This window comes from Pieris rapae, chromosome 2, assembly GCF_905147795.1.
Source record: "Pieris rapae chromosome 2, ilPieRapa1.1, whole genome shotgun sequence".
Lineage (NCBI taxonomy): Eukaryota > Metazoa > Arthropoda > Insecta > Lepidoptera > Pieridae > Pieris > Pieris rapae.
The window spans coordinates 8,867,990-9,011,475 of record NC_059510.1 but is presented as its reverse complement, the minus strand read 5'-3'; the positions used below and the strand labels follow the sequence as shown (position 1 = coordinate 9,011,475).

The 143,486-nt window shown below is 33.0% G+C and overlaps 16 protein-coding genes across 26 annotated transcripts in view; 6 read left to right on the top strand and 10 right to left on the bottom strand.

Annotated features, from left to right (window-relative positions):
- Positions 1–282, bottom strand: part of LOC110991881 (dual specificity protein phosphatase MPK-4) — a 5,098-nt gene extending 4,816 nt beyond the window's left edge. Inside the window, exon 1 of the mRNA XM_022257435.2 lies at positions 1–282. This exon is cut by the window's left edge and continues 108 nt beyond it. Coding sequence (XP_022113127.2) covers position 1 — 1 coding nt within the window. The 5' untranslated portion in view covers positions 2–282.
- An 8,356-nt stretch (positions 283–8,638) lies between these two features.
- On the top strand, positions 8,639–36,022 carry LOC110991873 (nose resistant to fluoxetine protein 6-like). Its single transcript, XM_022257425.2, has 15 exons — positions 8,639–9,314; positions 25,630–25,746; positions 27,745–27,878; positions 28,224–28,396; positions 29,179–29,336; positions 29,817–29,921; positions 30,402–30,562; positions 30,835–30,935; positions 31,416–31,547; positions 31,952–32,117; positions 32,421–32,500; positions 33,063–33,288; positions 33,890–34,064; positions 34,495–34,637; positions 34,936–36,022. Exons 1-15 carry the CDS (start codon positions 8,732–8,734, stop codon positions 35,062–35,064), a joined length of 2,583 nt encoding a protein of 860 aa, XP_022113117.2. The 5' UTR covers positions 8,639–8,731; the 3' UTR covers positions 35,065–36,022.
- A 71-nt stretch (positions 36,023–36,093) lies between these two features.
- LOC110991857 lies at positions 36,094–44,581 on the bottom strand. Its single transcript, XM_022257398.2, has 14 exons — positions 44,574–44,581; positions 44,080–44,330; positions 42,665–42,750; positions 42,188–42,290; positions 41,637–41,776; positions 40,360–41,120; positions 40,010–40,090; positions 39,671–39,799; positions 38,914–39,079; positions 38,440–38,615; positions 37,989–38,118; positions 37,086–37,242; positions 36,700–36,842; positions 36,094–36,307 (listed from the first exon to the last, which is right to left on the bottom strand). The coding sequence occupies exons 1-14, from the start codon at positions 44,579–44,581 to the stop codon at positions 36,188–36,190; spliced, it is 2,451 nt and encodes an 816-aa protein (XP_022113090.2). The 3' UTR covers positions 36,094–36,187.
- Positions 44,582–44,688: 107 nt separating this feature from the next.
- LOC110991835 (nucleolin) lies at positions 44,689–52,726 on the bottom strand. 2 transcript variants are annotated; one of them, XM_022257363.2, is made up of 9 exons: positions 52,567–52,726; positions 51,869–52,254; positions 51,551–51,638; positions 49,305–49,491; positions 48,437–48,576; positions 47,788–47,926; positions 47,002–47,108; positions 46,188–46,219; positions 44,689–44,880 (listed from the first exon to the last, which is right to left on the bottom strand). In XM_022257363.2, the coding sequence occupies exons 2-8, from the start codon at positions 52,237–52,239 to the stop codon at positions 46,208–46,210; spliced, it is 1,044 nt and encodes a 347-aa protein (XP_022113055.2). In that variant the 5' UTR covers positions 52,240–52,254; positions 52,567–52,726; the 3' UTR covers positions 44,689–44,880; positions 46,188–46,207. The 2 variants fall into 2 exon arrangements, with proteins under 2 accessions (XP_022113055.2, XP_022113053.2); XM_022257361.2 differs by lacking the exon at positions 46,188–46,219.
- Positions 52,727–54,738: 2,012 nt separating this feature from the next.
- LOC110991814 (putative uncharacterized protein DDB_G0274435) lies at positions 54,739–57,107 on the top strand. The gene is made up of 4 exons (XM_022257337.2): positions 54,739–56,234; positions 56,308–56,395; positions 56,513–56,613; positions 56,882–57,107. Exons 1-4 carry the CDS (start codon positions 54,952–54,954, stop codon positions 56,949–56,951), a joined length of 1,542 nt encoding a protein of 513 aa, XP_022113029.2. The 5' UTR covers positions 54,739–54,951; the 3' UTR covers positions 56,952–57,107.
- A 165-nt stretch (positions 57,108–57,272) lies between these two features.
- On the bottom strand, positions 57,273–65,723 carry LOC110991813 (raf homolog serine/threonine-protein kinase Raf). Its single transcript, XM_022257336.2, has 11 exons — positions 65,059–65,723; positions 64,561–64,752; positions 64,289–64,392; positions 63,152–63,269; positions 62,710–62,805; positions 62,210–62,351; positions 61,750–61,862; positions 61,036–61,256; positions 59,473–59,755; positions 58,629–58,945; positions 57,273–58,200 (listed from the first exon to the last, which is right to left on the bottom strand). The coding sequence occupies exons 1-11, from the start codon at positions 65,635–65,637 to the stop codon at positions 58,173–58,175; spliced, it is 2,193 nt and encodes a 730-aa protein (XP_022113028.2). The 5' UTR covers positions 65,638–65,723; the 3' UTR covers positions 57,273–58,172.
- An 869-nt stretch (positions 65,724–66,592) lies between these two features.
- On the top strand, positions 66,593–67,468 carry LOC110991872 (U11/U12 small nuclear ribonucleoprotein 35 kDa protein-like). The gene is made up of 3 exons (XM_022257424.2): positions 66,593–66,828; positions 66,918–67,048; positions 67,121–67,468. Exons 1-3 carry the CDS (start codon positions 66,753–66,755, stop codon positions 67,466–67,468), a joined length of 555 nt encoding a protein of 184 aa, XP_022113116.2. The 5' UTR covers positions 66,593–66,752.
- A 106-nt stretch (positions 67,469–67,574) lies between these two features.
- LOC110991871 (atrial natriuretic peptide-converting enzyme-like) lies at positions 67,575–68,828 on the top strand. Its single transcript, XM_022257423.2, has 2 exons — positions 67,575–68,377; positions 68,452–68,828. The coding sequence occupies exons 1-2, from the start codon at positions 67,575–67,577 to the stop codon at positions 68,801–68,803; spliced, it is 1,155 nt and encodes a 384-aa protein (XP_022113115.2). The 3' UTR covers positions 68,804–68,828.
- Positions 68,829–69,417: 589 nt separating this feature from the next.
- Positions 69,418–93,420, bottom strand: LOC110991805. Of its 9 annotated transcripts, XM_022257312.2 has the most exons (28): positions 93,032–93,419; positions 90,044–92,838; positions 89,732–89,949; positions 88,388–88,429; positions 87,528–87,665; positions 86,631–86,774; positions 86,116–86,194; positions 84,980–85,036; positions 83,446–83,545; positions 82,697–82,850; positions 81,855–81,994; positions 81,646–81,733; positions 80,775–80,852; positions 80,538–80,630; positions 79,972–80,141; positions 79,068–79,173; positions 78,379–78,641; positions 77,342–77,493; positions 76,618–76,768; positions 76,214–76,291; positions 75,757–76,014; positions 73,881–73,991; positions 73,278–73,448; positions 72,566–72,666; positions 71,953–72,068; positions 71,355–71,488; positions 70,598–70,628; positions 69,418–70,525 (listed from the first exon to the last, which is right to left on the bottom strand). In XM_022257312.2, exons 1-27 carry the CDS (start codon positions 93,113–93,115, stop codon positions 70,602–70,604), a joined length of 6,048 nt encoding a protein of 2,015 aa, XP_022113004.2. In that variant the 5' UTR covers positions 93,116–93,419; the 3' UTR covers positions 69,418–70,525; positions 70,598–70,601. The 9 variants fall into 9 exon arrangements, with proteins under 9 accessions (XP_022113004.2, XP_022113002.2, XP_022113003.2 ...); XM_022257310.2 differs by lacking the exon at positions 70,598–70,628 and having other exon boundaries at positions 73,881–73,988; XM_022257311.2 differs by lacking the exon at positions 70,598–70,628 and having other exon boundaries at positions 80,538–80,624.
- Positions 93,421–93,713: 293 nt separating this feature from the next.
- LOC110991792 lies at positions 93,714–94,808 on the top strand. The gene is made up of 4 exons (XM_022257287.2): positions 93,714–94,108; positions 94,196–94,341; positions 94,462–94,610; positions 94,761–94,808. Exons 1-4 carry the CDS (start codon positions 94,000–94,002, stop codon positions 94,798–94,800), a joined length of 444 nt encoding a protein of 147 aa, XP_022112979.1. The 5' UTR covers positions 93,714–93,999; the 3' UTR covers positions 94,801–94,808.
- A 321-nt stretch (positions 94,809–95,129) lies between these two features.
- On the bottom strand, positions 95,130–104,550 carry LOC110991794 (cytochrome b5). The gene is made up of 4 exons (XM_022257290.2): positions 104,099–104,550; positions 101,411–101,499; positions 100,791–100,901; positions 95,130–96,529 (listed from the first exon to the last, which is right to left on the bottom strand). The coding sequence occupies exons 1-4, from the start codon at positions 104,216–104,218 to the stop codon at positions 96,454–96,456; spliced, it is 396 nt and encodes a 131-aa protein (XP_022112982.1). The 5' UTR covers positions 104,219–104,550; the 3' UTR covers positions 95,130–96,453.
- A 361-nt stretch (positions 104,551–104,911) lies between these two features.
- Positions 104,912–105,903, bottom strand: LOC110991793 (CDGSH iron-sulfur domain-containing protein 3, mitochondrial). The gene is made up of 3 exons (XM_022257288.2): positions 105,653–105,903; positions 105,288–105,514; positions 104,912–105,127 (listed from the first exon to the last, which is right to left on the bottom strand). Exons 1-3 carry the CDS (start codon positions 105,698–105,700, stop codon positions 104,995–104,997), a joined length of 408 nt encoding a protein of 135 aa, XP_022112980.1. The 5' UTR covers positions 105,701–105,903; the 3' UTR covers positions 104,912–104,994.
- A 353-nt stretch (positions 105,904–106,256) lies between these two features.
- LOC110991819 (cell division cycle 7-related protein kinase) lies at positions 106,257–112,755 on the top strand. Its single transcript, XM_022257342.2, has 10 exons — positions 106,257–106,543; positions 106,665–106,890; positions 107,534–107,627; positions 108,198–108,340; positions 108,806–108,902; positions 109,114–109,236; positions 109,469–109,671; positions 110,289–110,386; positions 110,865–111,022; positions 111,662–112,755. The coding sequence occupies exons 1-10, from the start codon at positions 106,414–106,416 to the stop codon at positions 111,806–111,808; spliced, it is 1,419 nt and encodes a 472-aa protein (XP_022113034.1). The 5' UTR covers positions 106,257–106,413; the 3' UTR covers positions 111,809–112,755.
- A 158-nt stretch (positions 112,756–112,913) lies between these two features.
- Positions 112,914–114,260, bottom strand: LOC110991821 (protein OPI10 homolog). Its single transcript, XM_022257343.2, has 4 exons — positions 114,067–114,260; positions 113,735–113,987; positions 113,552–113,661; positions 112,914–113,429 (listed from the first exon to the last, which is right to left on the bottom strand). Exons 1-4 carry the CDS (start codon positions 114,103–114,105, stop codon positions 113,226–113,228), a joined length of 606 nt encoding a protein of 201 aa, XP_022113035.1. The 5' UTR covers positions 114,106–114,260; the 3' UTR covers positions 112,914–113,225.
- A 2,116-nt stretch (positions 114,261–116,376) lies between these two features.
- On the bottom strand, positions 116,377–119,045 carry LOC110991797 (delta-1-pyrroline-5-carboxylate dehydrogenase, mitochondrial). Its single transcript, XM_022257296.2, has one exon. It carries the CDS (start codon positions 118,710–118,712, stop codon positions 117,009–117,011), a length of 1,704 nt encoding a protein of 567 aa, XP_022112988.1. The 5' UTR covers positions 118,713–119,045; the 3' UTR covers positions 116,377–117,008.
- Positions 119,046–120,300: 1,255 nt separating this feature from the next.
- Positions 120,301–142,504, bottom strand: LOC110991801 (serine/arginine repetitive matrix protein 1). 2 transcript variants are annotated; one of them, XM_022257301.2, is made up of 7 exons: positions 142,123–142,504; positions 141,523–141,591; positions 139,312–140,720; positions 126,060–126,254; positions 125,060–125,204; positions 122,560–122,649; positions 120,301–122,123 (listed from the first exon to the last, which is right to left on the bottom strand). In XM_022257301.2, exons 2-7 carry the CDS (start codon positions 141,560–141,562, stop codon positions 121,963–121,965), a joined length of 2,040 nt encoding a protein of 679 aa, XP_022112993.2. In that variant the 5' UTR covers positions 141,563–141,591; positions 142,123–142,504; the 3' UTR covers positions 120,301–121,962. The 2 variants fall into 2 exon arrangements, with proteins under 2 accessions (XP_022112993.2, XP_045490302.1); XM_045634346.1 differs by lacking the exon at positions 141,523–141,591.
- Between the last annotated feature and the right edge of the window lie 982 nt (positions 142,505–143,486).

Genomic DNA, 143,486 nt, shown 5'->3' with positions numbered 1-143,486 from the left:
TTTATAATTAATATACAAGAAAATTAATATCTTGTTATTTTTAACACTACGAAGCAATAATCAGGTAAATGTTTTACATAAAAGTTGGAAAAATGTGGTTATGACTTATGAAAGAGAAAATAATATTGTCGGTTTATGAATAAAACTCTCGGTTTAACACTGATTCTGGAAGTACAAATAATTAATATAATTTCTCGTTTGCTGAGTTTCGAATTTGCGAATTGAAAATTGCAATATTTATTATTTAGGATTTCGCGCAAACGCAAGAGCGCGCGCCGAGTTTTAAAATTTTACTGTCAATGTCAATTTCATTATATATCCATCAAATATCAAGTAAAGCTAAAGCTATAAATATTCTATCAGCTTATACCTTTTAGGCCCTTTTCTTAAATAATGCTTCCAAGTGTAAAATGACTATAAATACTAATAATTGCGACTATGAGATGGTAGGCTAAGCACAAAGTCTTTTATAAATATTAAAAGTCAAGACAGAACTTTAGGTATAACTCCTGTGTGGCAAAAACTAATAAGTTTTTGATCTTATACTGATTAGCCAGGTTTATTATAAAATAAAGCAACGTGGAGATGATTTATTACGAATTTAATGCTCGTATGAAGCTAAAGGATAAATACTCTTAGCGTAGGGTTAATCGCGTGTAAGGGCCTAGTGGTCGTGCATTCGACTTCCGCACCGGGTGCCACCCAAGGTAGCCACGCCACTGGTCTGATGCCTGCAAATTTACGACATGCGTCAAGCACAGGATACTTGGTTCACCTACTTTTCTATAAATAAAATAAGAATGATCAATGAAACGGAGCCTATTAAGTCAGTAGGATTATGAATAAAAAAAAACAAAGAAATGCTATTTCTGATAAACTTTAAAATAGTATATATCTAAGCACTCTTTAAAAACGTTATTCGTTGATTAATTCTGGCATATCGCAGTCTTATAATTTATTAATAGATCTAGGCGGCGTCAAGTAGGTACAATAGAATATAGAAATTAATTTAATTTAAATAAATGAAAGAAAATTCAACAAAGCAAATATTCCCATCAGACTATACAATACAAGTTGCCATATAATTACAAAAGGCTCTATATTTTATACATTAATAATTTCTTGAACTGAATTTTAAAAAATTACAATACGGTTCCAAGGATAATAGAATAATCTTGAATTTAGTGTTAACCTGGATCTATGCCTATGGTTATAGCATTTTTTATTTGTTTCGGGTTTGCTATTTAATTTAAGGTTTTTGTATTAAGAATTTTATTCTTAATGTTACCTAACTATACTTCACATTAACATCTTATTATAATATCTTTAATTTGGTCGTTGCAAAAGAAATCTAATTAATTCCCGTAAATAAAATATATATATATATATGTGTCATGAGTTCAAATACTTTCAAAATGACAATAAGTTTGACGTACTAAATATTATGTATTTGTGTTAAAAAGTTCACTTTCTAATATTTAACTCGGACGCGGGTGATTCGACACGGATTGCAAAATCTCGTTTTTGAAGCAATTCTTGGGTTTTTTACACGTACTCAAATATAATCTTGTTTGTTGCTCTTGTTATAAAAACCTGTATATGTTAAATAATCACAGTATTAGATTAAGAAAAATAATCAGATAAATTCTTTATATTATACATATAATATAAATTAAATATATCTATAATCGGTCATCAAGTCACAGATTAAACAAAATAATAAATAAATACATTTATTATTTATTAGGAAGCTACGATCTCCCAGTACACTCTTTAGACACACCCCGCGATTCGAGGGCGAAAAAAGTTACAATAAAATAGTCCGAATTTTAAAAATAAACATTGCTAACAGCTATATGTTGATGTTCGCCCCACTACTCCTACATTAAATGTATCTTGCATAAGATTTTTAATGATTGTAACGATGACTGGGCAATTTTTCACTTTCGCAAGAATGTACAGAAGTTTACATTTGAAATCTCATGCTGACACCCTATTATTTAGGAAAGTTACAGTACATATTAATAAAACCTTTTTTATGTCCACACCATTATCTTAGATTTCAAATGTTATAGCTAAATATTATTCACATGTGGATCCTCTTGGGTGAAGGCTTACACCAACCCTGCATTAATTTAATTAATTAATTATTAATATTATTAATAACATACAGAATCAAGACAAGACAAGAGAATCTAGACAAGTGAAGAACCAGTGTTGTAAGTACGGGATACATGACTACATCTTGCGGTTAAAATATATGGTTTTATGTGTCCTACCTAAATCATGCTGATATATATCATACCGAATGATATCATTCGGTTGTATGTCTTATTGGAAAGCCATTTTATTTCTATTGTGTCGCTCTCTCACTTTAATAGATAAACGGTTAGTAAAATACATAGAGGCTTTAAGTGGGTACTAATGCGTCTTAGATTTGATTGTCTTAATGTATATTTGAATATGTAAACGTTCATAGTTTTATGAAGGTTGTATTTTTATTAGATAATGAATAGGCATATGTTTTCCGTTTCCGTATCGTCTTCTTAATTATGGTAATTTTGATCAGCAAAATACCTTTTTGACGTTTTTTATTATTTTTATTATAATAAAGGAATTATTCAGGGTTTTTCAAGAGGACTATTCGTTAGTTTTATGAAGTATGTCGTATGGCGTAAAGTCTTTCGAAGAACCCCGAATTGAGGAAAATGCATGTTGTGTATTGATATCAATTCTGTGCAATATTTACATAATTGGTGCCGCCATACGATTCTGTTGTCATAAAAGATTATGTAAGTAACAAATTAACGAGATTAAGTAAGAAATTAATCTTAATCATTGCTACCGTATTGAAACATATGTACGTATGTACTTGGTATATGTAATTCAAAGAAACTCTCTCACTTCTAAGAGTTCTTAAAAGGCCGACAACGCACTTACCATTAAGATGTCTACACTGGAATTTTGTACAACAAACAACAGCTACAAGTAAACTTCGCCAACGCAACCCCGAGACTTCTGCAAGTGTGAGTGTTTAACGGCATCTCTTAACATGCGGGCAAAAATCTCACCTGATTTTGTATCTTTATTTATTACGAGCGATAAGTACGATAAGATGGTTGGATCTAGACTAGCGAACATGAAAACATTACAAATAAGGCAAACGGTTATAACAACTACACACAAGTATAATATTATTGTGTGAGTGAATATGAATGTCACTCCAATAACATTTTTTCGGCTTTAATAAAAAATATTTACAACCTAAGTTACGTTAATAGTTTTATTTATGTCAAAAATTGAACGGTTTAAGACAAATAGAATTCCTTGACATAATGTTATATAATAAGTTCTAATATATAAGAAGTCATACCACAATTAGAATCAGATATTCGAAAGGGTTTATATGAGGGCAAGGTTACTTTGCGGATTTATATTAAGTCGATCAAGTCTAGACTAATAAATTCTCTAGTAAAACAATTAATCTTACAAACTTATAAATATAGTAGTTCATAATTGAAATGTATTTAATATTTTTTAAAGATTTATCTAAAACGTATTATCTTAAGATGAACAATGTTGCCTAGTGGCGTCAGCCAACTCTTATTTTCGAGGTCGTAGGTTCGTTCCCCGGTGCACAGTGAACTTTCTTTCTATGCGCACATTTTCGATCGAACGATGACACGAAACATCGTGATGAAACTGCCTTGCCTGAGACCCAAAAAGTAGACAGCGTGTATCAGACAGACGACACTGATCACTTACTTGCCTATTAAAAGATCGTGTAGATACAGAAATTTGAGGCCCAGTCCTAAAATGGTAGCGCCACTAATATACATTATTCTATTATGATAATACTAATATTATGATAGACTAATATTCTTCTCTTCCGTTCTACGCCCTTGATTTGAGAACTGGCAGTGAATGTAAAATTAAATTCATTTAATATTTCTTTTTTCTGACGTTCATAAGTGTAATAAATTTTGATTTGATTTGATTTAAAGCATTTGAAACGAAACTTTACCAATGTTTTTTAATCACTTAACAAACACAAATCAGCAAAGTATCATTCCAATTGTCTCCGGAAGTAAATGATATTATGTTACAATGCAGACGAATCCATTGTTCGTCTACAGTGCACGATGTCACAGGAGAGCCGCTTGCGCAACACGTAATGCAATCTCGATCGGTACATGCTTCCTTGTACACTAATGGTAAATTAACCCAATTACAAAACACTACATTTCACACGAAAACGGTAAACTAGTTATTATTATATATCGATAGGAGGATTGAAAAAGTTCGTAAGCAATCTTTAATAATAATATTTTTTATTTTATTTATATAGAATTTACTATATATTTATTTAGAATTTACTTTGATTATTCAATACAGCCAATTACGATACCATTTTTATAGTAAGATTTTGGTGACAAATCCACTTCAGTTTTGGCGATTTTCTCTTCCACAATAGTAAATAGTAAATAATATTTAGAATTCTTGTGCCGTATTTGCGCTGACCCCTGTCGGGGAAGGAAATAGAGAGCGTGAGTATGTGCTCTCACTCGCTCTGCTACTTCTCATGCCACTGCTGTTGTCATTGTTTGGAGTCGTAGAGCCAATGGCCAGGATATTGCTGTAATAAGTATATTTGTAATAATTAAGCCTAAGTTATTCCTTTAAAACATTCATTTATCTCTACAAAAGATACACACACAATTTTATCCAGAAATTATAATTATATTTTTCCAAGGACCTATAAGAATATAACCTCCTCCAACTATCTCTTTCTCTCTCTATCCTTATTTTATTTCCAATCTTCCCCAGCAATTTTTCTTAAGCTTGTCTGCCTAACGTGTAAGACGGCGTCCATTTCATTTCCTAGGTGGTCCTTTCCACGTCGTTATCCTGTTGGTCCAGCAAACTTCTCTGACTATTTCTTTCCTTTTTGCTCCTGCCGCAAGAGCTTTTATCTTGCACAGCTTAAACAAAGGCTGATTATGTGAATGAAATATGCACGATCTGATCTGTTTATAAACCGTTATTATTACGCGCGTTGAACTCTATTCCTCTAGAAATCAGCAAGTTGTTTATATACCGTATTACCAGTATTATCAAAGTATAATTTTAGTGGATTAAAGTTAGACAATTTACATGTCGTTCTAAACGCTATTGTACTTCAGATAGGTGTCGTAATATTGTTTGTAGTAATTAATAATCGGTGTAGCAAAAAGATGCAGAAGAAAAAAGTTTACATTATTACAAGTCTTATAATAACAAAGGTTATTACTCTGCTTTGTTATAGACTTGTACATTGTTCCCTAATTGCTAACGCCGGGCTTTGCCTTACCTCTAATGATATGACGCCAACGTTACCTATTACTTATTGTGAGAGTCGATGGTAGACTAGTCACTACCAATCTGGAACTGTTTAATGCAGCATGACGTTCTCTTATAGACCACAAGTAGTAAACATCTTATGTTTCATTAAAAACTGTCAAAAGGTCGAGAATTATACTACTCTGCGTTGAATGGCCTATAAACTTTGTTGGTTCATATATACTATACAGAAATACTATAATAACTAAAAATTAATAATGATTTGATTTAGATTTTTAATGAAATGATATTATACTCTCTTATCGAATGAGATTTTGAAGACTTCACTTGATCGATCCATCAGGCTTATCAGGCCTTCTGTGTTACCGACTACGACTAGTTTCTCCATGTTTTCATCACCACTGCGCATTGTATGGCCAAAAAAGATAGAATGCGTAGTAATATGGTAAACAGGCGAGTCTGTATTTAATAGTTTTAGAATATAAACGAAAAATATATGTTATACAATGCATAGTTATAACAAAAATACCAAAATGTCTATAAAGCTGTGAATGCTTGCTTTTTCTCACAATGTAAGAAAGTTGTAGGACCAGAGACAATGCCCTTACGCAACTGTAATGTAATTAAGCGAGTTACATCATACGATTCAACGACCTGAGGGAATGCTCCCGAATCACTTTCTTATTTGATCGATCTTTTTTATATTAATTTTTTGAGCCTCCTACTTAGTTGATACGCTTTCAAATTCCTTAACAAACGTTTCAAACATGAACTCAATGTTTTAATGATATAATCATGGTCAGATTCAATAAATAAATAAAACGTACTTTACATAAATTTACTTTAAAGACATGGGAGTTTCATCTGTTTTATGGCAGTGTCTTCAGGCGTCTGAAGCCACTGTTCTGTCACTAATAACAATTGTAGAAAAGAAATATATTACATGATCAAATTGCATATTTCATTAAATATATATTTGTAAATGTATCCAGTTCATTGTAATTATATTTTTTAAATGTTGAGCACACTTGTCAATGACGTGTTGACTTTGTTATAGAATAAGTTGATCATAATTTTTCTATAATCCGACCGATTTTACCATCGCTATCATAATGAAATTTCTATTACACGCAATCAAAACAAGATAACCGATACAATATGTTATATATAGATTCTCTAAATAAACTGTCAACATTTTTAGATTAATAACTCGCAAAACTAAACGATTTAATTGTAATATAATTACTAACCTTAAAATGTAATAACTATAATATATGATAAAAAGGAGGCACGCCTTATGAAAGGTTTCGAGGATACTGTTAGCGTTGCCCCTTGGAATAGCTAGACAGACCTATTGTGTTATATGTATTAATGTTGTGTGTTCTCTGTGTCTGTATGGGTTTCGTTAGTGTGCCTTTTTTAAATAAATAAACGTAATCAATTACACAATAGTTACGCAAATAAACCTAATGATATCTATGCCATGCCATACATATAGATCCCGAAACAATGACTATCATAGATCCTGGAACACATAGGTCTTACTACTTCTAACACATATTGAGATACTTATTATAAAACTAATGTAAAATAAAATGTCTTTCATTATGATGCAACAATTAAGTTGAAAAAGCTTTATCTGTTTTACCTTTGTTTTGAAATTGACGTTTTAAACGTGTCCCTGTTTAACATAACAAAATATAACACCCCACATACACACCACACACTTTTACATCATCACACTGCACAACACAACTAGTTTAGGCTTAGTTAAATAAATTAAATCACATTTAGTCAAATGTATTAAATAATTTTTCTTTGTTTGTTCCCTTTTTTAAACATGTTTGCTGTTAAATGTATGTATCATCTATGTATTCCATCTTTGGCTATATTCTCAGTATATTTGTTTGTAATTTTATATAATTTATGTTAGCTGTAGGTGTACTAAATAAATAAATAAATAACGCATCACTTACATAATACATAGTTAAATTAGACTAGTAAAAAAGCACAAAGTACACATTTTTAAAATTCATTTAGAGTTTACACGCTGTGAATTGTTGACATAATCAGATATCATTGTTTTCGATGAAAAGGTAATAAATGGCTGGGAATGAATACGCATCAACGCTTCATATGTATCGTGAGAAATTAGGTAAAAAGCCTAGTAATTATATTGAGAAATTGATGAGAATAAACCTAGTTACTGTATGTAAATAACTTTTCAAACTAAATTTAAAAAAAAACTTCAACTAATACAGCACAGAAACATACTTGATCTTGAATTATGCGCCGAGAATCGAACCCAGGACCTTGGTATACGTGCATAGAGGTGCGAGTGAAGTAAATAACATCAACCAGCATATTATCTTACAGCCAAAAATCAATATTAAAGCGTATCAATCGTATCGTGTCAAACAGAGATTACTTTGCCTGTAATGAAAAACATTACCGAAACTTCTATATTGAATAATATCATGTCCAAATGATACTAACATATTATCGGCGTAACACATATATAACATAGAGTAACAGTTTTTGACATTGATTAAGTAATAATGTATTTAAAAGATACAGTATTGTAATCATTTTAATTATTTCTCTTATTACTGTGTAGGTTAAGAAAATTGTAAATACAATTAATAATACAGTACTTATTTAAAATTGATCAATAGATTACAAAGAAATTTAAAAAGTTTGGTCCCTGTGGCGAGTACCTTTGATGCTGGCAATATTTACTCGCTGTATTGCGAGCTATATGATATACTTATTTAAGGTGTGAGGAAAGCACTGAGACTATAATCTTTATATTCTATATTTACATAAAAAGTATTAAACACTAGATTCATTTTAACGGCACCACGAAACCTTTTATTTTATAACAGGATGTGAAATATTTGTGAACGTTCGGCTCCAATTTAGACAATAAAAACTGCGTTGCTGACATGTTTATGATGCTTTAAAAAGTTTTAATTAGCGGCCCACATTTTGATATGACATTAATTACTATGGTCGTTTAACTTTTTCTTGCTTTTAGAGTTAAAGTATAAGTCTCGTGATAATTAAATACCAATCTTAGGAAATATCATCTCTATTCGATCATAACGTCCTCGTAACTTATACATAACTGTATTGTAATACAAGATACGGAAGGCTATATAAACTTTCATCCATCATGCCTCCACGTAAGAATGAACTTGCCTAATACAAGTGTAGCATCGCGCCCTACAAGGATGCCCTAGTGAAAGTGACTCGGAGCTCGCCCCTAGCCACAACTGTTATGTCACACCCCACAATTCGTCTCAGCGCCGTCAGTCGATAAGACTATGCCGTCGCGCGCGCACCTCTCAAAAAAACCCGTCTAAAGACATGTGCTTGTGATACTAACACTATGTATCGCCTAGTGTTTACCATCCTAGTTTTAAGTGCAGCCTGTTACTGTAACGATCTAAATGACACTAAAGGAAGTGCCCGCGAAGAAAAGCTCCGCAGCGCGTTAATCGACGCATTTCAGAATATCAAAAAATCTTCAGCTACAGGTGGTATTGAAGATTCCGATTTGATCGGTTCGATTTCAAATTCGAGAAATGCGAAAGTCAATGATGATTCGTTCGATTTATTTGCCGATGAAGATGGTCTAACGTTCAACGAAGGTGCGACTACTGATAAGCCTATTTCGACAACGCACAAGTCGCACAATGTCCAGCATATTAAGACGATTAAGATAGAGAAATCAACAATTGTGCCGAAAGATGTAGTGGACGTGCAGACGAATAACGAGAGGAGCATACCAATGAGGCTAGAACAAAACGACACCCATCTTCTTGGATTAGAGAGTATGCTGAGAGTGATTGATGCTCCAATTTTGGTTGCACAGTGGAACAGATTGCGAGAAAACGTGACGGGCCAATGCAGAGAGGACATGCAGGAGTACATCGAAGGACTTAAAGAAAGGCTGCTATGGGCTTTAAAGAGTGAGTTTGTTTAAAGGCTTTTGTTAGTTTAATAGGTCACCTTTATAGAATTGACCCAATTTTAATTAGCTGTATTAGTTTTATGACATTTAAATTGTTATTAATGATAAAAGAATGAAAAGATTTCTTAAAATTTATAACGGTCGTTGCGAGTCGTTGTCGCGTGTATTACTGGAGATTGTTCGTGGTCTGTGGCTGTGTCCGAGGCAGGTTTATGACATAATTGAGAGCCGCCTTTCACGGCTCTTCCGCAACGCACACGTTACCTAACCAATACCACATTAACCTTCTTATCAGCTTTCTACCCCACGGCTAAAAATAATATTTACCAAAAAAATTAAACAGTATGTTTTTTTAAAAATAACCCTTCAATAAAAATCTAAAATATATAAAGAAAACAAAACGTAAACCATTTTGTAATTAACTAAAATTAAATATAAATATATAGACTTGAAAATATTTAAATAATTCTAGCCACCACAGACAAAAGTTTTCTATTCGATTATCTAAACTGCCTTATGTAATGTTTTGGTGAAAAAATCTAGGTCAGTGTACAAGGTGGTCGCTGGTTCCTCAAATTGCGTTTATCTACACTCACAAAATAATCTACTGAGTTTTTTCTCTTACATTTTGAAGTCTTACAGTTGGAGTCGCTTTACGTTTTAAATTTTCAATTGCCGTCGCCTATTATGATTTTTGTTTTACTGCACAACCATATTCCAATTGCGCAGGTAAAAAACATTGAAAAAATTTATTCAGTAGTGTTGTCCAAAACTAGTTTTATATATTTGTTACCTAACAGGTATTGATGATGATGATTAAAAGGGTTTATTATATGCCACTGAGTTTCCGAGAAGTTTGTGGACAAACTTACACACTGGTCAGACTAATAACCTACTTTTTGAAGGCATTGAATAAATTAATTACACAGCCAGTCTTTGAACATCCTCAATAAACATACGTTTAAACCCTCACACCTACGACGATTCCGAGTTCGATAAAGTAGATCAAAATTCGAAACTGGTCCAAACTAGCACGACTCTATATATATATATATGGATCGTTTCAAATGGCCAAAAAAAAAATATATGTATATATATATATATATATAGAGTCAGGCTTGTCGTTACAATTTTTTATATAGATTATTGTGTTTCAAGAAAGACGATGTGATGGTTTATTTTAAAATCTATCCCTGAGTTGCAAACTTTTGCTTCAAATTTTAATACGAAAACGCACTATTACAAATACAGATTTAGTGTCCTCGTTTATTATTGAATATTTATTTACGTAACAAATATGTAAAAGCCATTGAAGTTATTTGTTTTTTTTATCCTTCGACGTGATGAGCATGATAATTAATTAAAGGTCGTCAATCAATATATTGTCTTGAACCTTTGACTCCACTGTGTTGTCATTTGTTTTAATTTAATTAAAGCGAAAGCGAATTACCAATGTGACTTTCATTATTCCAACTTACCGGAAACCACTTATAAAATATTGTGGTTGATAATAAACCTCACATAAAAATGAATTAACTAACTTAATCCGCAATCGCTGTTTCAAACAGGAGAGCCAAACTTATATATGGCTTAAAGGTGTACTTTTATTGGATTTAAAATGTAGTGTTTTCAAACGAGAGCAGTGTTGGCCTAGTGGCTTCAGCGTGCGACTCTCATACCTGAGGTCGTAGATTCGATCTCCGGCTGTGCACCAATGGAGTTTCTTTCTATGTTCGTATATAACATTTGCTCGAACGGTGAAAGAAAACATCGTGAGGAAACCGGCATGTCTTAGACCCAAAAAGTCGACGACGTGTGTCAGGCACTGGAGGTTGATCACCTACTTGCCTATTATATTTAAAAATGATCATAAAATAGATTCAGAAATCTGAGGCCAAGACCTAAAGAGGTTGTAGCGCCACTGATTTATTTATTTATAACTGCCAGTTTACAAACCAAGAACATAGAACAAACAAACTGACAATAAATTGATTAGATTTTTTTTCAACTTTAGGCGTATTAACAGAACTATTTAAACTATCCATCAAGATTTTTCCCTTATATTTCAAATAAATGAAAAATATTTTGTCGTGCTGGAAATTGGCTCTGAAATAATGGCGTAACATGCCTTACGGAGCTTAAGCCTAAATGAAAAATAAAATAAGGTTACCAATTATGTACAACGTAACGGTTTTATTTAAGTTCTTTACGATATGCGTACCGTTAGTCTTGTCAGTTACATATAGAATATGTTTCCAAACACCTGACCAAAATATGAATTGCAAGGGCGGTGACCAAATTTGTAACGATCTTCCGTTGTGTCTAATAAGTAAAGTTAAAATTTAGCAGTTTATAAACTGTGTTTTGGACAAAATGAGATCATCTAACGGACTAAAATTTGTGTCAGATTTTGTTAATTTAGACTTTTCCACGCATATTGCTAAATATTTAGTAAATAAATACGTTATGGTCACAGGTGCGATGTTGTTATTTCCCTAATAAGATTTCTTATTTTAACTCTATAATCTTAAACTATAAACATATTTTATGATTTCATTTAAATGCTTCTTCATTACATAGGGCAATTTAATAGTGCCATCATGTCATGAACTACCATTAGTTGAACAATTAACGGTTATATGTTTTAATGTAAATATAATATTTGTAAATCTACACTAATATTATAAAGAGGAAAACTTTGTTTGTTTGTTTGTAATGAATAGGCTCATAAACTACTGGACCGATTTTAAAAATTCTTTCACCATTCGAAAGCTACATTATCCACGAGTAATATACGCTATATTTAATTTTGAAAAAAAATAGGGTTCCGTAAGATATTAGGATTTTTCGGACACAAGGTGTAAAAAATCAACCAAAAAAGTTACTTATTTTATGTACCCTGCTATTAAAGATAGAACCATAAAATGTTCTAAGTAATTGTAGATCTTAAAAATCTACAAAAAAAGTCCGCGATACACTATACCTATCTATGTCGAGTGAGGCACAGTAACCATAAATGATATACATGGCAAAACGACGTTTGCCAGTTCAGCTAGTAGATCATATTTTTAAAATAATAACAACGAAACGAATAACAAATATATCTATTAAAATGTATTTAATTAATTAGATGTTTGCAAAAAAATTACGATATCATTGTACATCAACAAAAAATGCGCAATGTTGAATGGACTCCTCTGATACCGATATTAACCTTGTCTAATATTAATTATTGTACAAAATCACTATACCGAAATTAATTTCGAAAAATATTTCACAAATATTTTAATTAAAACAAAATAGATTTCCTCATGCAGTGTGCTTCATACGTTATGTAATAAACTTAAGCAAATCGTGTCTCGGTTTCGCGAATCGGGGTTAATACAACATTACTGCCATACATTCACCCACTTGCAAAGGTTCTTCCGCTTTTATTAATGTCACAACCTTTTTTACTTTAGTGTCAAAGCTTAAGGGCCGGGTATGTCAACGCTTAGAACTGAGTCGGATTTTTAACATAATCTAACTAAATAAAAAAATCTAACTATTGAATTTAAACAAAGTCCTAAAGTGATTACTTTCTTTTTAATACACATTGGTTTGTTCGTTGATTTTTCGGATATCAACTGTAGGGCGCCAATAGCTTTGGTTTTTTCATGAGTGCAACTGATTTTTTTTAAATTTCCTTTAACAGGCATGATATTTTATTATTTAAGTAACAACGAATAAAAGGGATTGCAACGACTGAGAATTTGTGGTTCCTTATATGTTATTTTCGCGTGTTGTTTCGTAAATGTAACAGATATTTTATCTTAACATATTTTGTCCTAATTTTGCTGCCCAATAAAAACACTTTAAAATATTGAATACTCTCACGATCTTCATTGACTTTGTAAACCTTATTCAGCACTCGTTGACCGACTTGAAAACAAAGACCATATAAAAGACAGGAAGATAATCCAAGGTCCCAACGATGATGAATGGCTTACGAAATTATTACTCCCGCGACATATCACCTTGTACTTAAAATCAAGATGGTTCATTACAATGATAAATGGTCACCGATATTCCAAAATGCCAGATGTCATTATACTTTATAAAGTTATAATATCTCATTTATATTCAATATTTTCTTTCCAAGCCATAAAAATAATAATATCGGTTCAAGATCTCAGTTATTCATTTTTCATCTTTGAACTTATATTATAGATTTGAAAACGTCACTAATATAAGCATTAATGATATTTTATAGTATTTATTAAACTTTTGAAATAATTGTGATGAAAAAATACCCAACTGGATGTTATCGATTATAGGCTCATGTCAACAAGAGTCCCTCGCGTAAACCACGAATTAGAAATCAAGACTTCATGATGACAGTAATGTCACCCATTACACCAATAAGGTTTTATATAAATCTTGAATTGCGGTCTTCATTACTGAAGGTAGTATTAATATTGCTACAAGTTCTTTCGCCCCAGGTGATTGGTAGTTTTCGATTTTTTAAGGGTCTTGATTGGTCCAGCAAGTACAGGGTCACACAAGTGGTTACGCACTAAATTTAGTTCATTCCAAATAGGTCGTAACGTGATTAAGATTCGATATGAATCACCATATAGTTTCACCACACTAATTACTTGTTAGTCGAAACACTCATGGCGTTACGTTATTTTTACGTAAGCACAAATATTACATTTGGAGAGACACGCGAAATTTTGCAAATTATCTGCGTACGTGCCGCGTAAATTTCGTTCATAATTGAAGTAAGCGAAGTTACAGAGATGAGATGATAAAGAATTTGATTAAATCTTGCATGTGGGCGTCATAACATTTGCTAAAGTAACACTTCTGGTATAATTAGCAATCACTAAATATGCTAGATAATTAACTTAAATTAGCTTGTCCATAGATTACTTACGCTAGAAGAAAGGGAGTGTGTGATATGCATAGGCATAGAGTATAGATAATAATCGCCATAGAAAAATATGGAACAACGTTTAATGCGTAAATCAGTCATTTAAACCGTAATATTTATTTCAGAAATTTCAACTGTTTTATGTATAGATACTTTGTAACGGCGCACTTAAATCCCATTTAGATATGTTGGCTAACGCGTTGCTCAATGTACTGCAATGTCCTTTGATAGGGGATAGGATATTACACCATTTACACATATTAGCTTTGAGCTTAGGAAACGTTTAATCCACATTGTAGGTTTCCTGTTAATGAGAATTCTGTAAGGCTGCTTGCTCACGATAATCTTGCACGCTATCGTAAAATAGCACTGCGACAATTTGTATGACGATCTGTCATACAAATTGTCGGCCATGCTAGGTTTATTAAACTAAGATGTTCATACAAATATTTGACACAAAGAGAAATTCGATTCGAATGGCTGCCACAAGTTACTATTCGTATCTGTGTATTAATGTCTCTTTATAAGACACCATAATATATTAAAGTTACTGTTTTCACTTTTATGCTATTAATGCTACTACAGACACAGCTTATAATATAAACTTGTTGCATATAATGAAAAAATCTATAAAGATTAATCCATACGCAGAATTTATCCCAAGCCCCATCGGGTCTGTTCCAATTCATTATCCATCATTATTAAAAAAAATACTTAAATAGTATGACTTAAACACATTTAATTGACATATTATTACACCTGATTTATTTATCTTCAAGCGAAAAGTACCACTAAAGATCTAATTACTAATTATGTATGTTTAATTAGTGTATGATTAACATCGTTACACATTACATTTCTTAAGGTTACTATTTAATCTAAGTGCAAGTTGCAAGATCAAATCAGGATGCTGTGAAACCTGCCGAGCTGCGCCCGCGAACGCCATACCTTCACCATTTCACTTTCCTTTTTAGATTTTATTAGCACTTTGGTACTTTTACAATATTGTGGTATATCACTATCAAATTATTGTAAAATAATATTCAAACAATCATATCTGTACATAGTTTTAATTTTCACCCAAAAAAATAAACTACATTGTTTGTATATGTCTAATAAATAATAAGGTTTTTGTATAAACAAACTCCAAATAAAATGTCAATACATGATCAAATTTTTTGCTAAGATTTGGAGAATTCTGACAAAAGCCAAAGACTGATTGCAGATGGTTAAAATTTAAAAAACAATGGTGAATAAGTAGTTTTAAAGTCAATCTTATCGACTAGCCTTAACCCCACAAATAATCGTGAGAAATTTATAAGACAAAATTTCCTATTGTTAATGCACTTATGAATTACATAATTAAAACTTAATACCACGATGTCACGCTAGGCTTTGTGGTTTGTTATTTTTTTACTTCTAGTAAATATCCTAAAATATTTATTTTACTGAGCTCTTTTAAAATCACATAATCAAATAGACTTATTAGACTTGACTTTAATCGACTTTAATATATTTAAAACGATTCTATATTATTATAGATATATCCAATCTTACAAAACGTTGTTTAATATAACCTTATTTTAACCATTAAGGACACAAAACAGATACATCTCTATATAGTAAAAAAAATCTAATATATCTAACCTTAAAATTTAATAAATAAAATATATTATCAAAAGGTGTCCTTTCAGGCAACCTTACTATTAAGTTAGACAAATAGTAAAATGATTCATTAATTATCCACTCTAGACTAAAAGGTATTTTCTACACTCTTTCTTTTTTCCTTTTTCCTTGGAATCATTAGATAAAAATCTAATAATATGAACTATGCACTTCAAAAGTATCGCGCAATAGGTAATAAAATGGAAAACGCATTTTCGTAATCAAATAATATGAAAACACCTGTCAATTTCCTAATGTGATGATATGTAGAATATTGCAAGTCCATGGGTATCATAGAGGCAGCTATTTATCACGCAACGAAATCAATGGTCACACACTCAGGGACTGTTGCATCAGAACGTTCTTCAAAAACACCATAGTATAAAAATCAACTTACATAACTTTTTTTTTTTTCATTTATTTTTAGGACGCTATTACGATTATTTGTAGGTGCGCCTTTTTGTGCATATGACCCAAAAAAATTAGCCAGGAATCAAAAGCCGTGACTTCGGGTTTCACTGTTGTACTATAATAAATAGACGATAGGGGAAAATAGGTTGGGATCCAATCAGTTAGAGACAATTATATGATATGGGCTAATGGGGAAAGGAACGAAAAACATTAATTTATAACTATTATAAACACGCAATCTTTGCCCATATAATGTTGTGCGTCTATATTATCTGACAAAAAAATATAATTTTTAATTTTGTAATCAAACGCGAGGAACTCCTATACTCTATCGTTTTTATAGTCAGAATTTAATCAATATTAAATTCTGTCGGATGGAATTTATGGATCTCATTTTTTGTTCGACTACTTTTGATGTTTTTTAATTCAAAAGATTTACTTACCTGGAATGTGGGTTGGTACGGGCCTCTCTCCCAGGGTCTGTCATATTGTTTTTTTTTTAATTTAGATTTGAATTTAGAAGTGACAAGTCTTTCATGAATAGGATATTTATTTAGATGTAGAGTAATGCTTTACAGAATGCGTTTTATATCTCTGGAGTGTGGTCACTTGAAAAAACAATGGACGGGACCTATAAAGTACCTAATGCTAGGACATAATAAAAATATAGAGAAGTTAATTAATAATAATATAAGTACGTTATACATATGTTATTTAAAATATTGATCTTTTGGCTGTTTCCGTGTGAAATTTAGGTTTATTGATACATAATTCTAGTTTCTCAGTAAGATTTAATCTTTATATTATAAAATAATATAGTCAAGTCGTCGGGCCTAGGGACAATTTTTTTTGTTGTTACTTCTTTCTTTGGTCTTTTTCCGGATATTAAACTACTAGACTACTAGTAGACTACCCTTACTACTCCCTAAAAGAAATCATTGATGTTCATGGAGAACCTGAGACAAAATTGCGAACTATTGTACAATTTCAGGATCCAAAGCCCAACCTACCTACAATAAAAACTTTTGTCCAAAGAAGAATTTTTACGTAACCCCAGGTAAAGTAACAAACATTTTCTTAAATTTCTTTAAAATGGAATCACATACTTTTCTAAAACACCAAACATTAAAATAATATAGAAAGCGTGCGTCTAAATTGACGTTAATAAAGTAAAATACATTGCTAAACAAATATAAACTTACGGTTATTGTAACAAGGGATATTATGCAATTACGCAATAGTTGTACAGGACAAAGACCTCGTTTTCACCTTGCAATAAAGGAAAAAATCATAGAGTACAGAACTATATTATAACAAATATAATTTTTTTTTCGTTGCTTCGGCTAAATTTTATAGGTAGCTTTTGATTATACTTAATTTTTGATTCAGATCAGTTAGGTTTGTACAGAGAAAGTAAATTTGGTAATGGTTTTGCTGTAATCTTATGTTTGACCAACATTACTTTATATTTAAAGTTACTGTTTAATTTTATATAAAGTTAAACAGTGGTTTAGTGGCAAGCGCCTCTCAACCTCAAGGTCGTGCGTTCGAATCACGGCTGTGTGGGATCTAATCGCCATAAAAGATACTACGTACGGCACAGACGGCCTACCACTTGCCTATCAACACAAGCATCAAATTATCTCGAAATGGTTACAGAAATATGAGGCCAAGACTCACAGAGGTTGTCGCACTATTGCTTTTTTTTTAATGATTTATGTTATGTAACGAGGATTGGATCTTCATGTAATTATTATCAATAAAATAAATTGACATGTGCATGATACCATATACGTGCTATATTATTATGGGTTCAGCAAAACTGACCTTTAATTCCGAATCAACTCGTTTTTGTACTCTAGAGCTTATTAAAAATTATTATTTACACTTAATTGACTGTAAATCAAAAGTTATTATATTGTTGCATATAAACGAGTATTATTACCTAGTAACATTTTGCAATGTAAGGCAGTCTTTGTGCAGTCAGAAAGCTCGCCATTCGGAAACATGTCAAAGCCTAGATTGCTAGATAGATTATTGAATAGGATAAAATTACATTTACCTTTTTATCTGTATTTTTGGTCATTCTATAATATATATATTACATATAGAATATTATATACATCGCATTGGTATTTTTCTATTTAATTGTTTTTATATGTTGAAACAATTTAATTAGCATCTAAATGGTCTATCCAAATTAGTTGCTTTTTTATTCGTATATTTTCATAGGCATGGCATCTTTAAAAATAACCTAAAATCTGTTGGCAAAAAATAGTTTTTAGTCACACATAGCTTTTTCCTCATCCATTTATAAGAATAATTACTGGTTATTATGTCTTAACAGAAATTTTATACAAATTGAGGAGTGTGCTAAACAGCTGATTGCGTTATGGTGCTGAGTTGTAGTTGGTCAGTGAAAGTGTATGGTGTTACGACACGACGCAAGAGAGACGCGTACGCGGGTGCTGTCGGGTCAAGTTCAACGGATATCTGTTTTGACCTAACTTTTAAATTATTATTTTTATTTATTTATTTATCATATATATTATTTATCATATAATAAATTACCAGTTGAAATCTTCAAATCATTTACTAATAGATAAATCATCTTTTAATTAACTTTATTGTAATTACAAAAGATCAAAAGAGACGATTTACAAATGGAATTAAAACTGTTTCCGTAATTTCCCGTTTCTCATTACGAGACAAGTTCATTATTAAGCATTTTAACTTTCTTTTTTATAGAACAGGAGCGAACGGGCAGGAGGCTCACCTCACAAATACCACCACCAATAACACCAACTCAATACATTTATGTTAATACCGTTACAGACAATAAAACTATTTGATTTATAGATCATAGACTACCTAGACGAAGTCTCAGTGAAGAAAACATACCGCGATTTTCTTTTGTCTTATACCATCCGTTAGAACAAACATCTCAATATGGCTCAACAACATTACACGTGTCTTTTTTATGGCCAGTGAAAACTGTACATTGATATTATCTTTATACACAAACCTGCACCGAATACAGAGTAAAATGAAATCAGCTTACTTTTTATCGAATCTGTATCACCAGTATTAATCAAATAAAAGGAAGCTGGAAAGTTATAATTCGCGTTGTACTCATCAAGTCTATGACTTATTACTTATGAGTCAATCATTAAGAAGCTATAACTTAAACGTACTAGTCCCTTATTTATTAAGCTCATACTATCTTCTTGGCCTATAGTTAACTTAGTGATCTCAATTGATTATATTATCTTACTAAATGATTTCGTTATAATACCAATGAAATATAAGTAGTAGTAGTAGTAGTAGTAGTATATAAGTAGTAATAATTTTTTTTATTTATATTTTGTTTAATAAGGTTAAAATATCAAATACATTTTTAAATTATAATAGTATCTTTATATAGTAATTAGTTGAACGTTAACAAGGAAACTCGTTAATAATATTTATTTAAAGGTAAGTGAAGTCCAATATTGGTTTTGTTGTACAGCGTAATATGTTGTTATAATTATTTTATCATTAGGATTTCGATAAATAGTATAAATCTTGTAAAAAAATTATATAACTGAATTATATAAAATTCGACGGATTCTCAATATATAGGAGCATATAAGTTATTAGTATTAGTTTGAATCCCATATTTAGGTTTTTAACAAAACAAAAGCGTGAGCTATGTCATTCTGATATGATTGGTGCATAATGCTTGTAAAACAAGGCAGTAAATATTTAATTTTAATACTTATTGTTCAATTTCACTTGAAATTCGTAAAGAACAATATAGTATGATAAAATATGACCTATGAATACAGACTAGTCATTTATTATATTGTATAGTTATACCCAGTGATTCTAGCTACCTAAAAGACATTAACCCAGTAACTTCGGCACGTATCTAGCAGTGGTTTTGTAACATCATTACAATGACATTAGGTTTGCTAACTGTACCTAGCTGGAATAGCAACAATCTGCAATACTAATCTATACAACTATATGATTGTGTACTCTATAGTAAATTGTTTATAGGTATAATCATTTTTAATCTATGCCTCCACGAATCTAATTAAAACTTCTTACGTAAAAACTTGTGAAGAAAGTGTAAGTAAAAGTTATAATATAATAATTTCAGAGATAAGTAAGTAAAGAATGAAAGTACAAGTATTTTAATTACAGAATACCTTTCTATAAATTAAATATGTATAAGAAACCTTGCTAAGAAAATGTTACATTATTTCAAATCATTTATTTGAACATAGACTATTTTGTACCTATTAATACATTGATTACATTGAAACGTTAATTCCGCAAACTTTTTAAGAAATTTCAAATAAATACCATCATCATATATTACGATAGACGAATTAGGAGTATCATCAAACAATCAGCCATGTCAAACTAGCATACAAATGTCAAATAGATTTTTTAAAGTCATATTCTATGTTAGTATGTCAAATTGTATGATCTAATAAATTCCTCGCATTAAAGCAACGTTGTATTACCAATGGATTTTAAAATGTCACTAAAAAGGCTTTATTTGCTCAACTCACAATATTTTATGCAGACTGAGTATGTTGGTCAAACATTTGAAAATCGGTCATTGCAACACGTATAAAATAAGTAAACTAAAACATATATGCCCATAGAGTATAGTCAAGGATAATTAGAGAGGTCAAATTTCGTACAAAATAAATAATTAAAAGCAAAACGCATATTAGCATTTATCGTTAAAATTATTTGTTTTAGATGTTATTTTGTAACTAGTCTACATTGTTATGTTTAACTTTATTTTTGTTAATTTAAATATGCACTTTTTTGCTTTGATAAATAATTAATAATATATTATTGTACATGTGCAAGAAAGTGTTAATAAATAAAGTTAAACAGTTATAAAAATTGTTGGCCGTATTAGTCGTAGTAATTGAATAAAGTTATAAATAAAAAAAAATATATAGTTAATGTTATATATTTCTATTTGATACGCAAAAAATAAGGTCATAGTTTAGTTTATACTTTTTACTAATAAATTATTTTTGCTAGGACGGGTTTGTTATGCGGTATATTATACATGGTATCGATGTGAATTCTAGTTCACAATAATATAAAATATTTTATTCATAATATATGTTGGAATTTTGCCGGATTTACAAACTAGTCATTATAAAAATTGATGACATCGCTCCGTATATTTTGAGACGAAAAATAATTTAAATATTATGATTATACAGTCATTATAGAACACTAGCTGGCCTGGCAAACATCGTTTTGCCATGTATATCATTTATAATAAAAAATAGGGGTTCATCGTAGAGGGTTGAAAATTTTGGGTTGTATGTATTTTTTAATGCTGTTGATACAGTTTTAAATTTTAATTTAATATTCTTATTTAAATTGGGTGGTGAGGTTTCTGAATCAATGGGATGAAAATTAAATATTTGAGTTTTTTTATTTTTCGCCTTTTATTAATGTTTTAAATACTTATATTATAGCTATTCGGGACGGAGGCTAATTCAATTGCTAGAAAAATTAAAAATCTATTGATTATCGTTATCATGTAGATTAAAAAATAAAGTTGCATTATTTTATTGAATATTATAACCGTTTTTTTTCACTGATATCTTGTACAAATCTTAATCAATAGTATTACAGCTTTTGGTATGGGATATCTAATAAAAAAATTATAAGTTTTTGATTTTATTCGAACGACACGTTTGCATAGGCCTCACAACCTCCATTTAAAGTAAACGGAAGTGAATTTAGATTGAAACAAGTTATAAAATATTGTCTCAATTTTAAATAAATGCGCCATGTCGAAGAACTCTCGACCTCACCTTGGGCCTCTTTCCAAAATTGAGAAAACCGGAACTGATCTGAACTTGAGGTCGTTCTGAAGGAATATAAAACTTAGATGAACTATACTTTATTAAGTTTTTTTTTATTAAGTTACCTTAAAAATAATAAAGCTTCAATTTTACTGTATCTTTTCAGGCCTATAAACAATAAAATGTAAAAAAATGTGGTGCTGTAATATTTTTATATCTAGGCTTCAGATTTCTGTATCTCTTTCATGATCATTTGTTAATCTAATAGGCAAGCAGGTGATCAGTCTCCTGTGCTTGAGCCTCACGATGTTTTCTTTCTTCGTGCACAGCCGAAGATCGAACCTGCAAACTCACGAATGAGAATCATACTTAGAAGCCACTAGGCCAACATTGCTCAGAACTATAATACGTTTATTAATTTAATACCATCATATTAGATACCGTTAAATGAAATTATGTGGCGATAAATAAATTAAAACATTGTGAATTAAATTCAATGTTTTAATTTATTTATCGCCTATATGTCATTAGCTTGAAAGTATTACACAGATCTTTAATCTGGGTCGTACTGCAAATATATAATCATAAGTATACTAACAGTAAAATGTCAGGGATAAATAGTTTTGACTGTTTTAAATTAATTGAACAGGAAACGAACCTCTAAAGAGGTCAGTGATGTTAATTTTAATGTATAAACGTCATTGAAACAATGATATTTACAATTACTTACTACACGATAAGTAACATTTGGTTTCTCTATATCCTTATCAATTGTATTTGCAAGCCCTAGTTTTACTTTTTAATTACAAATTGTATATTGAGCAATAGTGCTAGTATCATATACTTTAATAACATCAAAGTCAAATTAGTTCAAATTAACGACAATACGATAGTCTGTAGTAATTTCATAGTCTTTATTATTAATGTAAGACAGAAGATAATGACAGCTAAATATATTATAGATTGGCAAAACAATTACAAAGGCATCAATATTGACATTAAAACATAACTATTGAATAGATAGATTTCGACATAGGATAACATTTATCACGATTATACCATAATTATTAAATTTACCTCAATATAAAATAATAATATTATATACAATACTATTTACATCACAATAACTGTTCGAATTGGTTGGTTCATATATCTGTGCTACGAAACATTGCAGGTAAAGTATCTGTGCTATTTAAAAGAAAACTATTTGATATCCTTTTGTCATTATTTACCGCCATACCGCGCTTAACGAGATCATATGCCGCTCTCTTCTAGGTTAGTTGTGCGTAACCGTTTTGCCTCCGTCAATGTTTCAGCCAATTCCAACCCATGGGCATCTAGAGACGATGACAAACGGCCGAATGGGCAGTGTTTAATCCCTTGGAGGATATGGGGTGCTACTCGTGTGGCCTCGTTAGAACCGTTCCACCTAGGTTCACAAACAAAAAAGCTGGCGGAAAATAATAAACAGCTCAAATATAACAGTCCTTCCTCCATGATTTTGATCCCTTTGAAGGAGAGACTCGTGCTAATTATAAATTTAAGTTGGCGTCTGCCAGCATTATAGGTACACTGCCATAGTGACCAAACTTTGTTTTGATTTTATATTTATTAATTATTAATATTGGTATTACTTACATAGTAAGTAAGAATTAAGAATCTTGTAGAATACCTAGAATTGCGCCATTGTAAACATAAGTCATCAGCATTGAGTGTCAGAGGAAAACGGTAATGTAACGTGACAGTAGGAAGCGAATTTCTCCGCACATCGCTTCCTACTACTGCGGAAGGAAATCGCATATAGAGATCTCGTGATATTACTTCTTTCGGTCAAAAATATTTACATTCAAATTTTTGTCAAAAAACCATTGCAAGATATTGTACTTCAAGCTTATAAAAATAAAGCTTTAGGGCTTACACCCTTTAAAATAAATAGGTTTAAAAGGCCCCATTTATAATTTGACCATTGTTTTTCTATTAATCTGTATAGTGCACAAGTACATATATGCGCAGACATAAGTGCGAACGCATTCGCGACACAGGCCATCACGACACGTTCCACATGGGCCTATGCCAAGTGAGCACAGGTTTTCTCTTTTTATTGTTTTATTTATTTTTAATAACTGACGCAACAGACATAATACTATATTTACAGTGTATGTTACAAGTTATCTTCTCTACAATATATGATAATTAAAATTATATATATATGACAATAAAAATACGAGTAATTCAGCAAAAAAAACATTTTTTTTTTTCAGCAAAACAACAAAACAGCAAAACAGCGGTATAAGATAGACACTTACCAACGGTTTCTTTAAAATTGTTCAGCCAAAAATAGAATATATCTAGCTCCGGATAAGTGTTCTTCTTGTTACATATTATGATTATATAAGTGTACACAGCGGCGCCAAACAGTTTTACGTGCCCATCTAAAGAGCTAACGAGGGTCCTCAAACATCGCGAACCAAACTGAAAGTTCCCAATGCCAATTGTTTATAAGAAAACTGTTAATGATTATCAGGTACATTATTATAACGAGGTATTTATCTCGCTGGCTTCGTGTTACACTTAAAACACAAAATTAATATTTAAGTATAATCTTTGGAGTATAAAATTTAGCATAATGTAGCAATATTAGCATATAATATTGCGTCAACACTAAAATATTTTGTTTACGACCAAAATCGAGACACAATCGTTTTCCATCTGGATCCCTACATATTTTTAAATATTTTAATCTTATGTCTACCTTCTTTATAATATAAAAACGTGTTCCTTTTTGGTTTCTTTGTATTATTCATACGCCAGTTGCTAAAATAACGTACCTATTCAACATTCAAACGTTGAGCGTTTTGTTAATAAAAAGAGGCAAAAACAGCTGACACGTCTCTTGAAGGTAGTTTTGTTTTCAACAACAATCTCCTATTTCATTCGTACGAAAGTTACATGTTAATGTTTTAAACAAATTGCGCGCATTATAAATCTATAAGAAAATACACACAACAATATGATCATAATTCAAAGCTTCAGGTTGAAAAGTGTTTTAAGTTTATATTAATATTTGAAATAAATCCTAACATTCACTTTATTGACGAAACGTCTTATAATTCGATGAACCGGCTGCACGCACGAAAGCAGCATAACTCATGCGGCGTTACCTCGCTCTGAGGCGTTCCATTTAAGCAAGCCTTTAAGTGCAAGCCAGGGCTCGGAATGAGCGACAAAAAAGCACAATCGGCCTCCGTGTTCGGCAGCGTTCGACATCTGTCTCTTATTAATTATTATTATAATTGTATTTATGCGTACTACTAATAAATGTAACTTGATCAATTCAATTGTGATTTCCATTTACCTCCTTCTCTATATCCATACAAATATCTATCAAACAAATAAAATCAAAATTTTCTTTATGTATTTTCTTATGATGTTATCGCGTTCAACTATCGGCAGTAAACCGACTTTATAGACAACTAATTTTTTTTCAGTGGAAGACGCAAGCGGCCGCTACACGTCCATGTTCTACTGGGGCAACAACTATTGGACCGGTTCTGCGGAGCTTTGCCAAATCCTGAATGAACAACATGCTGCACATCACAATAATCGTAAGTTAAATGATTCTTTCTACAAGTCATGTTGAAAAACCTTAAATGGCTTTTTTCGAAATTTGAAAAATGTTCAGTGTTAAATCGTGGGTTCACTCATAATGCAGCTTCTTAGTAGCTGAAATAACTCAAGATGTTTGCTTTTTTATTACGAAAGTTAATAAATAAATAAATGACTAGCTAAACTGATTATACAGAGAATAGACTATGTCCAGGAACGAACTTACGAACCTGTAAGAAGTCTTTTTTTGTAGATATTTATTTTAATTTAACTATAAATTATAGATATAAATCTTGTACCTATTATAATAATAATTGTTTATTCTAAATTTCAACTCCTTTTTAAGACCCGGGGCTCCACTGTCACACAGCTAGGTACTAGGAATATTTATCAGGCATCAGTCTCACACAAAAAAACATTAATAGATATGAATAGAGAACAGACATGAATAGATAGAAAATTATTTATTTATAATAATACATAACTGTTTCTTTATTTTGTGCTCTAAGTATGAAATTAATAATTAAATAAAGATTATTATTATTGAAATGTAGTGATACTACAATACTTTTTCGTTCTTGCTCTTACCGGCATCTTGTTCGTTGAACTCTACTTTATACGATGCATAGATCAGTCTGATGTGTATACATTGTTGGGTCTGAACAAACTTCCGGTTCCTGTGGACGTCATTTAAGGGGCAAAGATTATAGAGATCCATAGTGATTATATATAAAAAAATAACTTGTCGAAAAGTCGATAATTGGGCGAGACTATAAAAATGTATAAAACCTAAATCGTAATAAAGAAGGTATAACTACAAGTTAATTTATTCAGTCTCTTAAAATAATTAAAGGCTAACCTTCAATGTATTGACGAGTGTTTGTTACCAACTAGGCTAATTCATTGGTTATAACATTTATATTATAATATTTTAAAGAATTTTTAAGAAATTTATAAAAAATTACAGGTACCTATTTATATCATAAGTCAAGTTATCGTTATTTTGTTTTTTCGTTCTAGAAAGAACTAAGAGCCACTCATGGCCATGTGTAATACATTTATGGATATTATGTTTTGATAGTTATGGATTTAAAAGAAATAAGGTTTGCTTTAAAATTATTTAGATGTTTACGAGAGGTATAGCGTGAAGCAACAGATTACAAATAACGAAGTGTGCTGTAACATTTCATAATCTGCGCGTACATTCCCCTGTGGACTGTGGCAGTGGGCGCGACTCAATTTCTGTTTGGTCATTTCTTAATCGAACCTTTATTTCTTCATAAGATGAATGATTCATATCCAACGAAATTTATTGCTTTAAAATGATGATACATGCTCCATGAATTCACGATGTATCATTTGTTATAAAGTAATTACTTTTCCCTTCGTTCGGGATGAAAAAAATATTAGGCCTTCCGCTATACGATTTTCTCCCAAATCAACAATAAACGTTAGATAAAAATACGCTTTGAGAGAAAAAAATAACAACAAAAATGCAAGGCTCATTTATATACAATAAAATATATGTTATAAAAAAAGTTACACGAAGATCATTAAATATATTGTGATTTTTTACATAATAAATTCTTGTATGAGCTAAGCTCATTGATGCAGCGAGTATTAGAGCGTGAAAGAAACAATTTTCGAGAAAATTCTTTACAACCTTACATTGCTATTTTACTTAAAATTTGTAGGTAAACACAAGGTTAATGCTTTTACAAACAAGTTTTAAAACTATTATGTATAATTTTAATTAATATGTATATAATATTACTATTAACAAGGAGAAAAAAATACAAATAAGGTCTGAAATAACTTGGATTTCTGTTGTTGGGTGGGATGATGCGATTTGACAATCCGATAAACGTAAAAAAAATAATCTAACGTAAATTCAATCCCATTTATCATATTTTTAAACTTTATAGATATGTGTTAGATATATAAATAGAATGCAATAGATACAGAAACAAAATTTAATCTCACTTTTTTTATGACAGGCAGTGGAGGCTCACAAATATTTAGCGAGTGGCGCCAAGACGTGTCTATGTCAGGCCTGGGCCCTCCTTTTGATACAGCGTTCTACAATGTACGAATGAAAGTTACCACAGATCTACACGAGATTATTAAGACTGTAAGTACACCAATAAATTATGTAGCGTTGTGTTGATAAAAATTATAAAACAATACTTCATATAATGACAAATTTTATAAGGTGTTTTGTTAAATAATGTCGACACTCATGTTTTATTAATTTTTCTTGTTGACGAAACAACTAATTTTATTTCATTGTTAAGCTTTAAAAGGAATGATCATTTGAAAAGATTTTATTACTTGTGCAATCTACAATTAATATATTATTATTATGTTATAATGAAAAAGAACCTTTTCCTTTTTTTGAACCAAGATTATTATTATTAGTGTTGGGTTGGACGGTAGGCAGACTTAACATATTTTTAACATGTTTTAATTTCTATAGCGGCGCACAATTCACCTCGGCCTATGTTTCCCTCGGGCCTGCAGCCGGGAGCAGGTAGGCGCACTGGTGAATGCGGTCCAATCTCCACTCCTTCATCACACGGTGCTCGCTGTTCGGTCGCCAGAACATGGCGGCTACACATACATCGAGGATCCGACCTTTCAAATTTTACTGTAAGCCCTTTTAAAGCTTTGCTAACTTTTAGTATACTTTCCGTATTACCTTAGTTAGCGACTTAAATATATTCTTATACGAATGTCAATGAATTTACATATAAAACTAGACGATTTTTCGTTGTAACTATATAAAATTTACCCTTAATAGCTGAGCATGAATTTGAGCTTTACTTTTACGTACGATTTATATGACGTTTATGACCTTTATACCACTAACATATAATTATCGTTGTTTTATGCGATAATTGATTGGTATCTTAAATTTCAAGAGTGGGCAGTTGATTGGCATATTTAGAAATAATCGAGTCAAGGTCTTGTAATTTATCTTCATATCTTAGTGAATGGTTGATTAAATAACCGTCGGGTTATATTAAATAGCTTAGTTTGTTTTTGTATAGAATACACAAAGCCTTGTAGCTCAATTATGAACGAGCAAAAAGGCATTAATTTGGGCAGCTTGCATAATTTTAAAAAAGCTATATATATGAGATGAATTTTAACAATGCTATTATATTTTATTTATTAAATTACAGATATACAAAAATACATACTACAGTACTAAGCCAATAGCCAATGTGTAAAAAGATTAAAATACATATTAACTACATAATACACTGTGAACACACTTTGCGATCATATAAATGGTAAACAAAGAAATAAAATAAATCAAAATACTGACTTTATTATCACGCAATTTAATACATAAAAACTAGTATATATTTATGCGTTAACTTTTTAATGGGCAATTCTCATATAACCAAATTTTACAATTTTTACAGAGGAGTATGCTGCTTAGTTGGAGTTCTACTAATATCTGCTACAATTTACGATGTGAACCTCTCGCGTGAGGTTCGCGCGCGGAGACGTCGCGTTCAAAATATGTCCGTCGAAACGGGCGCACATTTACACCCGCTTGATGCAATAACCGTATCTAAAGGTATACAGCGATTATTCTATAAATATGTAATCTGTTTTTCAGTCATTATGCTTCTAAAATTATTTTTTAAATTATATTTACCATAATAGATATTTCTAGTCTAAAGTACGTAAGGGCTAATAACTATTATACTAATAACAATAATCATTATTATTTTAATAAATGTAGTAATAAATGATGTTTACATAATGCGTAGAATACAATTATAAATGAGTGCGTTTTTTATTAATAGTCTGAGGACGTGGCACTGACTATACACCACCAACCGGACGCTGTGGAGGTTTTAATCAACCTTTCAAATGATAAAGTCTATAGTGGGTCAATCTTTAAAGTTTATAGAATATAATTCAAACAATTCACTTAAATGGAAGTCCTATTAGTATTATGCTCTCTTTATATATGACATCCCTTTATAAAGGTGAAGGTGTTTAGTAATTTAGCTCTTTTTTGTTTTTTATTCATAATATATGTTTGATGCAGGAAAATCTATGTACAACGTAAACAACAACATAACGATAAACAGTAATAACTCCGAGGAACGTCTCACAGGAGAAACTGCATCTACCGATGAAGAACTTAAACTCAGTAAGTGACTTTTCTTAAGGAATTAAAATTCCATACTTGGATATATTTATACATTCGATAATATAGAGAAGCAGACTTAAACAATGCACAGATAACTTATAACCCAGATAAAGATAAGTAATAGTGAATATTATGTCCAGTCGTAATGGTTAAGATTTGTAATTTTTTTTCATGAATGTATCTGGATATTTTGGATACAAAACTCTGTTCTTTTATCTAATGCATTACCTGTATAACTTATATCGCTTATATCACTTATATCAGTTATATCACTTATGTAACTTATATCACTTATATTCAAAAGACGTAAGTGCAAGCTTGACAAGTAAACATAATCTTCACGATCAGCTGTCTACCGTATGCAAGTCTTAAAATAAAATTTCGTTTTAAGTTTTGACCAATTTGTTGAACAAGTAATTTATGAACTAACGTAAAAACAGACGTATTACAGATTAATAAATAAAACCTCACCATCCTCAGGTGTATGGTCAGAACTTCTGTTGTCATTCTCCATGAAGGCCAACATTCTGCAAATCTTCGACCAGTCAGTGGGTGCTGACACTGTACCTGTTGTCCATGGTTTGCGTTCGCTCTCCATGGTCTGGGTTATATTTGGACACACCTGCATTGTAGTTTTTAAGGTAAGAAACGAATTATTTTCTTTTATAATATAGTTAATAGTTGTAGTAGTGAAAAAAGGTAATTTATTAGCACACAGATACAATGTATATATAAATTGTTTGATAGCTCATATAAAGTTTAAATATTAGAACTTGATTGGTGCGTAAAATTATACGAATCCTAGTAAGATATTTATTATATATAATAAATTATATATAATATATATAATAAGTATCTTACTAGAGAGCCTAACTTATATCGTGCTGAATAACAAACTGTTATAACGTTACAGTATGCAGACAACACGGCCCTCAGAGCTATACTTGAAAAAAGCTTCTGGTTCCAGCTCATCATTAGCGCAGTATACAGCGTTGACACATTCTTCTGTCTCGGGTATTTATAACATCCTATTAAGTTACATTTATCGGGTAAGTTAGACAGAGGTAATAAATTCGTTTATGTTTTTTCACTTGTTCAATAAGTCGCATTATTACTGATGCTGTATATAGTAGTAGACTGTGTTTCTACTAATTCGCCTATGGTAAGTAATTGCGTTATTCTGCTTCTTATTTTTTTACCAGAAAAATCTAAGTAATTCTAAAGAATGCTTGTAACATCGATAGCTCCATCAATAAATTCATCTTTTAAATATTTTGTGGTCAGTTTGAATAACAACGAGACAAGTAAGTACGTAGTAGGTACTAGACGACAATGTATGTTGTCGCTGTACATAGATTTTTCCTTAGTTTTTAACATCTCTCGAAGCCACATACTCGTAGTGACAGTTATTAAAGGCACATAAAACATGTTTTTTTCTAACAGTCATCAATCTTGGAACCGTATGATTAAAATAGTTGTTGGTTGTAATTACAGTGGTATGCTGGTGTCATTCCTGTACTTTCGAACTAATGCGAAGGGAAAATTGGAAAGGCTAACAAAAGGTAGACGCAAGTTCACCGCTGGGGTACTTCAATTCCTTGGACTCATGGGATACAGATTCGCCAGGTTGGTACTATTTATTCCCTAGCTCTACGTTACTTAAATATAATTCAAGCTGTTTAAACTTAGGCCTCATCTTCCGTTACTTTCTCTTAATGAAGTTTTTATGTATATTAATTACAAATAAACAAACAAAAATATCTTTATTCATATAGGTAAACAAGTACACTTATGAACGCCAAACAAATTAAATTAATTGTGAATTTAAAGTTACTGCCAGTTCTCAAGTCAAGGGCGTAGAACGGAAGAGAAGAACTGGCAATAAACTCTCCACTACTCTTTTTAATCGTTAGTTTTTTACACAACGTTTCTAAGGAGCTGCAACCATTACACCGTGTTCCATATGACATCTTGAGTAATCAAGAATAATAAAATAATTGAATTTAATCAAACAATCCTATATTTTACAGATTAACAGCTCCATATCTTTTCATGCTTGGTGTGGTAGAAGTAACAATGAAGTGGTTTGCCCACAATGCTGTGTTTGACCCACCGGCGATGGACCATGAAACTTGCCCAAAATATTGGTGGAGAAACCTTCTCTATATAAACACACTCTTTCCGGTTGACCAAATGGTAAGAATCTTACCATCTCATCTATTCCATGCATAGACTTCAATTTCTAGTAGTCAAAAACGTCTACAAAATGTTTGCTTCAGATTTTTGTATAGAAATCTTAAAGCGCCCCCTGGTGGTTTCATGTATTTCAATAATATCTTTAGCAACATAAATTTATAGAATACTTGGACTGATCTGGCTGAAAATTACCATAGAGTTCAACTATCGTTTTATTCCGAAACCCAACCCTTACTTATTAATATTAAACCTACACCTAGTTAAAAAAATATGTTTTTGACTAATATTAGTTTTATCTTCTAGTGCATGTTATGGAGTTGGTACCTATCTGACGACACTCAATTCTACGCAGTCAGCGCAATTTTACTCATCTTAGCAACGAGGTAAGGATGTTAAATACTTGTTGCAAAAAACGATACAGGCGTATATTTGTACCTCATGTGATTTACCTAAACTTAAATCTTTCATACTTAAGTGAATGACTAAAATCATTCGTAATAACGAAAAAAAGAAAAAACACAAACACTTGAGGTTTTTGTATGCTCGACACTTTAACTTATTAGTAAATAAATAAATAGGGTTTAGCCTCTTTAGGTCTTGGCCTCAGATTTCTGAATCTGTTTCATGATCATTTTTTAAATTTAATAGGCAAGTAGGTGATCGGCCTGCAGTGCCTGACACACATCGTCGACTTTTTGGGTCCAAGACATGTCGGTTTCCTCACTATGTTTTCCTTCACCGTTCTAGCAAATGTTAAATGCGCACATAGAAAAAAAGTCCATTGGTGCACGACCGGGGATCGAACCTGCGACCCCGGGTATGGGATTCGCACGCTGAAGCCACTAGGACAACATTGCTCAACTTATTAGTAAACGCATGTTTATTATTAAAAAGTATCTCTTATAACGATATTTTAGTGATTCAACGTATTCGTAATTTTTTCAGTCAATTCAAACTATCATTGATCCTGACGGGTGTTTTCTTCCTATCGTCACTCTTTACGACCGGATATGTTTCTTGGACAAGTCAACACATTCCCAATAGCGAAGATCCGTTTACACAGTTCGACAAAATCTATGACAAACCCTGGACCAGACTGGGACCTTACCTAGTGGGCATGGCGACTGGTTGGATCCTATTTAAGACTAATTTGAAGATCAGGATGAGTAGGGTAGGTTTTTTTAATATTTGTTTGGCGTTTAATTTATTTATAATTATAATAAATCTAAATTACTATAACTTAGTAAAATCAATCTAAAATGTACCTAAAAATAAGAATTAATAATTATCAATGTTATTCAATATGGCTCTACAACACTTAGATCCCAGGCCTTGCCTTTTAGATTTTTCTGTTGTTTAATTAATTTGTTTGTAAAGCAAGTAGGTAATGACCGTTCTGTGCCTCAGAAACCGTCGATTTTTATATTTATGATTTAAGCTCTCAACGTTGTCATTCACCATTTAATGTAGTAAATAAATATAATATAATAACATAATAAACAGTTCAGGTATTTAATAAATAGTAATAAAATGTATAAGACCCGCAAAACGTATTTAAAAAACATTTATAATAACGATTCGACAACTATTTAAAAATGTTTTGCTATCCCCTTACACTGTTTGATTTCACTGTAAATACGATAGTGACATCAAATTGTATAATAATAATTAACAAAATTAGATTTTTTTTAAATTTTAAAAATAATACATGTGAATATGACATCATGCTCCATTCTATGGTAAAATATGACTAATTATATATCCTATTACAGATATGGGCAATCGTGGGTTGGGTAGTATGTACTGGAACCCTTCTATTCCTGATCTTCGGTCTCTACCGGACTGAGTTGAGCGTAGGAAGTGCAGCAGTATACAGCGCTTTGTCGCACTCTTTATGGGCTGCCTGTATAGGATGGATCATTATTGCCTGTTCCACTGGACACGGAGGTAACTTTGGATTATTTTATAAAAGATATCTAAGTTGATAACCGCAGTGGTCAGTCCACAGATCATTTGGCGTCTGTACAGACTTTCCGAGTTAAGAGGCTTTTAGCCTTTGCCATTCCTATATAATCGAAATCTATACTTACTAAAAGATAAGATTGTATACAATATACATTTCGCAATAAATTACTTTGTATGTAAAACAATTATAACAAGAAACTCGACCGGCTAAAGATTCCTGTTCGACCAGGCCAAGGAAAGTGAAGAAATTATAATAATAACAAATCAATTCAAATAAAAAAAATATTTAATTAGAACCATCAATACAATACCAATATGTTGAGAGAGCTTATTCGTAAAGCTGTCGAGCTTAACCATAAGCTGTCAGTATTTATCCCTTTTACTGTATACTTATCTTCATACGTGTGTGCAGGATGGGTGCGTCCGTTGCTGTCAGCGCCGGTACTGTATCCGTTTTCCCGCGTCACATACTGTGCGTACCTGGTACATCCCGTTGTGCTACGAGTGGTTGCCATGTATCTCACACATCCGATACATCTTGGAGAGATGCTTGTTGTAAGTATTTATTTATTACCTTAAATAAACAATGAGTACTTCGGCGCTCCATGGCTTTGTAACTCATAACTAACAGACTTGCCCGAAAAATTTTTTTCGTAGATACAGGTCAATCAGGCTCGTCTTAATAAAGAACAATGTTACAATGGAGAATTCTCCACTTCATGTTAAAGAACGAAGCAGTTTTTTTGCGTCTACTGCTGTATTTATTAAACTACGTTAAACCCTTTAAAATGAATTATTCTCAGAAGAAAACAGACGATCCAAGTTAAATTTAATTAACCTATTTTTTTTCCAGTTTGTTCTCTTCTTGGGTCTTACTGTGATATCCTATTTCCTCGCATTCGTGATCTCCGTAGCCTTTGAAGCACCCATCGTCACAATGCTCAAAATAGTTTCGCCACAGAAGAAACCGCATCGGGTTTAACACTTATTTATAATATAGAGAAAAATACCAACGAATGTTGATGTGCAAAAAATTAGCTTTTTACATTTTGTCAGATTTAGCTCTCTAGATTTAAAAGGCACAAACACGATATTTGTTAAGTCGCAGTCAGATAAAACCTTTTCATTAGAAATGTATATTGGTTCATCAAGTTAACGATAGTCAGAATAACTTGAGATAATCAAATCGCTATTAAGTCGCAATTCGTTTTGAATTGTTTAAAAATATCGTACAAAATTAACTTAAGCAGAACTAAAATATAGCTTTCAATTTGTTATATCTTATTTATTAATTCCAAAAGATAATTCATAACAATTTTATTAATTTGCATTATTATTTCCTTTTCTAATATTTAGTGAATCTCGTCGTGTTTGTTAGCATATAAAATTAGTCACTGGCTTGCACGGACTTTGACTTTGCATGAGTGAATGTTTTCTCTTAATACTATTTAGTCTATTTTTATTGTTAAGCACAACAAATATATCATGTTTCAGAATTAATCATAGACAAGGTTCAATCTGACAGTTATCTTAATATTTTGACAGATAGTTATTTGGCGCGTAAATTCGTCACTGAACTCGACTATTATAATTTTATTTACTATTACTCAAAACACAAGCAAAATTGTTGTTTTTTTTTATTTACAAAATGTGTCAGTATAATATTTGATCACATTTTTGTACAGATTATTTTATTATTGATGCACAGTATGAAAATGTGGTATTAATCGTATTATAAAATGTTGACTGAAACTGAAACGCAGCCTAGTAAGAATTGTGTACCGAATTTGTCAAAAGTTATTATATATTTAAGTTTGACTTAGTAATGTAAACACTAAGTTCCAAAAATGTAAATAGATTAAGTTATGTAAATACGATGTAAATATAGTTTAGTTTTAAGATTTTTGTAATATTTTATAATAAAACACAATATACCTTTATTATTTATTGATTTATTAACTTATTCTTAAACAAGGACTAGATCTGAAAGAAGGCTTGGTAATCTCTTGGTTTGTGGACTTAGCCTTACGACTTATTCGAATATTCGTACATGGGAAACATGAACTCTACGATGACGTATGAACACATCTTTTTTAAGTAATATATCACCGGTTAGCAAGATCCGCCAGTCTTCTGAGGAAGGCGCAAGTTGGCATTTCCACTAAAAGGGAGAGAACCAGCGCTGCAACTAAAGTTACTACTAGGATACCGGCGAAGTAACACCACTGAAAAAAAAACTAGAGTTATTAACTGCGCGTAGTTATCCTTTTTTTTATAGAACAGGGTGCAATCAGGCAGGAGGCTCACCTGATGTTAAAAGACACCGCCGCCCATGGACACTCTGGATGCCAGAGAGCTCGCAGGTGCGTTCCCGGCTTTTATACATAAGTTTTAACATGAATAGGAAAATAAGTTTCACATTTATGATCTCCTATGAACGACACTTTATTAAGCCCGAAAATGCTCTGTACTCAAAATAACAGTCAAGTTTTTATAGTTTTCGTAATATTAAAAAAATACTAAATATCCGTCTCAATTCAAAATATCATATGATGGTCATCGTTAATCATCGAATTAGTTTATCAACGCAAATAACATCCAAATTAGGTTTACTTACAAGACAAATGAAGTTTGAGCAGATTGCAGCATCAAGACTGAGCAATAGATATCGCGATACAGGTCCGTGAAGCAACAATGAACAATAACACAGCCTGCTTACGCCTGCCACTAAAGAACTGTTTAAAAGCTCACGAGTCTTGTCTGAAAATAAATAACCTCTTTTAATTCGATATTTTTGAATAAAATTTCTTCTTTGCAAAGATTGTCTAAGTTGGTGTGTAAGACAGAATTTTTCTGATCCATTTTTTTAATTTAATTGTTTATTTCGGAAAACAAGGTTCCATAGCAAAGTTAGTAAATACAACTTAATAACTTAAATCTAAGTGTTAGTAGATTTACATTATATTCCTACCGGAATCATTCCGCATGCTTAATAATACTTACAAGCAAACTTGGTAGAGCACACCAAAGCCGGCCAGATCCAAGCAGCAGGCCAGACAAGATGAAGCCAGGCTGTAAGCCAGCCCGCTCCTACTCCTGATGCCACACACGACCCTAATGCGCCCAGGATTGATGATACCCACAAACAGACTGACGAAACCTGTACATTACAAGAATCTTATAAGAAATAAAAACGTGGTAGTAAAAAGTCATCTAAAAAAATCACTTAAGTATAAAAAGTAAAAAAAGTAGTCCTTAAAAGTAGGCTTAAACCGACTCTTAAACAAATTTTTGCATATGGATATTAAAGAGGATACTTCTGTTGGCGCTTTAAGGAAAAAATATGAGAGTACATTTTTACGATCCGCGCGACATCCGACACCATGAAGTTAGCTATAGTCAATATTTCAGACTTTTTGTAATATTTAAACAAACTAGATATCAATATTTTAATAAACTTTATTTAACTAGATATCAATATTTAAATAAACTTTATTTAACTAGATCTCAATATTTAAATAAACTTTATTAAACTAGATATCAATATTTAAATAAACTTTATTTAACTAGATAATGCGTTATAATAAAACTTTCAATGTATTTAACACCTTCTTTCTATTGTTAGTGTCATTTTTCTACAAACGTAGAATACAGTTTTTTTTATATTTTCTTGTTACGCCAAATAAGTAAAACTTCTAACGCGTATACATGAATACACACACGTTTCTTGCATATGGAGTTAATTATATCCGGCTTCAACAATTTGTGTGAAGTATTATAATTATCCAAGATTTGATACTCAAAATAAACGACATATACATAAGGAATACTACTTGTATGTACAAGTAGTTGTTTATAAAATATATACAATATACATCTGTTATTATTATTAGTATTAAAAAATACCTTCGAAACAGTTAAAAGTCCATCAATTCTATAGACAAGCCAACCAGTTAGTACTCCAAGGATGTAAGGGGTAAGGTGTGACCACGGGCTTAAAATGATAACATCGTACGCCATGAATACGTCTGAAAACCTACAACACATATATTATTAACTTCTGACTAATACAAGTATTAACATTTTATTTATATCACATGTTTCCCGAAGTGTAAGCGTGTAGTAGGCTGAGGCATCTACACTTGCTACGGTTCTGACATACCTCTCTCGCTACATCCACTTTCATGCTCATTGGCCATGAGTACTTTAAATTTGTCCTTTTAACATTTGTTTAAAATAACCCCTTTTTAATCGAAGACAAGAAAAGCCAGTACAAATACAAAGAGTTCATTTATCATTGTCTATTACCATTTTTTAAACTTATTTATTTCTAAAATTTATATCAATTATGTATTACCTGTGACCAACTTCGCTGAAGGCAGTAAACACATCGAAGCCAGTGGGGATGAATAGCAAAAGTATGGCAGTGAATGCAACCCAGCGCTTCTTCTGCGTAGTTAGTAAGAAACATAAAAATGCGCCAATTATGTGAAGTTGGCCTTCAGTCGACAGATACCACGATATTTGCATACACTGAAATGTTCGAAAAGTTCAAATAGGACACAGTTATATTCTGTGGTTCATACTAACGTGTCTATAACCGCCTTTTATAGATTTCTTCTATTGGCTTGAAGGTCTCGTTACCAGGCCATAAAATTACAAAAAAAAATAGATTTCTTCTAAGTTGGCCATACTCTATTTGAAAATTATTCGTTATTTTGCCTGTTCCTATTACATTTTGAACCGCCCATAAGATTCCGGCGGACAAAAATAAGAAATATAAATAATTTTTATAACATAATAACATTAAACAATAAAACGATATATTTACTTGTTCTTCAGTTGGATAGTAGTTGCTGATATATAAAAGGTTTCTCCACCAAAATTTATGACAGTTGCGAGAATCGCTGTAAAGGAAAGACAGCGTTGCACTTTCCTCTGATACTCGCGCCAACGCAGTCGATAGGAATATAGAATAAATGTAGGGCGGTAGTAACCTGGAAGTAATAAAATAATCACCTTATTTGCTCACAATTCACAATTTATGTTTTTCTATCAAAATGTTTGGCTTTAGGTAAATAATGCAAAAGTGAAGATTTATATATTAGTTAGAGTTTAAAAAATTTAAAAAAATTGATCGTTTTCAAAAAGTATTACTTACACGTTCTATTCACGTATCTATATTATTTATTTTTTATTTATTTATTTAAGTATTCCTACAGCTAATAACTAAACAACATCCAAACAATTACATTACACACAAAAGCCAAAACGGACACATATAAACAGAAACATTTATTATTTATTTAAACTTCGTTACATTAAAGACATGTAGCGGCGGCCTTATCGCTGACAAGCGATCTCTTCCAGGCAACGCTAGTAAGGAAAATAACTAAAAAAAACGTGCAAGAAGCGCATAACCAATTCAACTAAAATAAAATTACTTGTAACACTGCTAAATTATACAATTACCTATCATAAAACAAAATAAGACTAAAAACCAATAGGTAATCTTGCGGTTCATGGATTATAAAATAAAAATAATTATTTCTATATTAAAGGAATATTTATTTTATATATAATTTTACCGTAATATTCGATTTGTAACGAAGCAAATGACCTGTGAGGCTTGACCGCAAGGTCCGCCACATGCCACCAGCTGTTTCACGGAGTATCTGCCTTTCAGATAGAAAAAATGATGCGCGCTGAATATACCGCTGAAATATCATACTAATTAATGTATCTTGATTGTATAAAACCTTTAAATCAATAACGACCATAGACAAGTCTTATTCCATAATTAAAAACTTCTTTTATTTTAAATAAACCGACCATAGACAAGTCTTATTCCATAATTAAAAACTTCTTTCTTTTTAAATAAACTTCACGAAATTGTTAAGACAAATTTATTATTTTCGAAAACATACCTTACGAAAAATAATGTGTCAAAAGCGAGAGTTCCAGTTGTTAATATATTGTACATTGTATTATTTTCATTTATATCACCGCTTTCTGAAAACAAAATATAATGAAATCTAAATGGATAAATGTTATCCAATTAGCAATGCCTAATCGCATAACAAGTGCATCGTAAAAATTCTCTCTCATCATTTTTCTCCATCGCGCCAAAGGATGTATAACTTCAATAAAGTGCATTTATTTAGTGTAAAAAATTGAATTATAATCTCCACTCAACTGCGTTAGTTTTTCACTTTTAATGGCTTTATTTTATTTACAATTACAAATGATCTAGACGTATTATCTTCATGTGACTAGCGACTCACCTGAAATGTAACTAACAGTGACCGCAACATTTATAAAAATTACCCACAATGTGGCGATAATTTTGACGGCATGTATCACAGACAAATCCTTATTCGCCATATTCGTATTAAATATTCTCATCCAGCTGTGTTTCAGGGAGAAGCTGAGCAGTAAACTCTTCATGTAACCATTTTTCTTCTTATACTCCGTAGTTAAACTCGCACAAGAATTGTACTTCACTCTCGGACAAGGCGGCAGGCTTTCAAATTGTCTTGAGATTGCGCACTGTTTTTTGTATTTCCCACAGCGTGTACAATTCCCCGTTCCCTCCATTGGCACTACGCCCAGCGTAATCGAAGGAGGCATTTTCAGATCACTCAATTTCAATGTACTTATGTTATACGAGTTCTTCATAACAGCATCTACTACCACAGGCCGCGAGTCGGGTTTTCTTTCGAAGCCATTTACATTTAATTTATTGGTTTCCAACTTAAGAGTTTTACGTTCGACGGCAAATATTTCTAGATCAACAAGAGTGGCTACAAAAGCTAGCAAAACAAATATGAAAGTTATTAGAATTGTTAGAACAGCGACTACGTCCTCCTTTATATCATATCCTGGTGTTTGTCTGATGGATGTGACCTTGACGGATCTGCTAAGTGAGTTGTTCGATTTCAAATGATCGTTGAGCATTATCGAAAAGTTAATAATGGATACGACGTCGTCAGCTGTACATGATCGCGGGAGGCACACGCCCAGAGTAACATCATAGGACTGAAAAATTAAAAAAAAAATATTCAAGTTTTACCACAAAAAGAGAGATGTCAAGAAGTGCTTGGAGAAGCGGGAAGACTCTGATTTATTTAAGTAGTAGTTTTAATTCTTAGTATTATTTGTTGCTTTTAAATACCAAAGTTCAGTTTTTTAATTTTATTCTTTTGTTTTTTTTTTTAAATATATCTTTGTCATGCTTGTTTTCTGTTTTTTTATACATAATTTGTTAATCTATGTAATCTGTTTTGGCTTTCTGTATTGTATTATTATTTTGTATAATAATATGTATTAAGTAAGCTGTTAGATTACTTATAATTAAATAAATAAATAAAATACATTTAGGTCATGGTACGTCTTTTTTTAAATTGAATCAACGAAGGAATTATAATTGCTATAATTTTGTTTACTTATTGAACCTGATCTGACTTTATAACACCAATTATTAACTGGTTTCAAAGTATGCCGTAAAACACGCAAAACGAACAATAAATTACGTTTAAAAATTGTGAAATGTACCTTAGCCATTGAGAATTTAGTTAAATTTAACTCGACTCGTAGAGTGCTGTATTGCAAAGTAAATGGGGGAGAATTGTCTGCCTTCACGACCCGTTTCATCAATTCGTCACGTTCCACCAGAGCGTGCCAATCCTGATGATCTAAAATTAACTTTGACTTACGATAACGAATGCAGCTGGGATCTACTCAAACTTCTCGTCTTTTTTTTTCTTTTTTTTTATGGCAGAAAGACATGCCTCAAACAGGACTTCTAATTTTTGGTTTCATGACATATACTTACGATATTTACGTTTCAGTTTTAGGTTTTTTACGTTACGTTAGAAACAATGTTTAGTGAATTAGTTAAGCGGCGACTCTAGAATTGAGTTTCACACGTTAAACAAATTATAACACTTTGCTTACATTGTAGTAAATTTAGTTTATGAAACATATCGAAAACAACCACTGAGACTGTAATGAAGAAAAGCTTGAATTACATCGATTATGTTAAATAATTGTATACCTATACATTTTAATAAAATAATAATAATATTTTAGTTCAAATTACGTACTACTTCCATATCGATTCTCTCTCCTTAACAAGGTGTTAAGATAGTCACCGCTGTAGAACTCCCCCCATGTCTCGTTCTCCTCTCGAGACTCGTATGCCTCATTCTGAAATGGATTTTAATTTTAAATTAAATTTTGATATATTAGCAAAATATAAGTAACGCTTTAAGCGTTTTTTTTAAAAAGAACATTATAAAAATATTTGGTAATTACATATTGCAATGCAAATGCTAGTAGTTAAACTGTAAAACTTAAAATACATAACGATATCGAGAGTAAGAGAAGAATACAATGATACAATAGCGAACTAACGTAATCGGGAAGTTAAATATTCCTATTTTCTACCATTTTCTGATAACAAAATAAAACAACCTTCGTATTGTCGTCAACAATGCTGACACGAAATGCCGCAGGTTTTGTTTATCCAATTTATTTTAATCGTATAACAATAAATAAATAAATAATAATAATAATCTTACCAGTAAACGACATTGTTCTTTAGAGCCTAGCCAGAACTTTTTCCCAATAAAAAAGGACGCAGAATATCGACCTGTGGCATCAGCAGCTGAAAATTATTAATGAAGATTTAGGCACGAGACATATATTCTAATTATCTACATAGATTGCTAGGTCAAGCCGTTTCCTCAATGTTTTCTTTCAACATACGAGTGATAAATAGGCACATAGATAGAAAGTCCAACGGAACGCAGTCGGGTTTCGAAGCTACGGCCTCAAGGATGAGACGCAGGCCAAAGCCACTAGGGCAATAATCATATTAACATAATAAACACCTTATAATTGTGATTTTTGTGTAATGCTCAGATTTTTGTAATATTATTTGTCAAACACGCAAACTAACATTTCAAATCAACTCAAACTTTATGCATCATTAGTCCGTAATTATCTTGTAAACACGTTTACAAGAAAGTTATGAAAGATTTTATTTTATATTATCTATTTTAGAATTATTGGCTTTCGTACGAGTTACCTATAATGTAGGTCCCAGTACATTCTCCCATTTAATTAATAACTTTTTCCTAAATGCCTTTTCAGTAATGTTGTTGAAGAAGTTAATTCCTATTTCATAATAGTATACGTAATGTCATTGACAGCCTATCTCGCGAGTGGCGTCCGCGCGTGAAACTCTTGCTTTCGATCCATTGTATTTACATTAATTAAGATAATGTATAGTTTCCTAGAAATGTTGTTTTGAAAAGTTGATTTATCGTCGGGCGATTTATTTAAATTCTAGCCAGGATGAATTCTTGTCTCCCCTAATTGGCTTGCATTTGACCATTTAGCTAAGACGGAAAAATTTAAATTACATATTTTGTGCATAATAAGAATGTGACCTTGGGTCTACTTAAAAAAGTTGTTTGTCTTCTTGCAAATAAAATTTGACGTTCTTGGAAATGTATTTTTAGTTCTAGAAACTCGTATGAATACCACAATATCATTACATAGTATAAAACAAAGTCGCTTTCTCTGTCCCTTTGTATGCTTAAATCTTTAAAACTACGCAACGGATTTTGATGCGGTTATTTTTTAATAGAGTGATTCAAGGAAGGTTTATATGTATAACATCCATTAAATAGTGGGGAAGTACTGTTATTTTTGAGGGTTCTAATGTGATGTCGTAAATAATTACATTTTTTCCGCTTACATTGCAAACGCAGGCTGAACCCTACGAGTTTTATCAAAATAATGTACTAAGTATTGTACACATTGAAAAGGTCTACAGAAAAGTCCCTGATGGTATATGTCTATCTCTTATGGATAACCCACATTTTTATATACAACGTTCACAGATTTGCTGTAGTGTATTTAGTATCAGCATTGCACCCGTGCGAAGCCGGGGCGGGTCGCTAGTAAAAACATAAAAATGTATACTTACTCTTATAGGCCCAAGCTCGCCCGTCCAAGTAATCTTTATAAAGCACCCTTAGTTCACCCCAACAATATCTATCTAAGCTCAGGTGTACACCGTTCTTTATTTTAGGCCACACGAGGGCCAAAAAGGACGGGTCATAGATAACAAATAAATTGTCCATCAATTCTTCGTGAACTTCTAAATTTTTTTTCGGGCGGGATTCTTTTTTTGAATTTACTCCGTTTCGGCGGGAAGCACTAACACTAATCGTTAAACTTAAACAAATAAAAACAATTAAATGCACTTTATAATTCATTTTATCACCTATGTTTTTAAGCCGTCCGCGTTCCTTGCGATCACAAACAATATTAAAAGTCGAGTTAGGTGACAGGGATTCACGCATACGGTTGGTTTTTTATCGATAGGCAAACGAGAAGGCAACAGCCTCGAATATTGCGTGTACATGTCTGATTGTTGACAAAAAGTAAAACACAAATTAACGCATGGATACGCATAACATTTTCATCTTAAGTGTTCGTAGGTAGGTAATCATACAATTCTACTTTATTTTATGTAATTCATAAATTGTGTCATGTACTATCGGCTAATTTTAGAAAAAAATAAAACCACATAAAAGATATTATCATTTATTAGCTGTCAAAAGACAATAAAATTAAATTTATCTGTGTACTTAGTAAATACAATTGGCTAGATTTATCCGTCAACACACACACACACGCACTGTAGTCCGTCCTCACGCACACAACTATATTACATTTGTCGGAGTCGCTTGTTCGGCCGCTGTCCGTCCATGAAGGCTCCCTGCTGTAATATAACAAAATATTTACAAATTTAATACATACTTTTAGTTTTTTAATAGTTTGTTTTTTTTAATATTTTAAGAAAAAGCTAAGGCGTTATTGATCCGAATTGTTATTTCACGTTCTACGGACCATCGTAGTCTTTATCATAACGTAAATTGGAATTTAGAGGTAGAATCCATTTAATCATCAAAAGCAGTATTTATATGTACTTTGAGATCTTTGTATTAAATTGTCCAAATACGTCAAAAAGCAAAATAAAACTGTATTTCTTCCACAATTAAACCTTCAATTATTTTTCAAAAAGAACAGCAAAACACACAGTAAAAGGAACTAACAAAATTTCTTGTTTGTAGAGAAAGTTTAGATAATTGAATAAATACAAAATGACCGTGAAATCACTGATCACACGCGGCGGTCAATCAACTCTTAGCCAAGCCAATTATGTAATTAACATTGATGTTATATTATTTTCTACAGATATAAATTTTACTTTAAACCTAATTTTTGAAGTAATTGCATACTAGCCTTATTGATTTTTTGTGTATTTGGGTTTTGATGTTATTTAGCTAGTGTTCTTTATATTAATTTATTTCTACCATTACGGCAACCTAAATTTAATTCAATAAAAAAATAAAAATAAATCAGTGGCACTACAACCTCTTTAGGTCTTGACCTCAGATTTGTGAATCTGTTTCATGATCATATTTAAATCTAATAGGTAAGTAGGTGATCAGCCTCCAGTGCCTGACACACATCGTCGACCTTTTGGGTCTAAGACATGTCGGTTTCCTCACGATGTTTTCCTTCACCGTTCGAGCAAATGTTAAATGCGCACATAGAAAGAAAGTCGATTGGTGCACAGCCGGGGATCGAACCTACGACCTCAGGTATGAGAGTCGCACGCTGAAGCCACTAGGCCAACACTGCTCTCTTTAATTCAATAGAAAAGTAAAAAAACATGAGACAAATCATTGCATTAACAAAATTGTGTTTAAGTCTTATAATCTGTAAAGTAGCAATTTAAGTTCATTGAAAAATGTACAGGCGTGAATGGTATTTTTTTCAGGCATCAAGGTCAACCTTAGTGGTTTTTTTGTGTATTAAATGTGTACTTAAGTAATACATAAAAAAAGATTAAAAGCATATATGTAGTTTTAAGGTAGGAAAATATATCATTATGTTTTACAAATAAACCACTAAAGTTAGGCTAGAAACATGCAGTGTGATGTATATATGATATGTGTCTCATGAGTGGAATTAATGGATTACATAGAATTATTATTATTATTAATATCAAAATGGTAGTACCTGGGTAATTCTTCACAAGACTACATGTAACTCTGAAAAGAATGCACAGAAGCAATTATTAGCAAAGAATCAGCAGGTCCTGCATTCGCCGTACATTTGCTGTATTTCTTTACTCATGTTTCTATGCACTCATTTCTCTTCAAAGCGACATGCAATAACATAAAATGCATAAAAACAGAAAATGCACAAATCTACGGTATGTGAAATGGTTGCAAAAAATAAAGCTTAGAAATATCAGTGTTGGCTGAAGTCGCAGTGAAAATAAGCAAAAATATAACTGAACATTATAATTTATATCCATGATTATTATATGAACTTATGTTAAACAAAGTTTATACCCATTTTACAGGAAATACAGAGCTGACACATTGCTATTATTATTACCTAAAAAGTTCGTTGCTATGTGTCAACTCTATATAGCGACACTGAAGGGACTGCTCATAATATCTATATGAATCGGGCGATATGTGGAAAGAAATAATTTTAACTATTATAGAAGCAAACAACATCGAGTGACGTTACTACAAGCAGATGTTAACTAGGCACCTCGCTGTAATGACGTCATAGTGATGCTAAAAAATTTCAGTAATCTTTAACGACACCCGCGATAGTAGGTCTATATCTATTGATTATTTATAATATCAACGTTAATAAATAAGGGGGTTTAAATGTAGGTATATTTTTGCTAACAATTCTATAACCATAGGTTAATCAAAACAGATTCCACGCAGATGCCAAGTTGATTTCTGCTTGTAGTACATAATTTACATTGTGGTTTTAAATATAAACAATAAAATATTAAGGGTATACATACCGGACGTGCCATGTAAGGCTGCGGGGGCAGGTACGAGTTGACGGGAGCGAAGCCGCCGCGCGGGTAAGGTCCACCGCGACCGGCGAACCCACGGCCGCGAGCTCCACCTGGGGAACATTCAATAAAAAACTCATGTTAAATCATATACAAGATACAAAGGTCAGTAAAAAAAACGACTTTCGAAACCCTATATATAGCCTATACGATTTGCCTCTTGGCAGCACTGCACTCATCTTAAAACGGTACTGTTAGTAGCACATTTACAACTCAAGAATGCCTACAATATTTTTTTTATTGGTATTTGTCCAAAGGAAAATAAAATAATAATATATTTTATTTATCAATAAAAACAATCACATTAAAAACATCAGTATAACTATATATATAAATAGTATAACAAAACGCTAATGATAGCTTCACGTGATGTTGTCTATGTCTAGCAAACAAATGGCTTGCTGGCAATCTGTGGTTCTGGCAGAATGTCATGACATCATTAAAATACTTGATTTTTTAAATTTGTATTTAATTACATCTGCTCATGAATTAACTGATAAGCTAGTAGAATAATACACATAATACATATATATATTTGCGTCTGTAAGTTTCAGCTATCTATGTAATTTCTTCTAGAAAAATCAGAATCACGTACTTCATATGCACATACATGTGCGTACATATTATTTCAGCTCTTGTAAACGTTTAGTCATTCAATATATTTGCTGCTAAAAATTGTATTATAAATTGTGATGAAATAGCTATATATATATAATAAAATAAAATCGGTACCTCTAAAGTTCCCCCTAGGGTTGAAGGGAGCAGCTCCGCCTCTGGAGCGGAAGGAGTTGTTCCGTGTGGCTGGTGGTGCCGGACTGGTGCCGCTGCTACTGCTCGTGTTGTTACGACCACCGTGCTGACGCTTATTACCCTATAATTATTTTGTTTAAACTTGTAACTATATTAGTAGTAAAACGCGGTTCGTTTTGTATAAGCATTGCTCCGAGATAATTCAGATTTACCTACGCTCGTCTGTCAATGATTGTTTTTATCATCGGATGTTTCATCAACCATCGACCAAGTATCATTTCGTATGTTGGTTACATAGATCACAAGACAAAATATTGCATGACCATCGCCAACGAGATGGATTGAATCAAAGACTTGTCTTCAATATGATACACCGTTGTAAAAGAAACGCAGGACAGAAATTAGTGGAGGGAAATTATTTTCGACCGAGACTTTCATCTACTTATAAGAAAAATAAGTACAAACTCAAAGTTTCAAATAACAACAATGTGTTCTTTAAATAGTTTTAAAATAGGTTTTTAAGACTTTTAAAGGTTTTTATATATTGGATATATAGGACAATGTTAGTTGTGATAAAAGTCTAAAGGACATTTAATACCGTACGTAACGTATATACATAACGTAAACGTACCTTATTGGCGTTAGCGTGGGCCTTCTGTTCGTCATCATCGCGGTAGCGTGAGACAGTGACGAGGAACCCGTTAAGCCGCAACTCCCGATCCAGCTTCAACGCTCGCTCCACACTCTCCTTTGAGTGGAACGTCACGCGCACTGACAATAATTATTACATGTATAGAAAATATTGCGAATAAAATGATTTGTGGTCTAAACGCGATTTCAGGTCAATTCTGTGCAATTTACAATATAATTTGGCCACCCTACGCGACATTATAACATAAAACAACATTACAATTATTGTTCGTAGATATATAGATGATTATTCATCAGATAACAAGGTTTGGTATTCTTTAATCGGTAACGAAAATGAATCTAATATTTCTCTTAACGCCCCCATGAATAGAATTTGTGCTCAGTATGATTTGTTTTCTCAATTCAACATTTTCATTAAAAAGTCTTCCTACAAAAATGTTACACAAAATAATTTGTAGAATATAAATAAAATAATAATTAGACACATAGTCTCACACATACTACGTACTCTCTAACTCATAAATATTCATACGAATTATATTTTACCAGGGTCGTTCATAGAAATCCTTTCTTAATTAAACATTTTAATTCGATTTTTTTAATAAAATCTGTTGGCTACGTAAATAAAATAACTAACTGGAATTACTATCAATGGTGACAGCCACTATTGGGGTCAGTTTTGGTTATTGTATTTATATTATGTTGTGTTGATTAATTTATTTTCTTATGTGGGACATGATTAATTTCTATTTCTTTCAAAACTTGTTAATACATATGTTTGTATGTATAATGTTACCCTTATACGTGGCATTAGTGGCATGACATTGTAATTAACTTATACTACTTACAGATTTTGAATTTTGTCTTGCTGAACTCATGTATATGTGCAACTTCACCGCATTGACTAAACAGCAGTTTTACGTAGTCGGTAGAGGCCTCATATGGCACTCCCACCAGAACTGCTGTCTCAGCCGATGACTCTATGGCCACTGAGATGGCATTACCCTCTATGACAGAGCCATCTTCTGTAAGTGCCTGCAAAGAAACATCAACTCATTCCCTACCACTTCTCAGGTGGACAAACCATATTATGTAAAGGATTCAATATTTTTTTTCATTTGAAATATGAAAACCTGTTTAATAACCTGAAAAATTTACAATAGAGACAATTGTAAAGTATATACATGCGTCGAAGTTCTGTATTTACTCTACTATATGATTGTTATGCTGCACACATAAGATGTAAATTATGGTTTAAGAACTCAGGTAAAATTATTTTTAGATCTTGCATCATATGAATATTGACATCTACAAGGCTGTATTGTTTCATTATTAACACATAGATGTTTCAAGGTTTCAAATTATATTGAACCAAATCAAAAATTAAGGAAAACCTACAAATTACAATCTACATACATAATCAAATTTATTTTGTTTTCCTCACCAGTATATTAATATTATCTAAAGGGAAATATGATTTATTAGGCAATGACTGAATTAAAGATTCCGTTAAAACTTATACGCTTGTCTAAACTCACGTCTAATACTACGAATTGTGTAACGATACAAACTGACAGCTCTCCCGTATTTACCACATACAATGGCCATACCATGACAGTGTGACGCGCTTGCATGCTTACTGTTTAACTTACCATTGAAGAAATGCATTAAAGATTCAGAACTAGAAGTCAGAAGTACTATACTTTATAAGTCCACCCAATTACTGGGGTATGCACACGAATTGGATCTAGTTATGCTAACAAAAACTAGTTAGCGGAATGTTTTATAAGCCTCTATGGGACTATAAAAGGAAGAAATAAAATATATGACAACATTATTGGTAGCAAGAAAACTCTTTGTTGTGGAAGCCTTATAAGCTTTGATCACTACAAAGTTTGTTTATTTAACTGCAATGGTAATTAGTGAAAATCCCAGCTGAGAGATCAGTAGACCCATTATGATAGCAAATCGCTGCTAATTTGGTCTTAGAAGATATTTCCGATAGCGACTTCTCAGAAGGAATACCAAAACTCTGTGCAACCAGTGTTCACCAGGGTGACCAGTGCTCAACCATAAAGTTCTGAGGTCCCTTAGTAAGAAAGACAAGCTTGCTCTCCTTATTTTCAATAGGAAGATTCTTCGTAAAATCTTTGGCTTTTGCCCTTGTAAAAAACTTTATAACATCCCTGGCGACGCCAACATAGTCCAATTCAAAGTGTACAGGCCCAAGTTTACATGGTTGGGACATGTGCACCGACTGTCGTACAACAGAACCCTAAGAACCTTACTGTACTCAAAACCAGGTGGCAAAAGAAAACCAGGTAGACCTAGGCTGCATTGGTAGGATAGAGTTGTCAAGAGCTTTTTTTAAGCAATAGGGGTTCAATGTTGGAGGCAGAAAACACTAAATAGATTGGAATGGCCAAAATATACTTGAGGAGGCTGACACCCAGAAGGGGCTGTTTAGCCTTTGATAATGATGTGATGAAAGGGAAATATTATGTATATCAACCATAAAGTCTTCTCATATGTCATTATAAGTGTGTATGATTATGCAGATCTAATAAATAATGTTATACTGGTTGGCTTTACTTGAAAGGAAAATTCACTTAACCATGGAAATAGCTTACAAAAGAATAAGAAAAATTCTAACTGGCATTTAGATATAACTTCAAATTCTAGGGGGTTTAAAATATAGCAGTAGTAATACTTAAATATGATATCAATATACAATTCAGTTCCGTTCCAATTGGATGGATACATGATACAAATGAAATATTTGATGATTAAATAAACATAAAACACCATAAATAAGTAGTGAGTGAATAATGGGCTGATCTCCTACTACATTCAATAAAATTATAAATTTTGTTATTTAACAATTATGTTTATACATGAAAAAAAAAGAACCCAATAAAGCACAATTGTAGGAGACCAGCTAATCAAAACATTCAAATAGTCATTCTCATTGATATAAGGGTAACACAGGAAATTTGGAAAAATCTAGTTTTAGAGTGCCCATTAAGGAAATTTTGTCCATCTCGGGCACAATACTAGTAATATATTAAAATAATAAACGTTAACAAACTTTTACCTTTTCCAGAGACTCTTTGTTTTTGAATTCGACAATAGCCGATAATGTTGGAGTTGTGGTCAATTCAGTTACAATGATCGGACCACGTCTAAAAAGAAAGAAAATGTCTCTCATTAATACTCCACTTTACAAGTTCTGAATGCAACTTACAAAACAGAACTATTAAAGAATAGTTAATTATGTTTTTAAACTTAAACCCTTGATACATAATTTATTCTCCATATCAATTTTTTATATTTAACAATTTATATAGAACTGATATTTGAATGTTAGCAAGTATAAAATTGTAATATGTGAAAACAAAGTAAATGAACTTACTTCACGCTGTTAATTTCTCCATGTTTTGAGAACAACTCCTTTAGTTTGTCTTGATAGTCAAACAAATAACTGGAAGGTAGGTTCTCAACTAGAAGTTTACCCGTTTCCGCTTTTTCTTCCTTTGGCTCTTCTGGCTTTACATCCTCAGAAGTCTCCTGTTCTGCATCAGCTCCCACCTGATCTGCACCTTCTGACTGCTCAACAGCTTCCTCACTAGCATTCTCTTCTTGATTCTCGGGTTGAGCTTCCCCATTATTTTCCTCCTCAATCGATGCAATCGCTTCTGCCTGGGACTGGACCTGACTTACTTCTTCATTAGCGTTAGCATTTTTTTTTTGGGCACCGCCTCGACCTCTTTTAGCCGCGACCATTTTCGAAATATATTTCTGAATAAAAAATACATTACATGTAAAGCGTCGCCGAATTCCGATATTTGGCGCCTAATGTCAAGGACATATACACGACAAAATATAAGAGCCACCTATTTTGAAATCTTAAGAACGACATCGTCATCTATTTGTTGGGTTAGAAAACGCATTGAACAAAAGTTATTCATAGATAAAGGCGCCATGAGGGCATGGCGTTCAATGGAAAATTCAAGAATCTCATTATGGACATTGGCCTCATAATGTTTCCAAGCTAAAGGCACAGGACAAGAGCTCATGAGTAAAGCAAAACCATAAACGCGTATTTCTTACCGTTATTATTAAAGAATTACAAATAAGGAAAAGTGTTTCACAATATTGCCTCGATTTTTGCAAAAATAACGCGTACCCGGCTTAACACAAACGATTCCGCCATTAATATTACAGAATACAGGCTACAGCTTAGTGTAACCACTTTGGCACAGAGTGAAATAATTTAAAACCATAGTAAAGGCAAATTGTTGCGTTTACCTATTAGAACTACTGCGTTCTAACTTACATAGCCAAACATAAAAATATACTGGATTTGAATACGAGTCATCATGTTATAAATCATAAGTTTTCAGTAAGAGGTTGAAAAGGTTGAAAGTACATTTAGTTTACGACATATTTGTATCTTAAGTGTGTAAAATGGGCACCACTTAGTAATCATTTTTGAAGGTCCACATTAGCACTTTATAGTTAAGTTGAATACCAAAAATCGGTAAAAAGTATTATTATTGGAATAGAAAGTCTATGATTAATTCAAACTCAAACTCAAAAATATCTTTATTCATATAGGTAAACATGTACACTTATGAACGTCAAAAAAAACAAATTAAATGTAAATGTAAATTTAGTTCCAGTTCGCAAGTCGTAGAGGGCAAGTCAAGGGCGTAGAGCCTTAATAATTAAGGTCTACAAGGGTATTCGGTATTTTTAATTCATGGAAAGTTTATTTTTATTTTATGGCAATACTTATTACGGGAAGTTTCAAATCGTAGATAGAGTATAGAATTAGATTAGCTTCTTTTAAAATAACAATAATAACTAAAGAGAGAAGACATTAACGTGAAATACTTAAGTGCGAGCGAAATAAAGTATCAGTTTTTCTGCCTCTATTTGCGTATCGGGTTTTATTTGTTTACCATCGAGCACTTGGTGGTAAACAAGTTTTTTACCGCTTACTGATAAATCTGTGCAACCTAAGTCAACCCAAATTTTAAGACTTTATCATTATAAGAGGTGTATTTAAAATGTAAGTCATGGTGAATTGATGCATAATTGGCTGTAAAAGCTATAGTGAACGAAAAGAACCAAACATAACCTTTCATCGGTAAGTAGCTTATTTTGTCACGACTCAGTAATTTTGTTCAAGAATTATTCATTCGGATGTGTATTTTGGTCAATAATAAGCAATCTTCAATGAATCAAAACTTCTACACAACAACACTTCGAAACAAACGACAACTCCAAACATAATTTTCAGTGCAAACCGACTAAAAGGCTTATTACACCACGCGATATTCAGACATTCTTACTAAGATTCAGCCTAGTGTAATAAGAGTTAAAGGCTTATTACACCACGCGATATTCAGACAGTCTTACTAAGATTCAGCCTAGTGTAATAAGAGTTAGCCAGTTAGCCTGTCTAATTAGACCGACCGAATGGGTTCGGCGGTGCTTACTGGCTTACCTGCTGAATATCGTGTAGTGTAATAAGACTTAGCACGCTAAATCATTCAGTCAGCGCGCGGCAGTCGCAGAGCAAAGACGTTTGTACATGTTTGTTTTCTGTGGCCGCGTGCACCATGGCGTGTTCGCAAGAAAAAAAGTACTTTGGAATGTTTTTTATTTTTTATAGATAAAGTTAGCCAACGCTCGACACACTGATACATTGGTAAAAACAAACATGAATCTTAAATTTAGAAAGAAGGTTCGGACAATCAATCTTATTATAGAATATCTTAGCTGCAAACGATGTGTCAATAAATTTAAATAAATTTTCTGCGATTCTCTAATGACAACATACTAAAGTGTGCCAGCCTGGTTCTGTTCTTGATTTGTACCGAGACATGCCATTTTTATTGCCATATTGAATGTATGGAGTATCTATTAAATTACATATAATAATATAAATTACTAATATAACATTTTAATAGTCATTCAAACTCGGCAGCTCCTACTCTAAGGTAGTTTCTTAAGTCACATGGCCGTCACCGACTACGTACGCTTTGCAAATGAGTAAAAATGAGTTAGCATGCGGTATTCAGTCTAGTGTAATAGCGAGCTTGCTAATTAGATTTTAAGACATTCTTACTAAGTCAGTCTGAATATCGCATAGTGTAATAAGCCTCTTAATTGCGAATCATATTACCAACGTCAGGTAGTTGCCACACTTCGTGGATTATAATATTCGCTATCTCACACGCTGTACGGTGATGCCTGGTCTATACCATAGTCCATCTACGTTTCAAATACTCTTTTTGACGAATATTGAATGAAAATTTAAATTTGACAGATCGACACTCGACTGTCGACATTCGACAACGAGATTTCAATAATATTCTTCGAAGAGGTTCATGCCTTCATGGAAAAAGTTCAATAAGACTTAACCTTAAAGTTGTAAGTTTATTAAGTAATTTCTGATATATTCTTACGTTTAGGATTACAAATAAAATGATTTCCAAATCATTGAGTCTTCCAAGATCAAATCCTGATAGAGTTAATAAAACTTTGGATTTTGCACATTTTTACAAAACTGCAGCAGAAAGCAGTACGACATTGAAAAAAGGTTCTAAAATCAATAATAATGATTTGAATGAAACATCATCGCCTCGACAATCACATAATGATAATAAAAGTCAAAAAGTATCGATGACGAAAATAGATATAGATGGTAAAAATTTGGGCTCTAAACTAAGACACGGTTCTCCAAATGGTTCAAAAATTACATCAACCCCAAACGTGACTAAAAAAACAAATCTAAACATTAAGCCTATTATAAAGGACTCACCTACCTTGGAAAACTCGCTTGATTTGTCAAATGTTCCAAAGTTAAATCGGAAGAAGAGGAATAAATCTGTTAGCTTTATGCTAGAAGAGAATGAAGAAGTAGTTGTTAAAAAAACTAAATCAGATGAGTCCTTGCTACAAAAAACAGAAGAAAAGAAACTTAAAATGAAAAACAAGAGGTTTAAGAAAATACAGAAAGAAGATAAAGAGAATGACAAAAATAATGATATGAAAAGCTTAGTATCCAAAACTGAAATTAATAAAAAGAAGGCATTGTTGAAAAAAAATAAAAAAGTAAAACCTGAGAGTAATGTAAATGATAAAGATATTAATGTTATAGATAATACTTCAACAATATCAAAGGATAATATTGCAGAGTCAAATTGTAATATGATTGGTATTGATATACCTAAATTTGAAAGGCCAGTTTCTAAGAAGAAAAAAAGAAAACATGGCAAAGCATTAAAAAGTTCTGAAAAAGAAAATCCTACTGATACAGATGCTAGTAAAAATGTAAAACAAAATGTTGATACAGCAATTAGCGTAAAAAAACCTAAGAGATCAAGAAAAAATAAGCACATATTAGAGATGTCTGAAATGGGAGAACCTGAAAAAGAAAACATTAAAAAAATTAAACCTGACAATATTGCAGATGGAATAGAGAATTTAAATATAGGAGACAATGCTCATACATTAACTAATCTGCTGGATGAACTGATTGTTACTAAGACTAAGAAAAATAATAATAAAAAAGCAAATATAGAAACATCAAGTCTTGATAAAAAAGCTGAAGACAAGCCAAAGAATAATCGAAACTCTAGGAAACGTAAAAACCGGAAAATGCAGGCTGGGGTAATTGTACAGAATTTACCTCTCAGGATACTTCTTACCTATAAGCAAAAGCTAAGAGAGTTTTTTTCCAAATATGGCACAGTCCAGTCTATAGGGTAAGTCTTTTGATGTGAGTTCTCATATACCTATGAAATAGTATTATATATGATAATTGACCTCTTTTTTTAGTGTGGCAGATTTAAAGTGTGGTGTAGAAGAAGCTCAGCCAATATTCACAACACGTATTTTCTTTACAACAGAAAATGAAGCCACAGCAGTATGTCTCATTTATATATATATTTTTTTTTAAATCTAGAAACTGAAATTATTTCATAAATTGCTTAATATTTAATAATTCCTTTAAGTGAGTAGTAGTATAACAGTTTGTTCTTAGGCTTTAGATGGAGACAAGGAACTATACGAAGGTAACATAATCCGTGTGAAGAAATTATCAGCTCAGTTCACAAGGATTTTTAAGCCTTCTAACAAAAATAGGTATGTAGTATTAAAACTGCAATAAGTAATAAAAACATCTAAAACCCATGTTTGTAAAAAACTACTGAACAAATGAGAAAATTTCAATTTATATCACATGGTCAATATGGCCCAATGCAAAAATGATTGGAGTTTAATGATTTTATTTATATTTTCTTGATACTCACTTGTACATATCACACTTATCTACTATACACTTGTATGGAACAAGGTTTAAATGTTTATTCAACATATAATTAGAGAAATCTGATATATTATTTCATTTCAGAACTCAAAAAGATGAAGCAAAAGGTAAAACAATTAAGGAAGACCTAGCAATGGATAAGCAGAGCAACTAATTTACATGACTAAATGCAAATTGAAATTTGTGCCAAATATTTTTTTCATCGAACTACCAATTTAATACACAATTCTTTAAGTTACTGAAACTTATGTAAAATTTAAAATATCTGGACACTGCCCTTAATTATAAAATATTTTATATAAAACACTCATATGCATTTAGTTTTATTTTACCAAAATGTACTTCTACCTAGGATCAAACCTCAGAAACATCACCTTCTTTTATAGTTTTCAATTTTTTTTATTGTATATGTATTCAATTTGAATTCTAAAATAGAAGTTGTGATAAGATACTTTTTTTTACATAAAAACACATATTGAAACAATAATTTATTGTGATTCTTAAAACGACAATTATGCATTATACTGTATACACAAGTTCTTATTAATAGGATCTAACTTTGACAATATTTACATTTTACATAAATAATACTTTTTAATATTATGCAATTCTGTACAACAGTACTGTTTTCAAATTGCTATGAACTAATAAAATTCGTGTGTTGTATGTAGGTGTGAACATATTTTTTGACAGAGTAAACCCTTTGGACTTTTACTTAACTATTTTCTTATTAAAATATAAACAATAATTTTTAAAAAGATTATATGAGTCTTGAGAAATCATCAAATATCTAGCAATATTACTTTAAATGTCTATATCTAATTTTATACAGGACTAATTAATATAGGCATAAATTAAGATTTATTTACATATAATCAACAATTAATTACAATCACGCTTCGGACCTTGAAATATTTTTATTTTCTAGTGTTAAAAAGTTTGAAGAGAGGGCTATCTTTACACAGACTAATTCAGTATTAAGGCACATTCCTCCAGAGGGCTTTTTAGTCTCTGGTCAGAATGTTGCCAATAATCTTGGTATAAAAGATAATTTTATCTCGAAAAAGTTATCACTAATGTAATTTTTTTCAAATATAATTTAATTTAAGACTTTTTAGGTGGTTTAAAAATTAGTACTATTTAAATAGCATTCTAACAGAAAGGACACTATGCGAGAGTATCCTGATAACCAAAAAATTTGAAACATTCATAATTTTGAATTTTGACTGATTCAAGGCACAGATTACCTCACCGAAAATTACCTCGAAGAAAAGAAAAAGGTGCATTTAAGTAAATAATAGTACTGCATGTATGTATGGGCAATGCGGCCGCAGGTGTGTGAGATCAGCGGCTGCCGCCCGCCCGTCGCCCACTCCTAGTGCCGCTGGTTTGGCACTGGTATACTAAAAAAAAGTACTTATTTATACGGCGAGAAATAAATTAAAAAGGACACACATGTAATTCGCTAATCAAGGAATTATATTATGTTAACCAATATTTTTATTGTCCATTGACGCACAAACCGAATAACCTATTTCAATCCGTTTTTTATAATCTCAGATTGTTTTTAATCTGAGATTATAGATTGATTATTGGGTCTGGGCGTTACACGTAGTCATTCGTATATTCATTTAGAATTTACTTATTTTTTACTTTTATTAATAAATTGTATTTTCAGCGTAAGAAGACACTTTAGACTTAAGAGCGATTCAATACTAATCATTTGTTATAAGAGTTAGTGATTTAAGGTTGAAAGTTCGCGGACTTTTAATACAAAAAAAGTAAAAACTACATCTAACTCCTCGTAATTAAAATCAAAAAAAAAACCTACCCATAGAAGGCCGGGAAATTGGTATCTGTATTAAAGTGGAAGTTGACAGGGGTCTTCGGCGAAGCACAGGTGTATGTGAGGTAGTCGTCGGAGGCGTGCAATTGCCGACTAAGGCTGGGTTCCGAGGCGCTTCGAGTGATTTTAGGCATTGCCCGAAGCATCGACTCTAGGGCTGCCAAAATTTGACGGAACTGAGGCCTCTGCTGCCGGTCGAACTTGATGCAGTCTTCGAATAGACGTTTGAGGGCTTGGGGTGCGTCACCTCGAAGCTTACGGCTGTCCGGCTTTAGGAGGCCACGGCCAACCATCCACAGGATCTGAAATTAGGAGGGTAGTTAAGTAGATGAAACAGACGTTTTCCCTTTTTTACACTTATATCACGGATCGTCGCTAAGATGAAAAATGTCGTAAAAAACTGCCTAATATTAATTGCCTATTAAGCTATTGACAAAGACTTGGCTAAACATGGGGATCATTTGCTTAGAACCGAATTGATAATATTATTATGCATTATAATATGGAATAAATACAATCTTGCCATTAAGATTATTTTTAAGTCGTAGTTCTATTTTCTGTTTAACAAAAAACTACAAAATATGCCATCTTAAAATCTCTTATATATAAATAAGGAGGATTCAAAATAAGCAAACATTGCGTAATTACCCAAAAAAGACAATACCTACCTGTACTTATACCTGACAAGAAATTAAATCGAACAAGTAAAATAAAAATAACTTTCCATATACCTGACTCTTGGATAAAGTCGAATCCCATGTGTTAAAATTACGAAAGCTATTCAGGCCAAGCTCATCCCCTTTAAATTTTTTTCTAACCCATATCTCACCTGATCTTTGTTATTGAGATTCGAGTAGGGTAGCTCTGTAGCCATCAGCTCGAACAACACGATGCCATAGGAGTAGACATCAGAACGGAAAGTGTAAGGCGCCGGCTCCTCCATGCGAATGACCTCTGGAGCCATCCAAAGTATGGAGCCCGTGGGCTGCTGCCATTGAACACCACCCGCCGCCCCCCATTCAGACCACCGAACTTTCGCCGTCGCCAGACCAAAGTCCCCGATTTTAACAGACCAGTCGTCGCGCAAGAATATGTTGTTTGACTTGAGGTCCCTACAAAGTATGTCACTTAAACTGTGTGGAAAGAGCGTGTCATTTTATAATAGCCTATTTGAAACTTAGCCGGACATTGTGAAACAGGCCCTAAGGGTCTGTTTCACAATGTCCGGATAATTTCCAAACAAGCTATTTATTACTTATTATATAAACACTTTTGTTGCGTTTCACGACTGTCTGTTGGTACTTTATCCATACATTGTGAAATAGACCCTAAGTATTAAGATTATTGTCGATAATGGTATAAAAGTGTTTTTAACGTAATATCAGTCATTCATTCTAGCCGATTAATAATTAGATTTGTTAATAAGTTACGTTAAAAAAACAGCTTTATTAAAGTGAATCAAAAAAATAAGTTCGTGCGTACAAAGAACACATGGCAGAAGTGAAAAGTTCTTTTTAAATTAATAATTGCTAAAGTAACATCCCCACTATGATCAATTCATGTATTTTATATCTTTATTCACATCGTTTACACACTGTATGTGTTAATGATAAAATGAATAAATAGAAAATCTGCGTTTACTGCACAAGACAATGTGACAGAATTGCCATCTAATAATATGTAACTACTAAACGAATACATCAACCAATAGCGAGTGTATTTTCTGGATCTCTTTTTTCACTCTCTCAATCGGTCTCTCACTTTTCTTCAATAAAAACGCTGCACATAATCGTGACGCGTCCGTAAAAAATTACCTTTATGCCTAAAGAGGTTATACTTAAAAATTTCGTTTTTGTAATGTTACGCAATTAAAAAACAAAAAAGGTAATTTAGAAATGCTACGACCTCAAATATCACGACAACTCATTCAGGACTCTATCTCATTATGTGTCTTGTTTCTTATTACGCAGTCATACTTAACCAAAATAAGCCACAAAGTTTCAAATATGACTCTTTTATTGTGACCTTTTTCACTATAAGATATATATTATTATAATATTCACCCATAAGACTGTAGTATTTACTATAGTCTTATGGGTGAATATTATTGAAATAATTGATAATAATAAAAACTATTAAAATAATTATTTTTACACTACACAACTCAGCCAGGTTAGGTATCACTTATTTAAATATATGGAATAATTTTTATTGTTTGTATTCTTTTGCAACTACAAAAGTTAAATATTATGTATTCCAACTCTAGCTATATTTTTAGTGTAATTGTTTGTTATTATATATAGTTTGTTAGCAGTAGGAATACAAAATAAATAAATTATATATTTTTATCACGAATTTCAGTAAAGATTATATTCAATAAGAAAATAATTACCTATGTATAATATTTTTCGCATGTAGATAGTCCATTCCTTGGGCTGTCTGCCGAGCTACGTCGATGAGATAAAGCATGTGCAAAGCCGTTTCCAGCACATGCAAATGTTGGTATAAGGACGAGCCTTCGCACCACTGCGTTACGATAGCTAGTGATGGCTTAGAAACGCACCCCATGAATAGTAGAATATTGCAGTGCCGCGTTTTCCTTAGAACCGCCACCTATACACACACTATTGTATATCAGGCCCGAAGGACCAAAACTAAAATTACTTAGTTTTACGACTAATCGAGCTATAATATACTCCTCGTGGGCTAACTATATTCAAAGTTAATTAAATGACAGTAATTGTGATATTCAGAAATAAGACTTAGCTTGAACTTTCTTTTTTGATTTTATGCTTGAAAACCAAAATCCAATACATTAATGACGTACGAAAGTTAGACTTAATATCGTTTCTGAAGGAATTGTCAATTCCTAAATTTAGATATAGATACGAAAAGGCTTAAAAAGCTCTTCACTTATTATGTTGTATATGAAAACTCGTTAAAGCTCGATAGAAGTTAACGAAAACAAATATTGGTTTTGTATGAACTAATGATAACTTATGTCCAATATATTGCAGACCATGGTTTAATGGGATTAATCTTTATATGTAATTATATATGGTGGTATTCTTGTGCTATTGATTGTATATACCCGAGAATAACTCACTTCGTTTTTAAATGCTTGCAGCTGAGCAGGTGTTGGTGTTTTGACATTGAGTGTCTTCACAGCCACAGGACCGTGCCAATGAGCTTTATATACAGTCCCAAAACTTCCAGAACCTGCACAAAAATTACTTTTATAAATATTTACAAACTTAAGCATATAAACTGTAAATACTAGATAAAGCATTTGAGGAAAATGTTTGCATACGTTGTTGTTAACATATTATTACTTTAAAAAAAATCTGATGACTTGTGTCGCGCGCACCAATACCGAAAAAATATTTTGTTCGTGTTATAGCTAATTAATTATTCCACAAAAATGCTAGTTTAATTATCCCGTTTCGCTTGATTAACAAATGTGATTTACCTTTATTTTATTAAATACTGTCAGATATATATAGATACTGTCAGAATTTTAAAAATCAGATTGTACCTATTAATATCATAAAATAACAAGTATATACCTATCCGTGCGCCGATAAGTATCTCATCGGCGTGTATAACCCAGTCGTCATAACTTTCTCGTGGCGACAGTGCATGTTTCCACGATTCATCCGCGGAACGTGCGCGCGCGCGTCGTGGACGGAGCGTACCGGTTGGAGATGCCTACAAAATATTAATGTCCTAATATATAAGTTCTGATAGCAACGGACAAAATTACTGATCAATAGATTTTATATTAAATATTTTAGTGAGAAAAAGTAAACTATTTTATTCTAGACTCGTATAGTTCCTGAAGATGCCGAAAATATAAATCCAACGCTGATTGAAGTTCAACACACAATGTATCATTGTGTGAGAGTAGGTAATTAAATTAAATTCTTAAAAATATGTGTGTTCATGTAGAGGATTTTTAAGGGCTCCTATGTCTGATAACAAGAGAGCAATGGGCGCAATATTTCACATAGTTATTAAGGCAAAGTTAATAAATGCAAACTCAAATATAAATCATATTTATATGTACCTGTGTACTTTGACTGTGTTGCTGGTCTCTTTCCTTGTCGTCTTTATAGTGTCTTCCTGATGTAAGATAATTTGATGATTGTGGAGAGTTGTTGCTCTGAAACACATATAGGTATTATATTATAGGTTGCATTTTAAGTATAGTAATTTTTTTTATGGCTACATGAGATCTGATTTCCTAACACTGGCTCAAAAGGCGAAGAAAAACATTGTGAGCAAACTACCGTGCCATAAACCATAGACGCCGATGTTGTACATATCTATAATAAAAATATCATAAATGTCAAAAAAGCTGTCATATGAGATATCAAAATCTATGACTGTTTTGACATTTTTTGTTATATTTAGCACTAAGTCTCAACAGGATTTTTTCATCTAAAACACTTGACCTGTTACTTATTATATGAAACCAGTTAACTTAACAAAATGAGTGTTTATAATACCTGATTATGTTTTCTTTGATGCTCTGCCAGTGTGAGAGGTCGCTGCACCATATTGATGCAGACATTGGGTGCAGAGTTGGAACGGTCTTGTTGGTTTAGAGAACGAGGGTGCTGTTGCCTGAAATGCATACACCACTCTTTTCTAAATATACACAATAAAGACTACTTTAAGTCTGTATTTTTTTTTATTGTAGGTCTGTGAAAAGTCATATAGATTAAAACTCTGTTTCCCAATCTTTTTTATGCCATGCCCCACATTAGCCTTTCCAAAATTCTTATTATGTGCATAATTATTTGATATTATAAAATTTCATTGTTCACTTAACATGTTAACAGTTTATAATATCATAACTAATATGCAAGAATGTTAACTACATTGATTTATCTAAATGCACTTTTACAAGTTTAACAAAAAACTATAGTATACCAACTATTTTAACAAGACTATAGCTAAATTAATTTTAATCTATTCTTTACATAAACATATTTTATGTATATTATTTAAGCAAAATTGGTGTCCTGCACATTAAAATATATATTTAAAAAAATAGCCGTCACTATTATACCTCTTTAAAATAGTATTTTATTTTTTCTTATGAAATTTAAGAAACAACTCCAAACACTTTGTAACATAGATTGTTTTATTAAGTTTCTAGTAACAAGTCATTAGCTATTAGTGTAAGGAGAGCAAGGCTGAATTAACCTAGTGTTTTAAAAGCAGTGTATATATGTATAAGTTATTTTAAGATGAAAATAGTGTAGCTGTTCAGTCAGTTCTCCTTTGTTATGAGCTATATTAATGGCAAATTAAAATTCATGCAGTCATGTTTTTTTTAAATCTATTAGGATTCGAAACCACCTGAGGGTAATCATATTTAGTGGAATGATGTCACTACAATAAGCCATAACAAACGCTGACATTATCTTGTGTGAATATTCACCAATTCATATCAAACTCCCTGTTCTTCTTGGCTGGGGAAGCAGACCTGCACACCATCACATTTTTATTTTCATATTTTACAACAGAGATAAATTGAACAATTCAAGAAGTAAACACATATCTATAAGTAACATGATTCATCTAGAGAGCTGATGTTTAAGAAAATTTTCTGTTTAATATGCAGAATGAAAACTTACTTATTTTGATTATAGCTAAATTGAGAGGGAAGATACAGTATTCCAGCCTGCGTCTCCGGATTCTTAGCAAGGAGAGCAGCATAATAGGTATCAGGCATGCGAACCTGCAACATTGGATACATTTCAATCACACTCACAGAATAAACTACTACTTATCAGACCAAAGCTATGCTATTTTATATTTAAGATTTATTGCATATATTTTGCATAATCTCTAATAATACAGTATATTATAGTAACTGATATTTTATAAATATATAAAAATAAAATACCTGATGACAGATACTAGGCACTTTGTCAGCACATCGCTGATGGAACTTAAAGTTGCACTGTGAGCAGTAGAAGCCATTAAAGAGCAGTCTGCGGCAACACTCACAGAATGCAAGGGTAAAAAAAGTCTTGCGGGTGTATTGATGGGACATGTGGGACATTATGGGCAGCTTGTCTAGTGTTCTTACTGTCACCTGCAACTCACAGAGAGGTTGTAACAAATAGTTTATTAAATTATAACAAGTAAATTTAAGTAACTTTAAACATTTTAATTTAAATTAGCAATGTTGAAATTAAAATGGTATTACAGCATTTTCTTTTTTAAAAGCTAGTCACATTCAAAGTATTTGAGGTACTGTAATTTTTGTTCGAAATTATATTTTAAATTAACACTTTTAGTATTTAATTAATGTTTCTAAATTGATTCATTTTCATAACAAGGGAAGCAGCTGTTAAAATTTGTGTGACAATCACAAAACAAATATTTGTGTTCAACTGACCTCTTCAGCTTCTATCATAGTTATATCAATATCCCACGGTATCACTTCATCATTCCCTGTCCTCACCACTTCACAAATTTCACACGTCAAGTTCCTGAGTTTGAGCGCCTTCGATAGCGCTTCACGTAAGCTTACACCCTCTTTCACTTGCACGCTGGTGCGCTGCTGGTTTGGAAGATGCGCTCGCAGAAACACCTTCGGCTGCCTTGTAAGCGTATCGAACTTCTTGTTTTCATCCTGCCACGAATACTCCTCACTTCTGTCCGGCGACTCAGATTGCAACAACTCCCTTAAAGTTCGTTCCCTAAGCTCTAAATTATGCAACTTCGCCGTTAGTTCTTGATATTCAGTAAGGTATAAAGACGGTGGATGCTGTAAACCAGCGAATTTCGCGTTAAGAGCATCGATGTTTTCACGGGTCACGTTTATAATACTTTGTATGTTCCTAATTTCATACGTTGGGTCGGCTATATCATCACTATCTGTGGACGTCGACATGTTATCACTGTTAAGGGACAATGCAGGTATATTTCCATTAATTTTTCTTGTACAATTTTCTTTCTCTCTAGTAACTGCCATTTCTTTTTATTTTTTGCTCAATTTTCTCCGCGCACACTCGCGCTGATTAGACGTTGTTTGTTGCCATTTCTGATATGTCAAAAAATTAAAACGTCGCTAAGTTGGCATACCTGCTTTGGGGGCACAGACTGATGCGTTGCTTAAAATAACACTTTTGTATACATTACTTTATTTCAATAGAACGAAAAGAGATAAACAAAAAACTATTTTACTCACTTGGTCTAATATTTAATAAAGTATACAGGTCCTGAGAGTCAGAAGTACCATAGCTTTGACTTACTACTTAAAACTCCTGATCGTACTTTCAGTGACCTCTTAGTAAAAATATATATACATACATAGTAATGTACTGGCTGACCCGGTGAACTTCGTACCGCCTGATGATTAACGTCTCCTTGTTTGGAATGATTAAATATAGTTGACAATGTGTTTCGAACAGTGTTTCATTTATTTAACCATCCTTTCAAAAACCGCCACTGAACTTTACATAAATTTTTAATTATTTATCATAAAACACATTAAATGTTTCAAAGCTAGAAACAAATTTAACACTAGTGAGGCCAACTACTACAAAATTTGCTCCCTAGAATCAAATTCAAATACCACTAAACATCGATTTTTAGGGTTTTTAAGTCAAGTGTTTGCTGTATTCTTAGTATGATTGAATTTCAAATATGTAGCAAAATTATATTCAAGCCACACTTACCAAGCTTACTTATATTTAGCTTAGTTTGTGGGTTTGGTTCTTGGCTTAATATAAATTGTACAAAATTGTGAAAATTTAGATAAAAATGTATTTATTTCCCGTAAATTTGAGGGTAAAACCCCCAAATGTTAATGTTAGTATGTCTAAGCACAATGTTTCGATCCGATCGAAAAATCGATTGAATCATACGACGCGTCGACCTCACTACGGTATTAATAGTTTTGCTTATTTTCCAGTGACATTTGACAGTCATCTGACATAAATTCATCAGTGATTAACGTTTATTTATTTTAATTGTATTATTGTAATGTGACTCTAGTTTCTACCATTTAAAATAAAATTTCATGTCTAAAGTTGTGTGATTAGTATTCATCATAACAATCTTTACCGTTTAAAAATTTCTTATACCATGTCGAGAAATACTACCCACTTCGAAAAATATGCCATTGGTATTTACAATCCTATTGAAGTAGGTTCAATTGATCGTTAGTATTTTTTATATATGACCGAAATACTGTATTTTTTCTCGTTTTACTTTAAATTAATGATGTGACTTATTTTCATCTATATTTAGGTACAGATACCGAACCACACGATCGTGCAATCATTCGAGCAATCTTATCAGAGTATATACCAAACAAGATGGTTAAGGGAGACCCTGAGTATACAATTTTTATAGCCCGACTTAATCCTAGAACTACACAGGTAAAGTTTTTTTTCTAAATTAGTATGATTTACTATGTCGGCATTTTAATAACATTTGCCATTTTTTTAAAGGATACTATTGAAACAGAATTCTCTAAGTTTGGAAAGGTGAAAAGGTGTCGCCTTGTAAAAGACATTGTAACCGGGAAATCAAAAAAATATGCATTTTTAGAATATGAAAGTGGGCACAGTGTAGAGAAAGCACTAAAAGAAATGCATCATGAATACATAGATGGAGCTGAAATCATTGTTGAAAGAGAAGCAGAGCGGAGACTACAAGGGTGGAAACCTCGTAGGCTTGGCGGAGGTTTTGGTGGCAGGAGAGAATCTGGACAGTTACGATTTGGATGTGTTGAAAGACCTTTCCGAAAACCATATTTTGTTGTGGCAAAAAATGAACCTGGGCCAAGTAGTCATTGACATAAGGGCTTTTGACAATTAATGACAAACATTCAAGTGAGTATCACAAATTCAAGATGGATGTGAATGTCAGTACATAATAAAATAATGTAGAAACTATGTAAAGATGTGTAATGCATGCTGTGCTCAGTTCCGAGGTTGGTGCAAGGCTTTTACAAGAACAGAGGTATATCTGAGCTTAGCACAAGCTGCCCTTCTTGCAGGATTTATAGCCTTTCTTATATTCCTTACTTTACATTTCATAGCTTGCAGTAAAAAGGATATATCAAGGTATTCTACAACTGAGTTTATTACATCTCATGAAATCCAGGAATTTGAGTCAAGTACTAAAAGTTTATTCATAACTAGTCAGAAAAAAAGTCCTAAAAATCTGGACTGTACTTGGAATCCATTACATACTACAGATGCTGCAACACATTTTACTAAAAATGTAAAAACGGTTCCAACTGATCATTTTGAACACAAGAATTATGCAGATCAAAAACCAAAAATGAAAGAGATACGTGACAGTGATGGCATTATTGACACCAACAGGAAAGATTTTATTCTGGCTTTAGTGAAGATAAAACCACCACTGAATTTGGTATTTGGCTGTATACTAACAGTGGTAAATAAGTTTTGGTCTTTAACTGCAGCAAGTTGTATAGAATCTATTGAAGAGGTAGACTCCTTAGATTCGTTTGTTATAATGGAAAATTTTGGAGAAATTAAGCAAGGGCCTGTTCATTCTGTATCAGATATAAATTTACACCCATTATATCAAGGCACAAATAAAAGTTATGATCTCACAGCTATAAAATCTGAAGACAAAATTGACATTGCTAAAGTTGCTCAGTTACCGAAGGCTCTTGATTATCTTTTAATTAATTTAGGAGAAGGTCTCAATATTCTGGGCTTTGGCAAATTTAGGTATTGGTAAACTCATATTTTGAACTTTAACCCAATAACCAAATTGTGACTTAACAAAAATTTTATATTTTCAGGAGCATTGACAAGATTTCAATTTCTCGCGGAGTCCGAAGTGTGTCTATAAATATTGTACCATTAGTAAGGTGCGAGTCTGGAGATGATATGTGGTCCCTGCGACACCTATCCAGAGGAGAGGCAGTGCCTAGATCTGAATGTGAAGCAGTTGGTAGGCCAATCTGCGCCGCTCCACCTAGAGAGTCGAATGGAACTTGCAACTATTGTGCAGGAGCACCATTGTTGAGAGACAAAATACTTTTAGGAATCATGAGTGACAACAAACATTGTGGACTGTCTTGTGAACCAAACTTATATGTCAATCTAGCAGCCATGAGGGACTGGCTAGATTCTGTAATTAATTTAGAATAAATTATTGCAAATAAATTCTAATAAAATATATGCATGTTAAATATGTTAATCCTCTTGCATTTATTTTAATTATAAATTCAAAAACATTTATATCTGTAGTGAATCAACGATGGATGTTTCTTCCTTCAGAATTTTACTAGTTAGGGTACAGAAGACGTTACGGCGCGCTATTGGGTGGAGGGGGTGCAAAAAAAAAATTACTTAAAACGTGTGTTCCTTCACTTACGCCTCTTGTGAAAGTTTTTATTGGAGATGTAAGTATAGAACCTATTTAAAAATTTATGAACTCTTTGGTTTCTATTTCTTTTTAAATGACATTAAACCAAAGAGTAAATGTTACAAATAAACTTCAAAGACAGCTCAGTTTCAATTTTAATGAAGAACAATATGCTTATGCATCAGAGATTTGAATTGTGTATGGAGTGGTGATAATGATGGCAGTAAACAAGGGACTGGTGGCGTGTTCGATTGTAATGGCGGCTCTAGTGGCTGGCGCTCTTACCGTTTCGATATTCCAGTTTATCACGGCAGCCTCTAACGACACCATCACAGACGCAATTTAATTAAGTGCCTATTTTAAAATATTATAACAGTACAAAATAAAACAAACTACAAAGCATTAACATAAACAATTTATTTAAATATTGAATTAATATACATTTCTCAAATCGGAATACATAGCGAGTTGACGCATCATAATATACAGATATAATATTCTATACATTACAGTCGCTAGTTACTAGTCATATGACCAGTACGAAGGCTCTTTACAAATGGAGACTGTACATTTCCGAATTATTTCATTACAATAGCGACGGAGTAAGATAGAACCTATTGCACCACTTACTAATATAATACATAATTATTGCCCAATTTCAATTTTATTCCCATTTAAATTATACCATAACAAAACTGAAGAAAGACAATTTAAAATATAATTGAAAATAAATGTCGAATAATAATACTAGATATTCCACAAATCACAAGTTCAAACTACGATTACAAATTAAACCTAAAATATCTAACGAGAAAAGTAAAGATTGCAGAGGTCTACTGCATACAGAAAGAATACTATACAACGATTTGATGATAGGATTTAAAAACCAAAACCTATACAGATGGAGAAACAAAGGAATATTCGCGAGATGTTCACATCTCATAAGTCATACCTAGATAGTAGTGCGTGGCTAATGCAGAATTAGAAAGAACAAATCATTTTATCTCGTTAGATCTCACTGTGAGCAATATATCGTGACGTTCGCAGTGTATCGTTACTGTGTCACAACTAAACTCCTTAGTTGACAAGTTTCTCCACCCAACGCGGCACCATCACTAACCAGTACAATAAGAAGAATCTTATATAAAAATAGAGTCTTGTCATATTACTATCCTGAAGTCTAGGCGTAATATTTCAATTACTTGTGAAAGAATACATTAGAAATGTCTTTTTAAATCAATAGAATACAGGAATGTTCAGATTTGAAACTCACGAACCTAACTAAGAAATGTCTGACATTTGAAAATAAATAAATAATGAATCGCTTTATCTACAAACATTAGTTTTTACACTGTATTTCACAAATATCAACTGATTCTATGAAAGTTTGAAGTTGAACGAGCAAGGGATATAAATGAAATACAGTTGTAAATGAAAAGATATGTCTAGTACTGCTAGATGGCGCTACGCTCGGGTTCCATTGAGTTTGGATCATAAATTCCGCTCTGAAAAAACAATGCAAAACTATAAATAACATTAATTCATTAACGTTTATAGCACTAAACAAAAATCAGTACCATATCAGTGACCATTTGGGACCTTCGCATCCTGGACGCGTGTAAAGAAATATAAAAACGTTAGCTATTAATAATATCGCATATTACGATTAATTCACATGACAATGTTATGTAGGAACATTTACTTTTTTATACAAAGGGGTTCATCTGATGTTAAGCGATATCTTTTTTTAAGAATTGGTACGCCCTTTTTTGAATATTTCAAACTGATTTCAATAGTCTGATCAAGTTTCAAATTCTGACTTCAAAAGAGATATTTTAGATATTCACGGTTTTAGATATTAACTAGAGTCAAATGACTTCTGTGAATCCTAGTTATTCGAAATTGCTTGACTATTTGCCAAGTGCACACCTTGTACCTTATTATATGCGTTAAGCTGGGGTTAAATATATATTAAGACATACTGCAACAGACATACCTGGAGAGGTGGGACAGTAAAGGAGGGGATAGGGGAGGGGGGCATCGACACTTGTATCACCCGCTCCGACTACCGGTGACATTTTAAATAAATTTTTAACAGGGCTAATACATTACATATTAGATAAATTAGATAATATCTATATACATTTTGTAGTATTTAAATTTTTTCTGCATTCACATAACATAATCTCTTGTGTCTTAAAGAGTTAGAGGCATAAATGAACTGATTTCAGTTAAAACATTTTTATGTTTCTACAATCAACGGATGACAAGGTCTTTGCCAAAAAAAAAATGAGTTGTTGAAAATAAACACTATATAAATAAAATGATAATTACCTGCTGTAGGGGGGCAGGGACGAAGTACTGAGGGGGTGCCGCAGGTGGGGCAGGGGGCAGATCCGGAGGGGGCAAAGCGGCAGGCGGCGGAGCACCCGCTGGATTAAACACATCCACGTATGACTTCTTTATGTCTGTAACATTTAATAGTGTGATTTAAATTCGGCGGAACAAGTTTTATTAAAAAAAAAAGTGGGGCTACAACCTTTTTGAGGTCTGGGCCTCAGATTTCTGTATTGTTTGGTAATGATTTTCCTTAATAAACAAGTAGGTGATCAGCCTTCTGTGGCTGACACATGCCGTAGACTTTTTGTGTTTTCTTTTTAACATACATGCAAGTGTTAACACTTAGACAGAAAGTCCATTGGTACAGCCGGTTCGAACTTACGATCTCAGTAGAGAGAATTGAATTTTTCTTTGTTAAAATACACCAATATAAATCTATGTTACCAGCGGATATTTCTACGATGAAACATGATTATTTGTTAGTCTCTCGCTGACGAGAAACGGGTTTGGACGCGGTAAAGTAGAATATAAAAGTACTAGGTACTATAACTGAAATGTCATGTTTATATTAAATTTAGATAAAAAAGCTCACTTCTGCCCCTCTGCATCCGTAGTAGGTTGCCTCCCGCAGCGCTGGGAATTCCAGGAGCTAAAGCCGAGACTCCAGGTGCAATACCCCCAGGAGACTGAAGTGGCGTCGATGTAACCCTGTCACAAGCATTAGTACAAATCCTTAGCATACATTGTACAGTATAATCTCTCTGCAGTATTCAAGCGACTGTATTTTCTACTGTTTTAGAATCGTTATATGGGGGCAAACATTCTACTATTCGTAGGAAGCGTTCAGTAATTTCAACGTTTTGAGTTTAACGTTAAATTGAAATGTAATTGTAAACTTTAATATGACGAAAAATATTTAATTCCTTTACTTAGGAACGAGTAAATTAGAATTGTCTCATTACTATTTTGCAAATCAAAAAACCAATAAAGTGTAATAGAGACGGTAAAATTACATTCAAAATTCAAATATAATATACAATAACATGTATATTACGAAATTTGGCCACTACTTGATTATATACAATAAAAAGCGGTTCTGTATGATGTAAATATTTTCTCAGTAGAGATATTAAAAATTACATGAATCATCAAACAACGAATTTTGATCAACAGATTAAAAATATACACATGAAATCATAACTCACGGCTGTGTCGGCCCCATACGGGGCGGTGGCGGCGGCGCGCTTGGCTCGTCGTCAGGAGAGTCGCGATTCACCCAACGCTTAGTCGCCGCGTCCCACACGATCTAAACACGTATTACATACAGACCTATTTTGTATTGATATCCCTTTCTGTACTATTAAATTTAAAATAGAGAGCAATAAATCGTTAGAGCGTTTAATCGAGAGCATAGTAATGCGTATCATTGCGTTTGATGTGACGAATTTATATTTATAGGCAGAATTGACATGTAAAAGAAAAACATCACCAAATGATATATCAATGACACAAAAGCGGAAATGTGTTTGCCTCATTGAAAGAATTTGGGAATGTAGCTAAGATATATTAAAAGACCTTTTGATATAATGTTTCTTGACTTCATTGAAAAGGTCACAAATATTTTTTTTAAATACTTGTAAATGAAGTCTGTCCTCTGATATAGATAGCGCAACACTTTACGGTTAATTAACATGTATGAAAATTAAATAAAAGACAAACAGAAAAAAAGTTTTTATTAATACGAATAAATATATAAATATATCCGGGAAAAAATATTAAAGTATATAAAATAATACATACACATAAATTACATAATATATAGACAACAAAACAAAAGAAATCTACTAAACATATTAATTTTCAAAATATCTAGAGTAGTGTAGGCATAGGTTTATGTTTAAGTAATTTGACACTTACTGTGGGATTTTTATCGTCAGGCAGGATCATCTGATTGGGGCCACGAAGAGATAACTTGGTTAGGATCCCCCCAAGCCAGCCCCCTTTTTTATTATCCCCCTTATTTTCCTCTTTGTCCCCCTTGTTTTCCGGTTTCGCTGGCTTTGGAGTGTCAGTCTCTCGGTCTGCTTGCTGTTAGTCATAGTACAAATTAAAGTATCTGACGGGAAAATTATTGCTTTGATAAAACCCGTCATGTATATGAAATTTTATAAGTAATTAAATTAAATGTTACTTAAATCGTTCTATTGAATCATATACTAAGTAAATTATACATCTTATTTTACCTTACTATTTTATATAAGAATATAAAATAGAAATAATTATTATATGTATCATGAATATATTGGACATCTAAAGGCAAAGTTTATAGCGGTTTATTTGGACCATAAATTTGACAACAATTATAAATTGTTTAACTTATTATTATGGCATTATGTTGATGTCTTAACGAAAATTAATAATTAATAATTTTATATGGCTGGCTACTTTATGACGTCATAAAGTTAAGAAATTAATTGAATTGAATTAAAAGTACGTACTTTAAATACTAGCACTACTTACATCTGCACTGGGTGGACGATCATTATCGTAGTTGTTGAAAGGGACGGGACGGGAAGCACCTGGCATTGTTATAGTTGGCGCGGGCTGATCTGTTACACCATTTTGATCCTGCTGTCATAACATATCACTTATAAACTATAGAAAAATATGCTTAACTTATAGGAAATGCCTAACATACGAAATGACATTGACAAATGTTTTGAGCGTAATTTTTTTAAGGGTAATTTTAAACTAAAGCAATTGTGGCCAAATATGGCCCGATTAGTGAACCTAGCAAAAAGACTTTCCCATTCGAATATACTAAAAGATTTCTACGAATCCATTTCAATATAAAGAATATTAAATACCTATATCTCAAAATTATATTTCACATGAATTTCCTATTCGTTAGAATTTATGTTGTGCCTAACTCTGTCAACTAATTTATTGCTGACAATGACTGACTTGTTATGCATTTCCTACGTCTGTTACAAAGATATCTTTCATACAAATATAAATAAATCATTAGATACGTTTTATTTGCTAGTCGACTCATGATCAAGAAGTTTTATTTTAATAAATTAATTATTTTCAGACTTAGTTTAAAATTAAACTCAATGCACTTTTATTAGTTTTTATTAATAAATGTACATAGGAGATACAGTGCAAATAATTAAGCAGCAGTTTGTGTTTTAAATAATATTTAAAATATGTTAATAAAAATTCGTAAAATTATGTTTATCTTAAATAATAACAAATACTCTTTGAGACGGCAACATTGAACAATTCAATTAATTTAACGGACCACAATTTGGACGGTAAACGAAACGCAATAAATAAATGCAACAACAAAAGCAGATTAAATATCACAGACCAAAAAATGAGATTCACAACAAAGACTAACATCAAACAACTAAAACATAACAATCAGTGGAAAACTACAATTTATGCTTAATTTTGTGCTTTTAGACAACAAAACATTTAAATATAATTAAATAATTTAATTTGAACGTACATTATTAGATATGGCACCTCACGTTTTAAACACAATAAGAAACTTGTACTTCGGATAAACATTTGAGATAATTAAATTCGAACGTGCAAATTGCCCAAATTAGGAACTTACAAACAAAACGTCTTTCAACTTGGGACAAATTTTTGGATCTAATACTTCATTCAAGTACAAAGGGTTCGTCGATGTCGAAGGTCTTCGGTCCGGCGACGTAGTACTTCGCGTCTCGTTCACGGAAAAAGGCTTCGGAGGGCGTGTCCGCAAGGTCTAGGGGCTCGTCGATTTCGAACGTTTGGGGCGATCGGCCACCTCTGTACCCCCGGCGATACATATTGGCGCGGCGGGCGAGCATCGACTCGAATATCCTCACCGTGTCGGGCAAACCTATTCCTTCCTCGTCGTCCGATGACGAGACGCGATCGCAGGGCTCGTCGATGGGGTAGGTCCCGCCGAACACCAGGGGCTTGAAGAGCGGGGAGTGGCCGGCGCTGAGGGCGGGGCGAAGGACCCGGCGGGGCGCGGGGCGCGGCGCGGTGGGGCGCGGGGGCCTTGGCACGGGACCACGCCGCCGCAGCCCACGCGCGCGCTACCCACAACACGCGTTAGCGATCCGACACTCACAACACTTAGGGCGGTATAACGATTTTTTCCCGCGACAGCTTGTGATGAAAAATTAAACCAACTGCCACTATTCAATATACAGAAATACTTTTCACATGGAACGGAAATTAGCGGGAAAAAACCGCAAACCGCTAATGTATCACAACACAAATTCACACGATTCCGCGAAAAACGATACCCGGTAAGAATCCAAGAAAACGCGCGGACTTAAAATCTGTGTAAAATTGTCAGGAAATTTAAACTATTAGTAAATCGTGAACTCACCTCTCCATATTGGTACTGAGAATCGCCCTGCCAATACGGATCATCTCTTGTCCATTCGCCGCCATAAGTATAATCTGTTTCGTTGCCGCCGTACGTAAAGTCATCTGTGGCCGTATACGCGTACTCATTTTCATTGGGCGCGGGAGCGGGAGCGGAATTGGTAGCGGTAGCGGGAGGCTGATAATACTGAGCAGGAGGCGGACAATCTGGTTGGGGATCCTGTTGCTGAACTTCAGGATAATTCTGAGGTTGGATTGTCTGTAAATGAAAAAAGTAAAAATGTAATCGATAATTTTACTTTCAATACACAAAAGATTAAGAAAAAATTATATTAGTACAATTCTAATTGAACTTTAAATTGGAACCTTTTCAGATCAGAATAACTAACAAATGTTTTCTTTTAGAATACTAAAAGTGACATAGTATTTAGAAGATTTTTTTTAAGTTAATTTCCCACCTGATCAGCCCAGTTCTGTTGCGAATAAGGGTCTGCTATTGGCTGATGCTGCGGCGTGTTCTGTTGAGATGTTTCCGCCTAAAATATGCAAAAACATACGATATGCATTATTAACTTACATTTTGTAATATTTATGAAAGTAATATAAACACAGATTTTCTGACACTTTTGGCAGTCAATACGCAAATTAATGCATAGATTAATCATTTCTACGTGTAATACGGAATAATAAATTAAGGAAATAATCATTAAAATATATATGTGTCCTAAAAAAATACTATTACATACACATTTAGTAATAAAAAGATAAGATTGAATTATTGATTGATGATTTTAAATGGTGTAATGTTTGGAACGTTAAACATGTTTTTAGATATTTTAAGAGTGGTTCCATGACAACTTACCGAAGCTATGACAGCAGCCTGCGCCATATCCTTGACGTCCTGTATCCAGTGGTTATGTCGGGGGGAAGGCTCCCCGCTACCCTCACCACTTCCTTCCCCAGCATCAGCCACTTCTTCGCCTGCTGCTTCGGCTGGGTCGTGATACTTAAGCCTGGTAAAATTTAAGCAATCGTGGATTTATAAGAAATTATATCAAAGAATGCTGCAATTAAAAGTAATTAATTAATTAACAAATAATTTATTTTTAATTTCTTCCCTCTCATGTTAATTACATGTAGTAAGTTAAAACCGTCAATTATTGATATTATATACCTCACTGAAGTAGGCACCCATCTCAATGATTGCTATACTTACCTGCAGCCAGGTGAGAAAAGGTAAATAAATGTAGCGTATTTCCCTCACATGTTAATTAAAAAATCTAAGTACAATAATAAACGGCGTAACTTACTACATGTAACAAACATGAGAAAGTAAAAATTAAAAATAAATTAGTTATAAATTAAAGCAGGCTTATGATGGCAGAGGTTGTTTTTATAAGTTCATGATATTGAAATCAGCTTATAAAAATGTTTTCTTCTAAATAACAGATGAGGGTATATTTTTCTAATCCCGAATCTTAGACTATGAATCAAGGCAGAAAACAATTACCTACACATAAAAATCAAGACAGACCAGTTCCCAAAAGTAGACCACGTTAGAAATTACAATAAAAAAAAATGTTTACCTGTCTGCAAGGTGCGTAACAGCATTAAGAAGTGCCGGCGGCTGGGACTGTGGTCTCGCGAGGGCAGATCGACCAACTGCCTCCGTATATCTTAGGGCTCGTTCCAAAAACCCACACTCCGCTAGCCGGGTGGCCATCACAAACTTGTATACCTGCAAGCAGATCATCAGCCTTTACTCTTAGTATAAAGCCCAAAACAGAGAAGAGTGGAAGTCCTTAGGAGGCCTTTGTCTAAGGACAAGCTATATAATAAAATCAACCGGCTTGCCGATTAATTATTAGCATTTATTTTTAGTTTTAACATTTTTTAATATTTCACACTTTTATGTACCTAATATGTAAATACAGCAATAAAGGCTTTAGTAAGGCTAGGCTAAACTAAAGTTGACGGATTCGGAACACCCTTTGCCTCAATCATCTTCCTTTATACAATATCGCTAACCAAGTACACATATGACCGACATCAGAAAAGATGATAAATTGATTCTAAATATCCATTAAATACCAGTTGGCCAGGTGTAGAACGGGCAATAAGAACTGGCAAGAACCTCTCCGCCACTCACTTTATCGCCAAGTTTCGAGTCATACAAATTGTTTGAACTGGACTAAATCAATCCCTTCATTACTCCAATCCAATCCATACATTACTTAGTATTCTTAATTTATTAGGACTTTTTATATCTCACAAAATTATACATTTCATTGCTTCCAATACACTATTATTCTTAAGCTAGGATCGTAATGCATAATATTTAAATATTTTTAATAATTTTACTAATATAGTTATAAGTTTTACTATACTAACAACATATGGACTTATTAATTTAGATTTTATTTTATTATTTTTTAATGATGTCTCAGTGAAGAGACATTCATAAAATAAAAAATTGAAGTAGAATATTGCGACATTATATATTCCTTAGAACGTTACTATTTACATATAAAAAAATTATTTAGAGCTGTTTTAATAACATTTTGTAAGCTAATGCCACCAATCCAACTGATTTCTTATTTAATTTACCTCTAATAAGTCATACCTGCAAATTATCAATGATATAATCCTGACTGAGCGACACTGCGTACTCGTAAATTTCGGTTGCAAATATCGCCTGGTTAGTAGCGAAGTGTGACAGGTTGTTGGCTTTTCCATCAGCCAATAGCAGCGAGAGGCGTGGCGCAATGGGCGTGGCCGGCGTGGGCGTCGCATAAGGCGCCAATGGGTGAGGGGCGAAAGGCATCCCCGCGGTTAAGTAGCAGAACTGAGCTGAGTATAAAAGTCCACGAGCCGCTAGTGAATCGCCTGAAATTAACGTGTTAAATATAGAAAAATTTCATAACAACTTTTGAATACTAAAAATTCTTAGCTGATAAAATGAAAATTAAATTAAAAAAAGTAAATTAAAATTAAACACAAATTTATCATACAGAATTGATTTATGAAACTAAAATTTTATAAACATTTTTAAAACATTTATACAACTCATTGCATACTTCTATTTGAAATCACCTATCAACATAGCTATGTATTATTGTAAAAATATAATTATTTAACATAATTTTAATTTTATCCGACGTTTCGCGTGTTTTACAGCGTGCGTGGTCACCGTGAACACAATAATAATAATAATCAAATAATACATAGCTTCAATCAGGTAAACAAGTGTTTTCTTTAAATCACCTATAAAACTTAGTTTAGTAAATAAATTAATAAAAAAAATCTTCTTACCAAACTGGGTGACGGTCCGTTGGTCTTGTTCCTGCTTAGTTGAGGGATTAGCCAACAAAATGGCCACGTGAGGCCGCCAGTCACCCCATCGCACGTCACCCACGCACTACAATATTAGTCAGAGATAAACAATATACATACAATAAATGTTTATTTTTTAAAACCTCGATCTTTAAATTACACGTAGAAAAACAAATCAGTGCCGCTACAACCCCTTTAGGTCCTGGCCTCAGATTTCTGAATCTGTTTCATGATCATTTTTAAATCTAATAGGCAAGTAGGTGATCAGCCTCCAGTGCCTGACACACGTCGTTGTCTTTTTGGGTCTAAGACATGTCGGTTTCCTCACGATGTTTTCCTTCACCGTTCGAGCAAACGTTAAATGCGCACATAGAAAGAAAGTCCATTGGTGCAGAGCCCTGGATCGAACCTACGACCTCAGGTATGAGAGTCGCACGCTGAAGCCCAACACTGCACTAAGAAGTACGACGAAGTATCGCGTTTACACTCGTCCTGCCCACTTCCCTGCTCACTACGGCTGAATGTAAATGCGGTACTAGATATTAAAATATGTTTAAATCCCACCCCCTGATGTTGTTACGCATGAACAGTAGAACTACAAACGTCATTATTAGTTATGAATATGGATTTTTCAATACAATTATTTTAACTGTCTCCTTCAATTTTTTAAACAACTCTGTGTTTAGTCGGAAAACTTCCTTTTAGATTCATTTTTCTATATATGCTGAAACATAGTGTTTCAGGTAAAGAAAGTTTACATACAACAACATATAGGAAAGAGTGTGCATCCCTAACACAGGTCATAGAACTTAAAAGGGATGTACTAAAATGTATATTTAAGACCAGGAACTTAATAAAGGAAATTTTTTTTTTTTTTACATACAGTGGCAGCAGGCGGCGTGCGCTGTGCCCTCGCAGCGTATAGTGTATGCAAGGGGTCGGTGGTGGATAGGGCTCCCACAAATCGCGCAGATACGGCACCACGTGTTCGGCGTTCGCATCCCGCTGCTAACGTCAGGGCGTGCGCCCACAGCCCGTTATTCATCGCCCATTCTGGTAACACAATATTGATGTCAGTTTATGTCAATGTCACTGTCTAAGAAAAAAATTACCACAGGCTGTGAACAAGGTGAATGATCTATTATGAAAGTCATTTTTATATGATCGGTTTTTCTGCTGAACGTGAGAGAAAATCAGATACATGTTACATGTACCCAATTTTGATCAGATATTTAATTTATAAGATAAATATTAAAATACCGTCTAATAAAGATCTATACTTAATATAAGTCAGTACTTATCACAATATTTTGAAGACTTTAAATCTTGAAACTGAAATAACCCAAAAATATGTATTTATAAATTAAATGAGGTGAAATTAGGAATTTTTTGATACTTATTCGAATCTGCACTTTTCAGTAATATCAATTTAAATTAATTAATATTTACCAAGTGCTTCCTGCTGACTGCCATAGATGAGTAGCTCTCTAAGCTTTTCTGTTGCTTCTTTTTCGTCCACCACCACCTCTGTTTCAGCTGGGGCTACAAAAAACATTCAATATTAAGCCTTTTGTATTTATCTGGTACAAAAAGCTAACAACTAACATTACGTGTATTAATTAACATATTTCCAGTAAGTTGGTATAATTATAAAACTATTTTTTTTAATTATAAAATACTACTTACTCGGCAGCGGTGGTGTTATTTGGACATCAGCCGCTTCTTCTTCACAATTAAGACTTGCTGAAGACGCCACGCGGGACCCTGTTCATACATCAATCATAAAATATAAACATGATATAGAAATTTTGTGCAGCATATAATAATTCAAGAATTATTAGAATTTCCCCTTTCGTCCCTTACTATCGTATTGTGTTTACGGTGTGATGAAGAGACAAACAATTACTTTAATTAAATCTGTGCACTACACTGTATACAACACACTTACAAAAAAAATTACGATCACAAAAAATTTCATCAGAATCTGTCCAGACGTTTAGGAGTTTAATTACGAACACATGCACAGAAGATTTATATACAGCTGTTTATTTGCTGTATAGATAAATAACCTAGTTACCAAATTACCAAATGCAGCGCCTAAACATTCCAGGGCGCCACCCAAACGCATAAAGAAAAAAAATCATTGAAATCGGTCCAGCCGTTTAAGTGAAACTCAGTGACATACACACGTACCGTAGAATTATACATAGGTATGAGTTCTAAATTACCAAAACTTTTTATCATAAAAATGAAGTTAAACGTATACTTACGAACGTATTAAAAATTTTCTGCATTTTTTCCCAACCCCTATAAGTCTTGGATTAGACATATTTTAATACTTAGATAATTTTAAGGCAATAGACAATTACCCTTTATTACCAATTACTGAAATTTTGAAGATAAAAAATATTTTGATATATAAAGTAAAGTAGTTCCATCAGGCACTACTGAACATTTTTAATTTAGGAAATCAATATTGACTTTGGTGTGGTAATGGTGAATTATTTTTGAGTTTAATCGCCATAAATCTATCTCTTTTATAATATTCGTACAGTACCTGAGGGAGGTGTAAGTGAGGGCACTCGGTACTCATACTCCTTAGCGTTATTCATCAACAGTTCTGCTACGTCCGATCCCATTACCACCTGGATAAAAAAATAATAACATTCAATGGCTATTTTTAAGACATAAAAATATTAATTAAAATTATATTGACAAATATCAAAGAATAAATGGTCGACAAAGAGAAATCCTTAAGTTACTGACCCCATTCTGTCTCAATAGTAGAGCGAGCAGTTCCCAAACAAGTGTGTACCCTGTGACGTCACGACGCGCCGCCTCACAGCGAGGGGCATCTCGCACCCGGGTCATGCAATACTCTATCACGGTCTTCTTGTGAGTCACGCCTGAAACAAACGAAGATATTTAATTAGTTCTTATTAAAGCATTTAGATATTAAAAAAACATTCATGTTATTAATATATAATTAACTCGAGAACGGCTAATAGAAATAAAATATTGGAAATTGAAGAAAAATTAAACATAAGAAAATAATACAGAACGTTCCATAGAAATCCAATACAGAATGATCAAGGGTTTCGCAACTGTCAAACATTTAATTTTCATACCGTCGATACAGAAATCTGTACCCGCAATGGCATATTTAAGATTTAAAAAATGTCGAATATTTATGCGTATTCTATTTGTGTAATTTTCTTCAAAAATGTATCTTTTTCTTCTTAATATCTTATAAAATCGCTGGGTTACCTAGTAGGAGTGTAATGTAAGTATTAAATTGCCCTTTAAAGAATTGAAGACCTTGCTCCAACTAGCTTTCTTGCCACTTAGAAAATTTTGTAGGTAGTAAAAATTGTCTTGAAAAAGTATAAAATGCTTTAACACATTTTGTCATATCCACAAAGGCATAAATGATCATCCGTATCTAGCAGCAACTATTGAGGGTAAATATATTGTTTATTAAAAAAATTGTTTAAGTTTTTCAGTACAAATCGTTCATAATATTCGGGAGGATTACACGCATTTATGAGACTTTAGTGAATTATCTAATCAGAAATGTATAGAACATATTTCCTCAAACCCATAATTACCTCTAACGAGTGGTCCGGGCAGAGCAGCTAATTCTTGGGCCATGGGGTCAGCTGCCAGTAAAGCTGTGAGCGGTAATAGTCGCACCGGTGCTGGGCGCCCATCTGCCGGCCACGCCGCACGTACTACGACGAGAGTACCAGCCGATAGAGTCCCCTATACATATAGAAATATACAATGTAGTAGAGTCGGTAAGAGAAAAAAGACGTCGCGACATTTGAGGCAGATATTAAATGAATTATTTGTTGACAAGACTCGAAAACTCTTTCCGTAGTCTCTATAATAAGATATTACAGATAATTTTATGGAAATGCAAATGCCGTAATTCAGTTGTTTTTCACTAAAAATATCTGTGCAATTATACGTATTAATCGTAGAACAATAAAAGCCTTTTTTCTAGATACATTAAAATACAACTGTCATTCTATTATCTATGAACACTATTCATTTCAACATTCGTGTATTCGTGGATTAAGGAAACAGTGGGACTGTTTCCTTAATCCATCAAAAACCATATTTTTTTATTTATTTGTTTACTTTTGTAAATTTTTGTCATTAAAATTATATAAACCGTTTCTGGCTATATTATGAATGTAACTGTTTGTTATTATATATAATTTATGTTAGCTGTAGGATTACGAAATAAATAAATAAAATTATTTAACTATTTGCGGACCTGTGTTAAGAGTAAGACATTTAAATTAAGTATTAAAACTCTTAGTAACACATTTCAACAGAAAAATATTCACACCTTGATATGAGCTGTGGAGTATTTGAAGGGCGTCATTCGTTCGGAGCGTACCGTTGACTCTTCCAATTGCAGGTTAAGGGACGCGTCTGTCGTCACCTCCCTGATAAACACATTATTTGAGTTAACACAGGTTAGTGAGAAACTCATTAGGAACACTTAAAGCTCAAAATACAGCACCACAGAAATAGTTATTACATCTAACAAAGGCCTGTTTATTAAATAATTAGCGAGATTATTCAAAGGCACAAGGAAATACCGATCGATCGATAATATGTATTTTCTAACGATCTTTTTTATCGTTGGATAATAAATGTTAATCATTATCATTATTGTCGTAATACTTCACAGACTATTATAGATTTACTAATGAAGATGAAACGGACACAAAACACCACAGACAATGCTAAGAACAAATTTTGAATACGATGTTAAATCAGGTGATAAAGCGTTTAAATACGCCCAAACCAAATAACCTTTCGCAAACTATTCTTGACCGGCTGAGATAGACATCTTAATCGAAATGTTGATAAAAGTGTGCCATTAAACAATAGACGGATTGTAATAGCCATCTGTCGATACAAGCTATCCATGGTAGGTCGGATTGGTGTATGTGGATAGACCTTTGTATGAAAATACCATCCACTGTGCCAATATCCTAACTTAAGATTTTAACTTGCACCAGTTTTGTGGATTAATTATTGGGTTCGGGCGTTAGTGTTACACGCAAGTGAAATATGATTGAAAGCTCGTAGTTACTCAAATACATATAGTAGACAAAAAGTATGTTTTGATAATTTAGAATAAAATTATTGATAAAAATTCGCTTCGGACGAATTCAAACCATAGTGTTAAAAAGTCATCATACAATATATAATAACAGATATAGTATTCGCATTATGAACTGAGGCGGGTCATAAATCATAATAATCTGCGTATCGCTTGCATGCCTGTACATGGAGAGGTGTAGTGGTGTGCGTAAGAATTGTAGAGGGCCATATTGATAACGGTATAGGTACGCTATATACGGCTAAGTATTAATAGGAATAATTTTTTCATAACCACGTTAGATAATAAGGTACTTACGTAATGCCACCGCGGCAAAAAATGTAATGGTTAGCGTGGACAACGTAGACCTAAATTATTTATTATTAAAGACTTTAGAAGCCAATAAGGTTTAGGTTGTTCACACTTGCTAACCATTAAATTTTTGCCACGGTGGCGTTAATACGTAAGTGGCGTTAATAAATTCTCTATTGTGCGTGTTGCGTAATGAAGCGTAAGTATTGTAATGAGTGTCATAACAAAAAATCTTAGTTAATTTATAGAAAAACAACAACCCTTACTCATAACGACCAATTAAGAGTCGATAACGATTTTCATTGCGTACACATTCCTACTGTCCGATGAATACATTTTCCGACGACTCAGTTTAAAATGCTACTATAACTAAATATTTATAGATGTAAGTATTTTGTCTGAATATTATGCTTATATATATATTATATATGAACATGCATGCAAGATGTTGGTATACCTGTCGGAACCATCGGTGCGGAATGTTGGCGGCGCTCGCAGCAGACCCCCGTAGTACCTACACACACACATACACTCGCACGCACAAACCATGCCACACAGTGCAACATCAAACACTTGTGTTCGAAATTCGAATCTAGACTTTGTAAACTATAGATTCCCGTGCATGATGTAAAGCATGTTGATGGTTTGTGAATTCTGCTATACATTATATAACAAACCCAATTTTGATTGACTTATTTAACAGGATAAATATGTCGTGGAATAGTTTCTTTAAACATGGCCCACAATTTCAAGAATAGGTAGACTCAAGATAAATTATACTATATCAAATGAAAAGTATATGCCAGAGACTTATAAACTATTGTGGCCAAAAATAACAATTTATAATTAAAATATTACTTTGACTATGGTCAGCTTGATCTGACAATTTTTTTTAAGAAATATACAAGCTGTAAAACTTTATAATCCTAGCATCAAAACCAAGAGAATGATGATGATACTAGCTTATTATGGCTAAAATTTCTTTTCTATAGCATGAAATGGTCGGCCATATCATCATTCTACGATTGAACCATATAATATATATAATTATAATGTATAATGCAGCGAATAATTACTAAACCTATCGATACATTGCAGTATTATTTATAACTGTAATGTATCGATAGGTAAATATTGTAAGATATTTTCATGTTAATTTGCATAAAATATGAAAATGTTTGTTAGGCTGTATTTATGAAAAAGCTGTCTTCCATACCTATTAATTATAATGCATATGTAATTAAAGCTTTCAGACCTTTTTACAAGTAATATAATCATAAGAAATTCCGTTTGTTTATTACTTTAAAACTCTCGCGTCAAAAGCCTATTTTGAGGTTAACCAAAATCCAACACGAAACAACTGTGTTTTTTTACTGAACGTCAAAACCATTACGTACGGGATTAACTAATGAACTAAAGCCAAAGAAGCGATGTTATTAAAAAATATATAGTATCTGTAATTTGTCCTCACGTAAGTACTCATAAAATTCTGTGTAAAAATCTATATTTCTATTTGGCCTACCTTAAATGTATCGGGCAAATATATTAGATATGAATAATTAAAATTGATTGGCTGTTAGAATTTGTACGTACGCATCGGGTCCCTTCAGTCCGTTCGCACTGGACCGACCCGAGTGAACGCTACCACGCTCTTCTCCCCGCAACTCATAACCTGAAATTGTATTATTATCGTATAGAATTTAATGAGAAATTACAAAAAGTAATCAATAACGGTATGAATTTATATTATAAAATAAATAACGACACGCAATACTCGTCGAGCGAGTTTGCTTATCTTGCCGAAGCCGCGTACAAATTACTTGAAGAAATCTATTAGGTATGAGGGTGTGCAATTATTTAATCAATTACCATCTCAAATTCGCAATATTGGAGTGTTTGACAAATTCAAAAAGGCATTAAAGATGCATGTTAGAATGAACATAGCTGACTAAAATTGTTACGGCTAATGGCGACGTGTATCTCGCTCGTATATAATATATACATATTAATATTAAGTTTCTCATGTAAATAAAATATTTCTGTTTTGTAATGAGAAATAAAGTTCTTTAAACATTAAACATTAAAATAACACCAATGATAAAACATACCAGGATAGCGATGTTGTTGTAGATGTCCAGCCATAATCTGATGATACAGTCGCATGTACGCGGCGGGGTCTGCGCGTCGCAAGCGTTCGTAGTATTCATACTGCGCTGCGTACGCGTCACCGCCGTAACCGCTCATCGCGTACTCTGTGTATAAAATATTATGAAACTATTATAGTTATTAACCATACAATAATCAAGACAAAATATTATTTATTTTGTCCTAAATTCTAATAATGACTGATATATGTGATTTTTTAATTATATTTCATTTATATGAGAATGTGTGTTTCTTCACAAATTTATTTATTTATTCACACTTCGTTGCTAGAAAGAAACACATATAACACAATATATATAAATTACAAGGGATGCAACGGGCGGCCTTATCGCTAACAAGAGATCTTTTCCAGGCAACCCTAGTAAGAAAAGAAAACAAGAAATAAAAAAATGATGAGTGCAAGAAGTGCATAACCAGAATTTATATAAAAAACAAAATATATTTATATTGATCTATAGAACCTTAATCTAGAGAAAATAAAAAAAAACAATATTCATTATTTTAATTAATATCTTACAGATTCAAGAATAGCAAATAGTGAATTACAATTTACAAAAAGAACAGGAGATACAAGAATTACACAGGTCACGATTGATCAGGATATGATAAGGTAATTTAAAAGTCGTATTAGTTACCCTTTTCTACCATCTATTTAAATCAGGTATATATCAACTTGACCGAAAAAAACACATGAAGATATGACGCATTAGCCAGGAGATTGCAGTTCCCAATGAAGATTTAACAAATCACCATTTAAATAATACACAAAATCATTATGTAGTTTCGATAATTATAATTTTATAAATCAGTAGAATCCTGTCTCACCCTTGCATACTAACCGTCATATGGTGGATCCGGTCTGGTCCTATGCCGCCTTCGCTCGTCGCGGTGCCTTCTCCTGGGCTCGTCTGGATCTTCATCTGTTGCAGTGGCTTCGCGTGACCCGGCACGAGAACCTGACGAGTACGTATCTCCTGCTGAGATATGGAAAATATTAATATAATGTAAAGGATTACTTCAATGGTCCTCGTCACTAAGTGACGGCTTATAATTATTTATAATAATAAAAATATTTAATCATAAAAATGCCTGAACTTTTTATGAGTTATAAACGTTATCATATGTCAAATATTAATTAAATTATTTGCAAACCCTATTCTTGTGGTACTAAAATAACAGAGTAACAGAAACTCCGTTACTGATATAAGACATTGATTGTTGTAAGTTTTATAAAGGAAGCCATAAAAATGCACAAATCTGATTTAGTGATATTTATAATGTACCTTTAAGTTTAATTTAAATTAATAACGCTTGGTTTTGTTATTTCATGCATAAAAACTTGATTGATGCAATATATGGAAATGGTTTTATAAATGAAGGTTTAGACTAGAACATGAAAACAAGGTCAATTCACTATCAAGATTTCATACTTTGAAAGGTATAATTGATATAACGTAATCTATTAAATACCATTAATTTCATAATATAGAGTGATACTACGCTTAATGGCAAATGTCAGACTTTCTCTTTCTTGAAATAGCGTGTCATTCTCATCATCAATGGATATCAAATCCATTTTGGGCGATGAAACGAAATTCAATATGCAATGGAAACACCAATTGAAAGCAAATTATGATCTGATTAAAGAAATATTGGCGAAAAATGTGTGGAGCAGTGAGAAGCGAGCACTCTGCACTACCTTTACTTGACTCCGATTTAGCATCGCTCGAAAATGTCACAACTGAAACACAAACGCGTCTCTCAAGTAACACGTGACTAAGATGAGACTAATAATAAGTACGTGATTCATATAATAGTAATAGAGTAAGATTCTTTGAAACTGTTGCGGGATAAACATATTAATAACTTAGTACCCTAGATGCCTTTTGAAAAAAAAAACACGCATAAATTACATTACTATGAAATAGTATAATGTAAAAAAACCTTTTTTTATACAGTTGCTCAAAAAGTGGCATATTGCAGGGAGGTATAGCGTTCGGAAAGTGGGCTATTACACACTCGTGCTTTTTCTTTGCCATTCCCGCACTCGTGCGTTTTCTTTGCTAACTGTCAAAACAATGTGTATTAAAAAGAAAAACCAACCACGAAGGTTTTATTAAAAAGATTCATAGAAGTTTTTATGATATATGATTTCTAAATATTATAATAATTGGATTCAATAAGTTCGGTTAGGTTTCTTTTCATTTCATATCAATTAAAAAAATATTAAAAAGAATTTTATAATATATGCAAATACGTATTTTAAAAAAGTTTACTAATAATTGGATTCAATAAGTTAGGTTAGGTTTATTTTATTTCATATCAATAAAAAAAATATTAAAAAGAAAAAACTAACCATGAAGTTTTCACTAAAAAATCACAGAAGTTTTTATGATTCATGCAAATATTTTAAAAAGAAGCTACTATTTGTTTCAATATCAGATTTCATGATTGGACTCAATGAGTTAGATTTGGTTTTCTTTCAATAAAAATAGTCTACTGAAGAATTGGCTGTATGGGCCAAGTTCCCTTTGCCTACCCAGAATGGGTGAAGAAAAGAAAAAACAAGCTTTGCTCATATTCTTTGCGGTTGGCGCCATTTTCCAAAAATGTTCTTTCGAGTTGAGTTATTTGTTGCACAAAATGAGTAATTTCGACGATATTTTATTTGAATGAATACCACCCGAACGCAGTATAATTGCACAAAATGCTTCGGAGAACAATTTACCGGAAACATATAAGTCGCTACATATCTACCTACGTGCAACAAATTTATTCCGTAGAGAGAAGGGAAAAAAAGCAAATAGTTTAATAAAATTGCTTAATTTTTTCGCAACTGTATTAAAAATAGTCGTTCAGTACACGTGCGGTACCGTCATTGCAACTTGTCCCGACTGTCAACCCTCACCTTCGGTTGCGCCTCGGCTCGGGTAGACATTCGTCGGAACTCGTTGCAATGACAGGCTTTCCGCACTTGTAAGGAAATATACTATTTCTTTATATTACAGAATGAGAAGTGAGTATTGTTAAGAGAAGTACTAACCTCTTCTTCTATCTTCATCTGGGCGTCGCGGGTGGCGGCGCGTAGGGTCAATTTCCCTGTAGCGGCGTTCGTAGCGATCCTTTGGCCGCCGTCTTTCGCGCTCCTCGTCGTGTCGGCGCTCTCGCTCTATTGTATTGTAGCGTCGCCGATCGTCATATCGCCTATCCTTATCTTCAGGACGAGGCAGTTTTGATGAATATGAACCTTCACGGTAGCGCCTGTAAGATTCAAACAGTAAATAGAGCATAGCAGTAAAAAAAACATAGTTTATAGAATCAAAAGCAAATCAAAAAAATGTATGCGTTATCTCACCTGCGATCTTTCTCCTTGTCACTATAATAGTCAGTATCTTCTGTCTCGTAACGTCGACTACGAACGCTACGACGGTGCCTTCGGGTCTCAGGGCTATCATCTCTGTCCCTCCGGGCTCGTTCTTTATCCTTTTCCTTGTCTCTTCGGTCCCTTTCCGTGCGTCTGTCTTCGGGATGAGGCCGTCGTTCAGAGTCTCGTTCGTATTTTCGATCATCTCTAGGGTACTTTAAATCTTTGTCACGATCTCTTGATGCTTTGTTCTTTTCACGATCTTTTCGCGGGGAAGCTTTGTAACCTCTGTCGCCTTCAGATTCACCAGAGTCACCAGTGGACCGGTTAAGGGATTGTTTTCGGGAAATGTTTCCTATATATTCAAGGGCAGCATCATTACCTTCCATGTTAGAGACAATATTATTGTTAGAAGTGTCAAAGGTATGCTCCCGGAAAGATAAATCAGCAGAGGACACCATACTAAGATCTTGTAAGTTCTCTCCTTCCATTGTTATTTCCCTCTGCTGATCCTCCACAGATAGATTGTACTCGGGAGTGGTAACATTGCTTGTTTCGCGTGCACCTATTACATTACGAGAAGTACTAGTCAAATTCTGTTCAGTGTAGTCTGAGCCATCCACATTCTGTTCGCGAACTTCTGATAAACCAACTTCAGTTGTTATAGGGAAGTTATTGTCAACACCCGTGACAACACGTTGTTCATTAGTTCCGCTATAGTTAGTGTTCTGAAATTGTGAATAGTCATCATTACTTGGCTCTCCAGGCACCATTCTATCCAAACCAACTAGTCTTCTGTCACTTCCTCTATTCTGTGAAGTTTGTAGATATTCATCTGGAGTCTGTTGTCCATCAGCCCTTCGATACGGCCTATTTATGCTATCTGTGGGTTGACCATCTATGTGCCTATCCATATAAACCTCACTAGCCTGATTATAAGTATTATCTGACTCTGTTTGCTGGCCAGGGACCATACGTGCAAGACCAGGAGGTGGTTCTTCACCCGAGATGTTTAAGTCTTGATTATATTCTGAATCTTGTTGTCCTACCCCCATTCTTCGAGATCCAGGAGGTGGGGGTCGACTGAAGTCAGTGTTTTCCCCAAAATCATTTCCAGATAAATGAGCCGTTTGTAAATATTCATTTCTATCATTCTGTGGTGCCACCTCTAAATTGTCAGGCATATTTTGTGTGATAGATGATCTATATGTTGAGGGAGGTAATTGGTCAGGTCTTTCCGAGTTGTCTGGTGTGGTTTCCAAGTTTGCTCCAAAACCATCTGGCATTCTGCCCTGTGTTAATTTACTTACGGCTGCAGGGGATACCAAATTAGAAGAAGATATAGCCTGTGGCATTGAAAAAGAATTATGTTGTGTCACTCCAATTGTCTTGTGTGAAAATGGTCCAGCATGCTTGAAAGGATTTGATGAAGATGATGAAAAGTTTGGTGGTGGTGGCAAACAACCTGTTGCCGGATGAGATGTTTGAGTAGGCACAACATTGTTAGTTACTGCTATAGTGTTTATAGGGTTTCGAGGAGGCAAATTTAAATTTTGTTGACTAGACCCAGTGACAGGGGGAGCAGGAGGCATTGGTGAATGTCTAGGGTGCATGCTTGGGTTAGATTGCAAAGAAGACTGTTGGAGATTAGTTGCTGGAGATGGAAGCGGTGATGGTCTCTGGTTCACATTTGAACCATACATATTAGTTACTGTCACTCTGTTTTCCAGTTGTTCAGGATTAAATCCTTCTTCATTTACAGCTTCAGATTGCTCTATTTTATTTATATGCATTTCACTCATAGATTGTGATAAATCATTAGAATTTTCTAATATATTTGCATTATGCATATTATGACTCTTGGAAACTGAGTCTTCTATGGACCTTGTAAGTTCATTTACTTGATCAGACATTTCATGAACAGTCTGTGAAAAATTAAAAGTTGTGGAGTCAATACTGGGGCCTGGGCTGCTTTTGTTAGAATTTCTGGACTGATTTTCACTTCTATGGGTACTGTGAGTGCCTTCCGAGTGTGTTAAAGGACCATCACTAGAATCTTGGGACATTTGCGACTCAATAGACCATTGAGGTGTTAGGTTTTCAAGATTGAATCGCTTTCCCATCATCAAGCTAGGCATTTGTTCCTTAACAACATCCCTATCATTTAATGTTTTCACTTGTTCTGAATTTAAGGAAGCTGTAGTGTTAATATTTGCCTGGCTGTAAGGCAGTGCATTTGCATTAATTTGGTTTGTATCAGGTGTACTACATTTTTCTTCACATTTTAAGGAAGGTTCTTTTGGTTTGTTTTCCATGCTCCAATTCCAGTTGTCATTGCCAGAAAAACTTTCTTCAATAATATTAGCATTTTGATTGTACACTGGTTCCTTAGTGAGCTGTACAGGTACCTGACTTACATTCTTTTGACTTTGTTTTGATGCATCTTCCCAACCCCAACCCCAGTTGTCTTCCCATGTATCATTGTTAGGTACATTTTGATTAAATACCTGCTGCTGGGTAGAAGTATTTTGGTAAAAGTTTGTCTGATATCCCTGTTGTACATTGTCATGATTTTGGTTAGGGTAATTTTGATTAAATTGAGGTGGTTGTTGATAAAACTCATTAGAGTTGTTGCCATAGCTAGACTGTGAATAAACTTGTCCATATTGCTGATCAAATTGTGGTTGTTGTTGTTGTTGTTCTTGCTGCACTGGCCACATACTTTGTTGTTGTGTATTTTGTCCAGATTGAAAGTTTGGGTACATATTTGGCTGAGCGCCATATGCCTGTAAATGAAAAATTAGAAATTTTTATTCTTAGGTAATTATAGAATATTATTGTTTTACAGTTCATTATACGGGGTGGTTAATTATATGGCTTTTTTAAATACTTTGTTTCTACATGATATAAAAACAATATCCTATTAGTCCACGTCATTGTTTACGTCTCCGTTGACATAACCTGTGCAGCTCAGCTCACCTGATTGGTATTATATGGTGTCTGATCGGGCCCCGGCCGCGGCGCCTGGGGAGCGCCGCTTTGAGCCCGATTCATCCAGGACATTTTGTGTTATCGCCTCTTACGTAACATTTACAATCGAGTCCTTTCACATATGTTACTAGCACCACAAACAGCTTCGTCACTAGCATAGAATAAAATTATAAATATTCACTTTCACCATATCAATACTTGCTTCAAACAGTTTGACTTCGAAATTGACGTTTCCTTCAGAATAAAATTTTCAATTATATCGTTTATAATAAAAATTTAACTGTTATACATAAATATACCTAGATGAAGAAATATTTTTTCAATTTATTGACATCTAACCATCGATCGAACGTGCCCTGTTGGCTTGAAATGTTGCCATTAGCCAATTCACATATAGTCTATTGTCAGCTGTCAATATTCCAAATATGTATACTCAAAAATAATTCAGATCTTATTTTTAGAGTTCTTACTTCTTAGGCATTTCTGGGGAGTGAGTGGAGGTTGGCTATTAGTCTCAAAGGTTTGCAAAGAAATAATATAAAATAGTATTTTGGGTAACCCTGGCTGAAATTCTATTATGTGTTCACCTCTTCTATCTGTAATAATTTGAATTTTGAGTGTTCAGTTTTTTTTTGTTTTTTTTTTATGGCAAAATATTCAGTTCCTCTCTACTTTTTTATTATTTTCAAACTGAGGGTTACAACTTTTTACTTTCTATTTCAGAAGTCAGAACTCACAGGGATCTTTATTATTTTGGATTGTTTCTGAAATCTGATTCAGACTTGAAGACGTAAGAAATGAGGGTTTCGGTACGATAAAGGGACAATAATTCCTATAATAACTCTATGTAATAAGAGCAATGCTTGCAAATGCAATCTTTAAAAATTTATTAATAACAACATCCAACTCTATTAATAATTCTTATTCTAAAAAGTAACATAAGTAACAGTCAGGATATGGCGAAGAGAGCAAATCCGTTTATTGACGACTATGTTCAGCAAAGCAAAGTGCATATAGGACTGAAACAGTTTAATAACAATGAAGAAAGACTGCAAAAAGTTTATGGTATGACTTGTGGTACTCTGGAGTTTAAAAAGAATCGGTTAAGGTTTAGGGAAAGGAACATACTTACAACATACTTCATACTTACAGAGAAAACATTGCAAAAGTTATTCAAAGGACAAAGAAAAGCGCAGCAAAACGGGGTTAAATGCAGTTTAGAAAATAACTACAAAAAAGATGGACTAAAGCAACTGTTTATTGGCGCCAATGGCATACTTGTACATGCTGGTCAGATGGTAAGAAATTAATGTGTAAATGATTAATAAATTAAAGCCTAAACACAAGTTGTTTTAAGATTAGAATGTTATCAATTTTAGAACAATATTAGTAAATTTTTAAAGCATACATGATTTCAGGTCAAAGGAAATTCATCTGATGCTTTGTGCAAATGTGGAGAGGCAAAAATAGAATTATGTGCATACTGCGATATGGCCCTGTGTGTATTCTGCAAGTTAGTATGTTCTCTCTGTCAACACAACTTCTGTTCCAAGTGTTCCTTGTATGGGTAAGTATTTAATTTTTTATAAACTGTGTAGTGCAAAATAAAACCTTAAGAGAAGGCAGTAGATAGTCAGTTTTAGTACTCAAAGTAAAATATACAAGTAGATTAATAGATTCATCACTGACAGAGCTCAATTGGTTCTTTATATTTCAGGTCTGAAGACTCGGCAGTTTGTGTTTCGTGTTATAGATAAGGAATAGTTAAAAAAAGTAGCCTGCAAATAAATCCAATTTTGTCATAGAAATACTGACAATATCTTTAAGTAAAAGTAATTGTAAAAGGACTAAATCTAGTAATTATTGGCTTATTTTATGTTATTTATTGTCGATTAAATGTAAATATGTAAGGTGAAACTATGGCATAAAAAAGTGTCTTAAGACTTAATTGAAAAGCTCAACTACTCCTATTAAGAACTATTGTTGTTAACCTTGTTCAATGAATTAAAGATGTTTTAAATTAATATACTTGAGGAAACAAATTAAACAAAGTTTATTAAAGTAAAAAGTTAAATTAAAAGTGCTATTTATTAAACAAGATGTTTATTTATAAAAATCCACACAGACCCAAATACATTCATAGCAACTCCTTAACCATTATAAATACACACCTCTAGCACATTACAAATACACTTAAAGTAGGATAAAAAAATATAAAAGAACAAAAAATTGGCTCTTTGTACATATATTAAATATGATAGTTTTAAACCTGTGAAATTACTATTCATGAGCTATTTTAAATATTTAAAGTGGTTAACCACTAATAAAACAATTTCAATATTGATATTCTATTATACAGATTGGGATGCATTCCTGGGGCAAATTTATGCTAATAAAAAGGAGTATGGTATAAGGCACTAAGCCTATTAAATTTATATTCTCACCAACCTAGTTTAGTTTTGTGAAATATTTTCAAGTGTTGGTTTTTAGCATACGCTAATAACTCTTAAACTGGATGCACCAAGTTACGCTTTTAGTATTATGGATACTACTAGAAGTTATTATATGTTCAATAAGTAATAATGCTATTTTACATCTTAGATTAGACATTATTAGTCATGACAAAGACATATAATTTTATAACTTGTTGTTAAATAATAAGGAATGAAATAATGGCTCTTAAAATTATTTAATTCTTTCAAGTGTTTATGTAAATACTATTTTCTTACAGCTTATATAATGTAAATGCCCAAAAAATTACATACTAATGATGAAAAAATCTTTGTAAATTCTGCAAGCTCATACAATTCACATTCCTACACAGATTACATGTGAAAAATTATTATACTTATTAAATATATAATTAATTGCTTGTGCAGAGTGTAGATAGGAATGATAATTAGTGTCTGTAGAGACACAACTGAAGAGGGATTCTGATCTTGGAAACAGGCTTATAGATGAGCTTAGAGGTATTTTAATATTTTTGAATCAACAGCATTTCAGTCATACACTATTGATAAAGCAGAACACTAAGGGTAAGTATCCAATGTTCAGACAGAGCAATAAGTATGATTAATGACAAATCTATGTAGTTTTTGACATATGGATGTCATACTTGGTGCTTAATCTGACTGAATATTACCTGCATTAACATCATGAACGAAAGTGTCTACAACTATCATATGCCATTGCAATTGATATTGTTGCATAACAGTTACAACATATATATAGGCTAGTTTCTGCTTTTACATACTCCAAAAATGCTTGAAAAATTTGTCAGTTTATAACTCATTGCAAAACAAAGTTTTTTGGATTGTCGTCTTTATACATTTTGATGGTTGGGTGATGCCGGCACCTTCGAGTCAGATCTGAAATTCAGCTAATATTGAGAGAACCGAGAGGCCAGGAACTCACTGCATGAACAGATACCGGTAGAGAATGGTTGCGGCGATGCCCAATAATAGCGGAAGAGCCCATGAACTCCAACTGAAAACACAATATAGCTTAGAAGTGTATTATTAAGTAAAATGCAGGCGGATTAGGAATACTAAATTTCCTATTAATAGAAATGTATGTACGCCCAATAATAAATCACTAGACTATGTGATTGCCGTTCGGATTTTGGCAGTCAATAAACTATGAGAAAATATGATAAAACCACAGTTTTAAAATAGAGGATATAATTATATATTTTTGTGTTTCTGAATTTCCACATTCTTATAGAAAGTTGGAAAAGGTTTTTTCAAGGCGAACGTATTGAATTATGAATACCATATTCTTAAAACTTAATCTAACACTGAGTTTTGTTTGCATATTTTAAAAATGTGAATATATTGTAAATATATGTAATACATCAATAATTATTTACACTTGTTAATAATTACTACGATTTTCCCTTGTAGTGAATAACTTGCTTATGCATCATTAATTATCATATATAATATTAATACTATATACATATTCATAATTTACGATAACCAAGTCGATTTCTGGTTGTAGCTTTATAATTTAATTTCGATTTAAATGTTCTCTTGATATCTTTATTTATTTCGATTAAAATGTTTATTTTAGTTGTTATCCGAAGTACGACTATATAGCATAAAATTTGTATTTTATGCTCGTTAACGCGACATGAACTGACTGATATAGAGTATTACAAATGTTTAGTAGGTAAATATTGATTGTCATATTCCCCATCTCCTTTAATAATTATTTAATTGGTAAATACATAAGGCCTAATTCATTATAACAATTTACGTCGAATATACAAATCGTTCTTTAATGATCTAATAATCTGAAATTCTTTACAATGTATTTACTTCGCTCGACTTACGATAGTTAATATATGAGTAACAATATTTATATTATTCTTGTATTTCTTGTATTCGATGATCAAATGACAACGCTATTAGATGCAATGGCGGTTATAAACAAAACAAATAATCGCCATCAATAGCAGCGAGATGAACAGATGTAATCAAGGCATCGTTATATCCACTTTGTTAGAATAAAATCAAGAAAACAAAGTATTGCCTACCTACGTAAAATTAAAATTTTGCACTTATGCCGAGGCATTCTGCTAGTTTTACCCGAGAAATCACAACACAATCATCAACTGTGAAAATTCAAAACTGAACACTAAATTGCAATTTAAAATTGAATTACAAATATAAATTCTAACAATGTCAACCAAAACTATAGATAAGCCGACTCTCCTAGACCTAGATAGGCGTGTGTAATACACAAATGTAACTCACACACTGAAGGGGTATAATATAGGGGTTCTACTGAGTTATAACAGGAATTATACAAATAACTATAATTTTGAGTGTATTGCAAGGGCGTCTTTATTGCCATTATGTTAAGGTTCCTGTAACAGTATATAAAATAAATAATATTGTTGTGTCAGCTTTCAAGTATACCCCGCGTGGGGTGATAAAAAACGCATAAACATGCTGCCTGCAGTGATGTTCCGTCCCGCATCAACCCCATCTCACAAACCGTTCTACGACAATACCAGATGACAAAGTTATTGTGTTATAACTATCTCAGAATATGACTTTTAGGAAAGGGAATTTACTTGATTGAATTTGAAGTCTCTAAAATTCTTATGAAATCAAGAATTTTAAATATAACGGACAAGAATGGGGTACGAGTTACTTCACAACTGAACAAAATTGTGTACCCACCCCTACTTAAATAATGTATGTAACGAAATCGATTCAAAATTTTATGAGAAAATGGTTACCTACAGGTTTTATTGGTAGAAGTATAACTAAAGACTCCAGAATATAAGTACTACTATTCCAGTTACCCATGGACATAAAAATTGTCTTTTTTATAATATCAATATAGAATTCAATAGAAATCGGATCTATCCAAGGTATAGGATATTCGATTTTCATCTCTCAGCTGCTTTTAATGGATATAAGCCGTAAAACTTGCCTACATAAATTAGGAGAAATTGAGGTAAACATTCATGAATATATAATACCATGGTTATTTACCTTATATTTATATTGGTTTACCTATTTATAATCCTCACCAAATTTAGTTTTTTACTCGGGTTGATTAGGTGTGACCGCTAAATATTTTTATAATCCTAGCAACTACAAACGTAATAACAAATTTTATTGTTTGATGAAATTCTTTTAAAACCGATAAAAACTATATACAAATTTAATTATTACTTTGTGACTAAGAGAATGAAAGCTATGGTAATCCAATATTTATCATTATTTTACAAATCCATGATAACTTGCATAATAATCTCTTCCTTTTTATCTAGAAAAGGGATGGCAGCTATACCTGACTTGAGATAAATAACAAAAAAATAGTTAACTTTCTGACCCTTCCCAGGTAAGGAATCCTTTCTCAAAGGCCATGTTTTCCATTTTATTTGAGAATCCTTTTTATACCCTTTCCGACCTTGCCTTGTGTAAATTGATTCCAAATGCTCGACCCATCTTGTTAAATATTTTTCAATGCTAATCTTATTCAAGTTAAAAATCTCGTGAAACCCACAAAACTGTAATAGGTTTCATTTATAATACGTATTATGCGTCGAAGTGACCTCGCCCTTTGATAAGCACCGCCTTATCATTTGTTATCTCTTGTCACGTTATTCAATTAAAAGACACCACAAAGGATTCAATAATCGTATTATTGAATTCGAAAGTTAAAATCACACCAATGTAAGCCTAGAAAGATCTGTTTAGCGTTAATGTCTCGGAACCGAGTATCAACAGGTACAAAGATTGCATCGAGAGCACTAAACGATTTGTACTATTTAGAATTCTCAGAATATACTACAATAATACAAGGAATAACAAAATGTAATCATCACTCACTAGTTGACCACCGTTGGTCACGTGACATATTTTATGTAAATGTGATTTCCATACAAATAAAGTAAAACTAGCTCTTTATACCTTACAATTAGGTACCTATAGAAAATTAGTTTTATACACGCCTCATTCATTACCAATGGCTCGTAAGGGCTCGTTAATTTATTTAAGACTATTATATAGAGCTATTCGTTGTTAAAAGCAGAAATTTTACTCTTCTAATTCGGACATGCATCAAGAAAGTTGCAGTGTTAAAAAATAATGAGAATGTAAATTTACGTCATGGTTCTGTGTAAAAGGGGATATTAATAAAAATAAATAAGAAGTCTCACAATTAGTATAGGATTTATTAGACAGTTACAATTATATACTTATTAGGAATAAATATAAGGTACACAATATAGGAAGCACAGAGTCCTACAAATTACAATAGCTAACGCAATATATAGGGATAACCGGGAAAAGCCCGCTTGAAATACCATTTTCCTGTTTGAGAAAATGTGATTATGTATTTAACTTTTGTTAAATACATAAATGTAATTAAATTATTAAATATATAACGTATATGTTTGAGATTCTGCCAAAGATTAACAGTTTTTACATATAGGTACAATTGTAGTTAACTAATTGGTAGCGAAGCATAGATTAGGAAAGAGTAAACGATAGTGGTAATTCGGTCGGCCTTTTACCGTTGTAGACGTTCGAAAGATATCACAGTACACAATATTAGTAGAGCAAAATAATATTTAGTTAATTCTTAAAGGTACAATAAACATTAGTATATATTTAAAAAAATATAAGTTTCGTACGCTAAAGATAACAAATTAATATTAAATAACAGATCTATGGTCTCGTTTTGTACATATATTTGGTCTCGTATAAGTACATAAAACTACATTATTTCTGTTAATGTTGAACACAGAGCCATGCGTATGTGTGAGTGACTAAACATCACGTGAAATGATAGCATATCACTTTCATTGAGGAAGTGAATAAATCGAATTAAATGACATCGAACTATGTATCGTAAATATATTTTTTTAACAAACAAACAATATCATTGCTGTTTAAAAATTTCATTGATTGTAACGTCCGGGTAACGTGGGAGGTATAAAATATTTTTGGAAAGCTAGTTGAGATCAGGTTTTCAGCATTGGTAAAATTACCACATCTCCCAAATACCTAGTGATTATATCTTCCCTACTACAAAGTGATTATATAGTTCATTCTATATACCTAAATGATTATATGCTATGTGCCTACTTAAATACCCAAAGAAGCAGCTAAACCCAATCAGAAGTCGAGCTGCAGAATCTGCCAGGCGACGCAGACAAATAAATGAATGGTAACTGATGATGTGAGTGCTAAATGAGTTAGTGGAACTTTACGCGATTACGCACTTGCCCTGCTCCTGAGGCTGGTCGTTGTTCCACTGAGGCGCAAACGCCGCCTTGGTCTGGATGCGGTCGGCCTCCACTAGTCCGCCAATCTTGTACTTTTTCATCAACGCCCTGTTAAACATAACACGTTCATATGAAAATGGGGCTAATTAGCTTTAAAATTTCAAAAGACAGCAAGGCCTCGACTGCAGGCGTACTTTGACTTTATTACTTTAAACGACCATTGCCCATCCGCTGTTTAATGTCTTTTTTTATTATATATAAAAACAATACATTTTATTTAACGTATCTCGTTTCAATAATCATACGTCATTTATTAACTATTATTAGTAGGTATATTGAATAATCTTAAAATAATAAATGGTAATAAGATGAGTACTGATAATCACTGTTTTTATATAAATCATGCTATGTCATGGTTGAAATTTTAGTATATTCCTAAAAATATGCTATTTCATTATTTATAATAGCTTTGACATTGGAATATAGATCGATAATAAATATGAACGGAAATATAAACACAAATTATATAATATAATTTTATTAATAAAAGGCACTGATAGTGTAATACAGTTTCGCGAAATAGCAGAAAAATAGGATTATATATGAAGTGTAGATACCTTGCGTCAGAACTGTGGCTCACGTCTTCAAAGGGCTCGGTGGCGTCTTGACCTGCCAGTTCCAGAAGCACCTCCAGACCTCCTGGGTGCTAAAAATTTTTTATTAAAGATAAATGATGAAAATTAGACCTTAATTCTACCTTACTTATGTGATTAATTAAACGCAACACCTTGGAAAGTAAGGATATTTTTTTCGTTACTTTTAATATACAAAAACGTAATTAAAGGTTTGAGGTTGTTATTGTTAACCAAAGTTATAGAAGTACTTACTACCTACAACAAAATTTCCTCAAAAACTGTTGAAGGGCACGTCATATTATCTTCTCTAGTAAGTGGGATCGTTGGTCTCCCAATTTATTAATTAATGTGAAATAAGTTACTTTTCAAGACAAAAATTGAAGCTTTATTAGATATTGCTGTATGTAAATGAGTTCCAGTTTTTCAAATCTTATTATATATACACAGATAATTTCGCTATAATGCAATATAAAATATATCGCCAACGTTTTATTGACTCAATTTTTGCGCTACTGTTTTCAGTATTATAATGGTATAATCTTACTCGTAGCAAAGACTAGAGGTCGAGTTCAAGGCATTGTATTTTTATCTATGTAGATATTACATAATATTTGTACATACTGCAATCGTTACCTACGGGAGAGATGCATTGCTTAGAAATTTAAATACTGAGGTTATTCACCTACAGTAAGCAAGTACTTGAGTACATCATAATCTTATCTTGACCAAATATGAATATGGGATATGAAACTCATTGTGGAAGAAAGCTTGATGCATACATGTGCATTTTAATTTTCGGCGGACTCTTGGCTTTTTATTATATAAGACACTGCGTGCATCGCGACCTAAACTTCGTGTAAACGAATCGAGACTTTGACCGCGACGGAAATTTAATAAGCACGGTGTACGAACAACCTTGACTTAAAATTTAACCAATATAAAAGGAAAACCGGCTATACCCGTGCATTAACCTCAGCTAGATTATGAACGAACATAATGTGAAAGTTTTGTTTACTCAAAACGCGTACGAGTAATATTGAATTCTAAGAATCTGAAATTGACTTAAATATTAAATCTCGTCTATTACTTGAAATAAAATTTCCGAAAGGCAATAATAATGACGTCATTATATATTCAAGGAAGTTTAATAAAGTAATATAATGCCTTGGATATCTTCCCATCTTGAGCTTAATGAAATTCCTGACACCCAACATTCCGTCAGATGCCTTTTCCTGCGTTCGCTTTAATCCGTTTAACGTGACCGGAATGTACGAATAAAATAATTTACTATACAGCTCTTACATAAAAAATTGAAATACAACTATTCTGCTGATTTGTTTTTTTTGAGTCTGAGAAATCTTTAAATAAATATTTAGTAATACGGTCACAATCTGTTATAACGATATCGAAAGCAACACTCATATTTGGTCGTAAAAACCGATAGCCGTAACAGCCGATGTCGTTATTAATTACCTAATACATACTTTTACCCGATTTTGGCCAATATGTTGTTTTAACCGATGTCGTCGTAAACGGTTTTGACTGAAGCATTAACATGTTAGTATAAAGAATTGATTCATCCAGAGGGTGTGGAAAAACAGTAATCACTAATTTTGTTAACCTTTAAAAACAGTCTGAGTGCAACAATTCTACCTTTTTGGGTTACTGCTGTTGGAAGGTTGGCTATATAAGTCAGAATATACCTAAAACTCACAGGTTCAAGCATTGTTATGAACATTACCATTAGAAATTACATAAACATTTAAATTAGTATCTACTTTACTCACTTTGATGACTGGGGGTAGGTGCCTATTTTTTATTTACAAAAATTGTTTGTATAATTTTGTGATAGTAAGGTTAAAAATAGTTATACTTATGAAATTTTTGTTAGATAGGGGAAATGTGTTTGTTAGTTGTAGACTAGTTACATATTTAGTAGACACAAAAATATCTAAAGTTATACAATTAAGTGTAAATAAAATAATCGCCATATTATGTTTGTAGGTGATAATATAGCAATATGCTTTAATTAAGTAATCAAATTTATTGTTTAAAATCATTTCCTTTACCAAAACAAATTGGCTATCTTAGTCATAGAATTAATTTTACGGGAAGACTCTAAGTTGAGACCAGTGCAAAATGTAGACATTCAGCCTTGTCTCTGATATTGAATAATTAATGAAATCTAGGTTTAAAAGTTAATTGTGTAAACCAAGAACTAGGATACTTGGATCTTGACGGGGCTGGGCTGCCAATATGGCCTTTTCATTAAATGTACTTAAATATGTGTTTGATGATAATTTATTTTTAATATAAATTTTAAATTATTAACAATATATTATCAAACTAATTAATTTACTAATTACTCAGTGTAGTGCATACAAAATGATATGCATATGTGGTAACTGTTATTAATTATTAGGAAAATTTATTTATTTTATTAACTTATTACATAACAAAGGTAGATCAATATTTTTTATATCTGGACTATATATCAGGAAGTAATTATTATTTCTATTTAAAAAATATTAGAAGCAATACGAAAGTAATATATCAAGATAATATTTTTATTAAAATAAGTAAATATGTTATAAATAATTTTAGCAGATCATGAATAAATACATTTATTGACGTACGCAGACAATTATCACGCAATCAGAATCTACTTACCTCTTCTAAAAACTCAGTGACGTCGTAAACCTCGTTGTGGATGATGAGAATACAGTCCTCACGAGTGTTTCGCTTCTTTAGCTCCTCACGGGTAAATAATTTAACTTCCTGTTTTTCCATTTTAATAAGAACTACACTATTTATAAATCTAGCTACAATTTTACTGACGACTGAACGCTGCAATAGTTTCTATGTAAATAACAATCAACTATGAAGTAATAAATCAAATGATAATTATCGCACGTACTCGGCCAGCGGCCCTCCCCCCGAATGTCCACAGACTATACACTGTAGAATATATAAAAGAGTGACGATAGACAAAGTTGCAATCGCCAAATATAAGCTTCATAGAGCTAAGGATATTCTCATTAGTTAAAGTCACTACGACAAGCCTGACCACTTACGCTAGACAATTTTGTATGGAAATGACATTAGCTCACGCTTCGTCTCACGAACTGTCACTTTCATTAAAAAATACTTTTCGACATTCTATAATATAGACTGTCGAAAAGTATTTTTTTATAGGGTTTGTTTAAAACTATAAGGCTTACATACATTAATAGAGTATATAATATTAAATAAAATATAGTGAACAACATTATTACCATGATGTATCTGTATAATTTATATGTATCCATATCCAAAGAATATGGATACATATAAATTAATACTGTTTAGAAGCACTGTTGGAATAATGCATGTTGACCCATTTTTTTAAGCTGTTCTCTCTTACAACTTAAGTAACATCCATGACAAGAACTTCAATCCTAGGCTTCTTATGTTTATTTTACAGACATTATTAAAACAGATTAGTAAATTCAAAATTCAGTTACTAATATATTTTTACATAATCTAATAACTAAGCTTATCTAACTGTAATTATTTTTTTAAGTGTTTTACACTCTGATAGTAGTGGCTTCTTGTATCTCTTTCTGTTTGTGAGTTCCGTCACAGAAGGGTCTATTCTTAGTTTGCTTGCAATTACACAACCAGTATTCTTTAGTTTCTTCAACAGTAAATCTAATAGGTCTGTAACAATTGTTAATTCATTAATTGAGTCAAAATAGATCTATTCTAGCCCTGTTATTCACAAAAAGTAAATTAGCATCCTACATCTGTTTTTTATTATGGTATAATATATTATAATATTTTATAAAAATATACTATAAATAATTAATGCAATACCAACTTCTGAGATATTTTAAGATATATATCTTTATGAGTTCCATCACACAGTGGCTGTGATTTAGATTTGCCACAAAGGCACCAGGAGTATGTCTTTCCTGCCTGCAGGGACATTTTAAAAGGCTTTCTATCATATACTGTGCCATTACTTTTTTGGTTATTTGCGGAATAAACTGACGCCAAAGAATTTTTCGGTATTTCTGGTTTTGGAGCCTTTGTAACATAACTGACCTGTAATAAAATGTTCAATGTACAGTTAATGAAATTGCTAAAAAATTCAATTGTTATCAGTATTAATATGAAAATAGTAGTTTTTGATTGCCGACCTAGAAAAACGACGACGATGCCATTAAATTTACTTTAACTTACTGAATTGAGAATGAGGGTTTTCCGTTTTAAAAATGTTCTCGAAAACATTGCTGCTTTTGTTTTAAGGTTACTGATAAATTTATTGTTTATAAATTAATATTTATAACATTAAATTAAAAACAGGAAGAATACGAAGTAAAACTATTTGAAATATTTAAGTAAATGGTACAGGAAATTAATTATAAATATAAAAATTTACTGTTTTTATTTTACTTCATGAATTCATAATACTATATGACGATTGCCAAATGCCACTATAAAAGTAATATCCAGTAAATTGTCAGAGAATTGACGACCTTACTATCCATTACAACCACAGCGCACTATATATAATATATTGGAAAAGAGAATGTGTTTGTACACACAACGATAAGGATTACCAAAAAAGGCTATCCTGTCAACACCTAACATTGCATTAGGGGGTTTGCTGCGCGAATAGCCAGTCCTCACTTTCTCACGGAAACGGTACCAATATCACGTGCAAAGACACTGTGAAGGGTTCTCACTGTATTTTAATGATGAGCTCGGCGTCGGCTATATCTGTGGATTGTGTATCTGTTGATGCTTCTTCATAGTTCATACTTCAAATTCAAAATCACCAACTTTCTTTTTCAATTTTCAAAGTTAGATTTATTTTACTTTTGTTTCTGTTCATCAGTATTATTTATAATGAGTTAGCGTATCATATATAAGCGCTTTCTTTTGCCTTCTTACGCTTTTCTAATTTATATTATCAACATTGTCATTATTTTGTTAAAGTAATGTCAAATACTGTTGGTATTAAAAATAAAATTTTAAAACTACAGAGTTCACAAATAGTTCGAAATGGGACCCACAAAAAAGATAAAAAGGATAGAGGAGATCAATTTTCTTCTTCAGACGATCAAGAAAGTATGTATTTTTCAAGTTATTTTGTATAAATTTGTTGTTAAATAAATAGGTTAATTTAGTAAAGACTTAAGTGTTTAAATAATATTAAAATGAATTATAAATTTGGACATCCTTTTTTTAGATCAACAAATAAATGAATTGGTGCAGAAGTTACCAAAACTAAATAGTATATTTGAAGTTCACCGCAAAATAGGGGAAGGGACTTTCAGTTCTGTTTACCTTGGCTCACTGCGGCAACATGCCAATCTCCCAGATGGACAAAAGCGTTTGTTTGCTATAAAACACCTAGTTCCTACAGCTCATCCGGCAAGGGTTGAACATGAACTAAAATGCCTACAAGACATAGGGTAAGATTCTTTATAAAAAATTTCTCTTACAAAGTAATTGAACCTATTTAATAATTACACTACTCAATTTGCTTGTCCAGTATTATATATACAGGTAGATTGTAATACATCATTTATTTTGTTTCATTTAAGAATATCTATTTTGAGATACATGTTAGATTATTAGAATATTAATTTTCATTGTCAGAAGGAATGTTTGACAATAATTCAAATTCAATTATTGCAATTTTTCAATTTACTCTGTATATAATAACTATTTGCTAAGATATGCTCTTTTGAAGCGATTCCTATTCATAAGCCTACTTAGTCAGTCAGTCATTCATTACTATTTTGTTGTTTGAATGTTCGGTTTTTTTTATTTTGGATTTTTGACCTCATAAAAAATAAAACTTGCCAGTGCTGTGATATGATGAAATATAGCACACATAGTTTTTTGTTGTTGCTGTAAGTAGTTCTAGTAATAATAAGTATTAGGAATTACCTTTTTTAAATTTTGAATAATATAATCAATAAAAAGCTTGAAGGTGCCCATCTATATTATGAAACACATATTTTATTCATTCAAAAATCATAAACTTTTCATCTGTAATATGCAGTCCAAAAATACTGGTCTCTAATTATAACTTATTTTTTTGCTTTATAGTGGCAGACACAATGTGATTGGCGTGGAATTATGCTTAAGGCAATTAGACACTATTGTGTTTATTATGCCATACATACCCCATAGAAAATTTGCAGTAAGTATCCTTAGTTTGATAAATAACCCACATTGATAAAAACAACCAATTTTAAAATATATATTACTACTAGTACCTAGTAGTAGTTTAGACAAGTCCCTAAGCTAATAGCTCAGTTGTTAACTTCATAATGGAATAAATATGTAGTGTAACTTATATAACATTCAGTTAAGTAAGAAGTCTTGTTACAAACTGGCTTTAAATTATTTTTATAATATATAATCATAATTGTGTTTACTTTACCCAAATACCAAGTAGTATTGGGTAAAGTAAGTTAAACGAAAATCCAAATACCTTTCATACTTTATTTACATATATCCATTTTTAAATGGCTGCTACAAAGAGTTAATGTAAAAGACAGGTTATCTAAATGATGTTATATAAATAACTTGGGGCTTTTTGCATGAAATCACAATTTTTTTTTTTCCAAATAAGGTTGGCTAAATATATATTAATTGGTATTATGTGTTGTGATTGGCTAACAATATATAAAAAAATTACAAAATATTTTGAAATTATAAAAAATTCATAATGTCATCATTTTTAAGCAACTCCTAATTTAATTTTAAGGAATATATGGATGATATGGACAGGGACGAGGTGTCTCGTTACTTGCACGCATTGCTGATAGCCCTTAGACATGTACACTCCTTTGGTGTCATCCATCGCGATGTTAAGCCTAGCAACTTTCTCTATGACCGGGAGCGCAGGAGGTATGTTTACCAAACCCCTAATAATATTTATATATAAGTAAAGGCAAAATCTGGTTCAAAATATAATACGCATGCATAATACAGATCAACTTTTTTTATTCACTAAGATGTGATAGGACTTCACGCACAATGGACCTATTGAGAGTCTAAGTACGGAAACGGAGTCCCCACATACATCCGATGTGATACAAATAAACATATATTAAATATTATATAGCATGTATTTTTTGAATTGTTAAATTCAAGATATTTTTTTTTCATGTAACACAATATACACTCATGAATGTCAATAAAGAAATACATATAAAGTTCTCAAAGCATGGGCGTAGAACGGACGAGAACAACTGGAAATAAACAAATTGCGACTAAACTGGCTAAAGGCTGGTTTAAATGATTATATTTTTCTAACTTGGTACAGAATTAAATATATTTTGGAATGAAATTTTTGCTTGATGTGAATTGCAGGTATTTGTTAGTGGACTTTGGTCTTGCGCAGCCCGTGGTAACCATTGAGCCTCCACCAGCCCATAGCAATGGAACCGCAAAACGACTGCGGGAAGAGGTCAGTCCTTAACATATAAAGTGAATTATTTTATACCATTTTTTTAATCATTTAATCAAAACAAAACCTTGTTTGTTATAAATGTAATTTATTCTCTGAATTTTTTGTAATGCAAGTTATTATTTTGTACATTATTGTAAGGATTCTTAATTCATGATGTTTCCAGTGCTTTAGGATTTAATTTAATTCTTATACTGTGCAATCCCGGTAGGACTGTGATTCCTCGCCAGGAGCCAAACGTGTTGCATTGGACTTGTCGCTGCGCGGGCGACATGTTTCGGTACCACGCCGCGGAGACACCATCAAACAAACACCGCTTAAACACGTCACAAAGGTTGGTTACAAACATAACTCTGTTTATTATTATTATTATTAATGTTAAAACCTATAGACCATTTTTAATAAACTTTTTCAAATTAAATTATTCATGGCTTTTACTCCCAGGGAACCTCCCAGAACACATCCTTTTCTGTTATACTGTAAACAGAATGTGACGGAAAGAGACAGATTATTACTTTATTCTGCTCTCTACACTATGCTTCCACTGACTATTACATTTTTTTCAGGTCTCAGGCTTAAACGTAAGCTGCGCTTGTGCGGGTTTGGGTGGAGTCTGCACAGGTTGTGGTCGAAGGCCAACGGCTCGGGCTCCAAGGGCGGGAACGCAGGGCTTTAGGCCCCCGGAGGTGCTCCTCAAAAGCCCCTTGCAGGGAACCGCCGTCGACGTCTGGGCTGCTGGGGTCGTTCTCGCTTCACTCCTTACTTCCAGGTGGGCTAGCTAACATGTAAAATGCGATCTAAATAATAAATAGCATTGCGCGATATTCTGATTGTTATGTGTGTTGTCAATCCTTCTTATTTAGAATACTTTTTTATTATATTTAGCGACGGCTAAGTTCAAATAAATAAAATAAACAATTAGGCAATATCATAATTGTATATGCAAATAGTGACATTTGACAGCTCATTGACGTTTCTTATTATCGCGGAATCTCACAGTATTCAATTTGAAATACTGTCCATATCATCTGGTAAGTTCGATTTTTGAATTCACGTTTTCATTGCTACACTTCAGTTTTAGACATGATGCAATAAAGCAATGCTGTTCATATAACCTTATTATAAAATAAGATATTTCCCACTAAAAAGATTTGTACCATACTAGAAAACACGGTACTAAACATAGTTTATATTTTGTATCAAAACCGATAATTTTATATATTTACCATAGTGGTTCTGTGTAGTTTGAAATTTATGGCTTTCTTTTTATACACTATTTTAATATTTGGTGTATGTGTTTTCTTATGTCAGGTATTAGCAATTGTAAACTTTGATGATTATATAGATATGCTACAAGTGGAATATATAAGTATATTGTGTGTGCAGGTATCCATTTTTTCGAGCTGCAGATGATGTGTCAGCGCTGGCTGAACTCGTGGACTTGCTGGGTTCCGACGCCGTGCATCGCGTCGCGGCGTTTCTACGTATGTATACGTACCCATCTGGTTTAAGAATTTTACAGGCACCACGTATAGCAAGCCAATACAAAAAGCTTAACATTTTCCTTAGATACTTTATTGCCAATCAAGGTTTATTTTTGACAAATATTTACCGTACTTGGTTCTTGCACCAAATAAATCATAGTCACAATTTAATTTTCTTATTTGTTGATTACGTCAACAGTAATTATTTAATTTTTTACACATATTACCCAACATTGCCTATTACGAAAACACCTACTTAACACCCTTTTGCCTTAAAAACGAAATGCATTTTTGAGGATTCCTACAAAAAATCATACGTTTATGTAATGTTATTTTTGATAGCTTTACTTAATTTTGTTGACAAGAGGAGGGGAAATAAATTACAGTAAATCTGCTCCTTTCGGTTTGGGGCCGTTCAAGTTCGGAGCGTACAATCGTTCCATGCTTTGTTTGACATTCTCACCACATTAATGTCTAGGTCGCCGAGTGGTAATGTCAGGCAGTCGCACGGGCATCTGCCTTCGCAAGTTGGCGCAGCGTCTACGTAACCCAACTCCCCCTCCGTGCCTATTCCCCGAGTGCCTCCGTTGTCGTCTTCCCGCTCCACAGTGTCTCTGCCTCACCGCGGATACGCAGGTACAAATATGTTTTTAATAGTTAATTGATTTATTACCTAAATAGTATTGTTTTTGTATTTTTTTTAAGACCAAAGTGTAAAAAATATTCTATATATTCACAATTTTAACGATTTATTTCATTTACAAACCATGAGGATATGTATATGTTTTTATGTGCGTCTTTTATTCATGTCAACATTGTTATACATATTGTAATGACTTTTTTTTTTGGCAATATATTTGGATTGTGCCGCAGTAGCTTAGCAGTTAAAGCACTTTGTCTAGTTTTATGTTTTTGGTTTACATAAGTGGAGAAAGATAATCTTAAAACAATTTATTTTATATTACAGGGTTTTAAACACAAATAATCTCCTTGTGATCAGTCACATATACTAATTATATAAGGTCTTTGGGATGCGTATATAAAACTTTTTTCAAGTTAAGAAAATATAGACTGACTATTAACCACAATATAATATATGTACCTACAAATTAACACTATCAATTGGTAGTTATTTCGGCGGTATTTTTTCCGACATCATTATACGTTCTAATTATATTATCTGTCATCTGTCAACTCATGTGGCTGTCAAATTAAAAATAATAACCTGATTCTATATCCGTTTTCTTAAATGCTTATATCTATCTATCTGTACAGGAGCGCAACATGGAAACGATAGTAGTGGATGACCTACCGGAGGCAGCTTTTAATCTAGCAGCTCGGCTGTTGGACCCCGACCCGCGTACACGCATTACGGCTGAGCAGGCGCTAAAGCATCCTTTCTTAGCGCATCTGCCCCACTGACCACCAAGCGAAATCAATGGAGGAAATGACGTGAGCGGACAGGGTGAGATCGGTAAACAATAGGAACCCAAATTAAATGTAGTTTTAATACATGTGAAACCAATTTTGCCTATGAAGTTTGACAGTTTCCCTTACTCAATTAATGGCCACTGTTATGTGCCAAAGTTTTGGCTTTTTCCTACTAGAAGAATGTGCCCTAAATTTACCAAAGACAACAGTTGTCACTTTCATGCCAGGCTGGATTCGCTCTCACTTTTTTAACTAATAACGGTCATGTTACATACAATAATGTGCAAATTCCTAAATAATTTTTACTATAAACTTTAGAAATGTTAAATTGCATTCAGCTATGTAATTTACAATTGATGTAGTTTTAATTATTTTTATGAATGTTTACTACAATTCCTGTCTCAAGTAGAATTCACAGGCTGTGATTGTTAAGAACTTTAGCTAAAAAAGGTTCGCATTTGGTTGTATGTTTCCTCCATGAGTCATCTAATTGTTCTTTGTGGATATGTTTATGTTGATGTATTTTTCTTATTAACTTAGTTCTTGTTACCATAAGGAGGCCAAATCATCCAATATTACCTCATTATTTATTTAAATGCGCGCGCAAATGATGTTCTTTTAACTTTGATAATTCGTATTTTAAAGCTTTAACTTCATGGATATCATACCGAAAACATTGTAGATTTAACATTATTAGAATTGTGTTTACCATTTTGTAGTAATAGAGATCTCAGATTAATTTTAAGGTATCAATTCTTCGGACTGTTAGTAAAATTTTACAAGAAAATTAAATTTGTATACAATGAAGGCAAAATTGATATTTGGAATACCTGCTTAGAATTGATAAGTAACATGTCTTCCTCAACAGTGTTCATTAGCTGTTAACAGTGCCTTGCATATGAATTGTTGTGCCTTGTTAAAATAAATATTTTAAATGATGGGGGTCTTTTATTTTAAATACGATTTTGATACAAAAGGTCTTGTTTTGGAAGACTGAAAAACAGTGAATCCTATATATGGGTAATCTCCACAAACAGAATTAGGTTATTAAATGCAAACAGGTCTCATAGGGAGTATTTTAGTGAATAATAAAATAGAAGCATTACAATGAATTTAATCAAAATAATAATATATGCGGGTAGCATTGAGAAGTATTAAAGTAATCAGCATTTTTCCAACAATAAATTATCTTAATCTAATTTCAAAATTTTAAATGGTCTTGAACAATTATTTTGTTCACATCATGTTACACTAAATCATCCTCAATCCTCATTTAAATCTGGTATGAAGATTAGTTTAAAAAATATAAATAAAATCTTGTTCAAATATACAATTTAGCCAGTTATTAAATTTAGTTACCCTACATATTATTCAAATTGCTTAAAGTCTGCACTTATCCTATATTTCCTTATAAGTTCTTCCAAAAGTTAGGATTATTCTGCAAGCGTCGCTCGAAGTTCTGGTACCATGTATGTAGAGTATTAAGTGGTATGTAGGAGACACCCGGAGTAGGGGTCATTTGATCTTGCGTAACAGAGAAAGATGCTACAAAGTTCACTAAGTTTTCCAGCATCTTCTGTGCAAATGACACATAGTTGTTTGTTTGTTGTTCCTAAAAAAAGTTAGATAATACAATTACAGTTTCTGGAAGAATACAATATCCTTAAGTAAAATATATTACAAAGAATGAAAATGTATTTTATTACAATAGAGAAGTAAATTTTACACACTTACTAGAACAGGTTCCAACATTTGTGCATTTGCTTCAGGTTCAATGGAGATCCCTATTTGTGCATTGTGACAGATTTGCTGCTGGCCAAATGCATTTATAAATTTGTTTTCACCTGAAACAGCATTTATAATGTTTATTGTTTGCTATGACTAGCTTGGTTTAATTTTAAAAAAAAGATTACATACTTGATAATTCATGAAGCTTTTTTAAATTCTGAATTTTGAATATAGCCGAAGGTTTAGCATTTGAGATATGGCCGAGAGGCTGCCAATTGGGAGGCGCATTGGGGTCAGGCCAGCTCCAGTAGACGATTGCAACTGAACCGGCAGGCAACGGCGTCGTACCCGTCAAAAACACTACCGCATGGTTGATAGAATCAACATCCAGAATTGTCGTGACAAGACTCGTCTCTGAGACTAGCGTAAAGTCTGTTTGCACCTACGACATTTAAACTCCAGAATGAATTCAATCATGTAAACAAAAACATTAGTCCCTCATTTTCTATGAATTTACTTACCAATCGCCCGGATACTATCAATCCGAAAACATTTGACATGTTTTAATTGTAACTTATCTCTATACAACTTATAAATACTTGAGCTTACATAAATAAAAATAAGTTTAGAAACATCTTTCTATGTTCTAGGTTTTCTAGAAAGAACTTCAAATTCGATATGTATGCCGCGGTCACTGCCCACAGACTTTTGCTTTTAGTGCCACTGTCATTGTCAAAGCCCCAAATATATTGATTATTGACAGAATAGCCAGACACATCACACAGTATAGTGTATACAACATTCATTCATAGAGTTCTAGCGTATCGTAGATACGCACTAAAAATGTACATACTGTTTGGTGTAGTATTTTCTATACGATATTGATATGTGTCAATATAAATACAGGACACTAAGAAAAGAAGAAAACAGACGTCACTCAGAACAGACTTTTAAGATGAGTGAGCATGTATTTTTTCCTGTGAACTTTTCTATAAGAATATAAATTAATTACCGTTGTTTGTGAAGAAATATATCAATTTAACAAAGATAAAAATGGGTTGTGATTTATAAAAATATAGAACATCCCATAAATGGTGACCCCGACGTGATAGGATGATGCTGGTGTCTTTTCCAAAATTCCCATAAATGGTGACCCCGACGTGATCATAAATGGTGACCCCGACGTGATAGGATGATGCTGGTGTCTTTTCCAAAATTCCCATAGAGTCAACACTCATGACTCAACACTCGATATGACACACTATGACACTAGCACAATCTGGCGGTAGTTGTGCGGACTAATAATATACTATAACAAGCGTTAAAATAACTAAATAAATAACGCGTATAAATTGCCTCCGACCATATTTATAAATTTTTATTCTTTTTGTTCACACAAAAATAATCCGTTTTTTAATTACAGTAAGACCTAAATTAGTATACGTAGGAAAATCATAATTGGAGTAAATGAAACAAATATTATTTATTAAGTATTTTTTATTGTTTTTGTCTCTTAAAGTGCTATGTAATGACGGTTTGTCATAAAATAAATTTAATTATAATTAAGTATCTAAGTATAATAAAAAAACAGCGATATTTCCTAATCAAATAAAATGTCTTACACACTATTTACTTTCCTTTAGTTAAAAATATTACGGATAAGTCCAAGCAACAGTATTTTTATGATTAGGAATAGACTGGTAAAACTATACCCCAATAATGAGCTGAAATAGAAATGATAAATAAAATTATTGATTATTTAAGAATGGTTAGAGATTAATAATGCATAAATTCTAAATGTAGCTTAAATTTTTTTTACATAGTACTATGTTTTTATGCTCATGACCGCGGAAACAAATTAATAGTGCGATAAGGTTTGAACTTAATAAATATTTATATATTATACAAAACTAAATATTTTTTTCTTAATTATGTATGTAATAAACTGAGTAATTTAGGAATAGTAGGTATACTACGAGAACTTCCACATATCAAAAAACTCTAAAACCATTTTTAAGGAAGTCGAAGTTAGGGGCAATGCGTCGTCCAACAGCAAACCCATTTTTTTACCAATTACATTGGCGTACTTTGCGGCTCACGTCCTTTTCGTAACATACGAAAATAGACCTAAGTAGTTCGTTCTATTACAAATGATTTCATGCTTAAACGAATTTATGAAAAATTATTGTAATTTATACGGTCTACATACTTATTAAATTTCAGCAAACAATTAAAAATATTATTTATGATACCCAGTTTATACACGGCGATCACTGCAAACATATTTTCTTTAACACTCCATTCCATATTGTAATTTGATATTGAATACGAAAAAATATGTGAAATGGCGCAAATCGAAAGTTTTTAAAATAGGTAATATGTACGTATTCCAAGTTCAAAACATTTACAAAGTTGAAAGAAAGAAAAGTTTTTATGTACCTATATTTATGGTATTAGATGCGATTTGACTACTCCTGCCCTGAGTATATTTTAAGTCGGTACCCGACTTAATTGTGGACTGTCCCATATGTAGTTTCCTCCTGAAATGAGTGTACCATATCTCAGGAACACGTCTTTTAAGGTTTGAATATGTAGTTGAAATAATATAACATCGATTTTGGTGCAAGTCCAAAATCAGCAGGGGAGCAAGAGAGCATTAATATATACCTAACCTTTGGTGTCGTTTTATTTCAATGAACCAAACAAACGTAGTAAGTTAATCTTGTTACATTATTAAAATACTTTTAACAATGTACACAAAAGTTTTCAAGTTTTCTTTAATAAGAAAAAATATTTAAGTACTTATAAAAATAACATGAGTAAAAGACTGATTATTTGTAATAGTAATAATTAAATTTATTAACAAGCAGTTTAAAGTGACTTTAATCACCACTAGTTTTATATAAATAGGTTCACAAGTCACAACATAAATATATTCTATGATATTAAATTGTCACAATTACAACAAAAAGTGTTCTGTTACAGTGTTAAGCTTAAATGCATTATCTTAAGAGAGCAAAGGCCAGTAGATAGTAGAAACAAATTAAATATGATAACAGGCAACTAATAAAATAATTCAAGATAAGATTAGTAGTTTTTGTAAAGCAGACGCAGAAGGCGCATAGTTTCAATATTACTCTATAATTCCAATCTCAAATTATCACATCAACAATGCTTTCTCTTAAGTATTGAGCTACATCTATCAGGTAACAGTTTTAACATATTTTTTTCTAGCCCTGTTGGCTGTATTACAATGTTATATTATATATACTATAAATTAACCAGATATACACATCACTCTTGCCTAGCTACTAATTCATAGTAGTGATAAGAATAAATACTTTTCAATATTAATACTAAAATACCTATAGCATTTAAAACAAGAAAGCATAATACTATAACTATGGTAAGTAATTATTGATACATCATTATTGTACTGTTTCGTTTGATTTAAAAGATTTACTTAATCCTTCATATACGGGTAGTCAATTTCTCGCAGGGGGACAAAAGTCTCCTTGATGGACTGTGGAGATGTCCATCTCATGACATAGTTAGGACCACCTGCCTTGTCATTAGTGCCTGACATGCGACCACCACCAAATGGCTGTTGCCCTACTACTGATCCAGTAGATTTATCATTGATATAGAAATTACCAGCTGTCATCTTTAACTCCTCTAATGCCGTTTGCAAGAAATTCTTATCCTTAGCAAATACAGCTCCAGTTAAAGCAAATTTAGTGGAAGATCCCACTAGGGACACTGTCTTCATAACATCCTTATCATCATACACATACATTGTAAGGACCGGTCCAAAGATTTCTTCAGTCATTAACTTGTCATGAGGATCACTGGTTTCAATGATGGTCGGCTGAATAAAGTATCCTTTACTGTCATCAAATTCTCCTCCACCAAGAATCTTGTTCTTGGGGTTGTTTTTAGCATGTTTAATGTAGCCAGAAATTCTTGCAAATGCTTTATCATCAATTACAGCACCAGTGAAAATAGAGAAGTCAGTAGGATCTCCAATTTTAAGTTTTGATCTTTCTTGAAGCAAACCTTCCTTGATTGGTTCATAAAGTGATTTGGGAACATACATTCTTGAGCAAGCTGAACACTTTTGACCATTAAATTCAAACGCTGATCTGATTGTGCCATTAACAACAGATTGTATGTCAGCTGTTGGATGAATGAAGTGATAGTTCTTGCCTCCACATTCTCCAATTAAGCGTGGATAGTTCTTATACACATTCAAATTCTTTCCTACCTCATTCCATAGCCAGTTAAATGTTGGGACTGATCCAGTAAAGTTAATTCCAGCTAGCAAGGGAGATGCTGTGATTGTACGTCCAAATGTTGGACCATCCGCAGGTACAAAATTTACTATTCCTGCAGGAAGACCAGCTTCTCTCATTATGTTGAAAATCCGCCAATTTGACAGCAGGGCTGTATCAGAAGGTTTCCATAAGACACCATTACCCATAAGAGCTGGTGTGTAAGCCAAGTTGCCCCCAATAGCTGTAAAGTTAAATGGGCTAATAGCTGCAATAAAACCATCTAGGCCTCTGAATCTGAGTGAGTTAAGTGTTACTGATGGGTTTTCAGATATTGGCTGATACTTAGCATTTTCTTTCAAAAAGAAAACATTAAACCGAAAGAAATCAATAAGCTCAGCTGCAGAATCTATTTCAGCCTGAACAACAGATTTAGACTGGCCAAGCATTGTTGCTGCATTGAGTTTTTGGCGGTGCTCACCAGCCATTAGGTCTGCAGCACGCTGCCAGATATCTACCCGTTCGTGAAGAGGAGTACGATCCCAACGTCGCTGCGCTTCGGCAGATACACTGATCGCCTTTTGAATTGTCTTCTCGCTGGCATAGTAGTACTTGGCGATGGACCGAGAGTGATTGTGAGGCATAACCTGGTGTCGGGGTTCACCTTCTTTAATGTACTCATCGCCAATGACGATGGGCACCTCTTCGGTGACAGCAGCCGTGCGTTTCAGCTCGCTAGTAAGCTCGTTGCGCTCGCGGCTTCCAGCGAGATATCCAAGAACGGGCTCATTAACAACACCAAAGTCTTGAAACTTTGAAAGCTCCACAACGCTCGAGGCAGAGCGCTCTAGCGAACGCGCTCGTAGAAAGCTCCTCGTACACAACGCAGACATCATTTTGGACTACTTGGTTTCTATGCAGTTACAGCTAAAATACTTTTACAAGATTCTGATAAGATAATCAATGTCGAGTTCGAGATTCGTACGGAAACTCGTGACAGAAGGTCGTTCTCGTTACGTGTTACGTAAAGTCGGGCGAGCGACCGTAGAGGATACGAGTAATGGATTTGATACGGAAAAAAACGTAATTGGCAACAACCAATACCGCGACACTGTAAAGTTGACCTTCACTATTTCACATTTTGTCGCAAATACAGTAGATTAAAATATAGAATGATGTCAAGTTGCCAAGTAAGAAATTTTCACAACCCGAATTATGTATTGATGTGTAGATTTTTTATTTTTGTCTCAGTCTTATTTTGCAATGACAGCTGACACAACAAATTCAGATACAGATTTAGTATTTTTAAAAAGCCACCTTAAAAGAGATGACTACATATTTAAAAATGATATATAATAATCATCGTCATTATTTACATCATTATATACAGATGGTCGGTGGATGGGTATATATACAATGTTTTGAAATTTTAACTGGCAACCCTACACTACAATGTGATTTTTAACGAACCTCTCGCGAGCACACAAATCCCAACCATAAAATTCAGCGAATGTTATAAATAAACTCGGATAACCCGAGTTTATTTATAACAATATTTATAGTAAAATTTTGATCCAGTTAAGACATTTTTGAGTACATCGACTAAAAAGTTACAGAAACCTTAATATTTTTATTAGTTCTATTTCATTAATTTATTTTTTTTTATTTTCCCGTAACCACGTAAATCATGATTTGGGTTTGACTTTAGTTAAAAAATCTTTTGTACTTCTAAACAGAAGTTGAGTATTAAGAGATGTTACGGGTTGAATTCTTGCTTAATATCATACAGACGGTTGTATATTATATTCGATTCACCCGTGCACGTTATTAATAAATAAAATAATCTTGTGACCATTATTTTATTGCGATGAGAAATGATATAATATGTACGATATCTTTTTAAATATCCATTGAAGGTAAACGTAAGGGACAATTCTGTTCAAAATTAAATACTTGTGATGGATAGTATATTTCTTTGGATTAGGATCAATATTATGTTTATAACAAAAACTTCGGTATATAAAATGATATTATATAGATTTTCTCTAAGACAATAATATTTTTAAATAAAAACACCTTTTTGTATACAATTGATTTTATTGCCGTTTAGCATCAGTACATGTAGCCTTAAATTTATACTTCTAAACAGAAGTTGAGTATTAAGAGATCTTACGGGTTGAATTCTTCCTTAATATCATACAGACGGTTGTATATTATATTCGATTCACCCGTGCACGTTATTAATAAATAAAATAATCTTGTGACCATTATTTTATTGCGATGAGAAATGATATAATGATATAATAAATGATATAATGATATAATAAACATAAGGGATAATTCTGTTCAAAATTAAATACTTGTGATGGATAGTATATTTCTTTGGATTAGGATCAATATTATGTTTATAGCAAAAACTTCGGTATATAAAATGATATTATATAGATTTTCTCTAAGACAATAATATTTTTAAATAAAAACACCTTTTTGTATACAATTGATTTTATTGCCGTTTAGCATCAGTACATGTAGCCTTAAATACTAGAGCACAGTCAAACTTAACTAAAGCGCTACGAGTTAATCCGTCTCTAAAACGCGTTTCCTTTTGGCTTTAACTTTCTTGCTTCCAGCATTCAACAATAAATTCTTTCACGTACAGAAACGACCGTTGCAAACCCAAATAAAACTAAGCTATCACTAAATGCATTATTATTATATATCATATACGCATAAGATACAACTAGGCATTGGCAAGTACGTCCCACCCGTGGGAGTAGGACAGAGACAATATGACACTCTCAGAGCGTGTCGTCAGCTCATTCCCGAATAGTGCTTAGCCATAGAGAAAAGACCATAATTTTTCTTCTAAGATTAAATACGACAAGAAACCACAGTGATTTTCGCTATTCTTTTATTTTTAATTATTTGATAGCCGGTTCTTGTAGTCTATTCTCTATGCTTAAGTATTTACTATCAACTAAAGCGGCATCTATATGATGCAAAACCATTCTTAATGAACAGTTTTCTAAATCTACACATTCCATAAGACATTCAAAGATTGTTTTTAATTTCATTACATTCATTTATATTTTAGAGAACTTGAACATAACATAATTTATATAAAATGCAAATTATCACAAAGTAATACAAGCAAAATAAAGGAATGATTATTCTACAAACTGTCTGAAGAAAAATTAAACATACTTCTTTGATTAGGGATACGACTTTGTCATAGTCCTTATTAAAAATACTTTGCACACTTAAGCCACAAGCGAGCTCAACCCTACAATTCACACAAAATGCATTGTGATTATATATATTCAAAAAGCAATATTTTTAATTTTCAGAATACTATAATGCAATAGTCCAATCGAATATATACACATCAATACACACAGACTATTTAAATGCTACAGGTCTACAAAATATTGTAAAATTTTCCAAAATATTTTATCTCCGGAATGAGGTTAGGAATGAATAAATCACATTTTCACTCGGTCAATGTACAATTTCATATTACATCTCTTTGTTTAGCTTATAGGAAATTATTGCATGGCAGTGATAAAGACTGATGATAAATGCGATGCCTTTACTTAAATAATGAGGTTTATCTGATACACGGATACATTGAGCAATTCAGATATATGTCTATACTAATTTCCCGTATATTGAGGGACATAAACGAGTACAAAATGCTACTTTAAAAATAGTTTTTGATTTGCAAATTGAGTGTCCACTCTCATGGTTCACGTATCACAGTCGGCATGTTTCTCATAACGAGGATATAAAAAATATTCACTTTTAAAACTAGTCGATGTACGTACCATCACGTGATGTTTTCGAATTGATGGATTTTGAACGAGTCATATCACAATTAAAGACTCGTCGCCGGTCCAACGCACGCCTAGTACATACTTTTTTACTGAAATATTTGATATTTGAACCTCGGCGTACATTTTTGAACAAGTTAAATACTACGTACACGAACATCGGGTATTGTACGCTGTTGGTATGAGTAATTCAAGATTGGCGCTAAGCATGACTCACGTTTGTCAAATTTCCCACTTTACTTAGCTTTAGCTCGATATTGAATCATACCCTCAATTCAACCTACACATAATTGCGAATTCAGATTCAGATTTGTGTTCAGAAAAGTAAATCAGTGGTGTGTGTGCGCGATTCAGACCAGGAGCGAGCGGAATCAGCGGCACAGGGACGCGCGTCTCCACTTTCTCCAGCCGCTTCCGCTTCCGCTCCCGCCTCCACATCCGCTCCGTTGCTTGTCACTTTACAATCGCTAGCCTCCGCTGTAAGCATTTTACAAAAATTTAGAAAAACTAGAAACGGTTTGAAATACAACACGTACTGGGTATTTGCCGATGAGTAGGAATGCCTACAGGGTTACATTTAATAACGTGGAATAAGTGATACCTGTTTATCTTATGTTCCATTATAAACATATTTTATTTTTATAAAACCCAGGCAAAAAATATTATTTTATTTTATTTTCTTTATTGCACATAATAACATGGAGTATAAACAAGAGTACTAAGAAAAATCATAGCATGGGACCCACATCACTATTAAACAATAACTTTTAGGTAAACATAATCTACCTAATTTACTTGTTTCATTGGTAGCTTACATATACATATACACATATTCAGTTTGTGTCACATGCTCAATTTCGAGGAGCTTGTAAATGATGTTAATCCTTCCTATAACATAAAAAAAAATACATACGGGCTTGGTGCGTTCTTGACAGTCCCAGCTCGAATGTGTCAGCGACAGTCTTACTAGGCGTGTATCTGGATAGACCGCCGCTGCCTCCACCTACATACATAAAAACCTCATAAACGTCTTATTTATATGTTAGTAGATCCTGCCAGATTTCTGTTTGTGTGTGTTTTGTTTAAGAGTAAAAATGTTCGCGTTACTCCATTAAGAAAAATGTTATATGTTCAACAGACAGACAACTAAATGAGTTATTTAAGCGTTAAAGCATGATATTTTAATAAAAATTGTATGAATGATAAAATAGCAAGCGATTTTTAATTTACGTCACGTTTTTAGGATACGTAAGCATAATGATTGATAAGAATCTTTGGCTTCATTTGCTTGTAAGGATTTTTAATCTGTGGAATATTAACTCCATAGCAATGACTGTTAGATAAATACAATACATTTAGCTTCTTAGCTCTGATATATGAGAATGATTAAAAATAAGGATTGTTTACACTCGACCGAGTGATAAGTCCTTAGGGTTGTAAGCCACATTCACGCTTTCTCTCATCACTCATTTATCAGAATTTAACTAGTCTTTTGTACAGTACTATAAGTCTATGGTATTAAGACAATTAATAAATCTAAAATGCTAATAGAATATCGGTCACACAATTCAAATACAAACCCTGTATATTTTGATGTCTAAATAACCTAATTATGTTCGAATTCTTAATAAAGATTTGACTTTAAATTCTGGTGCTTTTTGCCTACATATTTATTCCTATTAATCTTTAGCGATGTATTTAGTTGAATATAACTATTTTTATTAATAAAATATTACTATTTTTTATAAACATAATATTCAATAATAGCATCTTGTTATTCTAGTTTTTAATAGCGGCAGTAGATCTAGGAAGAAAATGAGTAGAGGCTTCCAATTGGAAGTCACTCCACATAACAGCACCACAGAACAAATTCGCTTTTATATATATTATTAATAATTATTTTCCATACGTAGTGTATAATTTATTACGTGAAATTCCTTCTCGTGTAAAATATAATTTTATCTGTATTTATAAACATTTCCACGTGACACACATTCAGTTATCAAAGTCAAGAAGTCAGTGACATCGAGTTATGTCACCTTTGATTACACAGGAATTATACATGTGGGTCGCGCCACAACGTCTGTGATACAATTGTACACAAATTTATTTGTTGTAGATTACTGTTTATTTATTTTTGAGCGATTGGAATATTTAGTATACTGCCGCTTCTTAAGCAGATATTGTTGAAAAACATAATTACATACATATATATTATTCCTTGAAAGAAAGAATTTTCCTTTTATGGATATTGAAAAAATGTATATTATATTTTAGTTAGGTTTTTATTCCGGAAAAATATGTTCCACATATTGTTTTATACCCGCTATTTTTTATAGAACAGGTGGCAAACGGGCTCACCCAATGTTAAGTGATACCGCCATGGACATCCTCAATGCCAAAGGGCTCGCGAGTGCGTTGCTGGCCTTTTAAGAATTCGTATACTCTTTTCTTTAAGTTCACTAGTTCGAATTGGTTCGGAAATACTTCTGTGGGCAGCTGGTTCCACATAGCGGTGGAAGGTTAAGTAAAAGGCGAAATTAAGTTCGCGGGGGCAGATAGTACTACAATATAATTTTCACTAACACAATAGATGGATAGAGAATTTCTGATGATAACTTCAACATAAAAAAAATGAATTAGCTTCGTACGATTCGGCTGTTTCCGCATACATTTCTAAGAACAACTGGTACAAAAATGTTCCTCAAATATTTTTTTTATTTAGAGAAAAAAAAAAAAAAAAGGTGTTTAATATAGGGCTAATAAAGATACTATCTAAATTTCACCTTAAGGGGTCTTCTCCAGGTGCCTTTGATACGATATCTGGCTTGTACTACTCTTTATTTATTTTATAAAAATCGTTTATAATATAAACAAGTCTTAGGACTTTCTGACTCTAAAACAAGCTTAGCAATTAAATTCTTTGATTCTAAATTAACATGATACTGAGCGGAATGATACTTCTAGCACACGACACAAAGTATGGGTGTATAAGAACCGTGTTTATATGAAGATCTCATCGGGGGGCATTGGGACGTAGGGCGGGGACGGTTTTACTTCCCCGTGTCTCGCTGCATACCATATTAATTATTAATATATTACAATCAAAGTATATATATTGTATTGGGATTTGCATACAAATTACAAAAATGTTTGAAATTTATATTATTCTAGTAATAGTAGGTAATTATTCAAAATTATAATACAGATTTTAATGACTTTATCAATAATGTTAACATAAAAATAACTAAAAAATGCCTGTTCAGTTTACTAGCCACATGCCAAATAGTAAAATCCTGGGTTCTATTCCCAGCGAAATAATTGTTACTTTCAATTTCACAGGCACACTTAATAATAATAAATTAAAACGCAGAAAAGTGATATCACAAGTCTTAAAACCAGTATCATCTTACCAATTGTAGTATTTGTGGCTAGAGCGGGTGTGGTAGCGGGTGTGGCAGCGGGTGAAGCGGCAGGAGCGGGCTGATCTTCGCAGAGTGAAATCTCGGAGGGATATTCAAAGGTCCGCGTCAGTGAGTCGTCGAATTGGAGCTTCAACTGGAAATACAACATACATCCTTTATATTCAGATTTCTATAAAGTCAATAATAGAGAAATGTGTGACGTCATAGTAAGTGAAGCGGCAGTAAAATTTTGTCTTGACTAAACGCAGTAGATCTTGGAAGTTACTGAACACGGGCGTTGATCAGACAGAAAATACTATCAACGCACATTTACAAAAATATCTGCCGTGTATTTATATTTTTAATTATTTATTTATAGAATTAATATTCACTATGACCACTACAAAATTAGCGATAGTCTTGTGAAATATTCACATTTAAAAGGTACTAAAACATCTAATACAATTTATTTAATATTTAATTAAGTTAAATATTTAAAAACATGCTGATACATATTAATCGGTTTTGCAGCTGTTACAGATTTATATTGCTCAATTTTTTCTATTGTGACCCAAAAAATATTTAATGCTTATGTGTCAGAGTTATAACTAATCATTTAATAATGTTTCTTCACATTATTAGCGACGTTATAAATACTCAACAGAATTTATAGATAGCCTAACGCTAACCAATATAATATCTAGATTAAAAAAACTACTTTTATATGCATTTCTCGCGCTCCTAAACAAGACTGCTATAGTTACATTAATACAAACCACAGCGGTTTTCTAATGTAACATTTTGTAATATATTATATAATTTGTAAAACAAACAATAAAAAAAAAAAGATAATTTGACAAAACAACGTAGAATTAGTTTTAGAGTCTTGAATTCAAACTTCCCTATATTAAAAACGTATTGTATTTTGGCATACAGGAGTCATAGTTACCACTAAGTATCAACTCTAATAATCACCCTAAGTTGTTTCCTAGAGAAACTTGTACGTTACCTTAGCAGCTCGTTCGCGATGCAATGGCGTGCGCGCTAGCATCGACGATCGTCCATTGATCAGTACGTTGTCGTTAACGAACCGTACGCTACATGGCGAAGGGGACCGCGCCCCGTCAATCTCTCCCTCACCGTCGCTATCCGACTCCGCAGGTACTTCAGCGCCCTTAAGTAAGACTACACCACTCTCACCCGCCTGGAAACACAACTCATTATTAAAACCAAACATAAACGAAGCAATAGTAATAAAACATTCAAATCGCCAAGAATTATGTATATTCCTTTTGTATTATACGTGTTTTTCAAACGTTTTAATTGTTTGTAGATTCCTTGAAAAAGCATTTCGTTTTTTTATAGAACATGGAGCAAAAGGGCTCACCTGATGTTAAGTGATACCACCGCCCATGGACACTCAATGCGAGATGGCTCGCGTGCGTTGCCCGCCTTTTAATAATTGGTACGCTCTTTCGTTTTCAAGCATAAACAATACGTGTGTAAAAATAATTTAAAAACTGCTAAATCCGAAATTACAAACCGTTCTAACTTACGATACAAATAAAACAAATTACAATTACTCGTTGATCAATAGTTTTTCTTACGTGGAAACTATGACTTATGATAACGGAGACGTGTGATAGCACGACGATTGCAATTAGTCAATACCAAACTTCCTAATAAGGGGAACGAGTCACAGGAATGCTGCAATAGAAATTGTTCGTCATGCGACCGATCAACCGGTCGATGGGAACCTGTCTACTCCACGGGACAGATTGACATAAGATTATTACAGCCACTATCTCGAATTCCCACACACAAATAATTTACATTTGTTATTCAAATACGCCAAATTAAAAAAGTACTTGTACATACGATGTAAGTACACAGAAATACATCTCCGTATTACATCTAGCCTGTCTTTGTGAATTACGGCTGTACATCAATAGATTTTTCTGTGATTGTATGAAAAACATCATGAGGAAATAGGTATGCCTTAGAAAAAAAATCGACGATGTGGGTCAGCACAGTAGGATTACTTCCTTGCGTAGATACAATTTATTCGGGTTTTCTTTAGCTACTAATATTACAGCGTGTAGTATATACATGTAGGTCTAAATAACTTGTGCAGTAACTTCATAACATATGCATCAAAATCTGAGGTTGTCAGTTTACGTATTTAAATCTAAATTTTTATATATATAAGAAGGTAAACGAGCCTGCGGGACGCCCAAAAAGGGCAGTCATCGCAGCCCATAGACACCCATTTTTAGTGGGTGCGTTGCCGGCCTTTAAGGGAGGATTATACCTTGCTTAGCACAGAGTAAGAAGTCCAAAACAACATATTTTCACTCTTTAAACAGGCACCTACTAGCTGGCTGAACGCGCGAACAGTGAGCTCAATCTATTGATAACGACTATCTTGTTCAATTTGTTATCCTGTATCTTTATTGTGTATATAAAGATATAACCTACAAATACCAAGAAGTTAGGTATATTCTAGTACTGAGCATGACGCGCGTTACGCTTGACCGAAACACGTGCACGGGTAACGGATCGTTACACGAATAATAAATGCACGGCTGCTGTTGATAATATATCTAATAAATAGCGATACTCGGCTCTTATATTTACATTTTACAGACAGTAAATTATTATCTTATATATAAAATTCTTGTGTCACGGTGTTAGTAACCGAACTCCTCCGAAACGGCTCGACCGATTCTCATAAAATTTTGTGTGCGTATTGGGTAGGTCTGAGAATCGAACAACATCTATTTTTCATCTCCCTAAATGTTAAGGGTGGTCCACCCCTAAATTTTTTATTTATTTTTAGACAAAATTTTTCGTTTTTATTTTTTTACGATACACCGTACAAAAATACATGCAACCCTCAATTTTCACCCCTCTACAATCATCCCTTATGTTTTTTTTGTTAATTATAAACTTTAATTTTTTGGCACAAAAACATGGCAAAACAACGTTTGCCGGGTCAGCTAGTATTATTATATTTACTTTACTTGACGAGTCCTGTAATTCTTGTTCGGTTTTAAATCAAACTTTATATATATAATATAAGATGTCATACAAGGTACGCGACGCCGTTAGTAAAAATTACATAATACTGATTAAATTTTACGCAACTATACAAAAATATTTTATTAATAAAAATATCCTTTCTATTATTTAGATATTGGCTATAGAATGGGTATAAAAGAAAACTGGACGTGTCCCTCGGTCGCCTCCGCAGCTTACTTCAATTCTGCTAATACAATACAGAAAACGAGTGCTTCGTCAATACTAATTAATTATACGTCCAACTAGCGGCATGATAGATATTAAGCCGTAGCCTTTGTTACATTGTATAAACGGGCTGGCTAATGCTTAGACTATTTGTACGATATAATTATTATTGGGCAGAAATAAAAAAGATGAAATATGACAAAAAAATATTTCTTTTAAAATTAAATTTCTTGAGTCAAATGAATTTTCATGAATGAAAATGAATTTTGGAAACCACCATCAAAGCTGTGGTTTGCCGACGCCATATTGTCAGTTTGAAGAGTTTAGTTTCAAGTTTCAGACTGGCAGAAAGTGGAATTTAATTTTAATTAACAGTCAACAGGCTAGGCCAGTAATGAAACGTTATCGATCCAAGTCATTTGCCTAGCTGTTTGATCAACTGGCTGAACATCTTTCAGGCCGCTAGTTAAATAAAAAATGGCGCCATTTAGTTAAAAAGCTAGGCTGTTAATTAAACGGCTAATTAAGCTAGTTGGCTGCGACATATCAACAAAAAAAAATTATCATCATTTACGGGAATTAGTTGGAACGTGTTTCCAACTCTATATACAAAACATTGTAATTTAAAGGTAAGGGCGGGCGTACAACTGTTTTGTTCTACTACATTCCTCCGCAATCATTCACTGGACAGATCAAAAATACAAGGTTGTTGACAATCGTTTCCGGATGTGTGACTCAACTGACATTTACACTCACTCTTTATTAATTAAAGTTACCCAACTCTTGCTACCAAGTTTGCTCAGTAAATCAAATCCTTCGGCATGCCACACGTATAGATAATTCGCGGCGTCCCAGGGGAAATTCGTTCGTGTCCCGTGACACGTGAGACGGATTCAATCAGCAGAATGTCCGAGGATGCGTCACGTATTTACCAAGCATTTCTCACATTGCAACCTTTGCTGGCCTAGTTTCTCCAGGTATGTTTCCTTTGACCGCTGTTTTTACACAACACAATCAAAATATACCGTTACAGTTAAAATATGATATACGAATGAAATCCAATAATACGGTTAGTACAGAATGAGTCGATGGAAAATCGTTCGTCAATTTGCCTTGATGTCAAAACAATTCGAGAGAGCAGGAACAGGTGATATCAGTTTGAAGCGAGCGGAGGCGGAAATACCTCCGCGACTCAACAAAATCGTCGATTGGCTAAATTATTCAAATAAAGCGATGCCATTAAATTAAACGTCAAATTGTTTCCTGATCTGAATAGCACAAGATTGCCAATCAAGCGGAACGTGCGCATTCTACTTTGCCAAACATTCCTTGTATATTACAGGAAAAAACGAGTTAATGGAACAAGAGATGTCTATTTCCATTTTGTTTGATTAATGGAGGTTACATTTCGGATGTATTTTGAATATTAAATAATGATTTCCAGGGACTTTAACATTCGTAATTGACTTCTGAATATATATCAAAGACAAAAAAATCTCTTTATTCAGAGCTATTTTCTTCTCCAAAATACCGAGGAGGTCACCAAGGCGACGTTACGTTTCAATAAGTTTTGTCGAGTTGCTAATGGCCAGGGTATGTGCTCATACCATTTAATCTGTGTCAGTATTCCGGCTCTGATACCCTGTAATCTTGTCAACCCTTTATGTGGCTTCACTTATGCGCTCTCATACTAATCGTACAACTGTCCTGTATGTATTACTTAAAATGACGTCATTCACGATGCAATTTCACATAAAAATCATCAATAAAATCAGAGCCAATGAGCAGTATAGATTTTGTTATTGTGTTTCCAATTATTAGCTGATGAGTGATATGTTACATAGTAGCGTGACATCACAGAGGCCCTCAATGATTGCGGACAAATCAGAGCGGAACAGGATGAGGCCCACACAAAATGGGTATTTACCACTCCCATTATCAGAGGGCTCTTGTACACTTACAGTATGTTAGAGTTTTTTTATAGAACGGGCACAAGTTTCGCCTGATGTTAAGTCATACCAGCGCCCATGGCCACTCAATACCCGAGGGCTCGCGAGTGCGTTGCCGTCCTTTTAAGAATTGGTAAGCTCTTGAAGGACCCCAAGTCGCATTTGTTTGGAAATACTTCAGTGGGCAGCTGGTTCCACATAATGGTAGTTGTGGAACGGCGAACGTCGAGGTGATACGGGTGGAATTTTGTATTCTGCCTCGACGTCCGATGATGAAACTGCAGGTATTAATCCGAACAAAAATTGTTGTCATTAGTCCGTTTTATGGGTATCAATTGCGAAATTATTCTGTGGATAAACGTTTATTAATCTGATATGCGTAATCGACGATACGATATCACCTGATATACTTACGTTTAAGCCAGTGGACATAATATATTTTGATTCGAATATTAATAGTAAATTCAGAAGCTTTTAAAATAATGTTAACATAAAAATTTATCGAGTATTTTACAATATCTCATTTATAATAAAGTTAAAGATCAGCGTTGGCTTGTAGTTTTAGCGTTTCTCAAACCTGAGCTCGTGCATTCAAACCACAGCGCACCAATGAAGCTTTCATTCTTTATGTCACGGTGAAGGCAAACATCGTGGAAACTAGCATGTTTTAAATCCAAGAATCAACTACCACGTATCAGGCACAGAAGGCTAATCACAAAACTAGTTTGACGTTTTTATGTTTAATTCTAGGTTTATAAATTCAGTAGAAAGAAACTGCATTCAAATAATTTTAAATTGTACTCAGCAAAAGCAGGCTAAACGCAGACTTAGACCGGAACCCAATAATTAATCTACAATCTGAGATCAGAGCGTGACAGTCGATCGATCTCCTATCAATCAATATCCTCAAATCAATATCCTCAATAACTAAACCCTACGAAGACAATCCATTTTTGGCGACGGATAGAATGCAATCCATTAGCTCTTTACACTTATATTTGATAATCAATATAAACAAAATAAAACTGTATAAATAATATTTAATTATACATATCTATGTTTAAAACATATCAAATAGCCTTTTAATTATTTTAAAAACTGGTGTAAGTAAAAATCTTAAGATAGGATATTGGCATAGTTGAACTGTCATATTAATACAAAGGTCTATCCACATACAACGATCCGATAGCTTGTATCAATATTTGAATTAAGAAGTCTACCTCAGATGGTCGAAAATGGATTGAGATAGGTTGTTGGATTAGAGCATAGAGCCGATTATCCCCACCACTATTGTCCCGATATCACCACTGATTGTAGGCTGTGTTAGACGCAGCAAGGCGCGCTAAAATGTTCTAAAATCTCACAGAATACAACTATAGGTAATATGTTAAAATAGAAAAGAGTAAAAGTGTTAGGAAATAATTACGCAATATATATGTAATACGCACAGATATAGAAAAGAAACAGGTTTGGTCAAATCGAATGCTAATGAACACGCCCAAACTACGTGAATCTCGATAAGGCTTTTCTTGGCTTCAATTATGTACATATTAAGAGTATCTTAGAAACTAACCACACAACTTCTTTTATGCCCCACCGTTTCAATTATTTAATTCTAATTACTAACAGGCCTCACTTTTATTAAACTCGTAAAAACTACTTATATTATTCAAATGTAATATTAAAAGGTTTATTTTACACCCGTACAGAGTTGACTATTAGAATATATCTTTAAATAATAAAAAAATGGTTTAACGACTGATTCTATAAAGAATAATAAGTACTAAGGACTAATAAGGACCTTCTCAGAAGGTCTTTTTTAGCTAGAGATTGAATCTAGGGTGAACATATACATGCCTAAAGTATCGGACAAGTATAGGTCTCAACACTAGTTGTATGTCAATTAAGGTTTGTAATAATTTATCAAAATCGAAAGACCTTTCTACTAAGGCTTTCAAAAATCGGCTTACTTAAAAAAAGCTATTAGTATATTAATGACTATTATTTGAAACATTATAATAAATATTAATTTGATAATGTGTTGACGTAGTGATAAAATTAAATAAGAATTGACTATGATATGATTGTAATATGTAATCTAAAATTCTACATTTAGATCATATAACACAAATTTGCACATTATGTGTGGCAGAATGTGTTAAAATTAGATCGTATTACCATATTTTCGTACTGCATTCTATAATAAATTATTATTCCTTAGTTTTGAGCCATGAATAATATGTCTGTATCATTGTGGTAATATCATTGCAATTGCAGCCTAGAAACAGTTTTCTTATTTAGATAAAGGTTGCATCGCCGCTAGGGAGTAGTCCAGGCTGCGGACTCTTGAATTAGAATAAACACTTAGTCTTCTACGCACAGACTACATTTCGCAATAAAATTACCAGTTTCAGATGCTAGGTACGTGAGTCATAGGCCAAAGCGTACTGATAGATAGATAGATAGGATAGATTACGCGTTCTCGCCACGCCGGCTATCACCTTAGTGTAAGGAAAGAACAAAATTTAAAACAAGTCAGAAAAAATTGAGAAATGACAGCCCGTGTTTATTGTAATCGATTATCACCGATGCCTGCGGATTCTAGTATTCACACTCACTGCACTTTGGCTTGCTTTAGCTTCCAGAACGAGAAACTTCCATCGTTCAGTGTCCTGTATCGTAATCCTATATAAAAAGGTTAAGGACTTTATTTATTAAGGAAACTAATTACATCTCTATACAGTAAAAAAAAGTAAATCATAAAATTAATACATTGAACATATCCACAAAAAGTTAAACCGATACAAAAATGAATACATTTTGTGCCTGTTAACTCGTGAAGAACGTAAAGTACAGTTTTATTACCTAAACGGTCTTCGTGGGGACATAAACTAAGATTGTTATGGAGCGTACACCGCAACCGAGGGGTTTATTAACTCGAACCATTTGGCATTTCGCTATTCGGTATGTAAGATAATTCAACAGAATTTTAAGATAAACCAATCTGTAGCATAAGAAAACAAAACTAAAACAGGATCTCTGTTGAGCCGGATACCGGGCGGTAGGAACAGCATCAAGACTGTGGTAGATGACCTGCCTTCGCCTATTATGGAGCATTTTGTGAATACACTTGGTGCAGATCGACTGGTGTATGCATAGACTTCTTCATTAGTTTTTATGTATCTATGTAAAGCTTTTTAAAAATAATATACTAACACTAGTTTGTAAGTTTATACTTACATAATTTTATCTGAATAAATAAATAATAATAATAAAATATATGTTATTAGATACTTTGAATTGCGTTTTGCCAGCCAAACGACAATTAAGATCTCTTAATTGTTAAATCATATGTTTATCAAAATGAAACGTTTATTTTTTTAATTATAAGGGAAATATTATTAAACATAAAAGCTGCTACACAAATAACTGTTTTTAATTTAAATAATACAAAAGTATATTTATCGGTAATCAATAGATAATTAGGCTGAAAACACGATTGCTGACGTTGTCTAATAATAGCTATATAAGGCTTCCAGTTAACAGATTGATTGTTTGAAACTCGACACTTGTGGGCGGCTAACCTACAACTATTCATTATACATATAACTTGCACGAGGAAATTTGAGGAAAAATATAAACTGAATGGGAATTTACACATTAATTATACATCCTAAGATAGTTTAGGATTGGTGTGGAATTTCCCAGGCACATACGTGTTATAAACAAAAAAGTATGCAAAACCGGCGTGGGACATCCGCTCGATGTCTCTTTGATGACAACAATTATGTAAAGCGACAGACGCACCTCCACTGTCGATACTTGTTGAAAATACTGTTCGATATTTAAATAACACGATCGAAGTCGAACACCAATCTAACGGAAATGAAATTAATAAATAAAGAAAGAATTGTAAACTTCTCAAATGAAAGAATTCATTTTTGTATTGTTTATATCTAACCATTGTATGTAGTTTAAGGGTTACATTTTTCCATGGTTAGTATACACGATGACGACGGGTGAATGCGAGAGCGACCTTCTAATGCAGCCTTGTAGGAACTACCCTACATGTTTAAAGTTTTAATGGGGAGCTCCATAGATACTCTTGTAGGGGATACATCCTTTTCCACTTCAAAAATAAAAAGGTTACATACATATGCGCTTTTACCACAACCTAAAGACAACCATGCCACTTCAAATAACACTAATAATTTTATCAATCGATCAATTAGTGTAACATTCACTTGATTGATAAATAATAGATATCTATCGATAAGTTGCAGCACTAAGTCATTACATAAGTTTTTCAGTGAACATTGTAATTGCATAGAAAGTGAATTCTCAGATACGTATTATGCTTCCGAACTTCGCGTTAATCTGTTGTGAAGTACAGATTATACTATAGGACTGTGACACAAGAAAACAAATAATCAACTTTAAATTTCCGCCAACGGCTTTCTAGGTAGTTATATCATTTCACGTGCGTGGAATGTCATTGTATGTTTTTTGGTGTACAACGTGACAGCGAGAACAATGGGCTCGTGTGTAGTGGTATCGGTATCAACGCTACTCTATCAAATTTCCCTACAAATTGTTAATTTCGCCGACCTCCAGTTTAATATACGCTCGTCACGGTACTGACAATGGCCTCCAATTTACTATCAAAATATATTTTAATGTAAACAAGCAGTCGAATAAATCGTACAACATGCGCTTTTCATATGGAAAACAAAATCACACACAAAAAGTCGCCGATTCTCCGATTCACTTACGCCCCAAACCAATAACCTATCTCAATCCATTTTAGACCATCTGAGATAGACATTTTAATCAAAATATCGATAAAAGTGTGCCAATAACCAATTGACGGATTGTAATAGCTATCGATACAAGCTATCAATGGTAGGTCGGATCGGTGTATGTGGATAGATCTGTGTATGAAATGACAGTTCAACTGTGCCAATATCTTAAGATTTTAACTTACACCAGTTTTTAAAATAATTAAAAAGGTATTTGATATGTTTTAAACATAGACATTATATTTTAATATTATTTGTACGGTTTTATTTACTTTATTTGATTAATATTGATTATCAAATATGAGTGTAAAGAGCGAAGAGAGTGCAATCTATCCGTCGCTATAAATGGATTGTCATACTAGGGTTTGCAGATAAGAGATCGATCGACGGTCACGGTCTGATCTCAGATTGTTTTCAATGTGAGATTGTGAATTAATTCTTGGATTGGTTTGTGGGTCTAATCGCTAAATAGGCCGCTCATAGACAGCTCCAATGCCGGAGATGCCTTCTAAAATCTATTTTATAATAAAAACATTTTTATACTGTGTGAATAGGCATTTAGCATATTTTGCCGCATAATCACAAATACTGTTTTGCTCTAGTTTCATAAGCCACAATACGAGATTTTCCTTATAAACAACATTATATGCACACATCGTATTATTCAGTTAAAAACATAACTTGTGACGTATCACAAATTCGTTATCAAGCTCGATAGCAAAAAATAGATTACCTATCGTATTTCAAGAACGCTACTTGTACGATGAATAATTATAATACATGAATTTTTTCGTGCTCAAGAAATCTCTATAAAAAGTACTACTTTTAATAGCAGGTCTTGATATGGAATTTGAATCGAACTTACGCATTTTGCAATGGACTGTGTGGCTATAGTTTAAATCTCTTGACGAATTTACCGGAATTAGAAACAATTATAATGTGCGGTGATTATGATAATTACAGTTAGGTGTGAAGGCTAACGGACTGCTGACCTACAGCCTCACTCCACATCAGTCAGTAGTCTATCATTATCTTAAAATTAACCTGTGACCCCCAAAGTTGGAAATAATTCCAATTTCAATTTTTATTTGCGATTAAAAGTATAGAACTTTCTGGTAACGCTAAGTTGTAATAGTAACAATTTTATTCTCGAATTGTAGTTTATTTGCTATTGGAATTGACCATTGTTAGAAACAATGGAACATCAGCCAATAATTGTATTGGCTTTTTGAAATAAATTCAAATTATCGAATAATAATACGAAATAAATAATACAAATATCATTTGTCTGTATGTTAATGTACGGAAGCACTATTTAATAATTCACACCAAAACTGAGACTGTCAATACTGTAGTGGATTCTAAATATATAAAACAATTGCGGTCTTAATGTCCTTGTATAATTCCTTATTGAATCACTCGTCCCGTCATGTGGTTTCTTGACTAATTATGTTTAGCTTCAATGTATGTATTGTGTATCAATTGAATTGGAAGATTGGCAAATAAATTGTTAACAATAAAGTAATTTTTAGTGACCGACCCAGTAGTATTAATTGGAGAAAGATTTACTTTGAAGTCGAAAACTACCGGACAGATACGCCGAATACACAAAATACATATAATATTTTATTAATTGTCCTTCTTTTCTATTTTATAAGTTCCTAGTTACAATTTTTATTATTTTTAATTGATACACTTTTATAGCATTGCTGTGATTTTGACACGTTTCCAATTAATTTGTGAATGTATTTATTATTTTATGTACGGAAGTAACTGCGATTTGTGCAGCCTTGAAACCGCATTGCACTATCACTGCCTTATCGCGCCGCGTCGTCAGAGCCATTAATCTGTTATTTATTAAGAAATTAAATTAAAACTAGCCTATGTTTGACCTTTGCAACACAAAAAATAAATGTTAAAATTGATAATATGCAACACAATATTCTAAGTAACATATTATTATTATAATCAAACACTCCGATTCAAATTATTTATCTTCTATCATACTTAGAGCTTAAGGCTCATGTACACGATGCCATTTTCTTGTACATACCAAAGCAATCAGTGCCGTCCAATAATTGTGTATGCAACTGTTTAAAATTGAATTTTCCATTCAAGTCTTGAATGTTTTTGAAGAGAGGTGTAAATATGAGTAAAAAGGTGTTTAAATTCAGTTCTGCGGATATAATAAAGTTCATTGATATCTATCGCACTCATGAGCGATTATGGGATACCGAAAATGTAAATTATAAGAATCGTGTTGCACGTAATAATGCTAGTAGCAGCATTTTCACAGGAATTTGAAGTTAACCGTTTCGGAAGGAAGGAAATAATAAAAAAAAAATCATGTTTGCAAATCGAGAGATAATTGCGTACAACAATTCCGTAAGAAATTATTGTTCGTACTGTTTACATCAAGAATAGTTTTGAAACGAAACTTTTCCCATTGATCAAGAATGTTACGTTTTGACCATGCAACTCATTTACTGCGTCGATATAATTGTATGCTACAGCCAAGAAACTTGCCTCGTACAAATGGCGCTTCAGTCTCGTCTTTGACTGTTTCCCAATGCCATTTGTATCAATAATTTCAGACGTAGACGTCTTATTATAATGATGAAAAAAAAAGATTTCCCTCAATTGTTTCCTAATTTACTACTTTCATCAACATTTCTTAGGTAGATTACATTGCGATAAGGTAATCCGTAATGTGTTTCTTTTCTTGGCAAATAAGTTGTGTCTTATCAAATAGATTAGGAAATGAAATAGAGAAGTGAATCAACGACATTTATCAAGGATAAGATTTTCGAAACGTTTACAGCTAATATTGACTATTAATAACCGTGACTAATTGTCTCAGGATTATCTGAAGCAAATACGATTATATCAATAGTTAATTATAATGTCTCGCGGGACAAGCGCCGATATAATAATTATATATGTCATCAGTAGCTATAGTCAGTAGGTGTCCACATATATACATTTTCACTAAGAAGTGCTGTACCGCTATTGTACACATACGATAGTTCTTACATTAAAGATACCAGGAATTTTAAAAACCATTAACGAAACAAAGATTTAGAAACGCGTCCTTCATATCTGTCATACAAAAACGTTTTATGCTTAAAAAACCTCTCAAAAGCGCAATAAAACACGTTTCACAGTGCCTGGAACCACCTGTCGCCAAAGACTTAAATTTACGCATTTAGGGATTAAATGGGCCCCTGATCTACTTTAACAAGAAATATTAACATAATTAAAATACAATTTTAATATATATCACACAATAAAGAAAATTGCAAATTACAATCAATAATAAGATATTAAAGCGTGCGGTCGGTTTCGGAAGTTCACAGATTCCAAGTGGGACGAGACGAATAATTAGCGTCTCGGTTCATCGAGCCAATAAATAATTTGCTTAAAATTAGAAAGCTCCGGCCAGCTCATCGGTTGTTTATGCTAATAACGTGATTAAGTCAATCGGATCGCGTACACCACATCAAAGTACAAGCCAGTTTCAGTTGCGAAGGTACTATGCCAATATATTAAGTAATGCTAACACTCCAAAGACTTTCGCTGTCGCACGGAAATCGAGAGTTCGATCGTTTATAGCGGCGTTTGCCATACCACGTCCCATCACTTTCTCCGGTACAATGCATATTTAGGCTCTCATTCGGACAATTATAGAAATCCGAAAGTGACGATCAAATCCGCCCAATTAGGTAGTCAAGTAGTCGGGAATTACAGTTCCGGTAACGCTTACCGGAACAGTAATTCCCGAATTTCCTTAATAATTTTTGTTCCTTTTCGCGTGAACAATAACAAGAACAACTACACATAGCGTGCATTTTCTAAATTTTAACAATAATGGGACAACTAAATTAAAATTTCTCTACTTAGCATGATCTATTCCGGCACACTTGAATACTTTTGCAGTTCGTATTATTTTCCTATAGTAGTTAAAGAATACCCAGTAATAGTATATTGCTGTGAATTTGTTTTATTTAAAATATAATTTAAAAATAAAAGAAATTGCATTAATTCGGCCTCAAAACTTAAAACTGACCTAAAAGACAATATACCACAACGCTCAACATCATTAAGTTTGCTACGTCACGATATTAATGTATGAACAATTAATTTAATTAATTAAATTTAGACCGCGATTTCGCTTACAAGGCGTATTATGGTATTTTTTCATCTAAATCTCTAATACCCCTTTCTAGTTGCTTAGTTTATTATTGCTTTAATAATTAATCAAACTCACCTTAAAGCGATTCCTCTTGGCAGCTCGCAGCACGATGCCATCATTTTCGATGTAGTCGGGTACTTCCTTGCGATGTGAAAAGTTGAAGACCACGGACGTCGAGGCCGGCACCGCCGACCGCAGCCGTCGCGAGCCTGCTCCTCCTCCAGGGCTCGCTCCAGTCCAAGCACGCTCCACACCTGCCGTCTTCAGGCTCCTTTCTGGAGTTGCGTGACCGTTCATTAAAGGCTTCTCACTAATTATTGGACTCTCCAATTTCACTTGCGGCTCCAGTTTCAGATCAACTTCCGGCGACGGCTCGCGAGATGCGCTCTGATCTCGTCCCATTTCGGTTTTTTCCGGAGGCGATCTTGGAATGGGTTCGACGACGGCGGATGGTGGAGGATCTTTTCGCTCAGTCTTGGCCGCCGCCGGGATTTCTGGCGCATCCGGAGGTGGAGTCTCGAGGCGTGGCAGCTCATCTACGACATCCGCAGTTCGCTCCGGTGGTGGAGACGCGACATCGGCACACGGTGCCGGCATAGGCTTAATGACACCAACTCTACGCGGGGATGCAGATAGGCGTACACGATTTAGCAGAACGGGGTTCGTGGTCGCCAATGGCGGCAGATGAGAACCCAACTTTGGCGATTCGAACGAGTAACGCACCGTGGAACCGGCGCGTGCGATTCCATCTAACGCCGCCTGCGATACCTGTTTGGTTTCGAGCGAAAGGGTTTTGCCTTCGGGTTCGTCGATGGCGGAGAGGTCGGCGGCGGCCGGGCTCGGGGATCGCGCGCGAGGTTCTGGCGTCGAGGTACGTGGGGCCTCCAGACCTCGCACCACGGCGGATACACGGGCGGCGGGCGCAGACCGCCTAGGAGGTGTCGTCTCGAACTTTCGAAGGGTGGAACGAACAACATCGGGTGGCGGTCGCTCGGTGTCGCGTAGCAGAGGAGCCGGTCGACGAGGCGGACGTGGGGCTCGAGGCAGCGGCGAGGGCGGCGCCTGAGGAGGAGGCTCATCGAGACGGCTGAGCGCGTCCACAGACCGCGCGCGCTTGACGGAATCGCGGCGAATTGGGACCGAGGCGGGAGGTGGAGCGGCGAGCGACACAGGTCGGGCTGGACGCGCAGATGGACGCGGGGCAGGTGGCGGGCGCTCATCCAGGAGGTGCTCAAGCGAAGCGGCCCTTCGTAGCACGGAGGGTCGCCGGCGAGGCGCTTCTCGCAGCGCTAGGCTGAGGTATCGCGATTTTAGACGCTTTACGATGCCGGGCCCGTAACTGAGCTCTTCGTCGTCTTCGGGTGGTGGCGGAGGAGGTGGTGGCTGCGGAGGAGGAGCGGCAGGTGGTGCAGGCGGTCGAGAGCGCGCCGCACGTCTCTGCAGCAGCTCGCGCTTCCATTGCGGCAGCGGACCATTCGACATGCCTACACACAACCTTCTATTATTTCATTGGCTAATAACCATTACTTTCCAAACTTCTCATCTCCTCGTCAAACATCTTAAAAAAGGCTATAGTAGAAGAAAACAAATGTGGCACCCTTACATTGCAAACAGAAAGTATGTTAAAGCTGACAGTTTAAAGAAAAATATTAGCAACAGAGTGATAATATTGTTAATGACTTGTTAATGGTAATATTTATTTTAGACTCTTAAAGCATTGTGTCAATTTCTTATTATTTTGGCATACAAATTGATCAATGCAGAGAGACTGCATAATATAACATTGTAGTCATGATTTCTTTGATTTTTTTTAACTTTTACAGTTTCAATGATATAATTCTTTTAATTAAAACAAAGTAGGTCATGCTAACTAAATTTTGTATTATAATATACAGATGATTTAGGTGCAGAAATACACAAAAAATAATGAGAGTCCTCTAAACTATAAAAAGTACTACACCTTAGGTAATTAACAAAAAAAAAAAGATCTTGTAGATCTCCTTAAGATCATATTGGTTTCTATATTATGGTCAAACAAGGATATGATCAAGTAAAAATGAAAAATAATTACTTAAAATTAAAAACACTATTAAGTAACCATAATATATTGAGAAGCAAGGTTTGAGTCTGAAACAATCTTAACTTTATTAAAAATATAATAGTTAATTAAGTAAACTTAAGTTGAAGTTACCAAACAATATAATGCATTTGTAAAAAACAGCATTTAAAAACAAATTAAAGGAAGCTTATAAAAGCTAAGCTATGAGTAAGAAGTTATGGACTCACCGAAGTCCTGTGAGGACTCGAGGATGGTCTCCACCATCATCTTGGGATGGCCGCTCACGATTACAATTGCTATAGCCACAAAAAATAATGCATCAAACAACAAGCAAAACAAAATATAAAGCACTAAACATATCCAAACAATTTAATTTTTTCTGAAGTACATAGAATAAGGAATTTCATTAATAAAAAGCACTTTATGAATGTTCAATATCCTCCTAATAAATATAGCTAATGATTAGGTCTATTATCAATATAGAAGATATGATATCTCTGGCATTGCATAGATAGAACTTAATATCAATAAGTACCACAATATATGTTGTCAGTACTTTAGTTTACACATATAAACATTAAACATAAATAAAGCAATGCGGAATCAAATATAATCTTAAGCAAAATTGATGTGATGTTATCTAACGAGTTCGATGATAGACGTCGTTGACCCCGTAGCGGGCCGCATCCCACATAACTGTAATCTCTATTTGTTCACGTCTCACACCATCTCAAACAAAAACCACCTTTTCATTGACTCGTGATAGCGTCTGCTTGCTAACCATACAAAGCACTCTAATTTAAGTATATGCGCCTCGCATACCTTACCTCTTAAAATATATCCATTGACTTCCACGCGTAAAAAAGACAGGAACTCGAACACTGATACATTCAGTGCTCGATACACCACACTCACTCACAAAGACGCCATCAAAACTACTAATGAGTTTTGTTCAGTAATCAAATAAAACAAAAAAAAACACAAAAGTATTCGTTGCCGGTTTTCAGAAGTCACCCTCCTGCGCGAACGGCATACCATACGTGATGGTCGATCACTTATTTTTTATGGAAATGAATAATAGTTCAAGTATAGTGATCACATGAAACTTATACCATCAATTTTAATTTAATTTAAAATATAACCAATACTTTTCATAAATAAATATTTTCTAAATAAATCACCTTAAATATATAAACGACCACCATTAAAGAAAATTAATTTGACACTAGTTTTATTTCTGTGTAGTGACATTTGACGTTATACGTCAATGCCTTCATATTCACAGAGTAAAATTTTACTTGTTCTCAACAGACTACAGTGCATATTTTTCACAGGCTCAATACTTATTATATTGACGTCATATCCAGAAACGAAACAGAGCTAGCTGTTACACCCTGTCATGAAGTACCATTTTGATGGAGAGAGAAGACATAAAACAGCAAACCTAAGTCCATCTAAACTTTAACTTGGAGCGAGGTTAATCATTGTAAACGCTGGTGGACTTAATAGTTTAAAACTAAATTATTGTCTAGTTTTACGATATGAATAAAGATATTTTTTACTAAGTGGGTAATACAGAATCTAATTCCAAATGTTATGTGGCGAGCAAGATATACCTAATAATTAAAGTGCTGAAAAGGCGACTATTGTAAATAAATACTTCTTTATCTTTATTATCGGATGATGAAGAACCAGAAATGCAACTGGGGCTCTTAAAACCGTTTTCTAGTTCTAAATGAGGTTTTAACTTATTAGTATAATTCAATACAAATATACATATATATGTATATCATATAGTTAAATACAAATAATAAATTAGTACATAAATTCATTTACGATTGATTTATTTTTCATTACATATTTTTATATGTTAAAAACCCGATGTATAACAACATTCTTCATGCAAATAACTAATATACATTCAGTTCATTAATACTTAAGACAAAAACTAAACAGTATTATGATCATTTAATCGAATACGTAGTATTGCCCACTACAATTTTTTATTTCCCTATTTGCCATGAGATTTCGGTAGGACTGATCTAACTAAATTTACGTGATTCGTAAGTCCTCTATAATGTCTATATATGTTTTAATTGCTTGTTTTGTTCCCTTATTTATGCAGTCACCTTACTAATTAAAAAAAAACCTCAGTGATTGCCTCCTGTGTATTTGAATTGTATTTTATTAC

What these genes read in the sequence shown, in the direction of transcription:
- LOC110991805 (XM_022257308.2), bottom strand. Translation starts at nt 93,115, where the DNA reads ATGTCCTGGATGAATCGGGCTCAAAGCGGCGCTCCCCAGGCGCCGCGG. An exon ending in AATAACACCACCGCTGCCGA is followed by an intron (nt 80,631 to 80,774) that starts GTAAGTAGTATT and finishes TGTTTTTTGTAG; the next exon opens with CCCCAGCTGAAACAGAGGTG. An exon ending in GTTACGCACCTTGCAGACAG is followed by an intron (nt 76,769 to 77,341) that starts GTAAACATTTTT and finishes AAATTTTACCAG; the next exon opens with GCTTAAGTATCACGACCCAG.
- LOC110991813 (XM_022257336.2), bottom strand. Translation starts at nt 65,637, where the DNA reads ATGGCAGTTACTAGAGAGAAAGAAAATTGTACAAGAAAAATTAATGGA. An exon ending in CTATGATAGAAGCTGAAGAG is followed by an intron (nt 64,753 to 65,058) that starts GTCAGTTGAACA and finishes TGTGAGTTGCAG; the next exon opens with GTGACAGTAAGAACACTAGA. An exon ending in ATCAAAGAAAACATAATCAG is followed by an intron (nt 62,806 to 63,151) that starts GTATTATAAACA and finishes TATGTGTTTCAG; the next exon opens with AGCAACAACTCTCCACAATC.
- LOC110991821 (XM_022257343.2), bottom strand. Translation starts at nt 114,105, where the DNA reads ATGTCAAATGTTTTCGGATTGATAGTATCCGGGCGATTG. An exon ending in TGATAGTATCCGGGCGATTG is followed by an intron (nt 113,988 to 114,066) that starts GTAAGTAAATTC and finishes TAAATGTCGTAG; the next exon opens with GTGCAAACAGACTTTACGCT. An exon ending in AAATGTTGGAACCTGTTCTA is followed by an intron (nt 113,430 to 113,551) that starts GTAAGTGTGTAA and finishes AACTTTTTTTAG; the next exon opens with GAACAACAAACAAACAACTA.
- LOC110991857 (XM_022257398.2), bottom strand. An exon ending in GTTACAAATCGAATATTACG is followed by an intron (nt 39,080 to 39,670) that starts GTAAAATTATAT and finishes TATTACTTCCAG; the next exon opens with GTTACTACCGCCCTACATTT. An exon ending in TTCAGCGAAGTTGGTCACAG is followed by an intron (nt 38,119 to 38,439) that starts GTAATACATAAT and finishes TATGTGTTGTAG; the next exon opens with GTTTTCAGACGTATTCATGG.
- LOC110991797 (XM_022257296.2), bottom strand. Translation starts at nt 118,712, where the DNA reads ATGATGTCTGCGTTGTGTACGAGGAGCTTTCTACGAGCGCGTTCGCTA.
- LOC110991835 (XM_022257361.2), bottom strand. Translation starts at nt 52,239, where the DNA reads ATGGTCGCGGCTAAAAGAGGTCGAGGCGGTGCCCAAAAAAAAAATGCT. An exon ending in GGAGAAATTAACAGCGTGAA is followed by an intron (nt 51,639 to 51,868) that starts GTAAGTTCATTT and finishes CTTTCTTTTTAG; the next exon opens with ACGTGGTCCGATCATTGTAA. An exon ending in AGCCTTACATGGCACGTCCG is followed by an intron (nt 44,881 to 47,001) that starts GTATGTATACCC and finishes GTTATATTACAG; the next exon opens with CAGGGAGCCTTCATGGACGG.
- LOC110991873 (XM_022257425.2), top strand. Translation starts at nt 8,732, where the DNA reads ATGTATCGCCTAGTGTTTACCATCCTAGTTTTAAGTGCAGCCTGTTAC. An exon ending in GCTGCTATGGGCTTTAAAGA is followed by an intron (nt 9,315 to 25,629) that starts GTGAGTTTGTTT and finishes ATTTTTTTTCAG; the next exon opens with TGGAAGACGCAAGCGGCCGC. An exon ending in TTACTCATCTTAGCAACGAG is followed by an intron (nt 32,501 to 33,062) that starts GTAAGGATGTTA and finishes TAATTTTTTCAG; the next exon opens with TCAATTCAAACTATCATTGA.
- LOC110991819 (XM_022257342.2), top strand. Translation starts at nt 106,414, where the DNA reads ATGTCAAATACTGTTGGTATTAAAAATAAAATTTTAAAACTACAGAGT. An exon ending in AAATGCCTACAAGACATAGG is followed by an intron (nt 106,891 to 107,533) that starts GTAAGATTCTTT and finishes TTTGCTTTATAG; the next exon opens with TGGCAGACACAATGTGATTG. An exon ending in CAAAACGACTGCGGGAAGAG is followed by an intron (nt 108,903 to 109,113) that starts GTCAGTCCTTAA and finishes CAATCCCGGTAG; the next exon opens with GACTGTGATTCCTCGCCAGG.
- LOC110991792 (XM_022257287.2), top strand. Translation starts at nt 94,000, where the DNA reads ATGGCGAAGAGAGCAAATCCGTTTATTGACGACTATGTTCAGCAAAGC. An exon ending in AAGACTGCAAAAAGTTTATG is followed by an intron (nt 94,109 to 94,195) that starts GTATGACTTGTG and finishes TCATACTTACAG; the next exon opens with AGAAAACATTGCAAAAGTTA. An exon ending in TTGTACATGCTGGTCAGATG is followed by an intron (nt 94,342 to 94,461) that starts GTAAGAAATTAA and finishes ACATGATTTCAG; the next exon opens with GTCAAAGGAAATTCATCTGA.
- LOC110991872 (XM_022257424.2), top strand. Translation starts at nt 66,753, where the DNA reads ATGTCGAGAAATACTACCCACTTCGAAAAATATGCCATTGGTATTTAC. An exon ending in TGAAGTAGGTTCAATTGATC is followed by an intron (nt 66,829 to 66,917) that starts GTTAGTATTTTT and finishes ATCTATATTTAG; the next exon opens with GTACAGATACCGAACCACAC. An exon ending in TTAATCCTAGAACTACACAG is followed by an intron (nt 67,049 to 67,120) that starts GTAAAGTTTTTT and finishes ATTTTTTTAAAG; the next exon opens with GATACTATTGAAACAGAATT.
- LOC110991794 (XM_022257290.2), bottom strand. Translation starts at nt 104,218, where the DNA reads ATGGAAAAACAGGAAGTTAAATTATTTACCCGTGAGGAGCTAAAGAAG. An exon ending in TCACTGAGTTTTTAGAAGAG is followed by an intron (nt 101,500 to 104,098) that starts GTAAGTAGATTC and finishes AAAAATTTTTAG; the next exon opens with CACCCAGGAGGTCTGGAGGT. An exon ending in CAGCCTCAGGAGCAGGGCAA is followed by an intron (nt 96,530 to 100,790) that starts GTGCGTAATCGC and finishes TTGTGTTTTCAG; the next exon opens with TTGGAGTTCATGGGCTCTTC.
- LOC110991801 (XM_022257301.2), bottom strand. Translation starts at nt 141,562, where the DNA reads ATGATGGTGGAGACCATCCTCGAGTCCTCACAGGACTTCG. An exon ending in AGCCACAAATACTACAATTG is followed by an intron (nt 122,650 to 125,059) that starts GTAAGATGATAC and finishes TTATGTATGTAG; the next exon opens with GTGGAGGCAGCGGCGGTCTA. An exon ending in GTCAAGAACGCACCAAGCCC is followed by an intron (nt 122,124 to 122,559) that starts GTATGTATTTTT and finishes AAATGCTTACAG; the next exon opens with CGGAGGCTAGCGATTGTAAA.
- LOC110991793 (XM_022257288.2), bottom strand. Translation starts at nt 105,700, where the DNA reads ATGTTTTCGAGAACATTTTTAAAACGGAAAACCCTCATTCTCAATTCA. An exon ending in AAACCCTCATTCTCAATTCA is followed by an intron (nt 105,515 to 105,652) that starts GTAAGTTAAAGT and finishes ATTTTATTACAG; the next exon opens with GTCAGTTATGTTACAAAGGC. An exon ending in TATCTTAAAATATCTCAGAA is followed by an intron (nt 105,128 to 105,287) that starts GTTGGTATTGCA and finishes CAATTGTTACAG; the next exon opens with ACCTATTAGATTTACTGTTG.
- LOC110991814 (XM_022257337.2), top strand. Translation starts at nt 54,952, where the DNA reads ATGATTTCCAAATCATTGAGTCTTCCAAGATCAAATCCTGATAGAGTT. An exon ending in CAGAAAATGAAGCCACAGCA is followed by an intron (nt 56,396 to 56,512) that starts GTATGTCTCATT and finishes GTTTGTTCTTAG; the next exon opens with GCTTTAGATGGAGACAAGGA. An exon ending in AAGCCTTCTAACAAAAATAG is followed by an intron (nt 56,614 to 56,881) that starts GTATGTAGTATT and finishes ATTTCATTTCAG; the next exon opens with AACTCAAAAAGATGAAGCAA.
- LOC110991871 (XM_022257423.2), top strand. Translation starts at nt 67,575, where the DNA reads ATGTGTAATGCATGCTGTGCTCAGTTCCGAGGTTGGTGCAAGGCTTTT. An exon ending in CTGGGCTTTGGCAAATTTAG is followed by an intron (nt 68,378 to 68,451) that starts GTATTGGTAAAC and finishes TTATATTTTCAG; the next exon opens with GAGCATTGACAAGATTTCAA.